This window comes from Artemia sp. Qi Xiang Cuo, chromosome 4, assembly GCF_049724085.1.
Source record: "Artemia sp. Qi Xiang Cuo chromosome 4, ASM4972408v1, whole genome shotgun sequence".
Lineage (NCBI taxonomy): Eukaryota > Metazoa > Arthropoda > Branchiopoda > Anostraca > Artemiidae > Artemia > Artemia sp. Qi Xiang Cuo.
This window is the reverse complement of record NC_142797.1, coordinates 7,250,192-7,364,410: the sequence shown is the minus strand read 5'-3', so window position 1 is coordinate 7,364,410 and position 114,219 is coordinate 7,250,192. Positions and strand designations below refer to the sequence as shown.

At 35.1% G+C, this 114,219-nt stretch overlaps 1 protein-coding gene across 2 annotated transcripts; it reads left to right on the top strand.

Moving 5' to 3' along the window:
* Positions 1-554: 554 nt before the first annotated feature.
* Positions 555-113,135, top strand: LOC148952732 (uncharacterized). 2 transcript variants are annotated; one of them, XM_089087385.1, is made up of 8 exons: positions 555-741; positions 7,332-7,515; positions 10,542-10,685; positions 22,116-22,280; positions 47,203-47,325; positions 57,753-57,965; positions 68,185-68,503; positions 112,661-113,135. In XM_089087385.1, the coding sequence occupies exons 1-8, from the start codon at positions 586-588 to the stop codon at positions 112,905-112,907; spliced, it is 1,551 nt and encodes a 516-aa protein (XP_088943511.1). In that variant the 5' UTR covers positions 555-585; the 3' UTR covers positions 112,908-113,135. The 2 variants fall into 2 exon arrangements, with proteins under 2 accessions (XP_088943511.1, XP_088943510.1); XM_089087384.1 differs by having other exon boundaries at positions 57,753-57,995.
* Positions 113,136-114,219: the final 1,084 nt, after the last annotated feature.

Genomic DNA, 114,219 nt, shown 5'->3' with positions numbered 1-114,219 from the left:
TGTCCCAACGTTTGGAGAGTCTGTTAGAAAATTTAGACTCCTCCTAATATTAGTTTGCTCTCGTCTTTCATGAAAATAAACAATTTATTTGTCTTATTTTTGTAATGCTTCTCAGCTTCAGCATGCTCATGACAGAAAGACTAAGCAGCTAAGGAAAAATTACAAAAATTAATGCAAGCCAAAAGAAATAGCAAACTCGGGTTTCTTCTCAAATTTTACGTGGTGATTTTTGTAATTTGTAACTTGCCTCATTTATAAAAAATGATTGGGTGAAAAATTCAATTTCGTTTAGGGAAACTACTTGTGCTTCTTGCAGTTTCCCATTGTATAGAGACCAAAAATACAGTCGTTAAGCCATTAACTCGTACACAAGTAATTTCTATGAATTTAATGTAGGCAATTAGTAATACTATAGTCTGAATTCAATACTGACCGTACGGTTTCTTTTTCTAGGTTGCAATTTTGACTGGGCTTTTGGAATAATTTAGTCTTTACTATTTCAGCTACATTATGTTGTTAGCAATGTTGCATTTAAAAATTTGAAATTCAGTGCATGCGATTTTGGGTAGACCTGTAAAATGTAAAATGGGCACTAGTACGGACTCCAATTTAACGAGGGTCGCCAACATTTTGGACTACCTTAAAAATGAGGAAAAATTCACTGATGTTACTATTGTAGCAGCAGGATCTAGTATACCCTGTCATAGAGTCTACTTGTCAGCCATCAGTCCATTTTTCCAAGTAAGTTCATGATTGCCAAAATTAGACTTATTGACACAAGCCTGTTTACAGATAATTCAACAGTAGGACAGGCCTTTTTGCCATGTCATCTTTAATTTTTTGCCATTTGACACTTGGTATCCAATATAAAATTATTTTCAAAGATAAGTTTTCAGACAGGTTAAAGGCACCTTTAGGCTTGTAATTTTCATAACTTTTATGAGGGAAGGCCTTAAAAAATCCTCTCTTTTCCCTGAAGGGTATCACACACCCTCCAGATCCCTAGATATCCTATTTACCCCTCTATATTTTCTATTAGGCCTATGTTTGGTAAATTTCTAGGTGGCCCTACAATTTAGCTAGGTTGAAAGTGAAAACATCATTTGATGTTTTTTTATGCTCTTTCATAATGCAATAATTACTTCTGTTGCAAATTGCATCTTGAGCCCTTAAAAGGGCTCCAAAGGTATTTATATAATTATGAAAAAGCATGAAAAAAGCATCAAATGATGTTTTCACTTTCATCCTAGCTAAGTTATAGGGCCCACTGCAAATTTACCATGAACTTTAACCCCCACCTCCCTAATTTGCAAATATAAACCCTGAATTGGAATATACCATGAATTATCAATGGCAATGTTTTGAATTGCAAAATTCAGTGCTATTTTGTTGATGGCATTTGAAACACTCGAAAGAGTAGGAAAACAGTTTGAATTGAAAATCAAGTAATTTGCAGGTTTAGCTTAAAACTTCTTTGTGTGGTTACAAAAATGAAATACCTTTCAGGCCCTGTTAAGGACTCAAGATACAATTTGCAACAAAAGCAATTATTACATTATGAAAAAGTATCAACTGATGTTTTCACTTTCATAGTGAAATTATAGTTTCCACTTTCTTATAGAAAACTTGAAATTAGTTTTCACTTTCATAGCTAAATTATAGGGTCATCTAGAAATTTGCCTTATTTTCCTCTATTATTTTCTGATATGTGAGTGCAAATTCAGAACTATTACAGCTTTCCAGATAGAATAATTATGTCATTGTACAAAGGAGTGAATACTGCATTAAAACACCAGAAGGCCAAACAAGATACTTTAAAATCTTATCTAGAGTTAAACAGGGATGAGTGTTGTCACCACTGCTTTTTATAATAGCTATTGACTATACCCTTTGCAACATAATAGACAGCATTGAATAATCATCAGGTGCAATTTAGATTTTGCAGACAACATAACATTAGTTTAGGGTTGTGAGCAATGTTTACAGTAGTTCATTCACAGGGTCAGTGTGAAAGCCAGCCAGCTTGGTCTTAAAATAAATGCAGGAAGGACAAAAACCATAGCAACATCCAACTCCCCCCTACATGGCACATGTGCTGGTGAGGAAAATGAACAAGTTACTGAGTTTAAGTATTTGGGCAGCATCATAGAGAATACTGGATCTACCACAAAAGAAGCCATAACTAGAATAGGTCAAGCTAATACAGCCTTCAATTGACCAAAAGAATCTGGAAATTCAACAATTATTCAAATGCTGAAGCTGTGCTTACTCAACAGTAACGTTTTACCAGTCCTCCTGTATGCTGCTGAGACTTGGCACTTAAACATTCAACAAGAGAAGAAGATTCTTGCTTTTGAGAACAATTGCCTCTAGAGGATTCTGAATATACATTGGTTGGAAAGACCATCAGATCCCATAAATAAAGGTATCTCAGACATGTTTTAAGAATGGGAAACCATTGAATCCTAAAGTCTGCACTTGAGTGGCAGCCAGTTGAAAGCCAGAAGCAAGAAAGACCTCAAAATACACTGAGGTGAACCTACTACAGTGACCTATGCTGCCTGAATGCCTCTCTTGAATCAGATTGGGAAGATGTCTATGCAGAAGCTCATCTCAGACCCAATTGGCAATTATTCACTGATGCCCTAAGCACACCTGGCACTGCAGGAGGATCTAAGGATAAGGTCTTATACCACTTTTTATACTCGTTTGTAATTATCACCCTTTTCTTGTGTGGTGACAAAACAGAGTTACCTTTCATGTCCAATTAAGGGCTCAAAGCAGAACTGATTGTTATCTTTGAAAATACAATCAAAAAGGCATCAATTGAAGTATTCACTTACCTCCTGGCTAAATCTGTGTAAGAAGTAAAAATCAAACAAATCAATTTCATACCTTAATTTCCTTTTTCTGTTTCTCCTTAATGTTCTGTTGAATTGTTCATGAGGTTTTTTTTTGCTGTTTTGAAAACTATATGTTGTTTGAATAGAAATTTCATGAATGCTTCCAGAGCTTGAAAAAGGTGCTGGGAAACTCTTTTGAAGTATTTTGCTCTTTGGAGTACCACTTAATTCTTTGAAGCACACCCACCTTTGAGAATCTTGGAAAAACTTTGTATTATTAAAGTGAAATTTCTAAAATTAGATCTACAATAGACCTAATGAAAGTGTTTTAAACCCTCATAGGTTTGCTTAATCTGGGTTTATAAGATTTAAAGAGTTTTGGTTAAATTACAAAGAATGAAAATTAAAGAAACAAAGATCAAGAATGAGGTTTTAGGCCAACAAAAATACTGGACAAATTTTTTTGGAATTAATATTTTTATTAATATTTTGATAGGCCAGTGTTTCTCTTCTTCAGCACTATAAAAGAAAGTTAGGGGGAAACGTGTATACATATTCTGAATAAAATGCAAACTAAAAACTGGGTGAACAACCAACAAGCAAAGCAAAAAGAACAAATACTAAAACAAAAACTGGAAGAATTAAAAAACACATAGAAAACCCAACAGAAGATAAAGTCAAATTTAAAAGAATTAAAAATTTTTTTTAATCCAAAGCTCTGAAGAAGCAAAATAGTTGTCCTCCCAGGATATTTGTCTTGGTTTCTTTCTTTTTAATTTTTTGTTATGGCAAGCAAGTTTGTTTTACAGAATTGTCTTTTGATTAAATTTTCAGTTTTTTTTTATTACTTTGCTAAGTGGAAGATGGGCACACCACTTATTGTGCCTTTTTATTTTCATATCAAATTCAATTTCGGTCTCTAAAGGGATTTTTTGTTCCTTACTCTGGGCCAAAAGAAATGAAATAAAACAAAACAAAACTATACCATTTGGTTCTAAATCTAAAGCAATTTGCTGTCACACATTCCACATATGTTGATTTATTACAAGCAAATAAAACTAAAAAAAAAGAATAATAATAAAAATTGTTTTAATAAAACTATAAATTTAATGTCTTCATACTTTGTATTAAAATTATATTTATATTAGAAATAGCATTGAACTAACTTTATTTGTTTTGTTCATTTTGAAATTTTTATGACAGCTTCTTTTGTTGGGCATTGATAATATTCAAAATGAATTTGGAAATAGACCACAAATTATAAAAACATTAAAATGGCAATAACTGTAAGATTTATAACTTGTTAATTTTATTTGATTCAATTCAGACAAATCCGTACATACATGATATATGCCTGTAAAATGTTAGCTTGCGATAGATTTAAAATCATATGGTATGTGTAAAAGTTTTTGAGAAAAATAATCATTCATCCAAATTAGACAATTAATTCAAAATAATCAAAAAGTATTCAAAATTCTTTAAGAACATTTCTTCATTGAAGATAAAGAGGTTTTAGAATATAGTTGTTTAGTATAGTACTAAGCATGTTGTCTAAAAAATATTTTTGAGCATTCAGAAAAATGGTCATTAATAATAATTAAATAGTTAAAAATATAGAAGTTAAAATCCTAATAACTTGGTTGCATATTGTTCAAGATAATCCCTGAAACTATAGTTGGTACTGCTTCCCATAGCTATTACAGATTCATTACAATTGAAATATGAAAACCATGGAAAGTACCTTCATGTTCTTTTTCTTATTGAAATATCCATAGACTGCAGCAAAAGAAATATTAATCTATAAATAAACATTTCAACATCATAAGCAAATTGAAAAGAAGTCGAAATCAACTGTATAATAATACAAAAGCATCAAACGGTAATTGAAATAAGCATATTGAAAAGAAGTCTTTATATGTTCTATCTTGTTCTAACTGTTGGTTTGTTAATGTCACAAATTAAATGCCTGTCAAGATCATTCATTGGAAAAGCTCTGTTTTGTTGTCACAAAGTAAAGAAAATTGGATATCATATGCCATTAAAGCCAGTTTATTTGTTGAACAAAGGTTAGTAAAATAAAAAAAAGTTAAATAAAAGGTCAAATAAAAAAATTAAACTTGGATACAAAGTCTTAATAATAATAAAGAATTAGTTTCTGCAGAAGATTTGGTTTGTTCTTTTTAATAGTGTAGGAGCAATCAAAGGATTGTCTTATGCCATAGGTACTAAAGCTGGGCTCTGAGAGCCAAGTCAAATACCAACTTTACAGCGTGGATTACAACCCTGCTAAAGACCCTACATTATACAAGTCAAATGAAACCAATTGCAGTCAACTGACAGAAAATCGGCTTCAAGAATATTGGAATATTTGTAAGATCCAAAGTATGCCCACTGAAGACAGCAAAGCTGTTATGTCTTTAGCTGTTAGACAGCATACCTGACTAAGTTGCAACTTCTTACTTTTATTCTCATTCTGCTTCTGAAATATAAGTTTGGTCCCAAAATAAAGAAAATGCCATGCTATTCATAAAATTAGCTTTTTCTATTGACAGATGTGACTATTATGTGGATGTAGTACGTTTTATCCACCTAATGTGCGCTTTAGTCTCCTAGACAGAAAATGTAACAGGCTTATCCAGATAAGCCTCAAGAAAAGCTGTGTAGTGCATGTCAGCTTCCTGAAGAAGAAGAGCATAAACAAATATATTTGTTCATAATAAAGAGTTGAACAGTTGACACATTACATCATTGGTAGATCAAAATTAGTAACTTTTTAAGATATAGCTGTTTAACAGATTGAAGAAACATGTTACCATACCATGATTATCAACAAAACAGGTTGCTATTAGAGGTAATCACAAAGTAGTTTGTCAAACAAGTGGTTATTTTCACATATACATCTGGTCAAACTAAAATATGATTGAAAAGATTTAACCAGTGGTGTAATTTTGTCAAAATCTGGCAAGGGGGGGGGCAAAGTTGGTTCCAATTTTCCCAAATCAAGTGAAAAATGAGCTATATATTATCATTAAGCTAAAGATATAGGCTACTAAAAAAATTACCCATATCTGTGAATGTTTGAATTATTCAGGCTTATCTTAGTTTTTACAAGATTTTTGAAAAAACTAAATTTCAGCTAGGCGTGGGGGCAAACTGGGGTTTAATTTTTTTTTTTTGGGGGGGGGGTAAACCGAAGTCTGGGAGGGAAGTCCACCTTTTGAAATCAGGTTGCCAAACAGTAGGGCTGTTCTTTTACTCATCTTTGTACCAAGATCTTACATCTTCTGACAAAGAATGCTTAAAAGTGAAATGTTAGCACTAAGATCTTACATCTTATAGCATTCTTTTGCTAAATTCTTTCATCATTCTGGTCTGATCAGTAGTCTAAGAACAATGATGAGTATATCATCAAAGTTCTCTGATCATTGTTCTGTATGGCAGAAAGATGGCGTCCTTCACTCTTTTTGCTAACATCAGAGCTATAAGATCTTAAAACAAAGATGAGTTAAAAGAATGAAAATCTTTGCAGAAAGATTTGAGATTTTAGATGTAAGATCTTAGTGCAAAAGAATGGACATAGTGGAAATTATATTATCATAATTATTACCACAATCAACAAAACAGGTTGCAATCAGAGATAATTGCAAACTAGTTTGTCAAACAAGTGGTTATTTGCACATAAACAGCTGATCATATCTAAATCTGGTTTAACATATTAAAATACCACCCTACAAATCCACCATTGGAGAGCAAGCTACCAAAGACTGCTTTTTAATTATCTCAGTGTAATGCTTGTTGTATACAGTGTTTAGGCATAACATAAATTATATTATCACAATTATTGCCACAATTGACAAAACAGGTTGCCAAAGAGCGTTTGGTAATTATCTTAGTGGAAAACTTGTTGTAGCCTATATAAAGTTTAGGCATAACAGAAGTGATATTATCATAATTATTGCCACAATCAACAAAACAGGTTGCAGAGATAAACAGAAATTAGGTTGTTAAACAGGTGTTTGTTTGTGCATGTACTAGAAAATGATTATAGTCTCTAAAAGCAAAATGAGTATTTGGCAAAAGTGACTATATGCCTACTATTGGCCAATAAACAAAATAAAAATATATGGTCAATTTATATAAATTTTTGGTAACTATTATTGAGAATTTGATCATGCTGCAATTATCAAAAGGACAATTTATATCATAGGGTCTTATCTGACATTTTTCTACTTCTGAAAAAATTACCAAAAACTTTATGTTAAGCTGTTCTCAAAGGGAATATTGGCAGCCCAATTTAGATTTGATTGATCAAACATGAGTGAATAAGTAAACACATCACCTTCTGACCCAGTCTTTGAAATCCTCTGTTTGAGAACAGCTTAGCAAATGGTTTCTTAATAATTATTCCTGAAGAGTTACAATATCCAATGCAACTTTGAGATGTTACAGCAATGATGTGCTTTCAGACCTTTTATTTTTCTTTTCCAGAAACTTTTTTCTGATGTTCCAGTATGGGAAAAAGAGGTCTGTATATCCATACCAGATATTGAATTTGAAGATCTGAAGTTGGCCTTGGGATTAATTTATCAAGGAGAAATCTATGTTGACTTTTCCAAGATCACAAAAGTCTTGGAGCTTGCTAAACTTCTTGAATTGCCAATTTGCAATAAAGGTCTGTAGAAAAGTATGAGATTTGTAATCTTAAATTACTAGCCTGCTTATGCTTAAGGAACATGTTTTTTTTTTGTCTTCAGTACAGTAGTTCTTTAAAATTTCTTGAAGCAGTGTCAGAAAGAAGTACCTTTTTAGCTTCAAATGTGGAAATTTTCCCGAACATTTATAAGAATTTTTCCCCTTGGGGTGGGGACAAAAAAACTGCATTTTTCTCAGAATTTTCAGATTTTCTTTAAAGAGAGCTCGGTGGATTAGTCTAAAGGGGATCCTCAACCTTTGCTAAAAACACAAGACAGATAAAAATAAGTTATAAAAGACCCTCTGCAAAATTATAAAAATATTTTATATACATCAGCTTTATTTGCAAGCCAGACTAATAAAGAGTGTGTTTATAAACTGTCTTAAGGGTTTCTTAGTATCAGAAAAATCACTTATCCAACTAATCCTAAGCTTTCTGAAGGCAAGGAAACAGTGGAAGAGCAGGCGATCAAGGGCAACATGGTATCAGAAGGGTTCACCTTTTACTTACGGCAGTGACAATTTTTTATCTTAAATCATTCTTTTTTGTCCAAGGCTTTGGGTGAAAGTGCTCATGATATAGTTCAATTTACCCCTATGCAAACTCTATTAATCTTTGATGTTTGTTTTTCTCCTGGAATATCAAAGGATAGCAATCTTGCTTGTTGGATCTTGCAGTGATTAAGAATAAAATACCTAAAGAAAATAAAAACAGTATAAGGAAAGTGCCTGTCCTTTGTGCTCCTATGCCTACTTTAGGCAAAACAGTGCAATGTATTGTATTATATTGTAGGGATTTTTTTGGGGTGAAGTTTCGATGTCTCAAATAAAAGATGTATTATTGTACTGAATGTAATACAAGGGATGGATAGAAGTGGCAGCCCCATCTAATATATGTAATTTATTCTTGCTTCAAATTTTAATGTTGCCAGTTATTATCACAGAAACATTTTTGTTATTACTAGTTGAAAATAATTGATTTTGGTATCTATCTACAATTTTGATTCAGGTAGGGGAAGAGATAGATGAAAAGAAACTACGTAAATCCAGGTCGTAAACATCTCTTGAACTTTTAGCAAATCAAAATAATTAAGCTATGAAACTTATGAGTAAAAATATTCTCTGCTTAAGCTTGCGATTTTAAAAGCGGCCATATTCGCTGATATAATGTAATAAAATTGAAGCATCAAAAATATGTATAATTTGATCTGTAAAGTGTTTCCAGGTGATGAGATATAACAGTGAACACTTAATAAACAAACTTAAATTATAATTCCTGGTTCTTACTATGATTTACCCCTCCCGCAAAAATAATTTACCTCAATATAGTACCTACTACATATTAGTTCTGGATTAATGACTCCATATAAAGCATTCTAGTAACACTTACTAAGAAATAGTTGAGCAAAAATCAACTATTTGTTGGAAGACAACGTTCACTACTAATAATTCCTACTGTATACAGATCCAGAATGGCTCCAGTGGGCCTCTAAGTAGTGGTGTCAATTCCTAGAAATTAAGGTGGGGGCATGTATTTAACAGTATCTAGTGTGTAAATTTTTCATTTTTAATAAAAATACCAAAAAGGCATTGTTCAATAAAAATAATCCCAAAAAAGGTATTTTCAAAATGTAAGGTGGGACACAGTCCCCTCCCCCCTTCTCCATCGACGCCACTGCCTCTAAGGACATTTAGTTTACCACCATTCTCAAGAAACTGGTGATAAAACGACTGGTAATGTGATAAGAATGGAAACCCAAGTTTATGGTTATGTAAAAAGACAACTAATGCCATGTATTATTACCCAAGGGTGCAAATTTGTCGTTTTTCAAAATATACCAAAAATAGCATTTTTCAATGGAAATGCTCACAAAAAAGTATTCTATAAAATATAAAGGGAGGACAGAGCCCCCCTCTCCCTCTCCATTGACACCACTGTTTCTAGGGACATTTAGTTTATCAACTTTTATCTAGAAACCCGGTTCAGCTTTTTAATGCATTAATGAAACACGTTGCGACTTTATAGTTTCAGGTTGATCTTGTTTTCTTCTTTTATTTTGGTTAGATGCAGCTATTTAAATTATTGAAAATGCAGTCTGCATGATAATTTTTCCTTTTCTGTGTAACAATTTATTTTTCCTTTTCTTCTTTTCCTTTTCTTTGTAATGCGCTTAACTGGCCATAAGGCATTTGCATTTTCTTGGAAGGGGCACTTCGACCAATCTTGTATAAAAGTGATGTTTATATGTCACCTAATTTCATTAAAATTGTGAGTTTCAAGGTTTTTCACTCTACGCCCATGGTATACTTATCACAGAATGCCAATTCTTGCTTTTTTACTCGCAGAAGTCACTTTATAAAGGAAGTTGTATTCTGCATTTACTTCCTTCTGAGATATATTAAAAGCGCATCTTAGTATGTCATATCTATACCATAAATGCACACAGTTTCCAGCCTTAGGCTGCGATTTAGGAAATTATTCTGGGGAGGGGGGGGGGGAGAGGCAAACAAGTATAATTATGAAACACATTTTCAGGTTTGCTTGGGAGCAGTTCTTTGAAACAATCTTGTATTAAAAAACGATGTTTATATGTGACCAAGTTTCATTAAAATTGTGAATTTTAGTGTCAATGTTTGTGGCTTTACCCCTTGGTGTACTTACCACAGGACTGTAAGCCTTGCTTTTGTACTCGTAACAGTCACTTTATAAGCAGTCGTATCCTGCATTCAATTCTTTCTGAGATTTAGACAATGCACCTTAGTGTACAATATCTATAACATACGTGCACAGAGTTTTCAGCCTTGGGATTCTTTTAGGAAATTTTTCTGGGGAAGGGAGGGGGATGCAAATAAGTATATTTATGAAACAACAATTTTGTATTATTCTTGGAAGTTCCCCTATAGACCAATCTTTAGCAGCCTATGCAAAAGCATAATAGTTTTTATCGTCTATTTTTTAATGTTTTTTTTAATAGCTAATAACTTTAATTGTTTATTTTGTTTTAGAAAGTAGAAGGTTTTTGGCATCTGATGCTGGCTCTTGTAACCGAAAAGAATCGCCAGTCTTAACCCGAAGATCAGATGACGTACCTCCAGTTGCATTTTGTTCCACCTATGGAGATTACGGTTCACTGGCTCCCGAAGATACAGGTTTGCTTTACATATTAGATAGTGATTCTCATGCTATGATTACAAATAATGTAAAAAAAAATAATAATAGTCAAAGAAGAAGGCAACAATTCTATTAGCAAAATAGTCAAAAATATATTATCGTAAAAAAAGGACTACAAAAATATAAGTAACTTTTTTAAAATTTAACAGAAATGCGCTTGAATGAAGGCTTAGGCTTACTTGTTTTGACTATTTTGTAAAAGAGCCAAAAATACTAAAAGTGCCAAATCGTCAAAAACAATCAAATGCCAAAAAAACAACAATTCCTCTGCACCATCTTTTATATCAGACATAAATGATTCAATCAAAAGTGCACTGTATGAAGTATTTCTGAGGGAAATTTTTAAATTTTAAAATTTAAATTTGAAATTTTACATTTTGATAAAAATTTTACATCTATGAAAATTTTTACTGATTTTCCGTTGTACACTTGTAATGGTTGGTTTTGCTTGTATAAACTCTTAATTAGAAAAAGAAGCTCCAAAATTTATATTCTTTATTTATTATCTTTTCTAAACGAAGTTTATTTATTAGCAAATGTCTTCCTCTGCTGAAACGTGGTAAACTGTCTCTAATACAAAAAAAGTAAATAAAAAAAACAGACATATTGTACGAAAAAATATTTAAAAATTTCACCAAGGATCGTAAAAAAAATATTAAGGTTATTGAGAAGGGCTTGGAACCGGGTAATATTCTTTATTTAGGCACTATTAATCTCCATACTATTAGAAACATAGTAAAATATTTCTGATACAAAAAAAAAATAATAGAAATCATATTTTCAGGGAAAGGTTCGGGCCCTTAATTGAAATTTATACAAGTTGCCTCCATCAACTTTCAACACAATAAAAGGCTCTGGAAATTTACATTTTCCCCCATTAATTGTAAACAAATCGGTGAAAACAATTCGGTAAAAGATCATAAATATACCTAATGAAATCCGCTTCTTTTAATTGTGAAAAATATCTTAGATTAAGCCTTATCTTCTGATATGACAAATAAAAAAACTCAAGGATGAAACAATCAGCGGTCCTTTTTAAAGAATTTTGGGACAGAAAAGTTGAATGTTAGCGTAAAGAGCAAGGGGTTGAAAAGGGGGCAGTCACCCTCATATAAAATTTCTGTTCGTTTCAAATTTTAATGCTGCTCCTCTTACTTTCATTTGAAAAAATTATTATTTTTATTATTTATAAATAATATATAATAATATATAAATATATATAATAATATAAAATTATTGTATTATTTGAAATTTTTCAAATCATGCCCAGGCCTTTCCAAGATATACTGTTGGGCACTGCCCCACAAACTCCCGATTTTTGCGGATAAATTATATATATATAATTCTAAATTGATTGGTAGTGTCCCGCTTTTTCAGTTTTTCATCTTAAGAACTAAAATGTTGGATTACGATTCAACTTCTGGGCAAAATTAAAATATATATTAAAAATGCTTGATGAACAGTACTTTTATTGAATTAGTCCTTAATGATATTACTGCATAATTTAGGGTGGACGGAAAGGGGATTATTGTTTCTATTCTATTTTAATTTGTATTCTATTTCTTGTTTGTATTTTTTTTTCTTGTTTTTGTTTGTATTTTTAATTTGTATTCTATGTTTGTATTCTATTTCTTTGGATTTTAACTCGTTGACGTATTTTATTATTTTTACAAAGGGTATAATGTGTTAACGAGAAAAAAAGGACCTAAAAAAAGAAAAGAAACAAAGAAGTTAAAGAAAAGAAGTTAAAAAATCAAGGCCGTACCCAGGATTTTATCTTTTTTTGGAGGGGGTTTTACCCAAAAAAAAATTCGGGGGGAGGGGGGAGGGTTTCACGCTAAAAAAAACTAAAAAAAATGTATACAAAATTTATTTATATCCATTTTTGTTATGTTTTTACGAGTCAAAAACACATTTCGGGGGGGGGGGGTTCAATTACTGTCTGTTAATCCAGATTTAATACTTTACAACATCAATAACAAATTAAAAAATATGAAAGACGAGAAATGATAGAGAAAAGGGTGGTATTAGAAAAGGGGAGAACAAGACATATGAAACTAAGAGAGGAAAGCAAATCATAAATGAAAAATAAAATAAAAAAAGGTGAGAAAACAAGGATTTTGTCAGCCAGTGGCAAAACATGAAGACGAAGAACAAGCGAATATTTCGACAAAGACCTCCGCCAAGTTGTCCTCAGTGCTAAACAAAAAAGAAAAAAAAAAGAGAGAGAGAGAGAGGAGGTGTGTATAAAAAAGGAAATGATTAGAAAGAATGGCAGAATTAAAATACAAAAGGAGAAGGGGACTTTGTAAAAACAAAATGAAAAGGAAGAAGGCTAATGTTAAAAAGAAGGAGAAGAAGGCGACTTTAAGAAGAAATGAAATGACAAGAGGAAAAAAGTGGAAATATTTGTGGGTAGTGTCACAACCCTGGGAAGAAGGCACTTGCATGCACAAAATAATCAATCGTTGAAAAATTTAAGAATATTCTTTAAGCCAATCAAACAATTGAAGATAATTGCTAGTTAAAATATCATTGTTCAACTTACCAGAATTAATGAATAATGAAATACCAGGATTGTACCATTTATCTTATTCCTTTTAGATTACTAATTACATTATTTAATATATAAATTTATTAAAGAAATATATTAAAATTTTATAATATTAAGGGGGTGGGGGGGGGGGGAATTGGTCTTCGGCAACCAGAAGAATGCATTATTTTCGTTGGATTTTTCTTAGAAACGGACAAATTTTGAAGTAATTTTTTTACAATATACTGCTGGAGTAGATCTCCCGATTAGGTATCTTTTCCGTATAGATTTGTTCCCCATTATTTACATATAAATTTTGTTGTTGGGATGTTTACAGACATTTCTTGGGGGGGGGGAGGTTGATTTCAACAGGAATATTTTCGGGAGGTAAACTTTCAAGGGGAATTTTTAGACTAGGAGTATGTTCCAGAATTCGTATATGAAATTCTTTTTATTTGTCTTAATGTCTCTTTAGCAACTCAGTTTTACATGTGGAGATGACCCGAGACAATTGACCGGGGGAAATTTTCAGCGTGGTTGGAATTGCGTGGAGGAATTTTCCGTGGGGGAAGAATTTTCTGCCGTAGAAACTCCATGGGGAAATTTTCCGCGGAAGAAATTCTTCATGGGGGAAGTTTCCGCGGGAAAACCTTTTCATTAGAGGGGATTTCCGGAAAAAAATTTCGTCAAAGGGGAGATGTCTGGCATTATTTGAAAAACGATCAGAAACTAAAACCCATGCAATATTTTACTTATACTACTGGCTGGGCCGGATTTAAAGATCTGACGCTTCTAGGTTCAATCCTTCTTGCGAGATTTTCAGGAAATCCTCGAAAATTCGGGAATAGTGGAAGCACTCAACAGAACGCAACGGATGAGCCAAAAATAATGAAAGAGAGAGGTGATACCGAACTCTCGGCCGCCATTCTTGGGAGACATCTGACAGTTTATAAGTGGCCACGGAATTCCTGGGTTGTTTTAAAATCACTTTTCTGTGAATAGGCAGTGCGGCAGCGGGGTGTACCTTGCGTTTTGACAATAAATCACATTAGCCTAGTTTTTATTAAGAAAATAAAATCACTCAGTGATAATTTATTGCGCCCCTGGAATTGTGCTTCCCTAGGCCCAGGCCTAGTGGGCCTATCGGTACATCCTAGCCTGATTACTGGAATAGATCTCCTGATTATGTCTCCTTAACGACTATTACACACTTATAAGTTTAAAGTAAACGCTGGAGTTTTCTTTTTTAACTCGTTTGTTTCTTTTTTTCCTTCGGTTCTTTTTTTCTCGTTAATAAATTATGCCCTTTGCAAAAATAGTAAAATACTTCAATGACTTAAAATACAAAGAAATAGTTTATGAAAGATGTAAAGTGCTTACTTTATAAGTGGAGCTTGCTAAGTGTCTCGTCAAATTTATGTCGCAATTTGCCGTTTTCTTTGTACGACTGTACAAACAATTGAAATAGCCAAAGAAAATCAGTAGAAAATGAAATAGCAAAAGAAAATGAATAGAAAATGAAATAGCACAAGAAAATGAGGTAAATGAGTAGAATTGAAAATATGGAGAAGAGGGCAGGGCTGACACCGAAGTCACTATTTCCCTAAAAGTCACTATTTTTGAAAAGGTCCCTAAAAAGTCACTATTTTGTTGAAAAGTTCCTAAAGTCACTTTTTTGAAGAGGAACCTTGAAAAGCACGTCAGGCCTATGAACTGCGTTCCCTCATAATGCGTAGTGGTTGGCCATGGGCGAAATTGTTTTGTTTTATTCTATGGCGCTTGTACTTTTTTTTCATTCCCTTTTCAAATAATGCTTAAACGTGCGAAAACTTGTAACAAAATGGTTTTGTCAGATACACATCTGCAGGGGCGTCGTTTGGGGGTGGCAACCCCATGCCCTTTGACTATCCGGATATGGACCCCTCTTGCCCCCCCCCTCCCCCAATAAAAATCCTGGAGATCCGCCCCTGCACATCTGACACACATGTAGACACATCTACACATATGTAGCGTGACAAAAACATGATTTGTGTTTCACCTGATCATTTCACAGTTGCAACCATACTATTCCTTGTCTTAAGAATGTCCAGGACACAGTTTTGGCTGTTTCAATGGCATGCTAACGAAGGCCATGGTAATATCCACTTTGTAGCACCGTTAGATATTAATGTTTTTTTTGTAGATTTTAATGTTATTCAGTGTTGAAGATTCTGGCAATGGGGAAGTGTAAGTTCAACTCTACTTGGTTAAATAAAGTCGACGACTCGGGACGATTCGTGGGTGACTGGTGCGCATCCACAAAGAGTGATGAAGAGGCTTTTTGTAAAGTTTGCTGCAAGACTTTCAGTTGTGTTAAATGGTGGCAAGCGATACTACAACATTCCCAAGGAGCAAAGCACGTAGAAAATGTGAGAGCTTCGCTGAATCCCTTGCAGCTAATTCTTCAGCCAAGGTCTGCTGCCTGTGAACATTCGACTCTTGCTTCCGGAAAGGATTACCAAGTTGAACTGCAAATGATTGCAAAGAGAGATGCGTCGGTAAAGGCAGAACTGATTTGGGCTCTAAAGAATTTGGTATCAGATATATCAGCAGCTTCGTGCGATGGTCTCGGTGATGTTTTTAGAGCAATGTTTGGAGATACTGCTGCTAAATACTTCATTCTTGGGCGAACCAAGCTCGGTTATATAATAACAGAAGCATTGTATCTCTATTTTAGAAAAAGGCTCCTTGAAGACATTGGCTCTTCCTTTTTCACATTGCTATATGATGAAACAACAAACGCCGAAGGTGTGAAAGAATTGAACGTCATGATACGATATTGGTCTGAGTTGGCAGAAAAAGTTTCCTGCTGTCATTTGGAGACTTTCTTTGTTGGAAGAGCCACAGCGGAAGATCTGCTAGCACATTTGCAACAGTCCTTGGCTAATGCCGATTTACCTTCTGCTAATCTTCTGATGTTGGGCAGCGACGGTCCAAATGTCAACAAGAAAGTGTGGCGACTTTTTAATGAAGAGGTTAAGTTGCTACGTAGTGACAGAGGCCTCATTGATGTTGGCACCTGTAATATTCATATGACTAACAATGCTTTTTTGAAAGGCTTATAAGTTCACGGACAGGCTGTTTCTGACCTTGTAATTCGTGTGAACTACTTTTTTCACGGGTGGCCCCTACGTGCAGAGGAATGTACGAAGATACAATGTTCCCTTGGGCTTCCGGTTCATCGTTTTGTAAAACATGTTACCTCCCGGTGGCTTACTCTTGGAAATGCAGCGAGGAGGCTCCTCGAGCAGTGGGATGGATTTACTGAGTTCTTTTTTAAGTACATTTCCGTCAAAACAGAAACAGTTATTGAAGTCCAGTGGATATACTGAAATTGTTTCGTTGCTAAAATCACCTGCAACAAAAGTTCTGCTTTTGTTCGTCGTCTCACTGGCTGACCTGTTTGCTGGCTTCACTGGAATGTTCCAGCGGGAGGATCCTCTGGTCCATGTTCTATATGGAGAAATGAGCAGGCTTCTGCTTATCCTGCTGAGTAGGTGCTTGAAACCTGATGTTCTAGAGGATATTCACAGGAGACGGAGCGTCGTGGTCGCAGATTTAGACATGTTTGATAACTTTCTTTCCTTAAAAAACGTAGAGTGTGGCCAAGGAGTTGGGGAATGCCTTGAAAATCTGTCAGAGTTAGAACGTGCTCAGTTTCGTACCAAGGTCAAAGAAGCCTACATTTCTGCGTCCAAGCATATTTTTGCAAAAGATGCCTCCACCTGGATCTGTCTTGAAATATTTTCGTTGCCTTTGCCGTGAAAGTTGTAAGCTTCCCAGAAGTTTCTCTGACTTGTTGAAGATCTGTCAAGTGATGCCTTTCACTGTAAACTGTGACAGAGTCAAAGATGAGTGGGTGCTACTACAGCTTGAGCCTGAGCTGACAATTGCCACACAGTGTTGAAGAATTTTGGAAGTATTTTTTTGACCTGAAAGATGGTCAAGGTAACCCAAAGTACCCCCAGATCTCTGGAGTAGTAAAGGCCAGTTTGTCCCTGTCACATGGCAAGGCCGATGTCGAGAGAACTTTCTCAAAGTCAGATCGTATTTTAACTGAGGATAAAACCTGCATGGATTTGAAGATGCTAAATGCAAGGCTAGTGATTTGTGATGGTATGAAGAGATACGGAAACCGACCTGAATGTTTGCCAATTACGCGAGAGCTGCTTGATCTTGACCGGACTTCAAGTCAGAGTTACAAAGCCCATCTTCAAAATGAGCGTAGGAAAAAAGATGAAATGGAAGCGCGTCGAAAGGAGGAAGAAGGGAAACTTTCCAAGCAGAAAGAAAACGAGCAGCTGATAGCAAGCGAAAAGAAAAAGATTGAAGCATTGGAAGAAAATCTCAAAGACATAAAATCGAACACACTGAACAAAGAAAAGTTACTGATAAGCTGATCGAAGAAGCTAATGAAAAACTAAAGAAGGCGATAAAAGTGAAAGACCTCGTGGAAATTGGGATTGCCCAGGCAATGGTTGAAGCAGCAACGAAAAGGCTAAGTGAAGAAAGAGAAACTGCCAAGAAAAAGGAGTGCATACAGCAGAAAATTAAACAAGAAAAACGGGTTTTAATTTCTATAAAGCAGTGAATACAAAACAATTAAACAAAAATGCTCCGAATATTTCGGCCCCACATCCGGGAGCCTTTCTCAACGAAAAAAAAAAATTTCTTACATCAACATAAAAAACATACTAAACAAACAAAAGAAAAAATATAAATAAATAGCAAAAGAAAACTCGCATATTAAATAAACAATTCCATTTACTGGCGTATAAACAAAATCTAATGCTTATATTGATTGGAACACGCCTTCTCACAGAATATAAATGGAAATCTATCAAAAAATGAAAATATGTTTATATTTAAACTAAAACAAAAAAGATCAGCTATCCCCCGGCCCATAACCCTTAAATAGATCTCACAGGTTCACCACCCAATGTTTGAATTATAAATTGAACAGATTCGTTTGCTTGCAAACTTAGTAGCAGCTTGTATATCTTTCCCAGCATTTAACCCAGTCTGACCTTTGTCCGCATGGTCATCATTCGTATCCGAACTATTATCAAAAATAGTACTGGTTGAAAATTTTGCCTGCTTTTTAATTAAACTATTATAAATCGAATTGATCCTAAATTCCCCTTCATCTCTATTGATACTAATACCCCCAGATATTATCTTTTTTATTTCTATCATTTCCACGACACTTTGTAAAAGTTCTACAGACATATCTACTATTTTTGTTTGATCAAATAAAATACTCTGATGAGGAAAATTATAAACATGTTCTGCAACAGCTGACTCAAAGGTTTCCGGTGTTTTGTTTTGTTTTAGAGCGCAATCTATTGCATTCTTGTGTTGCTGTAGCCTATTTTCTAAAATCTGTTGTGTTCTACCCACATAAAATTTACCACAAAAGCATGGAATTTTAAAGGGAAACTTTTAAAGGGAAAACACATTCTTGTGTTGTTGTAGCCTATTTTCTAAAATCTGTTGTGTTCTTCCCACATAAAATTTACCACAAGAGCATGGAATTTTGTATACTCCCTTTTGCAAGTTTCTCGGTACCTAGTCTTTCCCTTTATTTAACAACGAGCTTATATTTTGTCCTGATTTAAATGCTGTATTTATATTATGTTTTTTTAATTCTCTTCTTAATTTTTGTGACAATATTGGGATAAAAGGCAAAGTTATGTAATTTGTTTCTTGATTTGACCCATCTTCTTCTAATATTTTTGGTTCCGTCAACTTTTTTTTTCCTTTTTCAATTATTTGAGAAATCATATTTTCCGGATAGCCATTACCTACTAGAATATCCTTAACAAAAATTCATTCATTGCTTATGTATTCTGGTGATGCTAATTTTAATACCCTATCAACTAAAGAAATAACCACACCCCTTTTTACCTGGATCGGATAATTTGATGTGAAAGACAAGTAACGGTTGTTATTAGTCGGTTTACGGTAAATTGAAAACGCTAGTTCGTTATTATTTCTATGGATCAAAATATCTAGAAACGGTAACTTATTCTCTGTTTCCTTTTAAATTGTAAAAATTAATTCTCTTCCCAGATTATTTAAATGTTCCAAAAAACCTTCAAATTGTGATTCCCCGTAATTCCAAATAACTAAAATATCATCCATGGATAAAATTTTATGTGGGTAGAACACAACAGATTTTAGAAAATAGGCTACAGCAACACAAGAATGCCATAGATTGCGCTCTAAAACAAAAGATTTCCTTTTGTTTTTGATAGATTTCCATTTATATTCTGTGAGAAGGCGTGTTCCAATCAATATAAGCATTCGATTTTGTTTATACGCCAGTGAATGGAATTGTTTATTTAATATGCGAGTTTTCTTTTCCTATTTATTTATATTTTTTCTTTTGTTTGTTTAGTATGTTTTTTATGTTGATGTAAGAAATTTTTTTTTTCCGTTGAGAAAGGCTCCCGGATGTGGGGCCGAAATATTCGGAGTATTTTTGTTTAATTAAGTGTTTTGTATTCACTTCTTTATAGAAATTAAAACCCGTTTTTCTTGTTTAATTTTTTGTAAATGGAAAAGCAGTGTGGTCTAAGAAATGATCATTGCATACAGCAGAAAGTGTCGAAAAGGCAGGCAAGCTTGATTTCGTCGCTCCTCCCCAAGAAAAAGAATTGATTTGAAGGCAGTGATTTTTCAAAGTCAGTTCTGTGCAATTTTCACCTTTTCTTTTGTGTTTTCTTTCCTGTTTTTCATTGTATCCTTGTATATGAATAAAGTCAATGTATCTGAGGAAAAAAAGCTAATGATGATCATCTAGACCTGAATTCAGTGTCTAGTTTTCTGAAGCTAACTTGTAACGATGCCAAAGCAGGCCATCTTGATCAGTCAGTGTTATTTGTGGGTCCCTAAATATGGTCACTTTTTTACTTTTGGTTACTATTTGGTCACTTTTTTTACTTCAAAAGTACCTAAAGTTACTATTTTAATGGTCAAGACTTGGTGGCAGCCCTGAGAGGGTGACTGCATAAAGAAGATACAGAATCATCAATTGTTCAAAAATTGGAGAATAGGGCTTTGTACCAAGCAGACGGTAGAAGACAATTGCTACTGAAAACATTGATTACTTACCAGAATTTTTAGTATTTATTATATTATTTAATAAATTATATATCGAAGAACTATGTTAAAAATCCTAATTTTGTCAATCTTTCTAATTCATAAGAAATTCTCTTTCGCTGCAGCGTGTAGACCTTAAATAACATTTTAAGTTTCATTAAATTCATTTATTAAAATGTCAGTTATTAAGGCCTTTTTGATAAATGCTTGGTTTATCTGCTAGGCCTTTTTTTATAGATGCTTGGTTTATTTGCTGGGCCTTTGTGATAGATGCTAGGTTGCTAGCCAAGTTGGAACATCAAACTTTTTTTTTTTTTTTTTTTTGTCTACGTATTAATGTTTAATATTTAGGGATCAATAAATTAATTTAAAAGAATCATAAATTGTCAATAGTAAAAGCCTTTGAATTAGCAATCAGCATATTGAACATCACAGTGGATTCCAACTGTGAAATTATAGTATATGAATTTTTGTCGCGTGTTTGAAGTCGTCTCAAATTGCAAGAATTGGTGGCATTTATTCTGTAGATACTAAATCTTCAGTTATTTGAAAACCCAAATGACTTAGAAAAAGGGCCCCATGGGTCTCAGGAGTAACTGAACTAATTACTGCTGCTACTGCTACAGACTGGAACTGATATTCTTTCCAGGCGACGCTAAACTTGCTTTATCTCGGAGACCAACTTGAGTTTCTACTCCTATCAATTTTCCTATTGCTCAATGGTTAATATACTGTTGGTAGTTTTTTGGTGTCCATTTGAATTTTTAGGCAAAATTAACTTTAATTTATTAATTTTTAGGCAAATTTTAATTAATCAATTACAAAATTCAATTAAAATCTGATTTTAATTAATCAATTAAAATCTGAGACCTACTGAGCTTTCTCAATAGGGGCCTCCCCCAGGCCACTCAGCGAGTCCCCAGGTGGCGGAGAGGGGACCGCCTTACAGATATGTTGGATACCTCCATTGAGTAGGAGGCGCAGACCAAGGGGGGACCCAGTCCCTGGGGTCCTTAATTGAAACTGGGGCACCCTCGCCCGGGGGCCGTAAATACAGGCGGAGGAGGAAGAAGGCCCCTTGGATGTACACTCAGCAGGGCCCACCGGCGTGTGGACATGTCCCGTCAGTTACAAACCTTCTCCCAGCACTGGGTTAAATTGCATGGTGAAGCAGAACACCATCGTGGGAGGATCCCCTATAGGAGGACAACTGCGAAGGGTGGAGGATCCAGATTTATGAACAACGGCCTCTGCAAGGTGGTGGAGAGGAGTGGCTTGCCGCCACCACCCATTTAGCCAAGAAACCACCTCTCTTGAAAGGTACCGAGCCCTTACGCATGAGCTAGCAAGAGGAGTGGCCCCAAAACGTCCCACGAGGATGGCCGGGACCTAAATAAAGTAAGTAAAGTAATTAAAAAATTAATTTTAAATTTTAATTAATTAATTAATTTTAAATTTTAATTAATTAATTAATTTTTTGACAAAATTAATTTTATACGAAATTATGACTCAGCGAACTACCTTGATATTAAGACCTCGGAGAAAAACTAGACTTGGTCAGACTGACATCTGAAAAGATTTACACTAATGCTTCTTCTTTCGCTCCGAGTGTCTTTGCCTTTAGCTCTGTACTGGTTATAGACTTCGTCCTATAGACCAGATACAATTTCTACCCTTGCCATTTCCCTAACTCTATTATTCAGTCCCTTAATTTTTCTCTCTTCTGTTTTAGAGGCTAAAAGGAGAATATCCATCAATGTTGACCCGCTTGAAGCTACTGAAACCTCTATCACATTGTCACGGGCTGAATCTATTGTCAGTTTGTCTCCATTTGACGACGAAAGTCAAGTAAAGTCCGAATCTTCTAGTTATGGTCTTGAAATTATCGATGATGAAGGTTTGTGATTATGAATACGGGCTCGAATGCGGAGGGGTCTCACCTCTTAAGGAGTCTCTTAGAACTGTGAGAATTTTAAGGAGAATGTGTAGCATGTACAAGTTTGGACTTAAAAATTGGGACTCATCTGAAGCCAGAGATCCCCTTTAATGCTAGAAAAATATAAATAAGACTAAAAAATATAAAAATAAATAAGAAACTTACATAAGAAATATAAATAAGAGACTTATATAAGAAAAATAAATAAGAAATTAATTAAAAAAAATAAATAAGAAACTTATATAAGAAAAATGAATAAGAAACTTATATAAGAAAAACAAATAAGAAACTTATATAAGAAAAGTAAATAAGAAACTTATAGAAGAAAAATATATAAGAAAAAAATATGAATCTTTGGAAACTAGATGTTATGGCAACTTGTTGAATGACTGGTATCAGCACAACATAGGCAGAATATTGAAAACTTCCTACATCATACTGCTAAAATGAAAATGTCTGAAATGAGTCCATTTTGTGATTAATAAAATATTAAGAATCATAAAAATAATGCAGGGGCCTACCTCCTCCCAATTGTATGTAATATTTTGAAGTATTTTAATTATTGCTGTTTTAGTGAAATATCTTAAGCCGAACTGGCCAGCCATGACAAAAAACCAACAAAGAGAAAAATCTCTAAAAAAAAACAAACAAACGAGACTGTGGCCAGTGGAGAGAAAAGAAAACAACAGAAACAAAACAACGCGGATATTTCGCCTGTATACAAACAAAGCGTCTTCAGCACGAAACAAACACAATAAGAACAAAAAAAACAAAAAAACACCCTAAACCAAAACCCAAATAAACCCCCCACCAAAAAAAACAAAAAAAAAAAAAAAAAAAAATGTACAATTGGCGCAAACTGATCCACGTAGGGAAAATATGCTAATATATAGTTACTTCAGTGAGGACACCAGAGTAACTGAGGAAAAATAAAAAAACTTTAAATTAATTTAATTATTCAGTTGCGAAATAATCCTTTTGTTAGCTATTACTGAAGCAAATCGTTTTGGTCTAGCAGGTAAAATAGTCCCCTGGTGATTATTTAAAATCTTTACAGTCAATAAGGGAGTAAAGATTTTAAATAATCAAAAAAAAAAAAAATGATTTTCTACATTTTAGCCCATTTTGAAAACAAGTTTTAAAAGAATAAATATTTATTATCGCAAATAAAAGCTTTTTTTTATCTGTGCTTGAAAGCTGAGTCGTGCTATTATTGTTGTGTAATTAACGCGCAGAATCAGTTACGCTTCTTGAATCGTGCTGAATAGATACAGAACTTGACTATATTGTAACTATAATTAACTGTACAATACAATGTATGTACACATTTTACATACAATGTATTGTACATACAATGTATGTACAATACTATGGTTTTGTTTCAAAGTGGGTCGGTGAAGCAAAGAAATGCGATAGTGAAGTGTAAATAAAGAGCTATTGCTGTAAATGAATAAAGAGCTAATGGCTATAATTAAATTGCTATAAGTAAATATTTATATGCTATATAATAAATTTTAAGCAATTTAATATACGAAGTTAATACCATTTTAGAATTTAATATGATTTTATTTAATAAATTATACTTTAATTATATAAATGTATTATAATTAAATTACTATAAGTAAAACCAGAGCTAATAGCGATCATTATCAATTGGCAAGGAAACTCTAAAACACGGAACTGTGATTGTAATGTATACAAAAATAATCACTTTGCGTGCTGATACATAAGTAATATGTAGAATAAAAGCTCACTTATTGAAAAGCACTTACTTTAATAAGTTCAATAAAAGACTTAAATACCCTTCTTTTATAGCCTGTAATATCCACTATAAAAGCACAATATTCACCACCTACACCTTCGTCAAATTAAACAGCATTTTAAATTAATACTACTTAAACTTTAGTTAACGACAACTCCAGACTACATATACTGTTTCCCGAAACTTGATACGATACAACAAATTTCGATAGTCAGTAGTTCCATATAGGTAGATCAATACTCTTGAAAATCATTCGCACTATCGATGCTCAAATATCACCCTTTGCCTGAAATATATTTCTACGTTTTTCCGATTAACGTTTGTGTCTTATACAAATTTTATTACTTTTATCAAATTCAATCATCGTTTAATTTAACAATACTTTAGATTTAGTTTAGTGACTATTCTAGACTGCACAAGAAGTTTTCCGATTCGCGATATAATTCCGTATCGATATCGTGGTAGTGATAAAACGTGATATCGGTAATACTGGTATCGACACTTCTAGGAATCATTGACACTTTTGGTGCACAAATATCACCCTTTGCCTGAAATACATTTCTACGTTTTTCAGATTAACGTTTGTGTCATATACAAATTTTATTACTTTTATCAAATTCAATCATCGTTTAATTTAACAATACTTTAGATTTAGTTTAGTGACTATTCTAGACTGCACAAGAAGTTTTCCGATTCGCAATATAATTCCGTATCGATATCGTGGTAGTGATAAAACGTGATATAGGTAATACTGGTATCGACACTTCTAGGAATCATTGACACTTTTGGTGGACAAATATCACCCTTTGCCTGAAATACATTTCTACGTTTTTCCGATTAACGTTTGTGTCATATACAAATTTTATTACTTTTATCAAATTCAATCATCGTTTAATTTAACAATACTTTAGATTTAGTTTAGTGACTATTCTAGACTGCACAAGAAGTTTTCCGATTCGCGATATAATTCCGTATCGACATCGTGGTAGTGATAAAACGTGATATCGGTAATACTGGTATCGACACTTCTAGGAATTATTGACACTTTTGGTGGACAAATATCACCCTTTGCCTGAAATACATTTCTACGTTTTTCCGATTAACGTTTGTGTCATATACAAATTTTATTACTTTTATCAAATTCAATCATCGTTTAATTTAACAATACTTTAGATTTAGTTTAGTGACTATTCTAGACTGCACAAGAAGTTTTCCGATTCGCGATATAATTCCGTATTGATATCGTGGTAGTGATAAAACGTGATATCGGTAATACTGGTATCGACACTTCTAGGAATCATTGACACTTTTGGTGGACAAATATCACCCTTTGCCTGAAATACATTTCTAAGTTTTTCCGATTAACGTTTGTGTCATATACAAATTTTATTACTTTTATCAAATTCAATCATCGTTTAATTTAACAATACTTTAGATTTAGTTTAGTGACTATTCTAGACTGCACAATAAATTTTCCGATTCGCGATATAATTCCGTATCGATATCGTGGTAGTGATAAAACGTGATATCGGTAATACTGGTATCGACACTTCTAGGAATCATTGACACTTTTGGTGGACAAATATCACCCTTTGCCTGAAATACATTTCTTCGTTTTTCCGATTAACGTTTGTGTCATATACAAATTTTATTACTTTTATCAAATTCAATCATCGTTTAATTTAACAATACTTTAGATTTAGTTTAGTGACTATTCTAGACTGCACAAGAAGTTTTCCGATTCGCGATATAATTCCGTATCGATATCGTGGTAGTGATAAAACGTGATATCGGTAATACTGGTATCGACACTTCCAGGAATCATTGACACTTTTGGTGGACAAATATCACCCTTTGCCTGAAATACATTTCTACGTTTTTCCGATTAACGTTTGTGTCATATACAAATTTTATTACTTTTATCAAATTCAATCATCGTTTAATTTAACAATACTTTAGATTTAGTTTAGTGACTATTCTAGACTGCACAAGAAATTTTCCGATTCGCGATATAATTCCGTATCGATATCGTGGTAGTGATAAAACGTGATATCGGTAATACTGGTATCGACACTTCTAGGAATCATTGACACTTTTGGTGCACAAATATCACCCTTTGCCTGAAATACATTTCTACGTTTTTCCGATTAACGTTTGTGTCATATACAAATGTTATTACTTTTAACAAATTCAATCATAGTTTAATTTAACAATACTTTAGATTTAGTTTAGTGACTATTCTAGACTGCACAAGAAGTTTTCCGATTCGCGATATAATTCCGTATCGATATCGTGGTAGTGATAAAACGTGATATCAGTAATACTGGTATCGACACTTCTAGGAATCATTGACACTTTTAGTGGACAAATATCACCCTTTGCCTGAAATACATTTCTACGTTTTTCCGATTAACGTTTGTGTCATATACAAATTTTATTACTTTTAACAAATTCAATCATAGTTTAATTTAACAATACTTTTGATTTAGTTTAGTGACTATTCTAGACTGCACAAGAAGTTTTCTGATTCGCGAAATAATTCCGTATCGATATCGTGGTAGTGATAAAACATGATATCTGTAATACTGGTATCGACACTTCTAGGAATCATTGACACTTTTGGTGGACAAATATCACCCTTTGCTTGAAATACATTTCTACGTTTTTCCGATTAACGTTTGTGTCATATACAAATTTTATTACTTTTAACAAATTCAATCATAGTTTAATTTAACAATACTTTAGATTTAGTTTAGTGACTACTCTAGACTGCACAAGAAGTTTTCCGATTCGCGATATAATTCCGTATCGATATCGTGGTAGTGATAAAACGTAATATAGGTAATACTGGTATCGACACTTCTAGGAATCATTGACACTTTTGGTGGACAAATATCACCCTTTGCCTGAAATACATTTCTACGTTTTTCCGATTAACGTTTTTGTCATTTACAAATTTTATTACTTTTATCAAATTCAATCATCGTTTAATTTAACAATACTTTAGATTTAGTTTAGTAACTATTCTAGACTGCACAAGAAGTTTTCCGATTCGCGATATAATTCCGTATCGATATCGTGGTAGTGATAAAACGTGATATAGGTAATACTGGTATCGACACTTCTAGGAATCATTGACACTTTTGGTGAACAAATATCACCCTTTGCCTGAAATACATTTCTACGTTTTTCCGATTAACGTTTGTGTCATATACAAATTTTATTACTTTTAACAAATTCAATCATCGTTTAATTTAACAATACTTTAGATTTAGTTTAGTGAGTATTCTAAACTGCACAAGAAGTTTTCTGATTCGCGATATAATTCCGTATCGATATCGTGGTAGTGATAAAACGTGATATCGGTAATACTGGTATCGACACTTCTAGGAATCATTGACACTTTTGGTGGACAAATATCACCCTTTGCCTGAAATACATTTCTACGTTTTTCCGATTAACGTTTGTGTCATATACAAATGTTATTACTTTTAACAAATTCAATCATAGTTTAATTTAACAATACTTTAGATTTAGTTTAGTGACTATTCTAGACTGCACAAGAAGTTTTCCGATTCGCGATATAATTCCGTATCGATATCGTGGTAGTGATAAAACGTGATATCAGTAATACTGGTATCGACACTTCTAGGAATCATTGACACTTTTAGTGGACAAATATCACCCTTTGCCTGAAATACATTTCTACGTTTTTCCGATTAACGTTTGTGTCATATACAAATTTTATTACTTTTAACAAATTCAATCATAGTTTAATTTAACAATACTTTTGATTTAGTTTAGTGACTATTCTAGACTGCACAAGAAGTTTTCTGATTCGCGAAATAATTCCGTATCGATATCGTGGTAGTGATAAAACATGATATCGGTAATACTGGTATCGACACTTCTAGGAATCATTGACACTTTTGGTGGACAAATATCACCCTTTGCTTGAAATACATTTCTACGTTTTTCCGATTAACGTTTGTGTCATATACAAATTTTATTACTTTTAACAAATTCAATCATAGTTTAATTTAACAATACTTTAGATTTAGTTTAGTGACTATTCTAGACTGCACAAGAAGTTTTCCGATTCGCGATATAATTCCCTATCGATATCGTGGTAGTGATAAAACGTGATATCGGTAATACTGGTATCGACACTTCTAGGAATCATTGACACTTTTGGTGGACAAATATCACCCTTTGCCTGAAATACATTTCTACGTTTTTCCGATTAACGTTTGTGTCATATACAAATGTTATTACTTTTAACAAATTCAATCATAGTTTAATTTAACAATACTTTAGATTTAGTTTAGTGACTATTCTAGACTGCACAAGAAGTTTTCCGATTCGCGATATAATTCCGTATCGATATCGTGGTAGTGATAAAACGTGATATTGGTAATACTGGTATCGACACTTCTAGGAATCATTGACACTTTTGGTGGACAAATATCACCCTTTGCCTGAAATACATTTCTACGTTTTTCCGATTAACGTTTGTGTCATATACAAATTTTATTACTTTTAACAAATTCACTCATCGCTTAATTTAACAATACTTTAGATTTAGTTTAGTGACTATTCTAGACTGCACAAGAAGTTTTCCGATTCGCGATATAATTCCGTATCGATATCGTGGTAGTGATAAAACGTGATATAGGTAATACTGGTATCGACACTTCTAGGAATCATTGACACTTTTGGTGGACAAATATCACCCTTTGCCTGAAATACATTTCTACGTTTTTCCGATTAACGTTTTTGTCATTTACAAATTTTATTACTTTTATCAAATTCAATCATCGTTTAATTTAACAATACTTTAGATTTAGTTTAGTAACTATTCTAGACTGCACAAGAAGTTTTCCGATTCGCGATATAATTCCGTATCGATATCGTGGTAGTGATAAAACGTGATATAGGTAATACTGGTATCGACACTTCTAGGAATCATTGACACTTTTGGTGAACAAATATCACCCTTTGCCTGAAATACATTTCTACGTTTATCCGATTAACGTTTGTGTCATATACAAATTTTATTACTTTTAACAAATTCAATCATCGTTTAATTTAACAATACTTTAGATTTAGTTTAGTGACTATTCCAGACTGCACAAGAAGTTTTCTGATTCGCGATATAATTCCGTATCGATATCGTGGTAGTGATAAAACGTGATATCGGTAATACTGGTATCGACACTTCTAGGAATCATTGACACTTTTGGTGGACAAATATCACCCTTTGCCTGAAATACATTTCTACGTTTCTCCGATTAACGTTTGTGTCATATACAAATTTTATTACTTTTAACAAATTCAATCATAGTTTAATTTAACAATACTTTAGATTTATTTTAGTGACTATTCTAGACTGCACAAGAAGTTTTCCAATTCGCGATATAATTCCGTATCGATATAGTGTTAGTGATAAAACGTGATATCGGTAATACTGGTATCGACACTTCTAGGAATCATTGACACTTTTGGTGGACAAATATCACCCTTTGCCTGAAATACATTTCTACGTTTTTCCGATTAACGTTTGTGTCATATACAAATTTTATTACTTTTAACAAATTCAATCATAGTTTAATTTAACAATACTTTAGATTTAGTTTAGTGACTACTCTAGACTGCACAAGAAGTTTTCCGATTCGCGATATAATACCGCATCGATATCGTGGTAGTGATAAAACGTGATATAGGTAATACTGGTATTGACACTTCTAGGAATCATTGACACTTTCGGTGGACAAATATCACCCTTTGCCTGATTTTGCCACCCTTTTTCCGATTAACGTTTGTGTCATATACAAATTTTATTACTTTTAACAAATTCAATCATCGTTTAATTTAACAATACTTTAGATTTAGTTTAGTGACTATTCTAGACTGCACAAGAAGTTTTCTGATTCGCGATATAATTCAGTATCGATATCGTGGTAGTGATAAAACGTGATATCGGTAATACTGGTATCGACACTTCTAGGAATCATTGACACTTTTTGTGGACAAATATCACCCTTTGCCTGAAATACATTTCTACGTTTTTCCGATTAACGTTTGTGTCATATACAAATTTTATTACTTTTAACAAATTCACTCATCGTTTAATTTAACAATACTTTAGATTTAGTTTAGTGACTATTCTAGACTGCACAAGAAGTTTTCCGATTCGCGATATAATTCCGTATCTATATCGTGGTAGTGATAAAACGTGATATAGGTAATACTGGTATCGACACTTCTAGGAATCATTGACACTTTTGGTGGACAAATTTCACCCTTTGCCTGAAATACATTTCTACGTTTTTCTGATTAACGTTTGTGTCTTATACAAATTTTGTTACTTTTAACAAATTCAATCATAGTTTAATTTTACAACACTTTACATTTAGTTTAGTGACTATTCTAGACTGCACAAGAAGTTTTCTGATTCGCGATATAATTCCGTATCGATATCGTGGTAGTGATAAAACGTGATATCGGTAATACTGGTATCGACACTTCTAGGAATCATTGACACTTTTGGTGGGCAAATATCACCCTTTGCCTGAAATACATTTCTACGTTTTTCCGATTAACGTTTGTGTCATATACAAATTATATTACTTTTAACAATTTCAATCATAGTTTAATTTAACAATACTTTAGATTTAGTTTAGTGACTATTCTAGACTGCACAAGAAGTTTTCCAATTCGCGATATAATTCCGTATCGATATCGTGGTAGTGATAAAACGTGATATTGGTAATACTGGTATCGACACTTCTAGGAATCATTGGCACTTTTGGTGGACAAATATCACCCTTTGCCTGAAATACATTTCTACGTTTTTCCGATTAACGTTTGTGTCATATACAAATTTTATTACTTTTAACAAATTCAATCATAGTTTAATTTAACAATACTTTAGATTTAGTTTAGTGACTATTCTAGACTGCACAAGAAGTTTTCCAATTCGCGATATAATTCCGTATCGATATCGTGGTAGTGATAAAACGTGATATCGGTAATACTGGTATCGACACTTCTAGGAATCATTGACACTTTTGGTGGACAAATATCACCCTTTGCCTGAAATACATTTCTAAATTTTTCCGATTAACGTTTGTGTCATATACAAATTTTATTACTTTTAACAAATTCAATCATAGTTTAATTTAACAATACTTTAGATTTAGTTTAGTGACTATTCTAGACTGCACAAGAAGTTTTCCGATTCGCGATATAATTCCGTATCGATATCGTGGTAGTGATAAAACGTGATATAGTAATACTGGTATCGACACTTCTAGGAATCATTGACACTTTTGGTGGCCAAATATCACCCTTTGCCTGAAATACATTTCTACGTTTTTCCGATTAACGTTTGTGTCATATACAAATTTTATTACTTTCAACAAATTCAATCATCGTTTAATTTAACAATACTTTAGATTTAGTTTAGTGACTATTCTAGACTGCACAAGAATTTTTCTGATTCGCGATATAATTCCGTATCGATATCGTGGTAGTGATAAAACGTGATATCGGTAATACTGGTATCGACACTTCTAGGAATCATTGACTCTTTTGGTGGACAAATATCACCCTTTGCCTGAAATTCATTTCTACGTTTTTCCGATTAACGTTTGTGTCATATACAAATTTTATTACTTTTAACAAATTCACTCATCGTTTAATTTAACAATACTTTAGATTTAGTTTAGTGACTATTCTAGACTGCACAAGAATTTTTCCGATTCGCGATATAATTCCGTATCGATATCGTGGTAGTGATAAAACGTGATATAGGTAATACTGGTATCGACACTTCTAGGAATCATTGACACTTTTGGTGGACAAATATCACCCTTTGCCTGAAATACATTTCTACGTTTTTCCGATTAACGTTTGTGTCATATACAAATTTTATTACTTTCAACAAATTCAATCATCGTTTAATTTAACAATACTTTAGATTTAGTTTAGTGACTATTCTAGACTGCACAAGAATTTTTATGATTCGCGATATAATTCCGTATCGATATCGTGGTAGTGATAAAACGTGATATCGGTAATACTGGTATCGACACTTCTAGGAATCATTGACTCTTTTGGTGGACAAATATCACCCTTTGCCTGAAATTCATTTCTACGTTTTTCCGATTAACGTTTGTGTCATATACAAATTTTATTACTTTTAACAAATTCACTCATCGTTTAATTTAACAATACTTTAGATTTAGTTTAGTGACTATTCTAGACTGCACAAGAGGTTTTCCGATTCGCGATATAATTCCGTATCGATATCGTGGTAGTGATAAAACGTGATATAGGTAATACTGGTATCGACACTTCTAGGAATCATTGACACTTTTTGTGGACAAATATCACCCTTTGCCTGAAATACATTTCTACGTTTTTCCGATTAACGTTTGTGTCATATACAAATTTTATTACTTTTAACAAATTCACTCATCGTTTAATTTAACAATACTTTAGATTTAGTTTAGTGACTATTCTAGACTGCACAAGAAGTTTTCCGATTCGCGATATAATTCCGTATCTATATCGTGGTAGTGATAAAACGTGATATCGGTAATACTGGTATCGACACTTCTAGGAATCATTGACACTTTTGGTGGACAAATATCACCCTTTGCCTGAAATACATTTCTACGTTTCTCCGATTAACGTTTGTGTCATATACAAATTTTATTACTTTTAACAAATTCAATCATAGTTTAATTTAACAATACTTTAGATTTAGTTTAGTGACTATTCTAGACTGCACAAGAATTTTTCTGATTCGCGATATAATTCCGTATCGATATCGTGGTAGTGATAAAACGTGATATCGGTAATACTGGTATCGACACTTCTAGGAATCATTGACACTTTTGGTGGGCAAATATCACCCTTTGCCTGAAATACATTTCTACGTTTTTCCGATTAACGTTTGTGTCATATACAAATTATATTACTTTTAACAATTTCAATCATAGTTTAATTTAACAATACTTTAGATTTAGTTTAGTGACTATTCTAGACTGCACAAGAAGTTTTCCAATTCGCGATATAATTCCGTATCGATATCGTGGTAGTGATAAAACGTGATATTGGTAATACTGGTATCGACACTTCTAGGAATCATTGGCACTTTTGGTGGACAAATATCACCCTTTGCCTGAAATACATTTCTACGTTTTTCCGATTAACGTTTGTGTCATATACAAATTTTATTACTTTTAACAAATTCAATCATAGATTAATTTAACAATACTTTAGATTTAGTTTAGTGACTATTCTAGACTGCACAAGAAGTTTTCCAATTCGCGATATAATTCCGTATCGATATCGTGGTAGTGATAAAACGTGATATCGGTAATACTGGTATCGACACTTCTAGGAATCATTGACACTTTTTGTGGACAAATATCACCCTTTGCCTGAAATACATTTCTACGTTTTTCCGATTAACGTTTGTGTCATATACAAATTTTATTACTTTTAACAAATTCACTCATCGTTTAATTTAACAATACTTTAGATTTAGTTTAGTGACTATTCTAGACTGCACAAGAAGTTTTCAGATTCGCGATATAATTCCGTATCTATATCGTGGTAGTGATAAAACGTGATATCGGTAATACTGGTATCGACACTTCTAGGAATCATTGACACTTTTGGTGGACAAATATCACCCTTTGCCTGAAATACATTTCTACGTTTTTCCGATTAACGTTTGTGTCATATACAAATTTTATTACTTTTAACAAATTCAATCATAGTTTAATTTAACAATACTTTAGATTTAGTTTAGTGACTATTCTAGACTGCACAAGAATTTTTCTGATTCGCGATATAATTCCGTATCGATATCGTGGTAGTGATAAAACGTGATATCGGTAATACTGGTATCGACACTTCTAGGAATCATTGACACTTTTGGTGGGCAAATATCACCCTTTGCCTGAAATACATTTCTACGTTTTTCCGATTAACGTTTGTGTCATATACAAATTATATTACTTTTAACAATTTCAATCATAGTTTAATTTAACAATACTTTAGATTTAGTTTAGTGACTATTCTAGACTGCACAAGAAGTTTTCCAATTCGCGATATAATTCCGTATCGATATCGTGGTAGTGATAAAACGTGATATAGGTAATACTGGTATCGACACTTCTAGGAATCATTGGCACTTTTGGTGGACAAATATCACCCTTTGCCTGAAATACATTTCTACGTTTTTCCGATTAACGTTTGTGTCATATACAAATTTTATTACTTTTAACAAATTCAATCATAGTTTAATTTAACAATACTTTAGATTTAGTTTAGTGACTATTCTAGACTGCACAAGAAGTTTTCCAATTCGCGATATAATTCCGTATCGATATCGTGGTAGTGATAAAACGTGATATCGGTAATACTGGTATCGACACTTCTAGGAATCATTGACACTTTTGGTGGACAAATATCACCCTTTGCCTGAAATACATTTCTACATTTTTCCGATTAACGTTTGTGTCATATACAAATTTTATTACTTTTAACAAATTCAATCATAGTTTAATTTAACAATACTTTAGATTTAGTTTAGTGACTATTCTAGACTGCACAAGAAGTTTTCCGATTCGCGATATAATTCCGTATCGATATCGTGGTAGTGATAAAACGTGATATAGTAATACTGGTATCGACACTTCTAGGAATCATTGACACTTTTGGTGGCCAAATATCACCCTTTGCCTGAAATACATTTCTACGTTTTTCCGATTAACGTTTGTGTCATATACAAATTTTATTACTTTCAACAAATTCAATCATCGTTTAATTTAACAATACTTTAGATTTAGTTTAGTGACTATTCTAGACTGCACCAGAATTTTTCTGATTCGCGATATAATTCCGTATCGATATCGTGGTAGTGATAAAACGTGATATCGGTAATACTGGTATCGACACTTCTAGGAATCATTGACTCTTTTGGTGGACAAATATCACCCTTTGCCTGAAATTCATTTCTACGTTTTTCCGATTAACGTTTGTGTCATATACAAATTTTATTACTTTTAACAAATTCACTCATCGTTTAATTTAACAATACTTTAGATTTAGTTTAGTGACTATTCTAGACTGCACAAGAAGTTTTCCGATTCGCGATATAATTCCGTATCGATATCGTGGTAGTGATAAAACGTGATATAGGTAATACTGGTATCGACACTTCTAGGAATCATTGACACTTTTGGTGGACAAATATCACCCTTTGCCTGAAATACATTTCTACGTTTTTCCGATTAACGTTTGTGTCATATACAAATTTTATTACTTTCAACAAATTCAATCATCGTTTAATTTAACAATACTTTAGATTTAGTTTAGTGACTATTCTAGACTGCACAAGAATTTTTCTGATTCGCGATATAATTCCGTATCGATATCGTGGTAGTGATAAAACGTGATATAGGTAATACTGGTATCGACACTTCTAGGAATCATTGACACTTTTGGTGGACAAATATCACCCTTTGCCTGAAATACATTTCTACATTTTTCCGATTAACGTTTGTGTCATATACAAATTTTATTACTTTTAACAAATTCAATCATAGTTTAATTTAACAATACTTTAGATTTAGTTTAGTGACTATTCTAGACTGCACAAGAAGTTTTCCGATTCGCGATATAATTCCGTATCGATATCGTGGTAGTGATAAAACGTGATATAGTAATACTGGTATCGACACTTCTAGGAATCATTGACACTTTTGGTGGCCAAATATCACCCTTTGCCTGAAATACATTTCTACGTTTTTCCGATTAACGTTTGTGTCATATACAAATTTTATTACTTTCAACAAATTCAATCATCGTTTAATTTAACAATACTTTAGATTTAGTTTAGTGACTATTCTAGACTGCACCAGAATTTTTCTGATTCGCGATATAATTCCGTATCGATATCGTGGTAGTGATAAAACGTGATATCGGTAATACTGGTATCGACACTTCTAGGAATCATTGACTCTTTTGGTGGACAAATATCACCCTTTGCCTGAAATTCATTTCTACGTTTTTCCGATTAACGTTTGTGTCATATACAAATTTTATTACTTTTAACAAATTCACTCATCGTTTAATTTAACAATACTTTAGATTTAGTTTAGTGACTATTCTAGACTGCACAAGAAGTTTTCCGATTCGCGATATAATTCCGTATCGATATCGTGGTAGTGATAAAACGTGATATAGGTAATACTGGTATCGACACTTCTAGGAATCATTGACACTTTTGGTGGACAAATATCACCCTTTGCCTGAAATACATTTCTACGTTTTTCCGATTAACGTTTGTGTCATATACAAATTTTATTACTTTCAACAAATTCAATCATCGTTTAATTTAACAATACTTTAGATTTAGTTTAGTGACTATTCTAGACTGCACAAGAATTTTTCTGATTCGCGATATAATTCCGTATCGATATCGTGGTAGTGATAAAACGTGATATCGGTAATACTGGTATCGACACTTCTAGGAATCATTGACTCTTTTGGTGGACAAATATCACCCTTTGCCTGAAATTCATTTCTACGTTTTTCCGATTAACGTTTGTGTCATATACAAATTTTATTACTTTTAACAAATTCACTCATCGTTTAATTTAACAATACTTTAGATTTAGTTTAGTGACTATTCTAGACTGCACAAGAGGTTTTCCGATTCGCGATATAATTCCGTATCGATATCGTGGTAGTGATAAAACGTGATATCAGTAATACTGGTATCGACACTTCTAGGAATCATTGACACTTTTAGTGGACAAATATCACCCTTTGCCTGAAATACATTTCTACGTTTTTCCGATTAACGTTTGTGTCATATACAAATTTTATTACTTTTAACAAATTCAATCATAGTTTAATTTAACAATACTTTAGATTTAGTTTAGTGACTATTCTAGACTGCACAAGAAGTTTTCCGATTCGCGATATAATTCCGTATCGATATCGTGGTAGTGATAAAACGTGATATCAGTAATACTGGTATCGACACTTCTAGGAATCATTGACACTTTTAGTGGACAAATATCACCCTTTGCCTGAAATACATTTCTACGTTTTTCCGATTAACGTTTGTGTCATATACAAATTTTATTACTTTTAACAAATTCAATCATAGTTTAATTTAACAATACTTTAGATTTAGTTTAGTGACTATTCTAGACTGCACAAGAAGTTTTCTGATTCGCGAGATAATTCCGTATCGATATCGTGGTAGTGATAAAACTTGATATCGGTAATACTGGTATCGACACTTCTAGGAATCATTGACACTTTTGGTGGACAAATATCACCCTTTGCTTGAAATACATTTCTACGTTTTTCCGATTAACGTTTGTGTCATATACAAATTTTATTACTTTTAACAAATTCAATCATAGTTTAATTTAACAATACTTTAGATTTAGTTTAGTGACTATTCTAGACTGCACAAGAAGTTTTCCGATTCGCGATATAATTCCCTATCGATATCGTGGTAGTGATAAAACGTGATATCGGTAATACTGGTATCGACACTTCTAGGAATCATTGACACTTTTGGTGGACAAATATCACCCTTTGCCTGAAATACATTTCTACGTTTTTCCGATTAACGTTTGTGTCATATACAAATTTTATTACTTTTAACAAATTCAATCATAGTTTAATTTAACAATACTTTAGATTTAGTTTAGTGACTATTCTAGACTGCACAAGAAGTTTTCCGATTCGCGATATAATTCCGTATCGATATCGTGGTAGTGATAAAACGTGATATTGGTAATACTGGTATCGACACTTCTAGGAATCATTGACACTTTTGGTGGACAAATATCACCCTTTGCCTGAAATACATTTCTACGTTTTTCCGATTAACGTTTGTGTCATATACAAATTTTATTACTTTTAACAAATTCACTCATCGCTTAATTTAACAATACTTTAGATTTAGTTTAGTGACTATTCTAGACTGCACAAGAAGTTTTCCGATTCGCGATATAATTCCGTATCGATATCGTGGTAGTGATAAAACGTGATATAGGTAATACTGGTATCGACACTTCTAGGAATCATTGACACTTTTGGTGGACAAATATCACCCTTTGCCTGAAATACATTTCTACGTTTTTCCGATTAACGTTTTTGTCATTTACAAATTTTATTACTTTTATCAAATTCAATCATCGTTTAATTTAACAATACTTTAGATTTAGTTTAGTAACTATTCTAGACTGCACAAGAAGTTTTCCGATTCGCGATATAATTCCGTATCGATATCGTGGTAGTGATAAAACGTGATATAGGTAATACTGGTATCGACACTTCTAGGAATCATTGACACTTTTGGTGAACAAATATCACCCTTTGCCTGAAATACATTTCTACGTTTTTCCGATTAACGTTTGTGTCATATACAAATTTTATTACTTTTAACAAATTCAATCATCGTTTAATTTAACAATACTTTAGATTTAGTTTAGTGACTATTCCAGACTGCACAAGAAGTTTTCTGATTCGCGATATAATTCCGTATCGATATCGTGGTAGTGATAAAACGTGATATCTGTAATACTGGTATCGACACTTCTAGGAATCATTGACACTTTTGGTGGACAAATATCACCCTTTGCCTGAAATACATTTCTATGTTTCTCCGATTAACGTTTGTGTCATATACAAATTTTATTACTTTTAACAAATTCAATCATAGTTTAATTTAACAATACTTTAGATTTAGTTTAGTGACTATTCTAGACTGCACAAGAAGTTTTCCAATTCGCGATATAATTCCGTATCGATATAGTGGTAGTGATAAAACGTGATATCGGTAATACTGGTATCGACACTTCTAGGAATCATTGACACTTTTGGTGGACAAATATCACCCTTTGCCTGAAATACATTTCTACGTTTTTCCGATTAACGTTTGTGTCATATACAAATTTTATTACTTTTAACAAATTCAATCATAGTTTAATTTAACAATACTTTAGATTTAGTTTAGTGACTATTCTAGACTGCACAAGAAGTTTTCCGATTCGCGATATAATTCCGTATCGATATCGTGGTAGTGATAAAACGTGATATCGGTAATACTGGTATTGACACTTCTAGGAATCATTGACACTTTCGGTGGACAAATATCACCCTTTGCCTGATTTTGCCACCCTTTTTCCGATTAACGTTTGTGTCATATACAAATTTTATTACTTTTAACAAATTCAATCATCGTTTAATTTAACAATACTTTAGATTTAGTTTAGTGACTATTCTAGACTGCACAAGAAGTTTTCCGATTCGCGATATAATTCCGTATCGATATCGTGGTAGTGATAAAACGTGATATCGGTAATACTGGTATCGACACTTCTAGGAATCATTGACACTTTTTGTGGACAAATATCACCCTTTGCCTGAAATACATTTCTACGTTTTTCCGATTAACGTTTGTGTCATATACAAATTTTATTACTTTTAACAAATTCACTCATCGTTTAATTTAACAATACTTTAGATTTAGTTTAGTGACTATTCTAGACTGCACAAGAAGTTTTCCGATTCGCGATATAATTCCGTATCTATATCGTGGTAGTGATAAAACGTGATATCGGTAATACTGGTATCGACACTTCTAGGAATAATTGACACTTTTGGTGGACAAATATCACCCTTTGCCTGAAATACATTTCTACGTTTTTCCGATTAACGTTTGTGTCATATACAAATTTTATTACTTTTAACAAATTCAATCATAGTTTAATTTAACAATACTTTAGATTTAGTTTAGTGACTATTCTAGACTGCACAAGAAGTTTTCTGATTCGCGATATAATTCCGTATCGATATCGTGGTAGTGATAAAACGTGATATCGGTAATACTGGTATCGACACTTCTAGGAATCATTGACACTTTTGGTGGGCAAATATCACCCTTTGCCTGAAATACATTTCTACGTTTTTCCGATTAACGTTTGTGTCATATACAAATTATATTACTTTTAACAATTTCAATCATAGTTTAATTTAACAATACTTTAGATTTAGTTTAGTGACTATTCTAGACTGCACAAGAAGTTTTCCAATTCGCGATATAATTCCGTATCGATATCGTGGTAGTGATAAAACGTGATATTGGTAATACTGGTATCGACACTTCTAGGAATCATTGGCACTTTTGGTGGACAAATATCACCCTTTGCCTGAAATACATTTCTACGTTTTTCCGATTAACGTTTGTGTCATATACAAATTTTATTACTTTTAACAAATTCAATCATAGTTTAATTTAACAATACTTTAGATTTAGTTTAGTGACTATTCTAGACTGCACAAGAAGTTTTCCAATTCGCGATATAATTCCGTATCGATATCGTGGTAGTGATAAAACGTGATATCGGTAATACTGGTATCGACACTTCTAGGAATCATTGACACTTTTGGTGGACAAATATCACCCTTTGCCTGAAATACATTTCTAAATTTTTCCGATTAACGTTTGTGTCATATACAAATTTTATTACTTTTAACAAATTCAATCATAGTTTAATTTAACAATACTTTAGATTTAGTTTAGTGACTATTCTAGACTGCACAAGAAGTTTTCCGATTCGCGATATAATTCCGTATCGATATCGTGGTAGTGATAAAACGTGATATAGTAATACTGGTATCGACACTTCTAGGAATCATTGACACTTTTGGTGGCCAAATATCACCCTTTGCCTGAAATACATTTCTACGTTTTTCCGATTAACGTTTGTGTCATATACAAATTTTATTACTTTCAACAAATTCAATCATCGTTTAATTTAACAATACTTTAGATTTAGTTTAGTGACTATTCTAGACTGCACAAGAATTTTTCTGATTCGCGATATAATTCCGTATCGATATCGTGGTAGTGATAAAACGTGATATCGGTAATACTGGTATCGACACTTCTAGGAATCATTGACTCTTTTGGTGGACAAATATCACCCTTTGCCTGAAATTCATTTCTACGTTTTTCCGATTAACGTTTGTGTCATATACAAATTTTATTACTTTTAACAAATTCACTCATCGTTTAATTTAACAATACTTTAGATTTAGTTTAGTGACTATTCTAGACTGCACAAGAAGTTTTCCGATTCGCGATATAATTCCGTATCGATATCGTGGTAGTGATAAAACGTGATATAGGTAATACTGGTATCGACACTTCTAGGAATCATTGACACTTTTGGTGGACAAATATCACCCTTTGCCTGAAATACATTTCTACGTTTTTCCGATTAACGTTTGTGTCATATACAAATTTTATTACTTTCAACAAATTCAATCATCGTTTAATTTAACAATACTTTAGATTTAGTTTAGTGACTATTCTAGACTGCACAAGAATTTTTCTGATTCGCGATATAATTCCGTATCGATATCGTGGTAGTGATAAAACGTGATATCGGTAATACTGGTATCGACACTTCTAGGAATCATTGACTCTTTTGGTGGACAAATATCACCCTTTGCCTGAAATTCATTTCTACGTTTTTCCGATTAACGTTTGTGTCATATACAAATTTTATTACTTTTAACAAATTCACTCATCGTTTAATTTAACAATACTTTAGATTTAGTTTAGTGACTATTCTAGACTGCACAAGAGGTTTTCCGATTCGCGATATAATTCCGTATCGATATCGTGGTAGTGATAAAACGTGATATAGGTAATACTGGTATCGACACTTCTAGGAATCATTGACACTTTTTGTGGACAAATATCACCCTTTGCCTGAAATACATTTCTACGTTTTTCCGATTAACGTTTGTGTCATATACAAATTTTATTACTTTTAACAAATTCACTCATCGTTTAATTTAACAATACTTTAGATTTAGTTTAGTGACTATTCTAGACTGCACAAGAAGTTTTCCGATTCGCGATATAATTCCGTATCTATATCGTGGTAGTGATAAAACGTGATATCGGTAATACTGGTATCGACACTTCTAGGAATCATTGACACTTTTGGTGGACAAATATCACCCTTTGCCTGAAATACATTTCTACGTTTTTCCGATTAACGTTTGTGTCATATACAAATTTTATTACTTTTAACAAATTCAATCATAGTTTAATTTAACAATACTTTAGATTTAGTTTAGTGACTATTCTAGACTGCACAAGAAGTTTTCAGATTCGCGATATAATTCCGTATCGATATCGTGGTAGTGATAAAACGTGATATCGGTAATACTGGTATCGACACTTCTAGGAATCATTGACACTTTTGGTGGGCAAATATCACCCTTTGCCTGAAATACATTTCTACGTTTTTCCGATTAACGTTTGTGTCATATACAAATTATATTACTTTTAACAATTTCAATCATAGTTTAATTTAACAATACTTTAGATTTAGTTTAGTGACTATTCTAGACTGCACAAGAAGTTTTCCAATTCGCGATATAATTCCGTATCGATATCGTGGTAGTGATAAAACGTGATATTGGTAATACTGGTATCGACACTTCTAGGAATCATTGGCACTTTTGGTGGACAAATATCACCCTTTGCCTGAAATACATTTCTACGTTTTTCCGATTAACGTTTGTGTCATATACAAATTTTATTACTTTTAACAAATTCAATCATAGTTTAATTTAACAATACTTTAGATTTAGTTTAGTGACTATTCTAGACTGCACAAGAAGTTTTCCAATTCGCGATATAATTCCGTATCGATATCGTGGTAGTGATAAAACGTGATATCTGTAATACTGGTATCGACACTTCTAGGAATCATTGACACTTTTTGTGGACAAATATCACCCTTTGCCTGAAATACATTTCTACGTTTTTCCGATTAACGTTTGTGTCATATACAAATTTTATTACTTTTAACAAATTCACTCATCGTTTAATTTAACAATACTTTAGATTTAGTTTAGTGACTATTCTAGACTGCACAAGAAGTTTTCCGATTCGCGATATAATTCCGTATCTATATCGTGGTAGTGATAAAACGTGATATCGGTAATACTGGTATCGACACTTCTAGGAATCATTGACACTTTTGGTGGTCAAATATCACCCTTTGCCTGAAATACATTTCTACGTTTCTCCGATTAACGTTTGTGTCATATACAAATTTTATTACTTTTAACAAATTCAATCATAGTTTAATTTAACAATACTTTAGATTTAGTTTAGTGACTATTCTAGACTGCACAAGAAGTTTTGTGATTCGCGATATAATTCCGTATCGATATCGTGGTAGTGATAAAACGTGATATCGGTAATACTGGTATCGACACTTCTAGGAATCATTGACACTTTTGGTGGGCAAATATCACCCTTTGCCTGAAATACATTTCTACGTTTTTCCGATTAACGTTTGTGTCATATACAAATTATATTACTTTTAACAATTTCAATCATAGTTTAATTTAACAATACTTTAGATTTAGTTTAGTGACTATTCTAGACTGCACAAGAAGTTTTCCAATTCGCGATATAATTCCGTATCGATATCGTGGTAGTGATAAAACGTGATATTGGTAATACTGGTATCGACACTTCTAGGAATCATTGGCACTTTTGGTGGACAAATATCACCCTTTGCCTGAAATACATTTCTACGTTTTTCCGATTAACGTTTGTGTCATATACAAATTTTATTACTTTTAACAAATTCAATCATAGTTTAATTTAACAATACTTTAGATTTAGTTTAGTGACTATTCTAGACTGCACAAGAAGTTTTCCAATTCGCGATATAATTCCGTATCGATATCGTGGTAGTGATAAAACGTGATATCGGTAATACTGGTATCGACACTTCTAGGAATCATTGACACTTTTGGTGGACAAATATCACCCTTTGCCTGAAATACATTTCTACATTTTTCCGATTAACGTTTGTGTCATATACAAATTTTATTACTTTTAACAAATTCAATCATAGTTTAATTTAACAATACTTTAGATTTAGTTTAGTGACTATTCTAGACTGCACAAGAAGTTTTCCGATTCGCGATATAATTCCGTATCGATATCGTGGTAGTGATAAAACGTGATATAGTAATACTGGTATCGACACTTCTAGGAATCATTGACACTTTTGGTGGCCAAATATCACCCTTTGCCTGAAATACATTTCTACGTTTTTCCGATTAACGTTTGTGTCATATACAAATTTTATTACTTTCAACAAATTCAATCATCGTTTAATTTAACAATACTTTAGATTTAGTTTAGTGACTATTCTAGACTGCACCAGAATTTTTCTGATTCGCGATATAATTCCGTATCGATATCGTGGTAGTGATAAAACGTGATATCGGTAATACTGGTATCGACACTTCTAGGAATCATTGACTCTTTTGGTGGACAAATATCACCCTTTGCCTGAAATTCATTTCTACGTTTTTCCGATTAACGTTTGTGTCATATACAAATTTTATTACTTTTAACAAATTCACTCATCGTTTAATTTAACAATACTTTAGATTTAGTTTAGTGACTATTCTAGACTGCACAAGAAGTTTTCCGATTCGCGATATAATTCCGTATCGATATCGTGGTAGTGATAAAACGTGATATAGGTAATACTGGTATCGACACTTCTAGGAATCATTGACACTTTTGGTGGACAAATATCACCCTTTGCCTGAAATACATTTCTACGTTTTTCCGATTAACGTTTGTGTCATATACAAATTTTATTACTTTCAACAAATTCAATCATCGTTTAATTTAACAATACTTTAGATTTAGTTTAGTGACTATTCTAGACTGCACAAGAATTTTTCTGATTCGCGATATAATTCCGTATCGATATCGTGGTAGTGATAAAACGTGATATCGGTAATACTGGTATCGACACTTCTAGGAATCATTGACACTTTTGGTGGACAAATATCACCCTTTGCCTGAAATACATTTCTACATTTTTCCGATTAACGTTTGTGTCATATACAAATTTTATTACTTTTAACAAATTCAATCATAGTTTAATTTAACAATACTTTAGATTTAGTTTAGTGACTATTCTAGACTGCACAAGAAGTTTTCCGATTCGCGATATAATTCCGTATCGATATCGTGGTAGTGATAAAACGTGATATAGTAATACTGGTATCGACACTTCTAGGAATCATTGACACTTTTGGTGGCCAAATATCACCCTTTGCCTGAAATACATTTCTACGTTTTTCCGATTAACGTTTGTGTCATATACAAATTTTATTACTTTCAACAAATTCAATCATCGTTTAATTTAACAATACTTTAGATTTAGTTTAGTGACTATTCTAGACTGCACCAGAATTTTTCTGATTCGCGATATAATTCCGTATCGATATCGTGGTAGTGATAAAACGTGATATCGGTAATACTGGTATCGACACTTCTAGGAATCATTGACTCTTTTGGTGGACAAATATCACCCTTTGCCTGAAATTCATTTCTACGTTTTTCCGATTAACGTTTGTGTCATATACAAATTTTATTACTTTTAACAAATTCACTCATCGTTTAATTTAACAATACTTTAGATTTAGTTTAGTGACTATTCTAGACTGCACAAGAAGTTTTCCGATTCGCGATATAATTCCGTATCGATATCGTGGTAGTGATAAAACGTGATATAGGTAATACTGGTATCGACACTTCTAGGAATCATTGACACTTTTGGTGGACAAATATCACCCTTTGCCTGAAATACATTTCTACGTTTTTCCGATTAACGTTTGTGTCATATACAAATTTTATTACTTTCAACAAATTCAATCATCGTTTAATTTAACAATACTTTAGATTTAGTTTAGTGACTATTCTAGACTGCACAAGAATTTTTCTGATTCGCGATATAATTCCGTATCGATATCGTGGTAGTGATAAAACGTGATATCGGTAATACTGGTATCGACACTTCTAGGAATCATTGACTCTTTTGGTGGACAAATATCACCCTTTGCCTGAAATTCATTTCTACGTTTTTCCGATTAACGTTTGTGTCATATACAAATTTTATTACTTTTAACAAATTCACTCATCGTTTAATTTAACAATACTTTAGATTTAGTTTAGTGACTATTCTAGACTGCACAAGAGGTTTTCCGATTCGCGATATAATTCCGTATCGATATCGTGGTAGTGATAAAACGTGATATCGGTAATACTGGTATCGACACTTCTAGGAATCATTGACACTTTTGGTGGACAAATATCACCCTTTGCCTGAAATACATTTCTACGTTTTTCTGATTAACGTTTGTGTCTTATACAAATTTTGTTACTTTTAACAAATGCACTCATCGTTTAATTTTACAACACTTTACATTTAGTTTAGTGACTACTCTAGACTGCACAAGAAGTTTTCTGATTCGTGATATAATACCGCATCGATATCGTGGTAGTGATAAAACGTGATATCGGTAATACTGGTATCGACACTTCTAGGAATCATTGACACTTTTGGTGGACAAATATCACCCTTTGCCTGAAATACATTTCTACGTTTTTCCGATTAACGTTTGTGTCTTATACAAATTTTGTTACTTTTAACAAATGCACTCATCGTTTAATTTAACAATACTTTAGATTTAGTTTAGTGGCTATTCTAGACTGCACAAGAAGTTTTCTGATTCGTGATATAATACCGCATCGATATCGTGGTATCGATAAAACGTGATATCGATTATACTGGTATCGATCAGTGGATCAATACTTCTAGAAATCATTGACATTTTCAATGCACAAATATTACCCTTTGCCTTAAATATGTTCCTACGTATGTCAAAAGCCGTCTTGTCATTTAGCAATGTCATCATGAAAATTCGTCGCATTCGCTTCCGGAATGCGACCACTTCCAATATGATCAATACCCTAATATTACTCGGGGGCAAGGGGGGACATTTTTCTTCGGGTGCAGAATCTGAACCAGCAGCATCTGATAAAGGTGTTCTTTTGTATTCCTTGTAAGGGGGCCCTTTTGGCCTTTTGGTCGGGAGAGGGGTGTCACTGTCTTCGTTCGTTCACTCATGTCACACGTATGTTAATTGATCTATTGTTTACAGTTATGGAGGATAGCGGTCCAATGTCAAACATCAAGTCATTAAAACTATCATTAATTAACCATGATGGAAACGTTGATGGAGGTGTTGTTAGGGTTGGAAGTTACACGGAACTAAAGAACAAAGGTATGGTTACTTTCGGTTCTGTCTTATTTGCGCTGAAAATATTTTTGATAGCAAAGGGTTTCGACAAAGCCTAAAAGTTGAAATTTGTATTACAAACACAGATGAATCGATAAATCTTGGGGAATTATTACAAATTGAGAAGTTGAATTGAAGTTTTTTAATTTTGCCTCACTGAGTGCAAGGGGATCTGAGGTTCATGAGGGTCCTCTGTGGTAACAGTGTTATTGGTATAAATGGAAATTTGAGACCATTACGATGCTCTGGGACAGTTTTATAAATGGTATAACTTTATTATCCTCATTTACCTCTTGTGTGTGTTGGATTTCTTTAACTTATAATGTCATCTAAGAGTGTTTGAATTGCCCTAAGTTTAGACGAACTGGAATAACGGAACCTGTTAAAATAGTTGTTTAGCCCTGGAAAACGGTATAGCCCTGCATAGTTGTTTAGCCCTGAAAAATAGTTGTTTAACCCTGTGTTCCATTTCCTTTTATAGTTGACCTAACGTCTTAACTTGAAAATTATGAATATTTCGACAACTTTAAAGGAATATTCGTCATTTTTCGTATCCGAATACAGTTTTAATATTTGTTTTATATGAATTACTTAAAGGGAATAATTCCCACAAGTTCAGTCGTACTAGAAGATCGGTCACATAGCCTGATAAAATATTGCTTGGCCTTGATAAACGCTATTTTCCGTTTCCTTTTGCTGGTGATCTGATGTTTTAACTTGGAAATATTGATGAATTTAGCAATTTTATAGGAATTTTTGAAGTATTTTGTATCAGAATACAATTTTTAATGTTTGGTTTATTTGGGTGACCTAAGGGGACTAATTGCCATAAGTTCAGACATTGTAGAACAACGGTCTCATAGCCTGATAAGTATTTGCTTGGCCTTGAAAAAGGGCTGTGTTCCATTTCCTTTTGCTGTTGACCTAACGTTTTAACTTAAAATATTGTGAATCTGAGATATTTTAAAGGAATGTTCGAAATTCTTCGTATCAGAATACAATTCTTAGCGATTGTTTTATTTGGCTTACCTAAAATTGAGCCGAGTCGCTCCTTACTTACAGTTCGTTTCCACGAACTCTTTTATACATTCACCTTAACATATAAAATCTTGTTTTCATCTTAACTTCATGCATAAAGCTGACATGTTCTTAGTTACTGAAACAAGGTCGTACACATCTATCGTGAATATACTTCAGTTGGTTATGCGTCAGGTTATTGGTGCTTAATTTTCAAAACAGGGCTATCGACATCGTGAATGGTGGTACTAATTATAATTCTACAAATACATGTCTAAGTGGGAGTCGTTGCAACGGGGTCATTGTTGTCGTTGCAACATATCTAAATGATTCAGGTCAATCATTGCGACGGGCGAAATCGAGGGAAAATATTTCTTCACTCTAAAGCTGAAGTGGCCTGTCCTGACAAAATCAATCAAATTTATCACTTGCCCACAACAAGGTATCCTCGCAGCCGAAAAAAGGAAAGAATTTAAACTATAACAATAAAAAACTAAATATAAATTAACAAACTTTAAAAAAGGAAAGAACATAAAATAACAAGAGAAAAAAAAAATCGTAACCATTTAACGTTGTAAAAATCGTAAGCATACAACGTTCCCAAGAACGTTGACAGAATTGACAGAAAAAATTCCAAGACACTGTAAGGAATTCCATAGAGGTAAATCGAGGAAACCGTCTCCTAGAAGACCATAGATAAGTTTAAATCTATTACAGTGCATTACTAGAAAATGGAACCTAGCGCAACTTTAACCTCAAAGATCATCTGTGATTTTCTTCATAATTATTCTAAGCATTAAGTATTCTTAAATATTATCTTAATATTGATAAGTATTAATGGTGAATTCCAGGATGGAAATTGCAAATTAATTCGTATTTACTTCAAATTTAATACAAATTAACTGCGAATCTGGAACAGAAACAGAATTAGAATATTTAGTTAGTGGGTTACTAAACTTAATACAAACTGAATGGCTCATTGATTGCAGATTCTTATGATGTGATTTTCGCTTTCAATAGTTTTTGTATACGTTGTCTTGATTTCTTTCCTGGGTGCATCATTTGGTGGAAAAAAAAATGTCTGTGAATTTATGTGTTGGGATTTTGGATTTCAATAATTGAATATTCGCCACAGTTTTTTGAGCAACACGCATGCAAATCTTTGAATTCTAATTTTGGTTGAATTGAAACACATTTAGTAGATGGTGTTCATGGTGTCACGTTCATGGTGTTTCTTGATTTAGGATATGCGTTCATATATCGTGAATATACTTCAGGTGCATATACCCTTCTGGCAAAAAGAGATAGGTGCTTGATTATTCAAAACAAGGCCTTCGACATACATCGTGAATGGGGGTACTACTTTTAGTTCTACAAATACATATCTAAATGGGAGCATTGCTTAGCCAAAACATTGGTATACACCAATTCTCAGAAAATTTTTAGGCAGAAGTTGATCGGCACTTCAATGTTTTTTGAACCCTGTCTATAGCTTTGTGTTTTGAATCATGATGTTGTTTTTTTAATACTGAAAACGCCTTCACAGTTGGAATCGTAGTTTATCCAGGATATAGGTGTCAGCTTTATCAAAAATTTCAAACAGGATGTTGATTGGGTGATCAATCGGTTTCCTAATAAGCTTTTTAAATTTTATTTGAGATAATAATAATTATGATTTATTTCTCCCTCACCATGTAATTTAAGAAGTGGAATATAAAAAAAAAGCAAAATAAAAAAATATGAAGCGAAAATAAATTAAGCTGAAATCGCTGAAAATTTGTCGCGCTACGGTGACTACTCGGATAAGTGGGCCACTAACACTCAGTGTTGCATCAACATGAACCTCGTGATTCCGGCTAAGCTATTTTATTGTATTGTGCTTGTTTTTAGTTATTTTTTTTTTGTTGGTTGTTTATTTTTGTTGTTTTTTATAATCGTTTGCTGGAATAAAAATTTTTGAAATGAATTGAATAAGCATAATTTTAAGCTTGAGGATTTGCGGCCTCACAAGACAACTTAAATATCAAGCTAAGCAAAAACCCGCATGACCTTCTTGTCTCTGTATCTTTGGCAAAAAATTTCTTGAATGCCTAGAATACATCATCTTATTATCACTGATATCACAAGGATTTGGTACTTGAGCCGATTCCTCAAAGTTTCATTCGCCTGTATTTACAACTTTATTTAAAATATCAAAGGAAATCAACCCGTCAAGCAACTATCTACTCTAAGGACTTAAGGGAATTCGATGCCTTAAATCATTCCGCGAGCCTTAGTGCCGACTGATCCTCTCAGAGACAAAGTGCCCCCTAGCAAATTGTCTGAGGACTAGACACCATTGAGAACTTTGAGTGTCTGTGGTTTGACTAGAAAATTTGACGTCCCCTGTGTCGGGAAGGCTTATAATCAAAGCGGGTAACACAACAGGAAATTCCTAAAAAGGCCAAATGTCCTGAATAATATTTTTCTAGAATACATCATCTTATTATCACTGATATCACAAGGATTTGGTACTTGAGCCGATTCCTCAAAGTTTCATTCGCCTGTATTTACAACTTTATTTAAAATATCAAAGGAAATCAACCCGTCAAGCAACTATCTACTCTAAGGACTTAAGGGAATTCGATGCCTTAAATCATTCCGTGAGCCTTAGTGCCGACTGATCCTCTCAGAGACAAAGGGCCCACTAGCAAATTGTCTGGGGACTAGACACCATTGAGAACTATTGAGTGTCTGTGGTTTGACTAGAAAATTTGACGTCCCCTGTGTCGGGAAGATTTATAATCAAAGCGGGTAACACAACAGGAAATTCCCAAAAAGGCCAAATGTCCTGAATAATATTTTCTTTGAGCTCATTTTTAGCGTTTCCCTAGCAGGCAGCGTAGAAAATTTTTACGGACTGCCCTTATCTGAACTTATAAAATTCGGCTCTGTTTAATCGAAAAAACTAAAATTTGCACTTTCTTAATTACGTAAATTTCATTAAAACTAAACATTTCTATCTCCAGTTAAAAACGAGAGAAGTTCAATGGTTTTTGTAAGATTTCTGGGAAAGTAAGTGTTCGCTTTTAGTTTTCTCTCGTTTATTTGGATCTCCTATTCAAGCTCTACAAGTTATGGCCAGACCGCCCAATCAGTTCTAGATAGTTTTGCCACACAAACTAAAGAAGTTTATAAGAGACGAGATAGGGCGATCCCTTAAGGTATCAAATTCCTTAATTTTGAAAAATTTAGTGACAAATAAAACTACATATTTAGCTCGTGATTGGTTCTTCAGTGTGAGATTAAGCAGGTCATACGACCATGTGATAACTTTTTCCGTATATGTAATTTGCAATGAAACTTTCTGCGTCACATTTTTTTTAATTGTTGGTATGTTTTGTATTTTTCCTGTCTCTATCAGATACGTAGCAATTGAATCCTCAAACAACGACAGACACAAGCTGCCAAATCTTCCGAAAACATGGAGAATTATAAGGAACGTCATCTGTATTGTGCTAGATTGGGGTACGATGAAAAATGATTCTTCGCGGAGCCTCTGTTGCAAAATGAGGAGCCTGGGGCGTCAACTCCTGAAAATTTACAGGGGTTCGGATGAGGGTTTTTCGGTTTTGTATAGTGAAAATACGAAAAGATATTTCTTAGAATCCAAAGATAGTGAGTACGTTAGATTTTTCATTATTTTTTAAAAAGATTATGAAAAAATGTAAAATCTATAAAACCTAAGATTTAAAACCGAGGAGGCGATTGCCCTCTCCCTCCCCCTCCCCCTTTAAAGAATAGGCTATGACGAAAAAAAGTATACTCAGTATAATTTTACATTGAATTTTCGTTCAATTTCAAATTTCTCAGTGGAGAGATCCTCAAACAGTTCTGAGCAAAATATTCATCTCCTATCATTGCATCTCCTGGTTTCAGGTGGTTCTAGGCGTTTACCCTCCCGCGGAAATACCCCCCCCCCCGGAAAATCCCCTGCGGGAAATACCACCCCCCCCCCCGTGGAAATTAAGGCTTTGCAAATCTGAGAATTTTATTTGATTTTATTTTTTATTTTTCCGTAGGGGGGAACGCATTTTGGTACTAAAAGTCGAGAACACACCAGTTTTTTCGTTACTTTTTTTGTTACTTTAGAAATAAATTTTGGCTATAGCTTTGCACATTAGGGGGGGGGGGAGTATAGCCGGTCTACATGCAAAATGTGTTCGGTAGAATTATTTGGGATTTTAGATAGATAGATAGAGAAGTGTATTTTAAAGCCAAATATACGGCCATGAACATAGTAAAATAATATAAACGAAAGGCACAAATAACATAAACTTTGATCAGTGATAAATTGAAACTGATATGGAAAACTGATATTAAATCAGTGAATTTCGTAACAACAATTGGCTTGGGATTATAGTGACGTATTATCCTGTCCTATGTCTATCAATTAATTCGTTGGTGATAGACTTTTGGCGAGAAGTGGATGTTTTTCTTGAAGCTTTTGGTGAATTTGAGATTGGATAATTGTTGATTGAGTATTTATTTTTCGTGAAATGGGATGTCAGAAAACAGTGATGATGCTTAGCAGGTTCCATGGATCACTGGGCCAGCTTTCCATAGAGTTGATAGCCACTGCAGCCGTGGGCCTGCCCACGTGTAAGATAAGTCTATTTCCTGCCTTTTGTCTTTTTCTTTTTCCTGCCTTTTCTTCGAAGCCGTGATGCCCTTGTTTCAGGATGATGACCTTGCCCTGGCAAGCTTTGCGAGATATCCTTTATGGCGAGTCAGAATTCTCCGTTCTGTTGCAGATAAATCTGGTCGATTTAAGTACCAAATATTTTGTTACGTATCGCATGAAGTTGAAAGGGTTTTGGAACAAAATTTAAAAAGTTTCGAATCAAACAAAACCGAAGCTATGAAAAAAGTTGGAAAGGGAGTTAAAGGCTCTTTTGAGGAACTCGCTCTCAAGCCCGCTTATTTATAAAAAATCGGCCGCAAGTTCACATACTCTTGGGCTTATTGAACTAACTCTTCATGATGTAGCAGTAACAACATGAAATCCGAAACAGGCTATTGGACAGAAAGTTAATGAGGCATTCTAAAATCACCCCTCGACCGCGCCATCCACTGCTGAAATTCAAAAGATAAATGGCGTAGTTCACGATGCGATAATATTGGAATTTACTCCGAGATTTGACAGGATTGAAAAAGACCTGAAAATATCTCAAAATCAACTGGAATTACTTGAAAATCGAGTTGCTAGAGTTGAAAACAAGCTTGATGATGCTGACCAAGAGTTGAGACTGGATTACAGGTCAATGGTGTCAAGCAACCCCCGGTGTTGAAGTAAAAGATGCAACAATGAATATTATACGTAATAAGATGGCGTTCTCAAATCTTGCTTATAGCGAAGTTATATCTTTGCATAGGTTTCGGCTGAACTCTAATGATATCCGCTCTGATAAAATTGTTCCAGCTATAGTAAAGTTCAAAGACCGCAACACAGCTGTGAAAGTTTTTGCTTGCAAAAAAAACCTTGTGAACACGAAGATTTTTGTGGCGGAGAACCTAACAAAGAAAAAAAGAGAAAATATAGAGAAAGAAAGAGAAAAAAAGAGAAAATGCTGCAAGGGAAAAATACGGCAATAAGTTGGTGTGGTCAAACCAAGGTCGGATCTATGTCCGTCCGGAGAATGCAACTTCTGCTCGTAGACTTTCGTCTCTGAATGACATATTCGATCGTGATTGAGTGTCCTGTTTTTTTGTTTTTTTTTGTATTTTAATTTTGAGTCTTTCTATGTGTTTATTTATTCTTATTATTCAATTATTCCTATTTTCTTTTTTCCAGTTTATGTATGGGTTTTATCCCTAATGAAGAAAACAAGATCGTGGCTTTTTATTTTACTTTCTTATTATGGTAAGTCTACTCCCAATACCTCAGTTGAGAGTTATTTGAAAAAAATTCGCTCTCAGTTGATGATGTTTTATCACATCAGATAGGTCTCCATTTTCAAGATGGACTTGATTAATGTCTAAAGCCACTCCGTCCTAGCCGCTACGTTCATTTTGAAGAGTTTGGTCAAATTAAAAAAGAGATGAATAGTTTGTGTGTTGCTCAATGGAATTGCCACATAACGTCGGCTTTTGAGGAAATTGTTCAGTTTTTAAGTAATATTCATGGTGTGATTGATGTTTTGGGAATTTGTGAATCATTCTTGAGTATGTATAGTCTTCTCTCTTCCTACTCTTTTCCAGGTTACCAACTTATATCAAAGTCAAGGGGGCGCGGGGGACTTGCATTTTTGGCGAGAGGGGGATTGAATTTTAAGGAAAGGGAGGATCTTTATTTATGGAATGAAGGTAACATTGAATTTTTTCTTTTGAGATTGAAATAGATAATGGTAAAAATTTAATTGTTTGCCTTGTTTATAGACCCCCTGGTGCTCATCCGGAGGAATTTTTTCAGGAGTTTGATCTGTTTTTAAGTAGGGCCCAGTCTAGTCAATCGGATTGCGTGATTTTGGGTGATTCTAACTTTGATGTATTGAATTCAAATGGTGTAAATTAAAAATTTTTAAATCTGGGGTCATCTTACGATTTGTACCCAGTGAATCTGAATCCTTCCCGTATCACTGCTCAGTCGGCAACATTAATTGATAACAAATCTGTTTCTTCAAATCTATTGAGGCGAGTTTTCTGTCATGTTCTCCTTCAACCTGCTTCTGACCACCTCCCGATTGTTTGTATGATAAATAGTATTAAAAATTTTGCTAAACGCCCTAGAAAAAGAGTTTATAGAGATATAAGAAATAACAACTTGAGAGATCTGAAAGAGCAAGTTAGTACTATAGCATAGGATGAAGTTAGTGAAGAGCAAAATGCAACTACGGCGTTCGACAGGTTTATGAATATTCTCTTACCGGTATATGAGGTGTCTTGTCCTCTGAGGCAAATGAGGAAAAAGAAAAATGAGCCAAGAAAGCCATGGGTGACCACAGAATTGCTTGAAATGATGGAAATGCGAAACCAGCTATTTGAAAAATATTTACAGAGCCTGGAAACTGTGAGTTTATTTGAAGAATTTAAGCGAGTGAGAAACAAAGTTAACTATAAGCGTCGCAGTGAGAAAAAGGCATATAATGCTTCTGCTTTTGATGGTAAAAGTGGTGATGCAAAAGAAACCTGGCGACTAATAAATGAGGTTTTAAAAGGGAAGACTAATGATAATGATGGAGTAAAAAGTCTGTTGGTGAATGGAAGTGAAATCACTGATAAACAGGAAATGGCAGATGAATTCGGAAAATATTTCACAAACATAGGCGCAAGTATTAAGGAAGAAGTAGCTAAAAAGTCTAGAAGACATCTGGAGAAGTCCTTTATTGATAATCGAGGCGAAGGGCGAATTTTTTCGTTCGAGAAGTGCACAGTAAAGGAGATCGAGAGCACAGTGAAAGGACTAAAGTCCAACTCGGCCACAATAGATGGACTTAATCTTAGAGCTGTCAATACTATGCTAGTTTATATACTTCCTTGACTACTTGATTTGATAAATCTATCACGCCAGAGCGGTGAATTCCCAAGTGGTATTGATCTGGCAAAGGTAATACCATTGTATAAAGGGGGCAACAAACAACAACTGTTGAATTGGCTCCTGATTTCGTCATTACCTATTTTTTCTAAAATATATTAAAAGATAATTCACAAGAGATTTTATGAATATTTGGATGGTCTAGGAGAATTGTTTGTCGGCCAATTCGGATTCCACAGTAAACATTCTACTAGCCATGCCGTCCACCATATTCTGGATGTAATCAATGGAGCTCTAGAAACAGTTTTTATTCCTTTAACGGTCTTTATCTACCTTAAAATATCCTTTGACACTGTGGATTTTGAGTTGTTGCTGCGTCTCCTATCTAGTCTGGGGATAAAAGATGTTTGCTTGGATTGGCTTAAATCGTATTTGTATGGAAGATCAACTAAAATAATTTTAGGTGACATCATTAGCGGAATCTATTCTGTTAAATGTGGAGTTCTACAGGGCTCAGTCCTGGGTCCATCACTCTTTGTCGTATGCGTCGATACTCTGAAGTTCTACATTCCTGAAGCAACTGTTACAGCATTTGCAGATGATACTACTTTGACGACTTCTACACGGTCACAGGAAGAACTAGTGGATAAAGCAAACCGAACGCTGGAAACCTTTTGGTGTTTACCTCTCTGAGTTACCTTGCAGTTAATACTTCTAAGACAAATTATATAATTTTTATTAGGAAAGCAAAAATTTTAAATAGTACTTCTATAATAATTGAAAATGTGTTAGTTTCACAGGTTTTTGGAAATAGATATTTAGGATTTTATGTTGATAATAATTTTAGTTGGAATAAACACATAAACATGATTTCTTCTAAACTTGCACGAGGTCTTGGAGTGATGCGGCGTTTGAAACACGTGTTACCCTTAAGTGTTTTAAGAAATGTATATCATACTGTTTTTCATCCTTTTATTGTTTATTGTTGCTGTATTTATGCATCTAATTTTTCTTCAAATATTAAAAGACTGCAGATTCTTCAGAATAAGGCACTTCGAGTACTAGGTGAGTTTGTTCAGTATGAGCACACGCGTGAATGTTTTATCAGTTTTAGAATTTTAAATATTCATCAGATCAGGGATCATCAGGCGGGAGTGTTTACTTACCAAGTGCTTAATAGATTATCTCCGGAATATTTTAGGGATTTTTTTTATGTTTAATTCTGATTATCATCATCATAGGACTAGAGGTCGTGGAAGCTTAGCCTCAGAAGTAAGGAGTACGAGTCGATCTAGTTTTATAATTAGAAATTATGCAGTTAATTTGTAGAATGGTTTCCCGGAGAGCATTAGAGAGTCAGAAAACCAGTTTCAGTATAAAATGAGATTAAAAAAGTTTTTGTTGGGTGGGAATTAAATATTTTTGATTGTTGTTTGTTATTTTTATTCGGGAGAGTTAAATTGTATTGAATGGTATGAAAAGAGTAGGAAGAGTGAATGAGTTTGGTTTATGATAAAAGATTGTGTGACGCTGATCAAGCCACAATAGTGGCTTAATAAAACGTCATACGTTCTTACCGTTTCTACGTTTTTTGATAATGTTATTCAAAAAAATGTGGTAAGTGCCAGTTAAGTATGATGTAATTATTAGTTGAAGATAAAAGTCATCTCATCTCATCTTATCATTCCCTCTCCTGAGTTCAAGTTTGGTTGCAAGGTGTTTTGTTCAGTTTTATCTCTTTTTGTGGGAGCTCAGGGTGAAAGGGAGGGGTGCTCGGACAGTTCTTAGTAAACTACTTATCCCCTTTTCGTTCCCTCTCCTGGTTTCAGGTGTAGTGGGCAGTTTTCCTCTTATTAGTAACTTTTTCCTTTGTCTCTTCTAGTTCAAGAGAAGTTTAAAATTCCTGACAATGTTTACATTTATATGACGGATGGAGTAAAACCGTTAATGATGATTGGTGACGAATTTGGGTTTTCAGTCTTGAAGTCTGGTGACTCTCTGTGTGTCTCAGAATTTCAGTGTTTTGACTCCTCGACCAGTTTGCATCAACTAGTATCGATTGTGGACACGTACCCTGCTGTTGATTCAATATCAGGTGATGTGAAGGATCCTACAACGTCGTCACGTGAGCTTTTTATATGATTTATTTAATTACCAGGAAAATTAAAATAATTTTTTTTTGTATCTTGGACCCATCATTTGTCTATTAATAGCTAAAAACCACAATTTTCTAAGGTTTACTTTTGGCTGTGTCAAAATGTAAAGCTCTTAGGTGAGTATCATATTTTTTTTTCCGTGTTGCCACGCTAAACCGTAAAAGTAAGGAAGTAAGCAAATTGGTTAAATTTGACAGCGCTTTTCCCTTGTAAAAATTGGGAATAAAAAATTAATGCAACTAAAATTTTCATTTGTGCTTTTGCGATGGGCTTGGTGATTTTCCTGGGTTAGGCTAGATGACGTTACAGAAAATCAAAATAAAAACATTTTTTGTATCTTGGTCCCTTTATTTGTCTGTTCATACCTAAAAAAACACAATTTTCTAAGATTTACTTTTGGCTGTGTCAAAATGTAAAGCTCTGAGGCGAGTATCATATTTTTTTTCCGTGTTGTCACGTTGAACCGTAAAAGTAAGTAAGTAAGCAAATTGGTTAAATTTGACAGCGCTTTTCCCTTGTAAAAATTAGGGATAAAAAATTAATGCAACTAAAATTTTCATTTGTGCTTTTGCAATGAGCTTGGTGATTTTCCTGGGTTAGGCTAGATGACGTTACAGAAAATCAAAATAAAAACATTTTTTGTATCTTGGACCCTTCATTTGTCTGTTCATATTTAAAAATCACAATTTTCTAAGATTTACTTTTGGCTTTGTCAAAATATACAGCTCTTAGGCGAGTACCACATTTTTTTTTCGTGTTGCCACGTTAAGCCGTAAAAGTAAGTAAGTCAGCAAATAGGTCAAATTTGACAGCGCTTTTCCTCTGTAAAAATTAGGGATAAAAAGTTAATGCTACTAAAACTTTCATTTGTGCTTTTGCAATTAGTTGGACTATTTTCTTGGGTTAGGCTAGTTGACATTGGTTCATTTTTCAGAAGAAAAAAAAGTCAAATAGTCCCAAATAGAAGAAATAATAAAAAAGTTCAGTCGAATTTAGTGTAATCGAAGTACGGTTTGCTCAACTACCCGAAGGTAGTTCGGGTAGTTGACTCAACTACCCGATGAGTATGGGAAACTGATTGATGAGGAAGCTGCGTTACCTTAGTGTGGATTAATTTTTTCTGATCTCAAGGGAAATTTTGAAAAAATTAAGGAGCTATGTCTCGCCCTCTTGCTATAGGGTTGAACCTGATTTTTTTTTTTTTACATTCGTGAGATAATTGCCCAAACCGTTTGCTAAGCGATTCTAAAATGGAGAATCGGCAGGGCAATATAGATCAAGAGGATCAAAGTGTGATTGACTATACGTTGTCTTACCGTTCTGTCCCAGCAAGGGGATATTTCATAAACTATAATTGTGAAATGAAGTCATAATATTATAGTTGTAATTATAATATTTAGCCGTAATATATAGTTATTAAAGTCATAAAGTTATAAACTATGAAAAACAGTCATATAATAATTTAAACTGTCTGAATTAGTAGAAATGGAAAATATTTGTGTCACTGACTGTGCAATGAAAATGTCAAATTTCCATTTCTTCGTACAAGCAAAAAGTTTGTTTCATTCAATACTTTATTACATTCAACAAGAGATAAAAGAGCCGCTTTTGCTGAGAAGGAACGAGAGGCATATTTGTGCGCATTTTTTAAAGTTAATTATTTTTTAATTAATTTTTATGAAATTTATCAGTCGTTTTTAAAGATTAAATTGTTCTTATTAAATTAATTAATCTTTACCCAAAGATTAAATTTTTCTTATTAAATTTTTTGATCATTGATTAATTAATTAGTTTATTTAACTACTGTCTTTTAATTATAATTAATTTAAAGTTTAAAATCTATTTTATTATTTTTATTTTTCAATTCTTCTTTAATCTGCAGACAACATAGAATTAATTGTTCATAATTGATAATTATCGATAAAACGAGAAATCCGACTTTTACTACCTTAAGAACTTACTTTTAGAAAATTTTATGTGGGATCCAAATATGCTCATAATTTTAACTGAGATCCCAATCTTACCGAATTTCTACCGAATAACTGCTCACTGTCATTGTTGCCAACACTGTCATTGTTGCCAACATTGTTGCCAACATTTTAAATTCCCATTCCACCCATGTTCAAATGACAAATTTTCTTTATTATCAGTTTCGGGTTTTGCAACAACTGTTTTATTTTAATACAGCTGTTCGAAAATCGTCAAAGATCTCTGGTCCGTGTTTCGAAGTTTCTTTTCTAACAATCTATGGAACCTCGATGATTTTCGGCAGAAAATTCATAGGCTCAGCCTGAGAGCCATCCACTGATTTTCTGCCGAAAATAATTTCAGAATCTTCTTTGTTCGGAAGATTGGGAATTTTTAAGATCTCCTTAGCAATCAGTAGAAGTAGAAGTACTGTCTCATGTCAGTTTTTAAAAGGCTAACCAAGGTTGTATCAACAAACGGTACAATCTATTCCTAACTATCTGAATATGCTGACTTTCTCTAAATATGATAGCTCCTTTTATCTTTTGCATGAAATGTAGTTGAGGCTTTGAATAGATTGGGATGGAGGAGGAGCGGGCTTAGCTGTGTTGGCCTCAGGTGGCTTGGTGCTGCGGTGAGTTACTAGTAGTAATATTAGTAGTAGTAGGACTTCTTTGTTTTCACCAACTTCTTTGCACTCCCTTTCCGAATTTTTGTCTGCTACGAGTAAGTCAATGCATGTATATGCTAATAAATAATGTGAAAAGCTTACACTGCATTTGCTAACACTTTAAAATATTAGCATTTGTCTGAGTTCTTTATTTAACAATAAAAAATCATAAACAAAAAACTCTTCAACACAATCTCCCCCATAAGGCTCCATGGCCGGGAAAGAACAGGGGAGAAAAAATACCAACACAAAAAAATATAAACAAAATTAAAAAAAATTCAGTCGCCTACCTTAATAATCCCCAAAATGACAAGCTAGGCAGGGGGTAGCGCATGATTTCACCAACTCAAATAAATACCCAACTCAATCCAGAGACGTCTGAGTTTTCGTTTCAAAAAAACTTCATTTCAAATGACTTTCAAAACGATTTTTTCAGGTACGAATTTGGGTTCACAAAAAAAGTTATAACTCGATGTAAAATCGAGTTTCCAAACATAAGTTTACAGACAAGCAAGCGCCCAGGTGCACAGCTGGCTCTGGTTGCCTGAAGAAGGAAGAATCTATTAAAGAGTGCTTGAAAAACACATATGTTTGGCACTCCATATTCATGTGGCATTGCCTCTTTGGAGGGGCTTTTTCATCAAATCTAAATACCACCTTAGTGCTGAGAAAAATGAAATATAAAAAAATACCAATAAGAGTATTTTTAAATGATTCGAATTGAAAGGGGTTGTTCTCGAAGCGTGAAGTTAAACTTTCTAACTTTCCTGAAATATCAAGAGCCCTAAAAGAAGATGCGTTTCAGCTTAAATTATATCAAGCTTAATAGCGTTTCCGTTTAATAATATTAAGCTGAAAAGATGTGTTTCAGCTTAATAATATCAAGAGTGCTAAAAGAAGATGCGTTTCAACTTAAACTATATCAAGCTTAATTTCGTTTAAGCTTAATAATATTAAGCTGAAAAGATGCGTTTCAGCTTAATAATATCAAGAGCGCTGAAAGAAGATGCGCTTCAGCTTAAATTATATCAAGCTTAATAGCGTTTCAGCTTAATAATATCAAGAGTACTAAAAGAAGATGCGTTTCAACTTAAACTATATCAAGCTTAATAGCGTTTCAGCTTAATAATATTAAGCTGAAAAGATGCGTTTCAGCTTAATAATATCAAGAGCGCTAAAAGAAGATGCGCTTCAGCTTAAATTATATCAAGCTTAATAGCGTTTCAGTTTAATAATATTAAGCTGAAAAGATGCGTTTCAGCTTAATAATATCAAGAGCGCTAAAAGAAGATGCGTTTCAACTTAAACTATATCAAGCTTAATAGCGTTTCAGCTTAATAATATTAAGCTGAAAAGATGCGTTTCAGCTTAATAATATCAAGAGCGCTAAAAGAAGATGCGTTTCAACTTAAACTATATCAAGCTTAATAGCGTTTCAGCTTAATAATATTAAGCTGAAAAGATGCGTTTCAGCTTAATAATATCAAGAGCGCTAAAAGAAGATGCATTTCAGCTTATTGAATACAACGTAAAATAACGCTACTTCGTCTTAAAACTTTATTATGTTTAAAATTCTTTGAATATCTCAAAATATTTATTATTCTAAAGTCGTTAAAATAAAGAAAAGAGAATTTTTGCCATGATACGATTAACAGACTACTTCCTCTCCAAACGGCAACATCTCTTCCCATACCTTCGACGAAATGTGAGATATGAATGAAGTTTATTTTCCGCTTTTGTACATGTTGTGATTTTGAAGTATAAACGCTATTATGTCATGCAGTATTTTAGCTTGTTTTAATTTAATATTGAATAGATCAACTGTTCTTTTTTATGTTTCTCTTTGAACTCTTTTTTTGTACGTCAAGTAATACGTGGCAAAAAAACACGTGTCCATGTCGCTGCTTTGCGCTTTTCTTTAGATAAAAATGATTTGAAATTTAATTTGAGTGATAAAACCCAGAGTGTGTGTTTGATTCTCTAAATTAAATTTGTAGTTTTTTAGTAGAAAATAGTTTTTTAAATTGGATTTTTTATTTATATTTTCAAATTTAATCGAAATTAATGATTTAGCTAAAATGAATCTAATTGATATTTTAATATAGTTTTTATTTAATTTTAATAACCATTCGTATTAATTTTTATTGGGCTTACGAAAATATATATGTGTGTTAGATTTGAAGAAGGTCCCTTATACATAATCTTGATTTTAATTTTATGGTGATGTGAACTCAAACATCCCGGGTCGAGTCTTTGGCCTCCACCCCGTCCCCCAAAAAATGTAGTTAACAGTGGCGTAATTCTGTCACAATCCTGGAGGGGGGGGGGGCAAAGTCGGAGTGAATTATCCCAAATCGAGTGAAAATGACAGTAAAAACCACAGTTTATATAATTAGGCAGTAAGTTTACCACAGATGATTTCTGGCTCTTCATTCTCGGTGCGAACAAAACGCTCCTCCCACTTATTTATGCATTAGCGGGTTAGTGTGTATGCGTCAATCAATGAGAAATGGTTAGAGATTACATTATTTGTGATTGCAGAAGCAGAAAAAAACATGGTTAGCCGGCAAAGTGGTCTGCAAACTGTCCAATGTCACAGGCATGAATTATTTTATATAAAAATTACAACTTTATCTATTATTTACGTATTGTGGACTCGACTGTTTGGCCTATTTAGTATATTATAAAAAAAAGGGGGGCGGGGGGTTGAGTAAATTTGTGAAAATAAGGAATTTTTTTTTCTTCTAATAACTGGTGAAATAGATGTGATGGTTTCAGGGGCGGATACAGGATTTTTTAGGGGTGGGGGGCGCAAAATAGGTTGATCCGATAAACTTACGTTAGGAGCAAGTTTAATTAATGCAAACTTGCGTTAATTAGGTAAATTACACTACTTTAGGGGGAGGGCAACCCTCAGCCCCCCCCCCTCTGGATCCGCCACTGGATGGTTTGTCTTTTTTTTCACATTGTGATATTTATTTTCTCAGATTGTAGTTCCTGTGAAACTTGAAAACGGCTAATTACCTGTTTGGCAGAGAGCCGAGACAAGACTAGTTTTATTTCCAATCAGTGTGTTTGTATGAAATGGGCAGATCTTTCCTGAACTTTAAAGAATAAACACCTCCGTTTGAAAATCTTTGCACTTTGTGATTTTAGATAGCGATAAGGGTTCCTGATTGAGACCAATTTTAGGACTTGGGTTCTATTTATTGGTTGCTGTGGTAAAAGTTGCCGCAATAGCCCTATCCAAGAAAATACCAAACGTCTGTTAAGAAGTGTTTTTCGTAAAATTCTTAGGGAGTTTTCAGAAAATTGAAGGACATCACACATTTTAGTGGCAGATCCAAAATTTCACAGGGCTTTATGCTAGAAAAGCTCCTGTTATAGAATATTCTTTCAGTTTGTTTACCAGAAAATATATAAAATGCATTTCTTACTGCTGAGTCTGTATAATCTTAGACCTCTGCAGCACAATTTCTAGAATATTTCTAAAACATTTTTCTAAAGGGGAACTATAAGAAATAATACATTTTTAGCTATACATTTCAAAGATTTCATGTCATGTGTTTCCGTTCAACTGTCAACTGTCATATGTTTCCGTGTCATGCGTTATATATATATTTATATCGGCGCGTACAAACAGTTCCTCTCATTTGATCTGCCATCAGCGGTCCAATTACCCTGGAACACGTATTTTGGCAGAAACTTTCTCAAAATGCCTTTGAAACCAACTTGAGACTTCGAAACCTATTTTTAATTCCTAAAAACATCTAATAATAACATTGCACTACTAATTACCGATTTTCATGCATGTATTGCAAGAAGAAGCAAAGAAGTATTTTGAAGAGAAGTTTTCTGATAGTAAGGGAGATACCAAAGCCACATGGCAGGTTATTAATGAGTTTATGGAAAATCAGAAAAGTAATCAGTCGCCTTGCATTAATATAAATGGAAGTTATGTGAGTGATAAAAATGTAGTCGCGAATCATTTTGGCCAGTTTTATTCTCAGGTTGACTGGTCTGTTCAAGAGAGTGTAAGGTGTGACAGGGATAATTTTCTTAGCGAGGAATTCGTGGACTCTCGTGGAGATACTGTTGAGTTCCAGTTTGAAGAGTGTACAAGTGATGAAGTGATTAAAATAGTGAAAAATATAAAATCGAATTCTGTTGGGATAGATGGCGTGAATCTGAGAACTTTTAAAGCTGTACAAATGTATATACTACCATGTATTCTCCATACTATCAATTTATCTATGGTAACGGGGACCTTTCCAGAAGCGTTGAAGCAAGCTAAATTTATCCCGCTTTACAAAGGGGGTGCCAGGTCAGATGCCGGAAACTGGAGACCAATATCGATACTGCCTTTATTGTCAAAAATTTTGGAAAAAGTGATTCATCGCCGTCTATACGACCATCTCACGAAACATAGCCTACTCAGTGACACCCAATTCGGGTTTCGAAAAGGTCATTCCACTAGTCATCCTGTCATTCATCTTGTTGATTTTGTAAATAATTGTTTAGTAAAAGGTGAAATCCCCCTAACAGTATTTTTTGATTTTAGGAAAGCATTTGATACGGTAGATTTTAAAATTGTATTGCAAAGATTAGAGTGCTTAGGTGTTAAAGGAGTGATTTTGAAGTGGTTTGAAAGTTAGTTGTGTAGGGGGCCTATTACAGTAATGATCGACGATGCTATTTCATACCCTTATCAAGTGTCGTGTGGTGTGCCACAGGGATCGGTCTTTAGTCCACTTCTATATCTGGTTTATGTGGATACCATGAGGTTTTATCTTCCAGATTGTTGTTTAACGTCATTTGCTGATGACACTGCAGTTACGTTTTCTAGTTGTTGTTTGGATAGTCTTGTGTTGAAAGTGAATTGTGTTCTGAGAAATTTCCATGTTTTTACTAAAACCAACAAAGAGAAAAATCTAAAAAAAAACAAAACAAAAAAAAAACAAACGAGACTGTAGCCAGTGGAGAGAAAAGAAACGACAAATGCAAGACAACGCGGATATTTCGCCTGTATCCAAACAAAGCGTCTTCATCACTAAAGACACACAAGGACAAAAGGATAAAAAAAGAAAAGAAGATAAAACTAAACACCAATAAAACCACCACAAAAACAAAAACTTACTATTGGTGCAAACTGATCCCGGTAGGAAAAAGATGCTATTATAGAGTTACTTTAGTGAGGACACCAGAGTAACTGTCAGAGTTGAGTTACTCTGGTGTCCTCACTGAAGTAACTCTATAATAGCATCTTTTCCCTACGTGGATCAGTTTGCGCCAATTGTACATTTTTTTTCTTTTTTTTTTTGTTCCTTTGTTTATAGTTAATCATTAATTAGTAAATGAGTTGTATGTACCCGCCCAGTCGCAAGTGCTTTTTTGTATCTTTCTTGGGGCGGGTATTGGCATATTAGTTAAATGTATTTTGATGTTAAATAAAATGAACTGAACTGAACTGAACTATTGGAATAAATTAATTTAAAATTAGTTTCTTCAAAATTAGTTTTCCAGCGTTGAAGCCAAGTTTCGCGTTGAAGAGAGATCTGACTTGTCTACCCGTGAAAAGATCTAATGTCGCTTATGTTTATACGTTCTCTGGAGCACTCGCACCTAGGTCCCGGTTTTTAACGAACTGTAAGTAAGGAGCGACCCGTCTCAATAGTAACCAAAACTCTAAAAAACGGAATTTGAAAAACGGAACCAATTGATACATCAAAAGAATCAGATTTTAACGCTGATTTCAAATATATAAGTTTCATCAAGTCTTACCCATCAAAAGTTACGCGCCTGAGAAAATTTGCCCTATTTTCGAACAAAGAGGAAAACACCCCCTAAAAACTATATAGCCTTAATGAAAATCACACCATGAGATTCAGCGTTTCAGAGAACCCTACTGTAGAGGTTTCAAGCTCCTATCTGCAAAAATGTGGAATTTGGTATTTTTTGCCAGAAGAAAGATCACGGATGCCTGTTTATTTATTTTTTTTTACAGGGGTGATCGTATCGACCCTGTGGTCCTAGAATATAGTGGAAGTGCTCATTCAAACGGAAATTAAAAGTTCTAATGCCCTTTTTAAGTGACCAAAAAAATTGGAGGGCAACTAGGCCCCCTCCCACACTCATTATTTATCCAAAGTCACTCGATCAAAATTTTGAGATAGCCATTTTGTTCAGCATGGTCGAAAATATGATAAATATGTCTTTTAGGATGACTTAATCCCCCAAAGCCCCCGGGGGGAGGGCTGAAAGTTAGTAACTTTACCCAATGTTTACATAGAGTAGCCTATTGGTTATTGGGAAGTATACAACGTTTTCAGGTGGGATATTTTCTGGTAGTGAGGGGGGTCGGGGGTTACGTGGGAGGATCTTTCCATGGAGGAATTTTTCATAGGGGAAGGGACATTGCTATGAAAGGGGTGCTGGATTTCCCAGTATTATTTAAAAAACCATCAGAAAAAAAAAGTTTTTCAACTGAAAGTAAGGAGCAACATTAAAACTTAAAACGAACAGAAATTACTATGTATATGATTTGGTCTGCCCCTTAGTCAATACCTCGCTCTTTAAGCCAAAGATTTTTTAGTACTTTCATAAGAGCTATTTATTGTAATTAACCGCCTTTGTGATTAAGGTTCATTTTTAAAGAATTGGAATAAAATTCGAACTTGGCGTAAAGAGCGAGGTATTGACTAAAGGGCGAAACCCCTAATATACGTAATAAAAATATATAAATATAGAAGTTCGTTACGTAGCTTAATTCGTAAGTTACGTATATTTATTACCAATAAAAACGTTCGTAAATAAAATTAAACAACTTTCGGGAAAGCCATTTAACCAAATAAAAGTAAAATTAATATGCAAATTTTGTTTTAATTATTCATCTACGGTGAGCCAAAATCAAAACCTGCATCAATTCAAAAACGTTAAAAAATTAAATTAAAAATAACATGTTTTTTTAACTGAAAGTAAATAGCAACATTAATCCTTAAAACGAATAGAAATTATTCCGTATACGAAAGGGGCTGTCCCCTCCTCAACGCCTCACTCTTTATGCTAAAGTTTTTTATTGTTTAAAAAAAAGAAGTTGTGAGACAGAGTCAAACTTCAGCGTAAAGAGAGAGGCGTTGAGGAGGGGACAGCCCCTCTCATATACGGAATAATTTCTGTTTTTTTTTTTAGTTTTAATGTTGCTCCTTACTTTCAGCTAAAAAAAAATTGTTTTTTATTTAATAATACCATAAAGGCAAAGATATACTAAAGAAAACTGACCTGTTTCTCTGGATACTTGAATTATGCAGGCTTATCTTAATTTTTAGAAGATATTTTGCTGAAACTAAATTTCAGCTGGGGGAGAGGGGCAAACTTAGGTTGGGGGGGGGCAAACTTGGGCCTGGAGGGGGAGTTGCCCCTCATCTGCCCCATAGCAAATTACGCCCCTGCTAGTAAATAGCTGGTGGGACCAAGGATAAAATTTTTTCATAAAAAATGTTTTAATGCTTGTTTTCTTTCAGGTGCCAAGTATAAATTTAAAGTTTCAAATTTTCCTGATATATCCCGAGCCTTAAAAGGAGACACTTTTCATCGAAGTGAAAAACAACGTATAGCTAGTATTGTTTATTATAAGCTGTTGCACTTCAACAAAGTTGAAAAAGGAGCCCGTAGACTCGACGACTCTGAAATAGTAGCCATTTGTAAGGAATTAGTGACTGAATATCCTTCTTTACTCGACCGCTCTGAAGATGGAAAAGTGATTGGCGAAGGATATGAGACAATGATGCAGGCAATGTTTAATAGAAGGGATACTTCCATTCGACCTAAGGAAAAGCCGAGGTTTGTCTATGCTCATATATATATATATATATATTGTCTATATACATATATATATATATATATATATATATATATATATATATATATATATATATATACTACATATATACTACTACTACTACTACTACTACTACTAACAAATCACTGCAGCACCATGCCGCCTGAGGCTAACACAGCTACGCAGGCTCTTCCATCTCAATCTATCTCAATCGTCCCATTCTGGGACGACTTCCTTTTCGTTTGGCCCTAGACGGTTGGCCGACAAAGACAATCTTTGGCAATCTGTCATCCTTCATCCACTGAGCATACCTTAGCCATCTTAACCTTTCTCTCATTATAGCCCTAGAAAGCGGGATTAAACCACACTTTTGTACAGTTTACTGTTGAGATACGGTCAGTCATTCGTTTATTTAAAATAATCATTTGGACAATTTCTCTGGAAAACATCTAGTGAATCCTCCTCCGTTTTACGGAGTGCCCACGCTCCGGAACTATACTTGACCACTGTCTTCACTGTAGGTTTCAATAATCTTGGTTCGTAGACTTATTTTGTATTCTTCCAAACCTTTTTCAAATATGAAAAGACACCCTATTCTACTTTTCTACTTTTAACTATTCTTCTTTTCTACTATTCTACTTTTAACATCTTCACTGCATCCACCGTCTTTATTAATGATACTACCTAGGTAAGTGAAGCTGTCCACTTGGTCGATCTTTTCGTTACCCATCATCAGCTTTTGACCTTCACTTATTCCAAGTTTTAGTGACTTAGTCTTTTCTAATCTTAATTTTCAAACCTAATCTTGCACCATGAGCTTTCAGACTTCCAAAAATTTATAAATTCTGCTAACATTGTCATTTAGGACGCTCAAATCATCAGCGTAATCTAAGTCCAGGAGAGTTTATACATCCCCATTTATAACTCCTGATTTAATACGAAACCAGCTGCTAACCTCATTTCCTACCTTATCCGCGGCAGAGTCTTTCGTACATGGGACTTATCGATTTAATTTATTTGTCTGGTATACTATAAAAGGATAGGACCTTCGCTAAAGCTCTTCTATCAGCTGAATCAAACACTTGCTCATAATCTATAAAAAAGAAGACTAAAGGCGTTTGATAAATCAGGCACTTCTTAAATATTAATCCAAGATTAAAAACATGGTCGACACATCTTCTACCCTTCCTAAAACACGGAAGGGTATACATTAGGGTATTAATGTATACCCTTCATTAGGGTATTAAAGAAAATGGTATTTTCCTGGGAGGGTGTAAAGAGGGAGGCTTTGAATAGATTGGGATGGAGGAGGAGCATACATAGCTGTGTTGGTCTCAGGAGGCTTGGTGCTGCGGCGAGTTGTTAGTAGTAGTAGTTATTCGGTAAGTACAGTCTAAGTGTACCTGAAACGTTATTGATCCACCTGAAACCCTTTTTCTGTCAAAATTCTTTTTCTCTCAAAACGTTTTCCACAGCATCTATTAAGTCTAAAAATTATCGTCAAACTAAGTAATTTGCTTCCTACAGAAGTCAGGCTAATGCCTCTATAATGATGACAATCACTCTTATAATTTTTCTTATAGATGGGTTTAATTAGAGTTTTCCAAAATCGCTAGGTCCCTTTGCTTTTTCAAAAATTTTTAGTCATAATATTCAGTAACCAATCTCTAACCTCTTAACCACCATATTTAATAAACTCATTTGCCACAATATCAGTACCTGGGGCCGTATTATTTTTCATTCCTTTTAGTACTGTCATTAATTCTTTATCACAAAATAAGTCTTTTTTCACATCCAAAGTGTCAAAAATATTTTCCATTCTGTTCTATATCTTTTCCTATAACTCTATCACGGTTTAGCACATTCTCAAAATATTCTGTCTATATCTCTTTAACTCTTTCCGTATCACTAATTGTGGCCCTGTTCCTATCTTTAACTGGTACAAGTCCAGATTGGCTATTCTCTCACAATTTTTAACATGCCAGTACAATGTTTTACTATTATACCGTCTAGCTGCATCTTCCAGATCCTCGGCAATTTTTTCCTTGGCCTCCACTTCACAACTCCTTGATTCATATGTTAATGTTTTGTCCACTTTCTTTTTATTCCTCTTATTTTCATATGATCCTTCACACAAATAATTTTTGTACAAGCCCCTTTTTTCTTTATTAAACATAAAGCCTTTTCACTAATATTCCTAGCTGCGTTTCTAACTTTCTTCCCTAAGGCACCATCAGTGACTTCCCAAACTATTTTCCTAAAATTATTCCATCCATCTTCTACATTGTCAGTTTTTAAATTCTCCAGCTTAGTATTCAATTGATCCTGGAAAGTTTCTCTCGAATTCTCATCATGGAGTCTGCTAACATCATAGCTTCCCGGAAGACAATTACCCTTCCTAAACTATAGCTGTGAATTAAGCCCAGACACTGCTAGATGGTGATCTTTACTTTTAACATCAATAATAGCTCTCCCATATAACCTAATATCTTGTACTGATCCTGCCAGTCTTCGGTTTATAATAACATAATCAATAAAGTTAGCTGTCCTGCCATCACGTGAATACTATGTTAACTTGTGGGCCATTTTATGACTATATAATGTATTGGTTATAACTAGATTTCGATACCTACAAAATTGCAGCAGTCTGTAGCCATTACGGTTTTCTTTTCGTACACCAAATTTACCTAAACTAGGATACCATCTATCCCTATTTCTACCGACCTGGGTGTCAAGGTCTCTTAATAAAAATACCAGTATACCTGGAACCCTGTCCATTTGTTTCTGTAGCTGTAAACAAAATTCGTCTGAGCTACTACTAACTTCATCAGTCGGTTCTACTATGCTACCTATATCTACTTCTACATATACTACCATGACTGACACTCTGCACTTTTTGGTCATAAAATGTCTAACTGTCATAAAATGTCTATCTATATATCTATCTATATCTATCTATCTATCTATCTATCTATATCTATATCTATCTATCTTTTTGATCTATATATCTATTTATCTATTTATTTATCTATTTATCTATTTATTTATATATTTTTGATCTATATATCTATTTATCTATTTATTTATATATCTATTTATTTATCTATTTGATCTATATATCTATATATCTATTTATCTATCAAAAAGATAGATAGATATAGATTTTTTAAAGAAAGGAAAGAAAGCTTTTAGTTTTATTATGCAGTGCATTAGCTTCCCTTAAAGAAAAAAGTGGGATCTATGTATTAGTAACTTTGAATTTGCTTTTGTCGTAACTTTGTCAAAAAGATAGTTACCAGGCATCTTTAGTGAAGTAAATCAGCATCATTATCATCGGTATCACTATCAGGTTGAAACAAAATGAAAACATAATAGGAGTGAAAGAGAAATGGATACCAAGGTAAAAAACAAAATAAGATGCGACCAAGACAAATGTGGTAAATTAGATACCGTATGGCCCCTAGAGGAGGTAAGGGGGGTAAGTCTATAGGGTGACTAATAGCTATGGTAGCATCCTAATTTATGGTTTGCCTGAACTACTTACATGAGACGTTCCTACTGAGCATGTACGAGATGGGTGAAAAGAGTGTTTCAAGTGAGGCAGAGGGAATAATGGCGAGTTTATCACGCCAAGCTGAAGAGGGCAAAATGATGGTCAGCCGTGAAAAATCGGTGATATTAGCTTTCTCTTTTCTAAGAGACAGTTCATCCCTTGCTTTACAGATGTTTCAGGCCTCATGGATATCAAACTCTTAGGAATGTATCTCACACATGACCTGAAGTGGGAAAAACAGACACAGTAGATGATCAAACGGGTAAACCTGGATATCCTTTCTTTAAAACTCCTTGCTTGTCATGGTGTTCCAACCCCCTACCAAATCCGTATTTTTTTTACATTTGTCAGACCGCTGGTAGAATATGTTTGTCCTGTCTGACATTACTGCCTGAATTTGGACCAGAAAAACCGCCTGGAAGGCATCCAATACAAAGCTCTTCTGGTTGTTTCTAAATCTCATAAAGTCCCTTATTGCTCCCTTTTGAAACTATTTTCACTTAAAGCTCTATCGACACGCCGTGATGAATTATGTTTTAAATTTGGTGTCGATATTTTGGAAAATCCGCGGCTTCGTGGAATCCTCCCCCCTGAGCATCTCCCTTCGCGCCAAAGGCTCCCGCGAAATGTAGCTCAACCGGTACCAAAAATTCAGCCGGTACCAGCGCGGCATATGCGGTACGCAAGTAGTTTTATTCCCTTGTTCGTCAAGATTTTTAATTCTACACCCACTCAAATTACAATAAATAACCCAGCCAAAATCAAAACGAGACAAAATTAGCTTAAGTTGTGCTGAAAACCCATATGCTTTTCCAAGGTCAGAAAAGAATTTGTGCTTTACTGAAAAAATACAAATGAAATTGCATTGTCAGTTTAATATACATATACTGATATTTAGTAATCAAAATCTTAATATTATTTGATTTATTAAAGTTATAAAAGTGAAAACATTTATATTTTTTTTAATAACGTGCAAATTTTGTTCTGGCCTTGGGAATGCATAGGGGTTTTGAGCCCAACTTATGTTAATTTCTGCTCGTTTTGATTTTGACTCGGTTATTTATTGTAATTTCTGCTCGTTTTGGGTTTTATTTATTTATCGATGCTGATTTATGGTAGTTTCACGCTTGGTAGATTATTTTATTTTATTTTTGCTCATTTTTTGTTTAATGGAGTTCTTTACTTTTCTTTGAAAAGCTTGTTTTGTGGAAAAAGTTTATTTAATTAATTTCTGTTTGTTTTATATTGACATAGTCTTTTCAGAGAAAAAGAAAATAATACTTTAAATCTTTTCGTTTTTTTAAGAATTTATAGTTTGGAACAATTTTTTTTGGAAGCAATTTTTAAGAACATACACCCTCTTAAAAATCTGGACACAAATAGTAGTGTTTAATTTAGTTTCATACCTCCTCTAGTTGCCCTGAAATGGAAAACTTGATACCATTCGCAGAAAAATCTGTTTACTTTCTTTGATAACTTGGACACACTTACGCTATTTTGATTTGGTTAAATTTGAAGAGCAGAAGCAGCCCCAAAAGTTTTGAACATATTACCCTCAGTCGTTCTTGGGATACTGCTGAGATGCCTTATTGGGAATTAGCATTAACACAGTGCATTTTGATTTAATCTTATGGCAACATTTTGTTTTTAAACATTAAGTCAAATGGGAGGGTGGGCGTGGGAGGAGGATTAGTTTCCCTCCAATCACTTTCGACTATTAAAAAGGGCATCAACCCTTTCTATTTTTAATCGAATGAGCCCTTTTCGAAGTTCCTACGACAACTCCTTTGATACAAAGGGCCCTGGTCTAAACAACAACAACAATAAAAAAAATAATACATTATATCCAAATCGATCTTTGCTATAAAAATGTCAAGCCTTCCAAATACTTTCGACTATTAAAAAGGACACTAGGCCTTTCGAATTCCAATCGAATGAGCCTTTTTCGAGTTTCTACGACAAAACTTCCTATAAACACCTTATATGACCCCAGGGCATAAATTACAACTCTTACCCCTAAGGGCTGTGAGGGTGGTTGCCATCCTCTTAGACCTAGTTTCCAGAACTTTCAACTACATTACACAAAATGGCTATCTCAAAATTTCGATTGGATGTGTCTGCGAAAATGGTGGACGTGAGAGAGGCGTTAGTCTTTCTCCAATCACTTTCAACTATTAAAAAAGCACTAGCCCTTTCGATTTCCAATCAAATGAGCCCTTTTGAAGTTTCTACGACAACGCTTTCAATAAAAACCTTATATGCCCCAGGGGATAACTTACAACCCTCGTCCTGAGGGCTGGGGGGGGGGGTTGTCATCCTCACGGACCAGAACTTCCAGAATTTCCAGAACTTTCTACTACGTTGAACAAAATGGCTATCTGAAAATTTGATTGAATGTGTTTGGGGGAATGGTGGGCGTGAAAGAGGGGTTAGTTACCGTCCAATCACTTTCGACTGTTAAAAAGGGCACTATCCCTCTCAATTTCCAATTGAATGAGCCCCTTTAGAAGTTTTTACGACAACTCTATCATTAAAAACCTTATATGCCCCCTGGGCATAACTTACAACCTTTGCCCTGGGGGTTCTCGGGGGTTTTTCATCCTTAAATACATTATTTCCAGAACTTTCAACTATATTGAACAAAATGGCTATCTCTAAGCTTTGATTGAATGTGTTTGGGGAGATGAAGGGCGTGAGAGGGGGTTTAATTACTCTCCACTCAGTTTCGACTATTAAAAAGGGCAATTTCAATTTCCAATCAAATGAGGCCCTTTTGAAATTTGTACAACAACTTCCTATATAAACTTTATATGCCCCCAGGGCACAAATTACAACCCTTGTACTGAAAGCTCTGATGGGGTTTTTATCCTAAAAGGCTTAATTTCCAGAACTTACGACTACGTTGAACAAAATGGATATCTCAAAATTTTTATTGGATGTGTTTGGGGAAATGGTGGGCGTGAGAGGAGGGTCACTTGCCCATTTCAATAAAAACCTTATATGCCCCCAGGGCATAACTTATAACCCTTGCCTTGAAGACTATGGGGAGAGTGTCCTGCTCAAAGGTATAATTTCCTGAACTAGCAACTTCGTTGAACAAAATCGATGTCAAGAAATTTTGATCGGAATTGTTTGGGGAAATGATTGGCGTGGACTGGCTGTTTCTTGTCTTTCAGTCCCTATCGACTATTAAAAAGGGCACTAGCCATTTCAATTTCCAATAAAATGAGTCATTTTGAAGTTTCTACGACGACGCGTTCAGTAAAAGCCTTATATGCCCCCAGGGAATAACTTACAACCCTTGCCCTGAGGGCTATTGGGGAGTGTCCTCCTCAAAAACATAATTTCTATCTGGAAATACAAAACACTGAATAAAATGGCTATCTAAAAATTTTGATTGCCTGTGTGTAGGGAAAAAGTTGGCGAAAAAGGGGAGCTAGATGCCGTAAAACCACTTTCAAGAATTAAAAAGGGCACTAGACCTTTCAATCACAAATCGAATGAGCCCTTTGTCAAGCTTCTATGACAAAGATGTCAATACTAACTTATATGCCACCAAAGCATAATTCATAGCTATTACCTTAAAAACTCTGTGGGGAATGTCCTGCTAAAGGTTATAATTTTCCGAACTTTAATTGCTTAGAACAAAATGGCTGTCTCAAAATTTTGATTGGATGTGTTTGGGGAAATGGTGGGGGCGGAAGGGGTGTTAGTTGCCCTCCAATTACTTTCGAGTATTAAAAAGGGCACAAGCCATTTCAATTTCTAATCAAATGAGCCCTTTTTGAACGCGTTTTATAAAAACTTTATATGCCCCCAGGGTATAACTTACAACCCTTGTCCTGAGGGCTGTGAGGAGGTTGTCATCCTCAAAGACCTAATTTCCAGAACTTAAAACTATGTTGAACAAAATGGCTGTCTCAAAATTTCGATTGGATGTGTTCGGGGGAATGATGGGCGTGGGGAGGGGCTAGTTGCCCTCCAATCACTTTCGACTCTTAAAAAGTGTACTAGCCCTTTGATTTCCAATCGAATGAGCCTGCTTTGAAGTTTCTACGACAACACCTTCTATAAAAACCTTATATGCCCCCAGGCTATAACTTAAAACCCTTGCCCTGAGGGTTGTGAGGGTGTGTCCTCCTCAAAATATATCTTATATCTGGAAATCAACTACGCTGAACAAAATGGCTATCTCAAAATTTTGATTGGATGTGTTTGGGGGAGTGATGGGCGTGGGGAGGGGGCTAGTTGCCCTCCAATCACTTTCGACTATTAAAAGGGTACGAGCGCTTTGAATTTCCAATCGACTGAGCCTGTTTTGAAGCTTTTACGACAACGCCGTCTATAAAAACCTTATATACCCCCAGGGCATAACTTAAAACCCTAGCCGTGAGGGATATGGGGGAGTGTCCTCCTCAAAAACATATTTTCTATCTGGAAATCAACTACGCTGAACAAAATAGCTATCTCAAAATTTTGATTGGATGTGTTTGGGGGAATGATGGACGTGGGGGGGGGGGCAAGTTGCCCTTCAATCACTTTCGACTACTAAAAAGGGTACTAGCTCTTTGAATTTCCAATCGAATGAGCCTGTTTTGAAGTTTCCTCGACAACGCCTTCTATAAAAACCTTTATGCCCCCAGGGCATAACTTAAAATCCTTGCCCTGAGGGTTTTGGGGCAGTTTCCTCCTAAAAAACATATTTTCTATCTGGAAATCAACTACGCTGAACAAAATGGCTATCCCAAAATGCGTATCGGTTGTGTTTGTGGTAATGAGGGGCTTGGGTGGGCTAGATGCCTTTCCATCATTTTCGACTATTAAATAAGGCAGTAGCCACTCCAATTTCCAATCGAATGAGTCCTTTTCGAAGTTTTTACGACAACTCCTTCGATACGAAGTGCCCGGGTGGAGAAAAAACACATTGTGCCCACATCGTTCTTTACTTAGGCAGCGCTAGCGCGCTACCTATGATTTCCAAACTATTATCATAGGCAGCGCAATCGCACTGCCTAAGTAAAGAACGATGTTGGCACAATGTATTATTTTTTATTTTTTCCTTTAGGGCAGGGCACTTCGTATCGAAGGAGTTGTCGTAGAAACTTCGAAAAGGGCTCATTCGATTGGAAATTGGAAATGGTCTTACCCCCGCCATTTCCCCAAACACATCCAATGAAAATTTTGAGGCAGCCATCTTATTCAGCGCAGTTTATTTCTTATAGAAATTCTGTTTTTGAGGAGGACACTCCCCCACAGCCCTGTTGGCAAGGGTTGTAATTTATGCTCTGGGGGCATGTAAGGTTTTTGTAGAAAGGGTTGTCGTAGAATCTTCAAAAAAAGCCCATTCGATTGGAAATTAAAGGGCTAGTGCCCTTTTAATAGTCGAAATTGATTGGAGGGCAACTAGGTCCCCCCTCCACGTCCTTCATTCCCCCAAACACATCCAATCAAAACTAACCCCCCTCTTACGCCCACCTTTTCCCCAAACAAATCCAATCAAAATTTTGATATAGCCTTTTTGTTCAACGTAATTGAACGTTCTGGAAACTAGGTCTTTGAGGATGACAACCCCTCCATAGCCCTCAGGGAAAGGGTTGTAAGTTATGCCCTGGGGGCATATTAGGTTTTTATAGATAGCGTTGTCGTAGAAACTTCAAAAAGGGCTCATTCGAGCGTTGTCATAGAAACTTCGAAGGGCTAGTCTCCTTTTTAATAGTCAAAAGCGATTGGAGGAAAACTAACACCCCTCCCACGCCAACCATTTCTCCAAAAACATCCAATAAAAATTTTGAGATAGCCATTTTGTTCTACGTAGTTGAAAAATCCGGAAATTATTTCTTTGAGGGTTACACTCCCCCCACAGCCCTCAGCTCAAGGGTTGTAAGTTATGCCCTGGGGTCATATGAGGTTTTATAGAAAACGTTGTCGTAGAAACTTCAAAAAGGACTCATTCGAATGGAAATTGAAATAACTAGTGCCCTATTTAATAGTCGAAAGTGATTAGAGGGCAAATAACATCCCTTTACGCCCACCTTTCCCCAAACACATCCAATCAAAATTTTGAGATAGCCATTTTATTCAACGTAGTTTTAAATTCTGTATATTAAGTCTTTGAAGATGACAACTCCCTCACAGCCCTCAGGGCAAGGGTTATAAGTTATATCCTGGGGGTATATAAGGTTTCTATAAAACACGTTGTCGTAGAAACTTCAAAAAGGGCTCATTCGATTTGAAATTGAAATGGCTAGTGCCCTTTTTAATAGTCGAAAGTAATTGGAAGGCAACTAACCCCCTCTTACGCCCACCTTTTCCCCAAACACATCCAATCAAAATTTTGAGATAGCCATTTTGTTCAACGTAGTTGAACGTTATGGAAATTAGGTCTTTGAGAATGACAACCCCTCCATAGCCCTCAGGGAAAGGGTTGTAAGTTATGCCCTTGGGGCATATTAGGTTTTTATAGAAAGCGTTGTCGTAGAAACTTCAAAAAGGGCTCATTCGATTGGAAATTGAAATGGCGAGTGGCCTTTTTAATAGTCGAAAGTAATTAGAGGGAAACTAACCCCCTCTTACGCCCACCTTTTCCCCGAAAACATCTAATAAAAATTTTTAGACAGCCGTTTTGTTCAACGTAGTTGAAAGTTTTGAAAATTAGGTGTTTGAGGATGACAACCCACACCATAGCCCTCAGGGAAAGGTTTGTAACTTATGCCCTGGGGGCATATTAGGTTTTTATAGAAAGCGTTGTCGTAGAAACTTCAAAAAGGGCTCATTCGAGCGTTGTCATAGAAACTTCGAAGGGCTAGTCTCCTTTTTAATAGTCAAAAGTGATTGGAGGAAAACTAACACCCCTCCCACGCCCACCATTTCTCCAAAAATATCCAATAAAAAGTTGAGACAACCATTTTGTTCTACGTAGTTGAAAGTTCGAGAAATTATGTCTTTGACAATGACACTCCCCCCACAGCCTTCAGCGCAAGGGTTGTAAGTTATGCCCTGGGGGCATATAAGTTTTTATTGAAAGTGTTGTCGTAGAAACTTCAAAAAGGGCTCATTCGATTGGAAATTGAAAGAACTAGTGCCCTATTTAATAATCGAAAGCGATTAGAGAGCAACTAACGCCCCTTTGACGCCCACCATTTCCCCAAGCACATCCAATCAAAATTTTGAGATAGACATTTTGTTCAACGTAGTTGAAAGTTCTGGAAATTAGGTCTTTGCCAGCCTTGTCGTAGAAACTTCAAAAAGAACTCATTCAATTGGGAATTGAGAGGGCTAGTGCCCTTATTAATAGTCAAAAGCGACCGAAGGGTTAATCCCCCCCCCCCATACTCATCGTTTCCCCAAACACTTTCGATCAACATTTTGATATGGCTATTTTGTTCAACGTATTTGAAGGGTCCGGAAATTATTTTTTTTGAGTATGACTACCTTCAACAGCCCTCAGGTTGTAAGTTATGCTCTGCGCGCATATAATCTTATATAGAAAGTGTTGCCGTAAAAACTTCAAAAAAGGCTCTTTCGATTAGAAATTGAGAGGGCTATTACTCTTTTTAATAGTCAAAAGTAATCAGAGGGAGAATCAACCCCCCCCCATCATTTCCACAAAATTACCGATCAACATTTTGATATGGCCGTTTTGTTCAATGTAGTTGAAAGGTCTGGAAATTATGTCATTCAGGATGCCAAACCTCAACCCCCCCCCCCCATAGCCCTCAGAACAAGGGTAGTAAGTTATGCCCTTGGGGCATAATAACGTTTTTATAGAGTTTTGTCTTAGAAGCTTCAAAAAGGGCTCGGTCGATTGGAAATTGAGAGGACTAGTGCCTGTTTTTATTAGTCGAAAGTGATCAGAGGGCAAATGTCTCCCTCCACGCCTATCATTTCCCCAAACACTTCCAATCAAAATTTTGATATTGCCATTTTATTAAGCCGATCAGAAAGGTCCGGAAATAATGTCTTTGAGGATAAAAAATCCCTCCAGCCCTCAGGGCAAGGGTTGTAAGCTATATCCAGGGGAAATATATGGTTTTTATAGAAAGTGTGGTCATATAAACTTCAAAGGGGGCTCATTGGATTGATAATCAGACACTCTAGTGCTCTTTTTAAGAGTCAAAGTGATCAGAGGGCAGATACCCTCTCCCCCCACACACGTCATATTGTCCAGAAATGCGTGTTTAGGTTCATAAGTGGTTTAATATTTCCTACTTAAAACCACTTTGTAAGTATAAAACGACCAGAAATTAATCAAAGAAACTTTTCGCCAAAAATAACTTCTTCAAAAAAAGTAAAGAGCCCAGTTTAACCAAAAATGAACAAAAATAGAATCAAATAATCTACCAAGAATACAACAAATCAATATCAATAAATAAATGAAACCCAAAACAACCAGAAATTAAAATAAGTCAAACTCAGAACGAGCAGAAATTAATCTGAGTAGGGTTCTAAACCCTATGCTTTCTAAAAGCCAAAATATAATTTGTACTTTACTGAAAAAAAATCTTTGAAATGTTTTCACTTTTATAACTTTAAGAAATCAAAAATTAATTAATATTTTAAGGAATAAATGTCAGCATATGTATATTAAACTGACAATGCACATCTTTTCAGTTAATTCAATTGGATTTTTTTCAGTATAGTACATATAAGGTGGGAACAGGTTGCTCCCGCCTAAACCATACTAATAAACCATGTCAGTTTTACGAGTTGACCATGTCAGTAGTATCAAACAGTTCGTGTTGTAGTATTTTTATTTGTGTTGTAGTATATGCCCCGGAGAGTAACCTGAGTAGGGAGGGCATAATGACTAATGCAAGGGTGACACTTGTTCACTTTAGGACCCGGGAACACCCCCCTGGATATCAAATCACTCCCCGTCTCTCATTTTAACATTAGTAGTTGGTTGGAGGCTTGACCTTTCACCAACTCGGTGTAGAGGGACGGATTCTAATTGGTGAAATCCATCCGCGAGCAGAGACGGGGAGTGATTTGATATCCAGGGGGGTGTTCCCGGGTCCTAAAGTTTATTGCGTTGAAACACATAATGGGGATGTAAAGCAGGCGTGTAAAGGGGTGCCTACACATTTTGTAAAGAGCAATTTCAACATGAGCGTGTACAGAGACTGTGTAGAAAGTAGCCTAGTGCCGAGAGCATAAGCTTGCAATTCGCTCTCTACAGTATAAAAATTATACTGTAAGAGTGGAAAAGAATGCAATGTCGTGTATATCCGACAAAGTCGATGTGCTCGAGAATGGTGTAAGTGTACTGCCACATGGCTACTACCTTATTTCAGACCGGGTTGAATGCATAGACTATCGCAATCTACTTGGTTTGGATAAATTAACTTAACCACTAACCCCTAACCCTAACCTAACCTAACCACTAACCTTTCATAAATTAACTAACCTAACCCAATCTCACCATAACCCGACCTACACGGTAGCAGCAGCAGCAGTGACGACAACTATTGTATACAGTTTTTTCCACCGCGGCCCGGGGGGGGGGGTCCCGCCCGCGGCCGGCCTTCGGCCCCGCGGCTCCCGGGGGGGGGCATTTTAAATTTAAATGTTCAACTGTGCTATTTTTTAAATTTCATGTTCCAAGTGTTCCAAGTGTTTTTTTCATGTGTTGTACAAATAGTGTGTGTGTGTGGGTGTTAATGTATAAAAAGTGTTTTTTGAGACAATAAGTGTTGTTGTTGTTGTTGTTCTTGATGAACAAAAGTGTTTTTTTTATAATAAATGTTGTAAATAAAGTGTTTTTTATCGTTGTTCATGTTGAACAAATAGAGTTTTCATGTTTGAACAAGTGCTATTTTTTTTTTTTTTTTTTTTTTTTTTGTTCTTGTTGAACAAGTGTCATTCTTATGTTGTTGTTTATGTTCAACAAATAGAGTTTTCATGTTGAATAAATGACCATGAAATATTGTTTTTGTTGTTCTTGTTAACGTACTAGATAGATCTTTGGGAAAATTATTACTACTACTACTACTTATTCACTGGACACGTATGATGTACAGTTAGTTGTAGTCCGACTGTTGTCAACAGCAGCAGCAGCATGTATCAATTTAAAACACCCTTCAGATCGTTTCTGTGTGGTCCATCAATGTCGGGGAAAACAATACTTTTAGCTAAAATAATTCAAAATTGTCAGAAAATGTTTTTGGAAAAACCAAAGAAAATTTATTATTGCTTTAATATTTGGCAGGAGTCCTACGATCAAATAAAAGCTATTGCCACACCCCTACCAATACAATTCATACGGGGACTTAATATTATCAATAGTATTGAACCAAAATCGTGGCTAATTATTGATGATTTGGCTGAATCCATTCAACAGTTCTCACAGGAAATGCTACAGCTTTTCACCCTTCGCTCTCATCATGAAAAGTTTTCCATAACCATAGTTCTACACAATCTGTTTTATCAGAGCAAATGTATGCAAACCCTTGCATTGAATTGCACCATCTATATTATCTATCGAGTTGTCCGTGATTCTAGCTCGCTAATAACTCTCAATAAGCAAATATACCCTGGTGCCCCTAAATTTCTGCTGTTAGTGTACAGTCAGGCGAAAAATAAGCCATACGACTCCATTTGGCAACATCTTAATCAGAGTACATCAAAAGATTTAGGTGTAGTCACTGATATTTTCGACAATGAAATTACTGTATATCTTCCGTTAAACAGTAAAAAAAGTTAGTAGTTGCCATTATGACACCGAAGAAACTAAACGAACAACGGCATTTATTTTCTGTTTTAAGCACTTCAAAACCTCCACTCAGGAAGGCTATACTGAAACACGTTGTTGACAATGATTTCATTAATCTAATATCTGAACTTTGTTTAAATTTAACTGAGGGCAATGTACACTTGTCAGAAGGTGTTAGACAACAGACAAAGCAACATTGTTCCACTCTACGTGCCTTGGCTTGCAAAAAAAAGGGACATTTTTTTAAAAGAAAACGTCTCCTTCAAGCGGGCGGTAGCTTTTTTACACTTTTACTGCCAATGATTGCAGGACTTGTAAACAGTTTTCTCTAGAGAATGGCTAAACCCTCTAAACTGACGCCATTTCAACTTGTCCTCTCGCTCGTCGAACGTTTTGAAGACAATCTAAGCAAATTCATTAATAATGAGAATATTGCCCATGACAAAAAACTGCTTTTACTTCAAGATGCATTGCGACGTGTGGACAAACATAGACCTTATCGTGAGAGACCCGCCACTGTCGCTGTTACCGTCACCGATCCCTCTAAACAGGAAACATCTCAAGATTCTGCAGCAGCAGCAGCAGCAGCAGTGCAATCAAAGGAGAAGAAATTGAATTCAATTGTATTGAAAATTGGAAACCTATTGCCAGTGACCTATCGAGAACAGAGTAAAAGAGTATTATCTTATCTCATGTTGGAAACTGGTGGTGATGAACATCAAGTTCAAGTTGACAGCACAGGGAAACGAATTATAATTCAGGGAAAAAGTTATAATCTAGTTGATTTAATTTGTGATATGGTGACGAATCGTAAAGGACTTTTATCCTTTGACAATAATCTATACGCCTTTTTAAGTGTATCAAACTTCCCCAAAAGCCTCATTGGCAATAATCAAATTCTTAAGAAACTAAGAGAATATAGTCTTCCAACCACGCCAACACCAACACCATTTAAAAAAGAAGAAGATTCAATATTTGAAAATACTAGCAGCAGCAGCAGCAGCAATGATTTTATAACACCTGTGACTGCTAGTCAAAAGCGAAGACGGATTAATTCACCCTCCAGTGTGCAAAAGGGGAGTGGACATTACACTACGTGTTTGCGTTCAAAATGGTTGAAGTTCTGAAACATGTCTATAAAAATATTGGTGAAGCGGGAAGTTCAGGTTCCTCCATAACGCTTTCTCAAATTGTCTCTGGCAGCATATTAAAAAAGCAAAAGAGTATATAGACAATGAACAGTGTTACACACTGCATCGGAATTGCTGGCTTCGTGGCAAACAATATCAACAAACTAAAGCATTCTTCCCTCTGCATATAATGCAAACGGATCTTTTAACCTTAGCTGCAATTCAATGGCGTCAAACTGCACCCTACAAATATATTCTGGTGGCAATCAGTGTCTTTAGTCGCTATGCCTATGCCATCCCTCTACGGTCAAAGAGAGGTGTTGACGTTGCTCAGGCCATTGAAAGTATTCTTGAACAGTACTACTAAAGAAAGATTCAACCGGATCGTGGTAGTCAATTTTTTAATCCGCATGTGCATAAGGTTCTATCGAAATATAATACAGCACTTTATCATAGTCACAGCCCGATAAAGGCTGCATTGGCTGAACGATTGATAAGAACGATTCGTCTATTAATTTCAAGATATTGTACACTGAAAAATACATCTGCTTTTATTCATGATTTAGATAAAATCATGCGGATATACAACCATCGACCCCATCGATCATTGTTCAACTCAAGCCCTCGGGAAGTTCATTGCAATGAAAATACATTTGATGCTTTTCTAAAGCAATAATCCAATGGTGAAAAAGAAAAAAAAATGTGAAGAAGAAATTCAATGTTGGTGATACTGTTCGAATTAATAGAACCACCAATATTTTTGAAAAGGGAAATTATTTATGGAGCACTGAACTTTTTAAAGTGTCCAAAATCCTGGACACCGAACCCACAACATATCTACTGCGAGACACCAATGATGATGAGATTCTCGGCGGTTTTTATGAATATGAACTACAAAAAGTTAGAAACACTAGTGAAATTTATCAAATTGAAAAGATATTAAAGAGTCGTACTCGTAGGGGCAAGAGACAGTTGCTTGTTCGCTGGCTAGGATACAACTCAGATTTTGATTCGTGGGTCAGTTCTGAAGATATTAACAATGCCCAATGATTTCTATGTGACTTTCATGTCCAATGTTTCTGATCCTCTCTGCAATGACCTGAATAGAACAAGTGATTTTTGGACGAAACTCTCCCCTACCATCAAATTCGACGGAAAGTATGAAGTTGCTCTTGTCGACTGTATTCTCAAAAATACCTACAACCTCCTGAGAAAAGATCGTAAATATGAAATAAAAATTAGACCCTATGATTGGCCGCCACCACCATCCTCAGGTGATCAAGAACAAATTCAAAGGATGAATTGGATGGATTATCCATATATTGAATTACCCTACGAGGAACTCACCTGTATGAATGATTTATGTCGTTCTATTAATAAAAGAATTTCCGCTCGTAAAAAAGGAGCTTTTCATTTCAACTATTAAAAGAAGGAGGGCAAGATCTACATCAGTTCACCTATTGCCAATGAAATGGTTATTCTCAATGATAATCTAAAGGATCTTCTTGGCTTTAAGCTCAATGTAATCAACGGTAAAAGTGCCGGAAACACTAATTTCATTTTTGCTGACTACCTGCCTGCATTCTCCACAGACACTTGTATATTTCTCTACGCTTCATTTGTGGAAACATCTCGGGTTGGTAATTCAAATATCCCCCTCCTACGAGTTCTTGAACGAAAAACCAATCGAGAGCATATTCAGCACTGCAATATAAAGCATCTTCAGTATATCCCCGTAAACACTTCCTATTTGGAACTCTGTCAGTTAACACTAAGAACTGAATTACGGGATCCCATAGCAATATCAAAAGGTTTGGCTGTGATTACATGCCATTTTCGTCCTATTGTACAACAACAACAAGATGTCTAATAGAAAAGTGCTATTCACTTGTCCTGATATTGACTGCTATGTTAATACTCTTGGCCCAAGACAGCAGGGCAATGGAATGGACTATTACAAAGGGCGTACTACAATGTCTGGCTATGGTCTTGGCAGTTGGTTTGCTAAGTTGTTTCGCTCTTCACTACCTCTGGCTAGAAAATATCTTGTACCAGCTGCGACAGATTTTGCATCCTCTACACTATACGATTGGGGCTCTAGCAAGGATTTTAAAAAAAAGTGCTACGGAAAATCTTAGCTCCAGTGCGCGAACCCTTGGCGAGAGATTAAAACAAAATTGTAAAGGTTTAAAAAGGTCGATAACAAATGCATCGCTCATCGATCTCAACTCATGTCGGAAGTGTAATACATCGCCCCTGTCCAATAGAAGAAGGAAAAAGACAACATGTATATTCCGCAGTAGTTGAAGAAGGAGTCAATAGAATAGACTCGTTAAATGAAATCAATATTTATTTTCCTAAAACTGCAGATGTGCCGCATAAAAAATCCATGCATTCAGCCATCTCCTTATCGACTTTATTTAACGCTGAAAACTTGGATGTGAATGTCAAGCATATATACTATGAGCAATTTTATCCACAACAATCCCTCTCTGATAATATCTACTTTCAAATTTATTCCAATGAAGACTACTTTATGGACATGTCATCGACATTTATAGATTTACGAATGAAAGTCTGGAAATCGGATAATACAATGCCAATTCGGGCCGATGGAATATCCAATGAAAATTGTATATTACACAATTTTTTTCATCAAATCAGTGTCTACATCAATGGCACGCTGGTGAGCACAAGCAACAATCTCTCAAATTATACAAACTATTTGCAATTCATGTTGATGAAACCCAAGTCATACAAGGAATTGAGAGACACATCCAATGGATATGAATATATTACTAATACTGATAGTACAGATGAACTTAAAAATGCTACAACTAGCGAATTACATCTAGTTGGAACAATATATCATGAAATATTTAATATACCCCAATGGCTACCACCCATTATTAAAGTGGAAATAAAACTGACGCTTGTGCCATCCAATTTCAAATTGAAAAAAGAACTTGATGCCAATCCTGATGTAAGTCTCTCCCTAACCACAGCAATACTTCATGTACGCAAACAACAAGTCATGAGTTCTGTTGCTTTGGCAGTGGAAAAACTGTGAGTCAGTGGAAATAATATTAAACTACTTGTTCCTCATAGAATCACCAATCAACGTCATATTTCCAAGGGGTCACGCACCTTCACTGACTCATCCTTTATCAATGGCGAAATTCCGTCAAAACTCGCTTTGGCATTTGTAAAAAGCGCTAGTGCAATAGGTTCATGGACTGGATGTCCACATAAATTTGAAATGTTTGGACTTTCATCTCTTGTGTGCAAAGTAATTGGAATGCCACTCCAAAATCTATCTTTTGATAAATCATAAGGAACATTGTATGAGTTGACTATGCAAACCCTAGATCATGATTCGCAACTATTTGAAAATGGTGTAACCGAAGAAATGTTTGCTAAAACACATGGTATCATTGTACTAGATTTGTCTGGCACGCAGGATATGAGTATAGTACGTACGGGGAGTGTGCGTTTAGAGTGTACATTTGCCGACCCATTGGCTGAGAGTATTGCACAAATCTCACTAAATTAATATGAAACCTATTGGGAAACCACTCCCGAAGGTAGTATTCTACTAGACTTGGCGCCATGAACACCAGTCAAATAATCAATGTATTTAATATGGATCCATACATGACCCAGGATAAATCCTATTGTCTGCCCTCGGACTTTCTTGGAAAAATTCAAAGTGTCAACAATACCTTAATTATTGTTAATAGCAGTCCATCGACTGTGCTGACGGGTCATTGGTTGTGCATCTTTCAAACAATGAAGACGATTGAATTTTTTGATCCTCTTGGTCTACCCTATACTTTCTACACACCCCACATCAGCAACTATATTGAGAGCAGTGGGAAAACTATTATTTAAAATCGGAAGAGAGTGCAGGATCTGACGACTAAAAGCTGTGGCTTCCATGCACTACTATATTTTGTGTTCCAATGTCGTGGCTATACTTACAAGCAGTTTCTCAACATTTATGTAGACAATCCACGTCTGAACGACTTTCTAGTGGAAAATATCCTCTCAGACCTGTACTATATTGATTTCAGTGCCCTAAGAGTAAAGTGCTTAATAAATGTTTGTAAATTTGTTTATTAATAAAATGCATATATATACAACAATGTCTTTAAATCTTCACTTTAGATTTCTTCATCGGTGTATAGGCAACTGTCGTGAACCGCTAATGCCGGTAACTCATTTGGATTCACTATATATTGATCTTGATTGACTGCAAAGTCAGGGTCACATTTTCTACAGTATAATGTAACTTCACTCTTGTCATATCTCTTTGTATAGTCAATGATACTATTTGCATTCATATTATGAAATTCACGAGTTTCCATCTGACTATTTGAAGCAATATCACATACAGTGTTTTCAAATGGTGAATCACGTTCGGTAACTGCCAAATAAAAATCACTTGGTTTATAGTCATAATAGACAGTGTCGTCACAAAAATAACGTAGAAGCCAAATTGTCTTGTTACCCCAACGGTGGAATCGCAGACCATATTCTTCCTTCCAGAGTAAATTAAATCCGAGACGATACAAATCTGGTAAAAATTAAGTAAAATCATGCCTGGGGTTCATTCTAATCATACCAGGGTCAGTATTCTCTCACTGATCACATTTATCAAAGTGACAATTGGAGCACAGGTTTCCTCTAGGGTGAGAGTCACAAATCTCTTCAAGACAAGAATTACATCCTTTAATTTGTACTGCATAGCCTCTATGTAATTTACAAGGATTACATAATTTGCACTTTTCACTATAGTCATCAACAATTGTACAATTCTCACATTAAGTCCAACTGCAAAGACTGTACATGCATAATGGACATGTATAGAACATTTTTTTTTTTTTTTTTTTTGGTTTCCAATGTCACTTAAATCTATCACAGCTAAAACGAAAATGATCGTCCCTGCTGACAGATAAATTCAAGGCGGAGGAATGAGAGAGGAGTAACTCTGTGACGTCACGTCTTTCGAATGGTGGGGGGAGCCATCTACATTGAATCTATTGGCAATGTTTTCAAAAGTGTATCCACGATATGATTCTGCTTTGTTCCAATTAATATATCAATAAAATGAGTATAAGCATTTGACTCACATTGACAAAGCTTTATACAATAGTCCAATGGGGAGAATCATTTTTCATTATATTGTCAAGTGTTCCCCGAGAGAATATCCTGCGTTGAAGCGATAACTCGAGAAAATCATCATCCAAAATCAAATGTTTTTCCATAAACACTAGATTCGATCTAATTCTCTCTTTCTAAAATTTATTCTTTTTCAATTCTTTCACTCTGACTAATGACTCTAGACTGACCATGAATCATTAGCCCTAGCATTCTACCCTAACCAGAAAAGAAAGGGAACATTTTCGATTTCGAAACAATTGTATTGAATAATTACAACAACAATAATACTAAGCATGTACAATTAGCGATACAGTTTATTGTCTTCGATATGTTTCACAAATGCACTTAAAGCACATTGAAGTCCATTCACATGTGCTATATCAACTTTTGCAGCGAAACATATTTGATCTTCCATTTTAAATTTGCTCAAGGATATCACATATCTTGCATATACTTCATCCCATTCTAGGCAAAGCCGTGATCCTCTCGTGATTTCCACCGCAATATTTGGTGCTCTTGTATTATTGCTACCAACTCCACTATCAACTTCTAATAGGGTAAACATTCCACTCATCATCAACACAAATATATATCCGAATGAGTAAAGTCAAACAGTTCTTCTCACTCCTTTGAATTCAATTCATAGACTAATAAAAAAAAACTATAGCAAAAATCCTTTCCTTATATTCTCTGCAATCCTCTCCTGCTAATATGTAACCAGCCATCAGATTGGCTTAGAAGAAGACACGTGATTTGTTTTCTGTTATCGGATCAATAAAGTTCCCAATCGATTACGCAATAAATTTCTCGGAAATCCACTTCCCCTTCGATTACGCAATCAATTTCTCAGAAATCCATTTCCCCTATGGAGTCTATGCCCATATATGGTGCCCCATCATGAGTTATAGATCAATACATTTCCTCCACCGTTGATGCGCATGTGTAAACTTAGCCCCGGAGACAATATACTTGGAAACAACAAATAAATCGACCATGAAAATAACTTAAAGTTAAAAAAATCCTATTTTTTCATTTTCAGGACAAAAACCATAAAAATATCCATAAATTGCTGTACTCGTCGGAGATATTATGTAATCCATTGACAAAAACCATAAAAACATGCATAAATTGCTGTTGGCATCCAAGAAACATCCTTCAATTGTTGTTGAAGTCCAAGAAACATCCATCAAAGTGAGAAAAATGCTCTTTTTTCATTCTCAGTGACAAAAAAAAACATAAAAACCTGCATAAATTGCTGTTGAAATACAAGAAACATCCTTCAATTGTTGTTGAAATCCAAGAAACATCCATCAAAGTGAGAAAAATCCTGTTTTTTTTCATTCTCAGTGACAAAAACCATAAATTATGTCCTGTCAACGTTAGACTAAATTGTAGATGGCAGCAGGGGTGAGGGGTGGGAGTCATTATGCCCTCCCTACTAACCTGTTGTATTTGATTGCCTTAATTAATTTTTAGTTGGTATAAAAGGGATTTTTTTTTTTTTAAGGGAGTCTATAGTTAGGATGATGAAAATGTTATATTGGATTAATTTAGTTTTTTAAATTTCAGAGATATAAAGGAGGAGAAAATAGAGGAAGAGAAGTTTTTTGGTGGTTGTAGTTGGTTGAAGTTTGTAATTTTGTTTAATTTAGTTTTTAATAGGAGAAAAATGAAGATGAGGGGTAAAATGGAAAAAGGGCAAAAAAGAAAAAAAGGAAAGGGGAAAAAATGAAAATATAGGTTAAAATACAGAAAATGATAATGAAGGCTAATAATCCTTATTAAAAATTTTGATCATGTTAAATATTTATAGTAGCAGAGTGTGTTTTCATCAATATTGTTTGGATAACAAATAAAAAAAATAAATGTCATTTTTAAGTCAGTGTATGCGACACTAAAGTTTTGAAATTATGTGAAAAAGATTATTATATCACCGAGAGGAGAGGAGGTGGGATCTATTAAAAAAAATTAAAAAAAAAAAAAACAGTTCATGGTAACGAACTGTAAGTATCAATAGATAGATAAAAAAAAATTGGCTTATTATGCTGTTTCCAAATATAGAAGTTTCTTGAAGTTTAGTCTTACCCATCAAAGGCTACGAGCCTGAGAAAATTTGTCTAATTTTCGATTAAAGAGGTAAAACCCCGCTAAATTTCATAGAATCCTAATGAAAATCACACTATCAGATTCAGCCTATGAGAGAACTCTACTGTAGTGTAGAGGTTTCAAGGTCCTATCAGCACAAATTTGGAATTTTGTATTTTTGCCAGAAATAAGATCACGAATGCATGTTTGCTTATTTTTTTAAGTTTTTTTTCCCAGGGTTCATCGTAACGACCCAGTGGTCCTAGAATTTCGTGAGAAGGCTCATTCGAACGGAACGGAAATTAAAAGTTCTAGTGCCCTTTTTAAGTGACCAAAAAATTGGATGGTAACTAGGCCCCTTCCCATGCTCATTTTTTTCCCCAAAGTCACCGGACCAAAATTTTGAGATAGCTCATTTTGTTCGGCATAGTTGAAACATATAATGACTATGTCTTTGAGGACGACTTAATCCCTCATAGTCACCAGGGGAAGGGCTGCAAGTTATGAACTTTGCCCATTGCTTATATATAGTAATGGTTATTGGTAAATATACAGACGTTTTCAGGGGAGGATTTTTCTGGGGGGGGGGGGTCGGCGGGATAGGGTTGCGTGGGAGTATCTTTCCATGGAAGAATTTTTCACGGGGGAAGAGAATTTTCATGAAAGGGATGCTGGGTTTCCCGGCATTATTTAAAAAACAATCAGAAATTAAATAAAAAACAAGTTTTTCAACTGAAAGTAAAGAGTAACATTAAAACTTAAAACGAACAGAAATTATTACGTATATGAGGGGCTTTGTCCCCTCCTCAATACCTCGCTCTTTACACTAAAGTATTTTTAATAATTTCAAAGGCGCTTTCTAATTTATTTATTAATATTATATATTCTAATTAAACGGCCATTGTGATCCAGGGGTCATTCTTAAAGAATTGGAACAAAATTTGAACTTTAGCGTAAAGAGTGAGGTATTGACTAGGGGACGAACCCCGCATATTACCTATATGAAGAATTTCGCCCCCCTCGTCAATACCTCGCTCTTTACGCTAAAGTTCGAATTTTGTTTAATAATAGCCTATATAAGTTTTAATTTGTTTGTGTTATTTTCCGGCCAATCTTAGCACTAAATTTTACCTTAAGAAGGTTCATAACTATGATTTCTATGAGATAATAAACCAAAGATATTTTATGTCTTCAGCTTGTGGTTGTTATTAAATAAAAAAAAATAAGTTTTTTCTAACTGAAAGTAAGAAATAACATTAAAACTTAAAACGAACATAAATTATTACGTATATCTTTTAAAGATTTTTCTTTCATTCATTTCAGTGGTTTGAGAATTGCTCAACTTGTGAATTTCATTTTCGTAAAAACAGTTTCAACCTCTTTGGCCGTTTTTTTTTTTTTTACTATGCCTTGCAAAATTAGTTCCGCAAATATCACTCATTTAATTTACGTGGGAGAATCTCCGAGGAGATAATTTCTCGTGGGGGAAGGGAATTTTCCATAGAGTGGGAGCTGGATATCCGTACATTAGTTAAAACAAAATCAGTAATTAAATAAAATACATGTTTTTACAGCTGAAAGTGAGAAGCAACATTAAAACTTAACAGGAACAGAAAATATTATGTATATTAGATGGGTTACCGCTCTTCAATGGCTTGTTCTTGTACTAAGATTTCGTTTTTAACTTTTAAAAAGAGGTTACTATTCTAATTTAACTTCCTTCGTGATTCAGGAGTCATTCTTAAACAACTGGAACAAAACTCAAACTTAGGTTATTATAAGGAATTGTTAGTTAGAAAAAAAGTAAAATTAATATTCAAATTTGGTTTTAATTATTCATGTACTGTGAGCCAAATTCAAAACCTGCATTAAATTCAAAAACGTTTAAATAAAAAACAAGTTTTTTTTAACTGAAAGTAAGGAGCGATATTAAATCTTAAAAGGATCAGAAATTATTCCGTAGATGAAAAAGGCTGTTCCCTGCTCAACGCTCCGCTCTTTACGTTAAAGTTTTTTATTGTTTTATAAAGCAGAGTTGTGAGAAAGAGTCAAACTTTAGCGAAAATAGCGGGGCCTTGAGCAGGGAACAACCCCTTTAATATACGGAATAGTTTCTGTTCGTTTTAAGTTTTAATGTCGCTCCTTACTTTCAGTTAAAAAAAAACTTGTTTTTGTTTAATTTAATGTGTAATTTGAACGAAAACAATGCCAAGTCTGTAAAAGAAAAAAAAATAATTTAAAGAAGAATATTCCTGAGTACCACTTTTTTTTAGAATCTATGGGGTAAGTCATCAATATTAAAAAATTTAGGAAATTTACAACCCCCTCCCCTTATAACTCTCAAAATGTCAAAATTTTTGGTCAGCTGATTGTTCTTGACAATCTAGTAATTCGTATGAGTTAAAATTCATATTTCATGCCTCTCTGAAATATGAGCCTCTCTGTGCCACTGACCACCCTGTCACTATTCCTCATAGTAATGTTTTCGTGCGTTTGTGATTTTTTTCTTGCAATGTTGAGTAGAAACTCCAACAGCTATTACTTATAACTATGTTTAACTTTACCCTCATTACCGGACTAGACTAGTCCGGTAAGTCTAATTCGTTTGTAACTTTCATCTCTACTGATAACCTGTGAATGCTGTGAAAATTCGAACAACAGCACCTTTGAACGGCCATCCCTCTTCGAGTAGCCCCCATCCTCACAAAAATTTCTCATTTCCGGAAAAGAAATAAAGACTATAGGAAAACCAGACACTGATAAATAGGGACATAATTGCAGAAATATCATTTCTGGAATGAGCAAAAAGAGTAAATGAACAATTTAAAGCAAACCCAAGCCCAAAAATTATGTCACTGAAGTATGTGGGTATAGACCTCAATGAATTAATAAATTTTTACCATCAATTATCCTAGTTTTATCAAAGTGCCATAAGTATGGGGGTATTTTACCCCCTGTGAAGTTATTTTACCCCCTGTGAAATTTTGAAATAAGATTTTCTCTTGTACTTTTACAGTACATGTGTGATTGTCTTTTCCACCGAAACTCAATATTTTTTTTCTTTTTACTTTACTTTTTTTAATTTACTTTTATCTGCTTTTGCTGTTTCTACTTTTACTGTTTACTTTTTGATAATAAAATTGATATTATGGTGTGTGTGTTTTAATTTTTGAATATTTATGCTCATTTCTATATTATTGTATTTTTTTGTAGATTAATTAAAAAAAAACTTTCCGAAAAAGAAGTTTATCATAGAAAAGTAAAGGCCAATTTAAACTTAAGATCAGCAGATACAAATACCTGTTAAAATTCAAACCCAAAACGACCAAAAGTTACTATTAAAGAATAAATGAAATCCAAAACAAACAGAAATTAAATAGACAATCATAGCAAAAATATACAACAAGTAATAATATATATGAATTAATAGATCTTAAAGCACGTAATGCTTAAATTGAATATGCAAATCAAGCTTAAAACGAAAAATATTATTTTGCTATTGAAGTATAAATGAAACCTAAAACGAACAGAAATCAAATAAACAATGAATGCAAACAAACATACAATACATATTAATGTAAATGAATAAATAAATCTTAAAAGGAGTGAAACATAAATTGAATATGCAAATCAAGCTTAAAACGTACAAAAATAACTGCAAACAAGAGTTTCGCTATCGCCTCCTTCTCTCACTGCAAAAGTCTAAAACCTACTGCGTCATTGGCGCTTTACTGAAAACGAATTAGGCCTATATTGCAAATATTTTCTTTTGTACTTAATTTTGAAAATAAATGTTAAAATTACAGCAATCTTGAACTGATGAGCTTTCAGCAATTAATATCATTATATATCAAATATTCAGTTTAATTTATTAGTTCTTTCCAAGATTGTTCAAGACGAATATAGTTTCACTAGAAACAAGAGTTTGGATACTGCCCCTTTCCTTAGCTGTAAAAACCTATAGTTATAGGTTTTAAACTATATTCAACAAAATGGCTGTCTCAAAATTTTTATCGGATGGGTTTGGAAAAAAAACGTTTGTGTTTGTGGGGGGGGGGGGTAATTGCCCTTTTATCTCTTTTGACTCTTTAAAAGTGAATTAGAACTTTCCATTTTCAATCAAATGAGCCCTCTCTGAAGTTTATACGAGCATCGCTTTTATAAGAACCATATATGGCCCCAGGGTATAACTTACAACGCCCGTCCCCGGGCCCTGGGGGGGGGTTATGTCGACCCCAGAATTAATATCTGATGTTTGAACTAATTTTAACAAAATAGTCAAATCAAAATTTTTATCAGATGGGTTTGAGGAAGAAAAAGATTTGGAGGGAGGAGGGGCTAGTTGCCCTCCGATCTCTTTTGACTCTGAGAAAGTGAGTTAGAACTTTTAATTTCCAATCAAATGAGCCCTCTTTGAAGTTAATACGAGCATCTCTTTCATAAGAACCATATACGGTCCCAGGACATAACTTACAATGTCTGCACCCCGGGCCCTGGGGGGTTGTGTTGACATTGGTGTTTTTGTTATCTGACCTTTGAAATATTTTAAAAATGGCTATCTCAAAATTTTCATCTGATGGGTTTGGAAAAATGGGTGTGGAGGGTAAGGGGCCCTCCGATCTCTTTTGACTTTTAAAAATTGAACTAAAACTTTCAATTTCCATTCAAACGAGTTCTCTCTAAAGTTTATACGAGCATAACTTCCATAAGAACCAAATATGCCCCCACGCCCTAGGGGGTCGTGTCGACACCGGTTTTTTTTTACCTGACCTTTGAACTATTTTTAACAAAATGACTATTTCAAAAATTTTTATCGGATCCATTTGGGGAAAAGGTGCGTGGGGGGTTAGTTTCCCTCCTATCTCTTTTGGCTCTTAAAAACAGAACTAGAACTTTCAATATATAATCAAATGAGACTTCCCTGAAATTTATACGAGCATCCCCTCCATGAAAGCTATATATGCCCCCCAGACATGAATTACAACACCTACCCCAGGCCATGAAGGATTGTGTCGACCTCGGAGTTTTCGTTATATGATCTTTGAAACATTTTGAAAAAATGGCTCTCTCAAAGTTCTCATCTTTTGAAAAAATAGGGGGTGGTGGGGGGGGGGGCTAGTTGCCCTCCGATCTCTTTTGACTCTTAATAAAAAATTGAACAAGAACTTTCAATTTCCAATCAACTGAGCCCTCTCCGAAGTTTATACGAACATCCCTTCCATAACAACCATATATGCCCCAGAGCATCACTAACAACGCCCCCCGGGTCCCAGGGGGGTTGCGTCGACACATTAGTTTTTCTTATTTGACCTTTGAACTATTTTCAACAAAATGGCTATCTAAAAATTTTCATCGGATGGGCTCGGAAAAAAAGGCGTGGGGGTGGCTAGTTGCCCTTGGATCCGATATCTTTTGACTTTTTAAAACTGAACTAAAACTTTCAATTTCTAATCAAATGTGCCCTCTTAAGTTTATACGAGCATCCCTTCCATAAAAACTATATGCCCCCAGGGCATAACTTGCAACGCCTGCTTCCGGGCCCTGGGGGTTCTGTTAACACCGGAGTTTTTTTTTAGCTGACCTTTGAACTATTTTTAACAAAATCGCTATCTCAAAATTTTATCGGATGCATTTGGAGGGAAAGGGGTGGGGGGGGGGGGGGGTAGTTGCCCTCTGATCTTTTTTTACTCTTAAAAACTGAACTAGAGCTTTCAATTTCCAATCAAATGAGGCTTATCTGAAGTTTATACGAGCATCCCTTCCATAACAGCTGTATATAGGCTATGCCCCCCAGGCATAACTTACAACGCCTATCCTGGGCCCTGAAGGATTATGTCGACCCCTGAGTTTTTGTTATCTGGCTTTCGGACTATTTTTAATAAAATGGCTATCTCAAAATTTTTATCATTTGCATTTAGGGAAAACGAGGCATGGGGAGGGTCTAGTTGCCCTCCAATCTCTTTTGACTCTCGAAAACTGGACTAGAACTTTCAATTTCAAATCAAATGAGCCCTCTCTGAAGTTTGTACAAGCATCCATTCCATAAGAACCATATATTCCCCCAGGGCATAACTTACAACGCCTGCCCTCGGTCCCTGGGGGGTTGTATCGACACCGGAGATTTCGTTATATGATTTTTGAACTATTTAAAAAAAAATAATGAATATCTCAAAGTTCTTATCGGACACACTTGGGAAAAATAGCGTGGGGGGGGGGGCTGGTTATCCTCCTATCTCTTTTGAATCTTAAAAAGTGAACTAAAACTATCAGTTTCCAATCAAATGAGCCCTCTCTGAAGTTTATACGAGCATTCCTTCCGTAAAAACCCTATATTCCCCCAGGGTATAACTTACAACGCCTCCCCCAGGGCCCTGGGGGCTTGTGCCGACACCGGTACTTTGGTTATATGATCTTTGAACTATTTTTAACAAAATGGTTATCTCAAAATTTTTATCGTATGCATTTGGAAAAAGAAGGGCTCGGGGGGGGGGGGGGTTAGTTGCCCTCCGATCAATTTTGACACTTGAAAAGGGCACTAGAACTCTCGATTTCCAATCGAATGATGCCCCTTTGAAGTTTATGAGACGACCCCTTCCAAATTAAGTTTCTCTGGACAAATAATAAATAATAAAACATTGGAGCCGTATGGCCTTGGCCCTGGGGGGTTATGTCGACACAGGAAGTATTGTTATCTCACCCTTGAACTATTTTTAACAAAATGGATATCTCAAAATTTTTATCTAAAGCATTTGGGGGAAAAGGGAGCTGGGGGCTAGTTACCCTCCGATCTCTTTTGACTCCTAAAAAGGGAACTAGAACTTTCACTTTCCAAATAATGAGCCCTCTCTAAAGTGTGCTCGATTATCCCCCTCCATTAAAACCATATATACTCCTAGGGCATAACTTACAACGCCTGCCCCCGTGCCCTGGGGGGTTGTGTCAACGCAGGAAATTTTATTATCTGACCCTTGAACTACTTTCAACAAAATGGCTATCTCAAAATTTTTATCTGATGCATTTGGGGGGAAAGAGGGGGGGGGGGTAGCTGCCCTCCGATTACTTTTGACTCTCAAAAGTGAATTATAACTTTGAAATTCCAATCAAATGAGTTTTCTATGAAGCTTATACGAGCATCTCTTCCTGCCCCCAGGGCATAACTTACAACGCTTGCCCCCGGGGCCTGGGGTGTTGACATCGGAGTTTTGTTATCTGAATTTTGAACTATTTTTTATAAAATCTCTATTTCAAAATTTTTATCTGGTGCATTTGGGGGAAAAGGGTTGAGGGGGGCTAGCTGCCCTCCGATCACTTTTGACTTATAAAAAGTGAACTAGAACTTTCAATTTCCAATCCAATGATCCCTCTTTGGAGTATATACGAACATCCCTTCCGTAAGAACCTTATATGCCCCCAAGGCATAACTTACAATGACTGCCCCCGGGCCCCTGGGGGGGGTTGTGTTGACATCGAAGTTTTGTTGTCTGACCTTTGAATTATTTTTTACAAAATGGCTATCTCAAAATTTTTATCTGATGCAATTGGGGGAAAAGGGCGAGAGTTGGGGGGGCTAATTGCTCTCCGATTTCTTTTGAATCTAAAAAAGAGAACTAGAACTTTTAATTCCCAATCAAATAAGCCCTCTCTTTACGAGCAACACTTCTGTAACAACCATTTTTGCCCCCAGGGCATAACTTGCAACGCCTGCCCCGGGCCCTGAGGGTTGTGTTGACACCGGAGTTGTTCTTATCTAACCTTTGAACTATTCCTAACAAAATGGCTATCTCAAAATTTTTATCGGATGCATTTGGGGGAAAAGGGGCGGGGGGGGGGTGTTAGTTGCCCTCAGATCTCTTTTGACTCTTAAAAACTGAACTAGAAATTTCAATTTCCAATCAAATGAGCCTTCTTTGAAATTTATACGAGCATCCTTTCCATAACAGCTATATATGCCCCCCAGGCATAACCTAAAACACCCACCCTGGGCCCTGAAGGATTATGTCGACCTTGGAGTTTTCGTTTTATAACATTTGAACCATTTTGAAAAAAATGGCTGTCTCAAAGTTCTTATCGGATGGGTATTAGGAAAATAGGACGTGGAAGGGGGGGGGGGCTAGTTGCCCTCTGATCTCTTTTTACCCTTAAAAAGTGAACGAGAACCTTCAATTTTCAATCAAATGAGCCCTCCTGCCAAAGTGCATCCCTTCCATACGAGCATCCCTTCCATATGAACCATATATGCCCCAAGAGCATTACTTAGAGCATTGCCCTGGGTGGTTGAGTCGACACCGTAGGTTTTTCTTATCTAATTTTTTAACTATTTTTTTAAGAAATGGCTATCTCAAAATTTGTAGCGGATGGTTAGGGGAAAAAAGGGTGTGGGGGGCTATTTGTCCTTCGATCTCTTGACTCTTAAAAAATGAACTAGAACTTGCAATTTCCAATTAAATGAGCCTTCTCTGAAGTTTATGCGAGTATCCCTTTCATAAGCACTATATATGCTCCCAGGCCCTCGCCAATTGTTTATACGAGCCAATGAGCACTCTCCAAAGTTTATACGACCATCCCTTCCATAAGAACCATATATGCCCCAAGAGCATTACTTACAACGCTTGCCCGGGGCCCTGTGGGGTTGCCTCGACGCAGGAGTTTTTCTTTTCTGACCTCTGAACTATTTTTAAGGAAATGACTATCTTAAAATTTGTATCGAATGGATTTGGGGAAAAAGGGTGTGTGGGGGGTTTAGTTGCCCTCGGATATCTATTGACTCTTAAAAAGTGAACTACAATTTTCAATTTCCAATCAAATTAGAACTCTCTGAAATTTATACGAGCATCCCTTTCATAAGAACCGTATACGCCCCAAGGATATCACTCAGAACGCCTACTCCCGGGCCCTGGGTTGTTGAGTCAACACCGGAGTTTTTCTTATCTAATTTTTTAACTATTTTTTTTAGAAATGGCTATCTCAAAATTTGTAGTGGATTGGTTTGGGGAAAGAGGGTGTGTGGGGGGGGGCTAGTTCCCCTTCGATCTCTTTATTCTTAAAAACTGAACTAGAACATTCAATTTCCAATCAAATGAGCCTTCTCTGAAGTTTATGCGAGCATCCCTTCCATAAGTACCATAGATGCCCACAGGGCGTAGCTTACAGCGCCTGCCCCCGTGACCTGAGGGGTTGTTTCGACGCACGAGTTTTTGTTATCTGACTGTTGGACTATTTTAAATAAAATGACTATCTCAAAATTTTTATCAGATGCATTTAAGGAAAAGGGGTATGGGGTGCTAGTTGCCCTCCAATCTCTTTTGACTCTTAAAAACTGAACTAGAACTTTTAATTTTCAATTAAATGAGCCTTCTTTGAAATTTATACGAGCATCCTTTCCATAAAAGCTATGTATGCCTGCCCCGGCCCGTTTGGGGTTGCCTCGACGCACGATTTTTTCTTTTCTGACCTTTGAACTATTTTTAAAAAAATGTCTTTTTCAATATTTGTGTCGGATGGGTTTGGGGAAAAAAGGATGTGTGGAGGGTTTAGTTGCCCTCAGATATCTTTTGACTCTTAAAAAGTGAACTACAACTTTCAATTTCCAATCAAATGAGAACTCTCTGAAGTTTATACGAGCATCCCTTTCATAAGAACCATATACGCCCCCAGGATAACACTCACAGTGCCTACTCCCAGGCCCTGGATGGTATAGTCGAAATTTATTATCTAATTTATTAACTATTTTTTTTTTTTAAATGGCTATCTCAAACTTTGTAGCGGATGGGTTTGGGGAAAAAAGAATGTGGGGTGGGGGGCTAGTTGCCCTTCGATCTCTTGACTTTTAAAAAGTGAACTAGAACTTTCAATTTCCAATCAAATGAGGCTTCTCTGAAGTTTATACGAGCATCCCTATCATAAGAACCATATATGCCCCCAGGGCTTAGCTTACAACGCCTGCCCCCGTGACCTTAGGGGTTGTTTCGACACCTGAGTTTTTGTTATCTGACTTTTGGACTATGTTTTAATAAAATGGTTATCTCAAAATGTTTATCGGATGCATTTAGGGAAAAAGGGGCATGGGGGGGGCTAGTTACCCTCAAATCTCTTTTCACTCTCAAAAACTGAACTTGAACAGTCAATTTCCAATCCAATTGGCCCTGTCTGAAGTGTGCATAAGCATCCTTTCCGTTAAAACCATATACACCTCCGAGACATAACCCACAACGCCTGCCTTCGGGCCCTGGGGGGCTGTGTTGACCCCGTAGTTTTTGTTCTATGGTCTTTTAACTATTTTTAAAAATAAAGGATATCTCAAAGTTCTTATCGGATGCACTTGGGAGAAATAGCATGGGGGGGCTGGTCACCCTCCAATCTCTTTTGAATCTTATTAAGTGAATAAAAACTTTCCATTTCCAATCAAATGAGCCCTCTCTGAAGTTTATACGAGCATTCCTTCCATAAGAACCCCCAGGCCCTGGATGGTATAGTCGACATTTATTATCTAATTTATTAAATATTTTTTTTTTTTAAATGGCTATCTCAAACTTTGTAGCGGATGGGTTTGGGGAAAAAAGAATGTGGGGTGGGGGGCTAGTTGCCCTTCGATCTCTTGACTTTTAAAAAGTGAACTAGAACTTTCAATTTCCAATCAAATGAGGCTTCTCTGAAGTTTATACGAGCATCCCTATCATAAGAACCATATATGCCCCCAGGGCTTAGCTTACAACGCCTGCCCCCGTGACCTTAGGGGTTGTTTCGACACCTGAGTTTTTGTTATCTGACTTTTGGACTATGTTTTAATAAAATGGTTATCTCAAAATGTTTATCGGATGCATTTAGGGAAAAAGGGGCATGGGGGGGGGGCTAGCTGCCCTCCAATCTCTTTTGAATCTCAAAAACTGAACTAGAACTTTCCATTTTCAATCAAATGAGCCCTCTTTAAAGTTTTTACGAGCATCTCTTCCATAAGAACCATATACTCCCCCAGGGCATAACTGACAACACCTGCCCTTGGACCCTGGGGGGTTGTGTTGACCCCAGAGTTTTTATTACATGATCTTTGAACTATTGTTAAAAAAAAATGATTGTCTCAAAGTTTTTATCGGATGCACTTGGGAGAAATAGCATGGGGGGGCTGGTCACCCTCCAATCTCTTTTGAATCTTATTAAGTGAATAAAAACTTTCCATTTCCAATCAAATGAGCCCTCTCTGAAGTTTATACGAGCATTCCTTCCATAAGAACCATATATGCCCCTAGGGCATAACTTACAACGCCTGGCCCTGGCCCTGGGGGCTTGTGCCGACACCGGAGTTTTTGTTATATGATCTTTGAACTATATTTGACAAAATGGCTATCAAATTTTTTTTTTTCGTACGCATTTGGAAAAAGAAGGTGTGGGTGGGGCTAGTTGCCCTCCGATCACTTTTGACTCTTAAAAGGCCACTAGAACTCTCGATTTCCAATCGAATGATGCTCCTTTGTTTATGCGACGACCCCTTTAATATGACGTGTCTCTGGAAAAAAAAAATTAATAAAAATAAAAAATTGGAGCCGTATGGCCTTAGCCCTGGGGGTTATGTCGACACAGAAAATTGTGTTATCTCACCCTTGAACTATTTTTAATAAAATGGTTATCTCAAACTTCATCTGATGAATTTCTGGGAAAAAAGGCGGGGGGGGGGGACTAGCTTCTCTGCAGTCACTTGACTCTTAAAAAGTGAACTACAACTTTCAATTTCCAATCAAATGAGCCCTCTTTGAAGTTTATAGGAGCATCCCTTCCATAAGAACCATATATGCCCCCAGGGTATAACTTATAACGCCTGCTTCTAGGCCCTGGGGGTTTGAGTGGATACTGGAGTTTTTGTTATCTGATACTTGAACTATTTCAGAGGCAACGCTATAGCGTTGCCTATAGTAAAGGCCATACGGCTCCAATGTTTTATTTTTTTATTTTTTCAGAGGCACTTCATATGGAAGGTGTCGTCGTAAAAACTTCAAAGGGGGCTCATTCGATTGGAAATCAATAGTTCTAGTGCCCTTTTTAAGGGTCAAAAGTGATTGGAAGGCAACGAACACCCCTTCCATGCCCACAATTTCCCCAAACACATCCAATCAAAATTTTTAGATAGCCATTTTGTTCTACGTTGTTGATTTCCACATAGAAATTATGTTTTTGAGGAGGACACTCCCCCACAGCCCTCAGGGCAAGGGTTGTAAGTTATACCCTGGGGGTATATAAGCTTTTTATAGAAAGCTTTATCGTAGAAACTTCAAAAAAGGCTGATTCTATTAGAAATTCAAAGGGCTAGTGCCCTTTTTAATAGTCGGAGTGATTCGAGGGTAACTAACCCCCCTCTCACACCCATCTCTTCCCCTAACACATCCAATCAAAATTTTGAGATAGCCATTTTGTTCAACGTGGAGTGTTGTCGTAGAAGCTTCAAAAAGGGCTCTTTCGATTGGAAATTTAAATTGCCGGTGCCCTTTTTAATAGTTGAAAGTGATTGGAAGGCAACTAACACACCTTCCACGCCCATCAATTCCCCAAAAACATCCAATCAAAATTTTGAGATAGCCATTTTGTTCAACGTAGTTGAAAGTTCTGGAAATTATATCTTTGAGCATGACACTCCCCCCCCAAGATCTTCAGGGCAAGGGTTATAAGTTATGCCCTGGGGGCATATATGGTTCTTATGGAAGGAATGCTTGTATAAACCTTAGAGAGGGGTCATTTGATTGGAAATTGAAAGTTCTAGTTCACTTTTTGAGTATCAAAAGATACTGGAGGGTAACCAGCCCCCTCCCCTCCCACGCCCTTTTTCCCAAATGCATCCGATAAAAATTTTGAGATAGATATTTTGCTATAAATAGTTCAAAGATAATATAACAAAATCTTTTGTGTCAACACAAGCCCCCAGGGCCCGGGGTCAGGCGTGGTAAGTTATGCCCTGGGGGCATATATGGTTATATGGAAGAGGAGATTGGAGGGCACCTAGCACCCCCCTCTACGCCCATTTTTCTCGAACCCATCTGATAAGAACTTTGATATAGCCATTTTTTTTTTAAATAGTTCAAAGACCATACAACGAAAACTCCGGGGTCGACACAGCCCTCCAGGGCCCGAAGGCACGCGTTGTAAGTTATGCCCTGGGTGAATATATGGTTCTAATTGAAGGGATGTTCGTAAAAACTTCAGAGAGGACTAATTTGATTGGAAATTGAAAGTTCTAGTTCAGTTTTTGAGACTCAAAAGAGATTAGAGGGCAACTAGCCCCCCCCCCACGCCTCTTTTTTCCCGAATACATCCGATAAAATTTTTTAGATAGCCATTAACTTAAAAATTGTTCACAAGTCAGAAAACAAAAACTCAGGTGTCGACACGACTCCCCCCAGGGCCTGGGGGCAGGCGTTGTAAGTTATGCCCTGGGGCATATATGGTTTTTATGAAGGGATACTCGTATAAACTTCGGAGAGGGCTCATGTGATTGGAAACTAAAAATTCAAGTTTACTTTTTAATAGTCAAAAGAGATCCGAGGGAAACTAGCCCCCCCACGCCTTCTTTTTCCAAACCCATCTTATGAAAATTTTAAGATAGACATTTTGTTAAAAAAAAATAGTTCAAAGGCCGGATAAGAAAAATTCCGGTGTCAATGCAGCCCCCCTTGCCTGGGAGAAGGTGTTGTAAGTTATACCCTAAGGGCATATATAGTTCTTATGAAAGGCATGCTCGTATAAACTTCAAAAAGGGCTCATTTGATTGGAAATTGAAAGTTGTAGTTCACTTTTTAAGAGTCGAGATTTAAGGGCAACTAGCCCCCCCTCCCCAAGCCCTTTTTTGCCCAAATCTATCCGCTACAAATTTTGAGATAGCCAGATTTTTTTTTAAATTGTTAAAAAATTAGACTAAAAAAAACTCCAGTGTCAACACAACCCCCCAGGGGCCAGGAGGTAGGCGTTGTAAGTGTTGTCCTGGGGGCATGTATGGTTCTTATGAAAGACATGCTCTGATAAACTTTAGAGAGGGCTCATTTGATTAGTAATTGAAAGTTCTAGTTCACTTTTTAAGAGTCAAAAGATATCCGAGGGCAACTAGCCCCCCCATACACACACCCTTTTTCCCCCAAGCCTATCCGATAAAATTGTTTAAACAGTCTTTTCATTATAGATGATTCAAAGGTCAGATAAGAAAAACTCCTGTGTAGACGCAACCCTCCATGGCTCGGAGGCAGATGTTGTGAGTAATGCTGTAGGGGCATATATTGTACTTATTGAAGGGAAGATTGTATAAACTTCGGAGAGGGTTCATATGATTTGAAATTGAAATTTCTCGTTCACTTTTTAAGAGTTAAAAGAGATGGAGGGCAACTAGTGCCCTAAATGCATCAGATAAAAATTTTGAGGCAAACATTTTGTTAAAAATAGTTCAAATTTCAGATAACAAAAACTCCGGTGTCGACACAGCCCTCCTGGGCCAGAAGGTAGGCGTTGTAAGTTATGCCCTGGGGGCATATATGGTTGTTATGGAAGGGATGCTCGTATAAACTTCATAGAGGGCTCATTTAATTGGAAATTAAAAGTTTTAATTCACTTTTTAAGAGTAAAAAGTGATCGGAGGGCAGCTAGCCTCCTCCCACACTCCATTTATTTTTTTCCCGGATGTACTTCATATATAAGGGGTCGTCGTATAAACTTCAAAGGGGGCTCATTTCAAAGGGGGCAAACTTTTTTCACTTTAATCTTGTTACTTTGATACCAGTTTTTGTACTTTGATGAAGATTTGATTTATATTTTTTTTAAGTTTGATTTTGAAATAAGGAATTTTTAAAAACTTGAAACTTTTTGTAATCAAAAACGAACAAATATTAATTAAAAAAAAAAAAATCCGAAAAATAAGTTTTTAAAAGAAAAGTAAAGGCCATTTTAAAATGACGCAGTAGGTTTTAGACTTTAACAGTGAGAGAAGGAGGCGATACCCAAAATCTTGTTTGTAGTGATTTTTGTTCGTTTCAAGCTTGATTTGCATGTTCAATTTAATCTTCACTCCTTTTAAGGTTTATTTATTCATTTACATTAATATCTATTGTAAGTTTGTTTGCATTGATTGTTTATTTAATTTCTGTTCGTTTTAAGTTTCAATTATACTTCAATAGCAAAATATTTTCATTCGTTGTAAGCTTGATTTTCATATTCAATCTACCCATTACTCGCTTTAAGATCTATTTATTCATTTATATTATTACTTGTTGTATGTTTTTTCCTGGGATTGTTTATTTAATTTCTGTTCGTTTTGGGTTTCATTTACTCTTTAATAGTAATTTCTGGTTGTTTTGAGTTTGAATTTTAACAGGTATTTGTATTTGTTGAGCTTAAGTTTAAAATGGCTTTTACTTTTCTTTGAAAACCTTATTTTTCGGAAAGTTTTTCTTTTAATTAATTTTTAAAATGGTTCTCTCAAATTTTTAATCGGATGGGTTTAGAGAACAGGGCGTGGGGCGGGCTAGTTGCCCTTGGATCTCTTTAATTCTTAAAAAGTGAACTAGAACTTTCAATTTCCAATCAAGTGAGCCCTCTCTGCAATTTATACGAGCATCCCTTCCGTAAGAGCCATATATGCCCCCAGGGCATAACTTAGAACGACTTCCCCCGGGCCTCGGGGGTGTTTTGTCAACACCAGAGTTTTTGTGATCTGACCTTCTACCTGTTTTAAGAAAAAGCTATCGCAAAAGATTTAGCTGATGCATTTGGGAAAAAAGGGCTTGGGGGGGGGCTAGTTGCCCTCCAATCTGTTTTTGACTCTTAAATAGTGAACAAGTACTATTACTTTTCAAACAAATTATCCGTCTCTGAGGTATATACAAACATCCCGTCCAGAAGAACCCTTTATGCCCCCAGGATAAATTACAACGCTTGTCCCCGGGCTCGGGGGGGGGAGGTTGTTTTGACATCTGAGTTTTGTTATCTGACCTTTGAATTGTTTTTTTACAAAATGGCTATCTCAAAATTTTTATCTGATGCAATTGGGGAAAAGGGCGTGAGGTGGGTGGTGCTAATTGCCCTCCGATTTCTTTTGACTCCAAAAAAGGGAACTAGAACTTTTAATTCCAAGTCAAATGAATCCTCTCTTTACGAGCATCACTTCTATAACAACCATATTCGCCCCCAGGGCATAACTTACAACCTCTGCCCCCGGGTCCTGGGGGCTGGTGTCGACCCCGGTGTTTTTGTTATATGGTCTTTGAAGGATTTTAACAAAATGGCTACCTCAAAGTTTTTTCGGATGTATTTGGGAAAAAAGGCATGGGGGGGGGGCTAGTTCCCCTCCGATCAGTTTTGACTCTTATGAAGGGCACTAGAACTCTCTATTTCCAATTGAATGAGCCCCCTTTGAAGTTTATACGACGACCCCATCCATATGAAGTGCCTCTGGGGGAAAAAAAATAAAACATTGGAGGTGTATGACCTTTGCTATAGGCAACGCTATGTTGCCCCTGAAATAGAAAGCAAAAAAACACCCCCCTCATCTCCTTATAGAGTTTTCTGTGTTTTATGGGGAGGGGGTTAATCCTCACTCTTTATAGTACAGTAATAATACGGAAAAAAATGCCCGAACCAGGAACAAATTGATAAAGTAATGCTTTCTTCACCATCCGGGCCAGAAAAAAAGCGCTGAACAATGTATCCAAAATCTCTATCTCTAACCTGTTGCGAAATTTGTTGTGTTTTTTTCGCTATTTTTGTTACATTAATTTGTATTTTTCATGAAAAAATGAAGTGTCACGAAATGAGTGTTTGATACGTCTATCTGTATCAGAATTGAGAGCTGAAACCGTTTCTGACGTTAGTTTTCTTATAAACGTCAAATAAAATGAAAAAATCCAACATAATTAATGAAAAAATCCAACAAAATTTGCACTTTACTGAAGAAATATAAATGTTTTTACTTTTATAACTTTAATAAATCAAATAATATTAGCATTTTGATTACTAAATTTCAGTATATGTATATTAAACTGACAATGCAAATTCATTTGTATTTTTAAGTAAAGTGCAAATTTTGTTTTGGCCTTGGGAAGGCATAGGGGTTTTGCGCCCAACTTATGTTTATTTCTGCTCGTTTTGAGTTTGACTCGGTTAATTTTTGTAATTTCTGTTCTTTTTGGGTTTCATTTATTTGTCAATGTTGATTTGTGGTAGTTTCACGCTTGGTAGATTATTTGATTTTAGTTTTGCTCATTTTTTGTTTAATGGAGTTCTTTACTTTTCTTTGAAAAACTTATTTTGTGGGAAAAGTTTTTTTAATTAATATCTGTTCGTTTTATATTTTCATAGTCTTTTCAGGGAAAAAGAAAAGAATACTTTAATTTTTTTTGTTTTTTTAATACTTTATAGTTTGGCCTGCTGTTTGTAGGCTGGAGAAAAATTTTCAGCAATTTTTAACAGCATACACCCTTTTAAAAATCTGGCCACAAATAGTACTGTTTAATTATGTTTCATACCTCCTCTAGTTGACCTGAAATGGAAAACTTGATACCATTCGCAAAAAAATAGGTTTACTTTCTTTGATAGCTTGGATACACTTGCGCTACTTTGATTTGGTTAAATTTTAAGAGCAGAAGTATCCCCAAAAGTTTGAACATGATACCCTCAGTCGTTCTTGGGATACCGTTGAGATGCCTTATTGGGAATTAGCATAATCACAGTGCATTTTGATTTAATCTTAAGGCAACACTTAGCTTTTAAACATATAAAAATTGGATTTGAGGAAGACTAAAATCTATTCTATAAATCATATACAGCAACTTTGTATATAAACCTTATATAACCCCAGGGCATAACTTACACCCTTGCACTGAGGGCTCTGAGGGGGTTATCATCCTAAAATACCTAATTTCCAGAACTTTCAACTACGTTGAACAAAATGGATATCTCAAAATTTTGATTGGATGTGTTTGGGAAAATGGTGGGCGTGAGAGGGGCGTTAGTCGCTATCCAATCACTTTCAACTATTAAAAAGGCACTAGCCCTTTCAATTTCCAATTGAATGAGCCCTTTTGAAGTTTCTACGACAACGCTTTCAATAAAAGCCTCATTTGCCCCCAGGGCATAACTTACAACCATTGCCCTGAGGACTGTGGGGGGGGGGGGTTCATCCATAAAGACCTAATTTCCAAAACTTTCAACTACGTTGAATAAAATGATTATTTAAAAATTTTGATTTGATGTGTTTGGGGAAAAGGTGGGCGTGAGACGGGGGTTAGTTGCCCTCAAATCACTTTCGACTATTAAAAAGGGTACTAGTCCTTTGAATGTCAAATCGAATGAGCCCTTTCTCAGGTTCCTACGACAAAGATTTCAATAAAAACCTTATATGTCCCCAGGGTATAACTTAAAATCCTTGCTCCGAGGGTTTTGACGTAGTGTCTACCTCAAAATATGCTTTTTACCTAGAAATCAATTACGCTGAACAAAATTTCTTTATCAAAGTTTGTATTGGAGGCGTTTAGGGGAATGATGGGTGTTGGGGGGGGGAGAGGGCTAATTGCCCTCCAATTACTTTCGACTATTAAAAAGGGCACTAGCCCTTTGAATTTCAAATCGAATGAGCTTTTATTGAAGCTTCTACGACAACGCCTTCTTTAAAAACCTTATATACCCCCAGGGCATAGTTTAAAACCCTTGCCGTAAGGAATATGGGGGAGTGTCCTCCAAAAACATATTTTCCATCCGGGGATGATCTACGCTGAAAAAATTGTCTATCTCAAAATTTTGATTGGATGTGTTTGGGGGAATGAAGGGCATGGGGAGGGCTAGTTGCACTCAAATCACTTTCGACTATTAAAAAGGGTACTAGCCCTTTGAATTTCCAATCGAATGAGCCTGTTTTGAAGTTTCTACGACAACACCTTCTATAAAAACTTGATATGCCCCCAGGGAATAACCTAAAACCTTTGCCCTGAGGGTTGTGGGGGAGTGTCCTCCTCAAAAACATATTTTCTATCTGGAAATCAACTACGCTGAAGAAAATGGCTATCTCAAATTTTGATTGGATGTGTTTGGGGGAATGATGGGCGGGCGGGGGGGGGGCTAGTTGCCCTCCAATCACTGTCGACTATTAAAAAGGGCACTAGCCACTCCAATTTCCAATCGAATGAGCCATTTTCGAAGTTTCTACGACAACTCCTTCGATACGAAGTGCCCAGGTATGGAGAAAAAAACAACAACCATAAACACATTGTGCCCACTTCATTCTTTACTTAGGCAGCGCTATCGCGCTGCCTATGATCTGCATTTCAAGATGAGATAGCTGCGGCTCGAAAGAAAGCTTTGCTGATACTCCACAACTGCCAGGATCTGCCAAGTCTTGACACTGCCAGGAACCAAGTTTTCCAGAGGAAAGTTAATACTGCCACCTCATTCGTGCACCCACAAGGGCTGCCTCCGACTATGATGGGAGCGAAGTATCATTCGCTCCGAGTCTACACACAGGTTCCGATTTGGCCAGGAAATATGGTTGACCCCCAAGCTGGGGAAGGAATCGTCAAGGCAACCAAGTCATAGAGCTGAAAATGACGGATCTCCCCCCTGCTCTTCCTCATCCTCTAAAGACAGTGAAGTGTTTTTGCCAAGCTTATTGTTGTAACAATGGGAGATACTCCTGCAAGAAAAATGGCCAGGAATGCACCATAGCTTGTCTATTATGTAGAGGAGTTTTGTGCAACAACGCGAAGTGTCAAGAAGATGAATTTTCTGAGGATTAGCTTTATGCAAGTGATTTAATTTTCCCTGTGATTTTGGTTCCTTTGATCAGTCAGATGTGCAATTTTCTTACGTTTTATTACAAATAATTTTTACCATGTCGTTTTTATGGTGATGAAGGTGAATGGATTTTGATCTTAAATGCCTGCAAAGAGCAAGGTTTTGAGGGAAGGGTGGTGAGGATGGGTATTAAAAAGATCTTGAAGTATCTCAGAAAACCTAGTTTGTCAACTCAAAACTGATCTAGAAACTTCTATCCAACGCTTGTTTTTTTTTTACCTTAAACGTTAAAATTTGTTCAATTTTGTTCAAAAACAGAGTATTTATTATTTATTATTTTTACATTTCGGAAAAACTAACATCAGATATCGTTTCAGCTATTAAATCTGATACAGAAAGACATATCAAACACCAGTTTTGTGATATTTCATTTTTTTTTTTCAAAAAAAAATAAATTAATAAATAAAAACGGCGAAAAAAGCAAATTTTGCAATGAGTTAGAGATGGTGATTTTGGATATGTTGTTCAGCGATTTTTATAGGATAGTGAAGAAAGCATTACTTTATTAATTTGTTCCTGGTCAAACCTTATTATTCCTGTACTATTAGTTATCGTGTCTGTTTTACATCATGAACTAAAAATTTCCCCATAGAAGCTTTGAATTTAATTATTTCAGTAGGCCTACTGACATTATATATGCCTTACTTGAGTTGATGCTGTTATTTTGACATAGCCAACATTTGACCGATTTTTTTCTTCAAAATTGACCAATTTTTAAACAACATTTGACGCTGTTATTTAGACCAACGTTTGAAAATAAACAAGTGGGGTTCATTTGTTCCTTTTTGAGAAAATGAAAGGCCAATCGAACACTTGTTTTTTGCGAAAAATACCCAAAAACTCAAAACGCTGCTGCATTTAGCCTGCTAACACTTCTTGACATAAAATGAGGTATTTAAAATATAGATATCGAAACTTTAATGTTTTTTTCTTTTTTATTAATAATCTCTGTATTTGATTTAAATCTTTGAAAGGCCCCACCATGGATTTTTTTAAGCCCTTTCATCTAAAACCATATTGCAGTTCCTTTCGGGGGACTGTCGAAATAACTTGCTGTAAAACGTACCCATGAGAACATAGAGGGCCAATCCTCCCACAGAGATATGTCTGAAATATTTATAGAATTAACTATAGCTATGGAATTATACTATTTTAATTAACCGTTCTATTTTAAAAAGTTACAGTTCGCTTTGTTTTAATATTTTATTAATAGTTATAACATTTAATAAATCACTTCTATATTAATATTTTACTTTTAATCACTTTTAACAAAACGTAATGATAATTTACGTTTTAATAATAAATAACATTTAATGATTATGACTATAAATAGTTTAAACATTTTTAACTATTTATGTAATATTCAATATTTTATTTAATATATTCGATCTATTTAACAATTAACTATTTAATTAACTATGGAATTAGCTATTTTACTCTTTACAAATGTTGTGTCCTCCCCTTACGAGAGGCACTAAAGACCTCGCTATATTATCTTTAATGCCATTAAAGAATCACGGTAATTTAGCCTTTTCAAGGGAAATGTAGAAGACTTGTTGCAGCTCCTAGTGCTTATATGAATGTATTGGTTATATTCGAATTAGGTTTTAGTCAAATTTGGACCGAAGGCGGGGGGGGGGGAGTAGAATTGGTCTTGAAGGCCCTAGTGCGGAATGAATCTGTTATTTTAAAACAATGTTCTTTCTTTTAGGGAAAGATTTAAAGCCTCGTTGCAATTCATGACATCACAGAAAAATAAAGAAGTATTGTCTTACTGTGGCTATCTTTACAACCTGCATCAAAGTTATGCTGACGGGCGGTCAAGATGGAGGTGTAGAGAAAGGACAATTTGTAGTGCCACGATTGTGATCAATCGAGAGGAACAAAATGTTTATAAAGAGCCAAACCATTCTCATTCACCAAATTTGAGACTATCAAAACGCATGCTCAGCTTGTGAAACAGGTGTCAATCAGGGAGACGTTTTCATACCTCCCGTACCGCTTAGAAGTCATATTTATAATTTAAGTTACATATGTTATCCTCCATCTTAAGAAAAATCCATGATTCGCTCAAAATTCATTGGTCAATCCGGGCGTTTGTTGACAATTCCTATTCAATAGGAACTTAAATAAATAACCTTTCCATGTTGTAAGTATTTTTAAAAAATAAATTCTCGTAAACAATGGAGCGGGAATCTTTTATTAAGAGGAATGGTAGCGATAGACACACAAGAATAAAGATGTCTTGAATTAATGGTTAAGGAGCTTAAGCCTAGTTCCCCTATACTATGTTTTGCTGAAGACCTGCAACGACTTTTTGGATTGCGGACAATTTTGTCCGGCTCTTACATAGAAAAACGCAAATGCGCAAGCGCTGAATTTTTCAAATGCATGTGAAAAAATGTTTTCAGGAATCAAATGAAAGGCAGATATTTCAATTGTAAATTACAACTTCTTCGGTGGAAGTTCAACGATAAATGTATTGAATCTCATATTCTACAAGACTGTTTTTTTTTCACAGCATCTGATTTTCTAAGTATTTTTGGGCGTCTTTTTTTTCGCAAAATAATTGCATCGTTTGAAATGCGCTTTTCTGCAAATCGAAACATGTGGGAACTAAGTGTGATACGCCCCTTACCCTATATTTTTACGAAAAAAGATGGATTTTGTAATAACTCATTGGAGTTCAATTCCATATTTGGACAACGATTTAACGTGCAAAGTTAGCAGGATATGGTACAATCCAGCGTTGCCAATATTTAGTCATAAACTGCACCAGTTTTTCGACTAAAATTTTACTGCAAGAGACTATTTTATACCATCTGAACAGCAGGTTAAAAAGTTGCCTTGGCAAGAAGAAAATTTTCGATAAACTAAAACTTGAACAGATTCCGGAGTCAGAAAGAAGCAAGTGAAAGCAAAATGTACCAAAAAATGGATTTTACCACACATTTCCAACTGTACCAGTGTACCGTGAGTAATATGTGATATATTTAAAATACAAAAAAAAAAAATTCTTTCCTTCTAAGGATACTTCCGACATAAATTAAACTCCCCCTAATTAAGCTTAAATCCCGTTTCAAATTTGAGTTTAAATTCTTAATCAGCAAAAGAAAAACTGCATTTTATTCTCAGCCAAACATCGGCACTATTCAAGGAAGAACGGTTTTGAATTTCGCGAAGATACTTGGCAATAAAAAATCACGAGATACAAAGTTCACAGGAAGTTTAAGTTATCATAGCAGGATGAATGTTTAATCATCAAAAATA

Excerpts from the sequence above, each read along its gene's own strand:
- LOC148952732 (XM_089087384.1), top strand. The coding sequence starts at position 586 with ATGGGCACTAGTACGGACTCCAATTTAACGAGGGTCGCCAACATTTTG. Across the intron at positions 742-7,331 it reads CCATCAGTCCATTTTTCCAA|AAACTTTTTTCTGATGTTCC; the intron begins GTAAGTTCATGA and ends TTTCTTTTCCAG. Across the intron at positions 47,326-57,752 it reads CACGGAACTAAAGAACAAAG|TTCAAGAGAAGTTTAAAATT; the intron begins GTATGGTTACTT and ends TGTCTCTTCTAG.